We start from the raw sequence: 144,179 nt of genomic DNA on the forward strand, positions 1-144,179 counted from the left end.
ATTTAAGGTAATTGATGTACCAAAGACCCTATACATCTTTCGATTTGGAGGAAATTTGGCATAGCGTACTGAATTTCGTCTATAATAATGTGTGCTAAGTTTCATGAAAATCGGTTCAGATATAGATATAGCTCTCATGTATAGTTTCGCCCGACTTTAGGTAAATGACGCACCAAAGTCCCTGGAAATCTTTTCATTAAAAAAAGTAAAATTTATGGCGTTTGACTTTGTTGCAGTTTTTCTTATCTCACCCTGTAGGTCAATGTAGATAATTTTTGGTAGAAAGATTTTGCACTTAACAAAAAATTCAAAATACCAAATTTATAGCCATTTTGGTTGAAAAACGTGTCCAAATTGCCGAAATTTGGTATACAGTGTTTACTTCAAAATGTGAACCAATTTGATAATTTTTGATGCGGAGTTTTTCTACGTACCCAAACTCTCCAAAACGTGCCTAAACTACTCTCAAACGAAGTGACAAATTTAATATACACTCCAACTTTTTGCGAATGGTATAAACATGTGTACTCACCTGATTATATAGCACAGCTACTCGTTCTGATTCCGATTATAAGGTTATTATTTTTCCATATTCACCAAAGTAAGCACTTTTGAATTTTTTAGGACACCACCCTATGAACCTTATAATAGGTTCGATGATTTTCATTGAGATGCTGAAATTATTATTTGCACATTCATTTTTACACTCGCGACAAGGTTTGAAAATCCGACCCGAGCACGCCACATACACTTTTTCTGTACCAAAAGCCTTTTAATTAATTTTAATTCGATTTGTTATTTTTGATCCCAATATTTTAAAATCACACACGACCCGAAATGTTTAATTGCCACGATCTAATCGAAATTCATTTTATCGAATATTCACAAATAAACCGCAACGGCTGACTCAGCAAAAAAGGACTTGCACACTCATACACATACATACATATATTGTCCAACGTATTTACATATTTCCGCATTAGGCCGCCCGTGCTACGGCAATAACATCCAATGTCAATTTCACTTCAATTTGTCTATGCAACCAACCGAATTCAATTCTATCAATGACTACGCGACTAATTCCATTCTCCACAATAGAATTTTTTTTCGATTTTTTGTCATAAAATTCTTTAATTTATTTTTATTTTCGGAGAAAGGCTTGCGTGATCAATTTTGTTTTGCTTACTGATGAAATTGTGAAGGATAACGGTTGTTTCATTGATCAGCTGTCATTTGAAGAGTATTGCCATATAGGAATGTCATATGAGGTTAAATGAGAGATGCCATATTACATATTGTGTGTGAGCCTTAAATAAAAGCGTAACATGTGTGGCAAATGTCAAAAAGTTGATTTTGAAGGAAAAAACTGTTAATTAAATAATATTGCTACTAATTGAAATATAAAAAAACGAACTCTAGTATGGGGTTGTTAATTATAAATATTTGAAAAAATCACATTTCGTTTGAAAAAAGATATATAATAAATTAAACATACTTTGAGACATTCATGTTTGTATTTTCTTTGATTAAATCTCCACCATCTATTAGTTTTAAAACACATTATTTTACTTGTTCATGTTTTTCCATATTTTGCTTTTTTTCTTTCCTTTTTATTAGACAAAATTGGACAATAGATCTTTTATTCTAAAACGAGTTCAAAATGTCTTATAAATGAAGAAAAAAATATATATATATATATTGAATGGATGAAAAAAGAAAACAAAAAATAATAATAATAAAATTCAATAGAAATAAATATTGATCATCAATTTACTGAAGCGTTGTATAATTTCAAACGGAAATTATTATTTTCTTTAGTTTTTTTATGTATGAAGAAGAGCGGGACTAGTTATCTACGTAGATATTCAATGGCTTAACAATTACAATTAAAAAAAAAACAAGAAAAGATCTTTGATTTTTTGTTGCCTTTTTTTAGTTTTATGGAGAGTTGTGGTTGAGTTTTTTTTTTACTTTTCCTGATTCAATGAGTTGATAAATTCCTCCAGTTTTTCTTGAATTTGTCTTACTTTAACTGGAAATGAAAAAAACCAAAATAAATATTATTTATAGAATTTACAAAATAAATCATTTGCCACTTACTTAATTCTTCGGCCAGTGTCACCCGCTTGCCTGTCAACAGATGTGCCTTCTTCTCTTCATCTTCACTGAATTCATCCAAAACTTCTTTAATTTCTTTGTCTAGACGGCGAGCCTCACGATTAATAACCTGTTGACGCAAGGCATTGGCTGTCACGCGTATAACTTGCTGAATGCGCCAGAATAACACTACATCATTGCAATTTATCTGAAAAAAATGAGAGAGGGAATTTAAAAGTTATAATGGGTTTTGACGTGAAGGAAAGGAAACAGAAACTTACATCACAATCAGCTCCTTGCTGGCTATATAAATAATAAGCCTTACGACAGTCATTGGCTCTTTGTAGGGCTTGTTTAAGGAAGTGTCTGAAATGAAAACAGACATAAATAAATTAAAAAAAATTTAAAATTAAGAAAATTAAAGAAAATGGAAAACATCCTTAAAAAATATATTTTTATTTTTTATTTAAAAAACACTTCAGGGTTTTCGTATATGATTTCCGGTCTACTGGGTTACCACCCCAGTCCGCATCCACGTAACCTTCCAAGTTACTTCCATTAGGTTGATATATCAGTTTCTTGTTGATCGATCCGGCCAAGTATCTCAGAATATGTTTCACACCAACCATATCTGCCTTTCGAGGGTCAGCATTTTTCGGAGCCAATTTCGACACTGAATGCTAGATGTCAGGTCACGTAGCCCTAATATATCAAGGCTCCAACGAGAGATTGATACTCGGTTTGATCAACACGTTCGTCATCATCATTACAATTTACCTTATAACCGGGTTCCAATGGTACTTGATGTGCTTTGCAATCTTCCATTCCATAATGTTGTAATAGATCACGTATGTATTGGCTTTGCCCCAAATTGATCATACCCGATTCACCTTCTCTTTCAATCTCCATACCCAGGAAGTGGCCTAACTGCCACCGCTGACATCGAACTCACTTGCCAAATTATTTTTGATCTCCAAAACAACAATTTTGCCTTTGCACCCAATAATAATGTCATCTACGTAAACGGCGATCAACACTAGCTTATTTCTCCTCAGATTTCGTTTTCACATGGTTTAAAATTCATCGTACGCAATGTGGCATCAAGTTTAGACATCCACTCCCGTCCGCTTTGTTTCAGCCCATAAATAGCCATTTGGAGACGTAGAACTTTGTTCGCCGAAACTTTTTCCTCAAAATTCGGTGGCTGCTGAATATATACATCATCGTGCAGTTCACTGTTCATACATGCAGTACTGACATCGATTTGATGTAAAAACATTCCTTCCTTCCTTCACAGCCAGCGCCAATGAAATCCGAATTTTTGAGTAGCGAGCGACAGGTGAATTTAGCTTCTTGAATTCTATTCCGCATCGTTGGCGACAGCCTGTGGCTACTAGGCTCGCCTTATACCTCTCAATTTCACCATTTATATTCTTCTTTATGGCATAAACCCACATACATGGAATAGCTTTTTGTCCTTTTGGAAGATCCTCTAGCGACCAAGTCTTATTCTTGCAAAGAGCACGATACTCATCTTCCATTGTCTTTAGCCATTTTTTTTCCATTATTACCAGATATTGCCTGCTCCACCGTATTTGGAATATTTTCGTCAACAGCATGACATAGAACCTCATTAGGTTGCATTCGTGGACGACCAGGCTGGCTTTCCCTTGCGAATAAATTTAGGCCTACCTGCACCAACTTTCTTCGGCATATCCTGTGCAGCACGTATTTCCTCATCTGTGAATTCACTTTCATTTTCAACCTTTGACATCACTCATATCATCCTCGGAATACACTGCACTTTGGTTCTGGATAAATCATTTATGCTCTTGAAATTAAGATGACCGTATCTATTGTGCCACACCAAATTGTTGTTTTCCATAACGAACAATTTCTCACACGGTTTGGGTTAATGTAAAAATATTTTTTTGTTAAATCCTCACTTATGGTGGGTTTTGTTTCTATAACAAAAATTTATTTGTCTTTAAACCTACCTTCTGTAAACTGGGAACCAGGTTTGTCTAATATAATCGGTATCAACATCAATGTTTTCACGTTGCAGGTTTTTGCGTACCGTAGTCAATTCATCATATGACAATGTGGGCATATGTTTCTGTAACAGAAAATAAACGAAACCTGTTTTCAAATATCTTCCAAAAAAGTTTTTTTTTTCTAATATCCTTACATCATCATTTTTAAGTATTTTATCCAATTCATTTTTAACATGTCGTCTCTTGTTTTGATCCTCTGTCAAAGATTTCCAATGTGTGATGCGTGTAAATTGTCCCGGGCCGAACATTTCACTAAGTGTCTCTTCCGTTTGGGCCAATTTCGCTTTCACAGATGTTTCTAAAAATTTCACCGCCTGATCCCATTCACTTTTGTCATGGACAAAACGATCTTCGAGAGTATTCAATTGGATGACACGTAACATATCAATGGCCTTATCTTCCCATGAATGACGGCGTATCGATTCATCGACAACGGCTGCTTTCAGATTATCGAAAATGTCATCGTGATCAGGTGATTTCTTGGCCTTTTCCATGAGAGTTATAAATTCTTTTTGCAAAGTTTCCCAGCCTGGAAAATGAAAGGTGAAAAGGAGAAATGTGTGTAAAAGAGTGGGAAACAAAATAGGAATTAATTTTTTACTTACCAGCCTCCACAGATTTGGCGGGTAGGGCTTGTTCCGCCCACTGTCTCAGCTTAATATCCACCATGGTATTAAAGGAATCTTTCAAAAGAAGTTGGGAAGACAAGTTTCGAATGTTAGTTTTGTAAATAGACAATTTTGTGATCGGGTTATGTGGAAGCAATTAAAAAAAAAAATGTTTCAAATGATAATGAAAAATGAATGAAGCAATGATTGGAGAATAGATGCTTTCAATTTTTTGTTCCAAAACATAAAAAAAAAATCTATGACCAAATAAAGGAAATTTTGTTTGAAAATGCCAATAAAGAAATTATTTTTTAAGAAATAAAATTTTGAAATTGAAAAATCTTTAGTTTTCTTTTAGAAAATAATTTGAAGGCATGCCAAATCATAGATGTATCAAAGCTTTTAGTAATTAATAATATTTAGTGTTAATTATAATTTTTAATATATACAATAATACATAAATATTTTCGTTAAAGAAAACAAATCCATTAAATTTCCTCTAGAATGGTCCTTCGACCTTTAAAAAAATCCACGCCTATGGTGGACCTTAAAAAATATTTTTTTTTTTAAATCCAATCCTATGGCAAAAATATTTTTTTTAAAAAGTTGGCCTTGAAAAATATTTGTTTTTTAAATTCATGATTTTGGGTTCTTTAAAAAAAAAACTTTTTATGGATTTGAATTCTTTAACTTCATATCTTTTTCAAAATATGTATATATAGACATTCATATAAGTATATACAAACATTTAAAAAAGTAAAACTATAGTTTTTTTTTTTTTTGAGACTCTACAATTTCACGATATTGAAAAGGTAACTACTATACTAAACCTTAAGCTCCTACAAATCTGAAAAAAGGGGAAACATTTTCCCAAAAAAAAACTTCTTCAAAAACGTAGTATTGAAAATTACAACTTGCTTTGGAAACATAAAACAGAAACATTTTTCTTTTTGATAAGGCGAGGCCGGACACGCACACAAAACGAAAACGAAAAAAAAACAATAAAATGATAAACAAAAAATCGAACGAGCCAAAAGAGCGCAACTTGAAATAAATGTTTCTGAAACCTAGATTGCGAAACAAAATCAACTAACTTAAAAATTATAATGTTATAATATTACTTTGAGAACCTGACTGAGCCGCCGGTAGATAAATATTTTCGAAAACATAATTTGATAATTTATCCCACAGCTTATCGTTCAGGGCTTCTTCCCACTTTTTGGCGGAGATTTGTGATAGCGTTACAACTTCATCGAGTATTTCACCCTTGGCCTTGTCGAACAGTTCATCGCGACCAGATTCACGTAATCTAAAAAGCAAAAGACCAATTTATTCTACGGGACCATAAAGAACGTGAAAAATAAATATTCACCTTGGGAAATTATTTTTCCATTCCGTTTCCAAATTGAAACGTGTTGCCTTAAAGGCATCAGCCTGTTGTTCAATAGTTTCGCGTACCATTTTCCAAAAGCGATCGGAAACAGCCAAACTAAGGTTGCGGCTGGTAACCTGATGGGGCATAATAACGCCACGGCGTCTATAGATAGAAAGGGACAATAGGAAAATATAAATAAATATTTTTTTCATAATTCAATGCAAATTCCGACTTACTGGAATAATTTTGAGTTCTTAAAGAAATCCTCCTCATATTGTCGTATGGCTTCTATGCTATCATCTTTGCGTCCACGACCAGTGACCACGGCATAATAGCCCAAGGCTTTCATGGGGAATAATTTGCCGGAAAGGATTTTACGAATCTGAAAAAGAAAATGAATAGTAAAACAAAAACAAAAAAATCTAAAGGAAAAAATGTTCTATAGAAAACAAATTCCTATAGAAAAAAATGTTCTATAGAAAAAATTTTTCTATAGAAAAAAATTTCTATAGAAAAAACTTTCTAAAGAAAAACATTTTCTAGAAAAAAATTTTCTTTAGGAAAAATAGAAAAAAATATTCTATAGGAACAATTTTCTATAGAAAAAAAAATTTTATAGAAAAAAAATTCCTATAGAAAAAATTTTTTCTTTAAAAAAAAATTGTATAGAAAAAATTTTCTATAGAAAAAAATTTCTATAGAAAAAAAATTTTCTATAGAAAAAAATTTTTCTATAGAAAAAAATTTTTCTTTAAAAAAAATTTTCTATAGAAAAAAATTTTTCTATAAAAAAAAAAATCTTTAAAAAAAATTTCAATAGAAAATTTTTTTTCTTCAGAAAAAATTTTCCCTTGGGTCCGATTTTTTCTATAGAAAAAAATTCGTTGGGCCCTTGGGATCGATGTTTTTCTATAGAAAAAAATCGTTGGGACGCTGGGATCAATTTTTTTTCAAAAGAAAAAATCTTTAGGACCCTTGGTTAAAATTTTTTCTATAGAAAAAAATTGTTGGGACCCTTGGGTAAAATTTTTTCTATAGAAAAAAAATCGTTCTTGAGACCCTTTTTTATAGAAAACAATTCTTGAGGCCCAAAGGCCCAATTTTTTTCTATAGAAAAACATTCTTTGGGATCCTTTGGTCGATTTTTTTATAGAAAAAACTTCGGTGGGACCCTTTGGTCGATATTTTATATATTAAAAAAAATCGTTACGACCCTTGGGTCGTTTTATATATAGAAACAAATTCGTTGGGATCCTTGGGTTCAAATGTTTTTATAGAAAAAAATCGTTGGGATCCTTGGGTCCAATCAATTGTATTATTATTATTATTTCCTACCCTATCTGGATCGGCCAGTTCCTCAGCTAAATCCACTTTTGTAAGTACGAAAATGGTGCGACGTCCCAATGGATCACACTGCATTACTAAATCGGTGACATTACTGCGTTCCGCATCCACCGAACCATCTTGAATACACAAGATAATAGCATTTGGATTGCTCATATAATGTTTGGTCATTTGATGAATGGAATCTTTGGTATCTGAGGCCATATCCACAGTCATGGTCTGGAATAAAGAAATAAAAATTAATGAAATAAAATAAAAATAAATTAAAATTTCCAATATCTTACCGAAATGATGCCCGGTAAATCCACCAAAACCATACGCTGCAAACCTGGCCCCTTAACGGTCATTGAGATAACTTCATTACTGACAGTTTTACCACCACGCACTGAGGCTCTCATGCGGAATTCTACCTCACGACGTAGCTCCGCCAAATCCGATTCTTTGGTTAAATCATATTCACGTTCAGAATCACGAAATTGTGCAACGTGGTAGGGACCCTCAGCGAGGGTGACTTTAACGGGAGCCCTAGTCATCATTTCACCACTACCGCGCGGAAATATCCGTGCCTTTGCAATCGATTCTAATACTGATGTCTTGCCACTACTTTGATCACCCACAACTACGACTCTCGGCAAATGATCTGCCATTGAATAACTGGTATCGTAACCCGATAGCTCATCCAATACTTCCGAATACATATCAATGAGAGATTTTTTAATTTTCTTTGTTCCCGTCTTCTTTTGCTGTTTCAAGATTAGGAATTGTTGTCGCAATTCGCGATTCTCTTTTTCCATTTTTTCCAATTCTTTTTGATATTTGATTTGAACATTCATTATTTCGGTTTGCAGAGTTTCCACTTGGGATTGAAGGGTTTCTAAAAGAGAAAAATAGAATTAAAATTTTAATTTTAAGAATAAAAAATATATATTGAAATATTTACCATATTTCCGGCGACTATCATCCTGAGACAAACTCAAGGCAGCCACTGTTGTCTTGGACTTCAAATCGTCTTTGGCTGTAACAAAAATTAAAATTCAATTACTTCATTATCACAGAACCAAAATTAATTAGAACTTAGTACAAAAATAGAGCAACAATATCTCTCACTTTAAATTTTTCAATAAATATATCTATAATTGTACTAAATATTGGATAAAAATTAAATTGGAATAACAAAACGTACGTTCGACATTAGCCACAACTTGATAATCCGCAGCCTCGATGGCATCATCCAAACGACTATCAAACCATTTCCTCCATTCGTTTACCTTGTCCTCTCCGAGCTGTTTCAAACGTGGATCTATATGTGAAAACACAAAACCCTTGTGGTAAGTTAGGTTTTTGGTTTGAGGAGGGTGTTAGTTATGCAAATAATAGATTCTCATGTAAGTATGTTTGAAAATGAAGATGATTCTAAAAAAGGTCGGAATTTAAATAAAAAAATTCTTATAAAAAAAATAAAGCCTGGATGCACCCTGACAATACATACGGATTTTTTGGAATATTTTCCATGTTAAGAAAGTAAAAAAAAAAATTGAGTGTATATCGAATCGAATTTACAGGGTGTCCTTAACCCATTTTTCCTACAGAAAACAATTTTGAGACCGTTCGGTTCCCATTTTTTCTATAGAAAAAAATTGTGAGACCCTTGGGTTTCATTTTTTTCTACAGAAAAAAATCGTGAGACCCTTGGGTATCATTTTTTTCTATAGAAAAAAATCGTGAGACCCTTGGGTATCATTTTTTTCTATAGAAAAAAATCGTGAGACCCTCGGTCTCATTTTTTCTATAGAAAAAAATCGTGAGACCCTTGGGTATCATTTTTTTCTATAGAAAAAAATCGTGAGACCCTTGGGTATCATTTTTTTCTATAGAAAAAAATCGTGAGACCCTTGGGTATCATTTTTTTCTATAGAAAAAAATCGGGAGACCCTTGGGTATCATTTTTTTCTATAGAAAAAAATCGGGAGACCCTTGGGTATCATTTTTTTCTATAGAAAAAAATCGGGAGACAAGTAGGTCATTTTTTTCTATAGAAAAAAATTCGTGAGACCATCAGGACTCATTTTTTTCTATAGAAAAAAATCGGGAGACCCTTGGGTATCATTTTTTTCTATAGAAAAAAATCGGGAGACCCTTGGGTATCATTTTTTTCTATAGAAAAAAATCGGGAGACCCTTGGGTATCATTTTTTTCTATAGAAAAAAATCGGGAGACCCTTGGGTATCATTTTTTTCTATAGAAAAAAATCGGGAGACCCTTGGGTATCATTTTTTTCTATAGAAAAAAATCGGGAGACCCTTGGATATCATTTTTTTTTCTATAGAAAAAAATCGTGAGACCTTTGGGTATCATTTTTTTCTATAGAAAAAAATTGTGAGACCCTTGGGTATCATTTTTTTTTCTATAGAAAAAAATCGTGAGACCTTTGGGTATCATTATTTTCTATAGAAAAAAATCGGGAGACCCTTGGGTATCATTTTTTTTTTATAGAAAAAAATCGGAAGACCCTTGGGTATCATTTTTTTCTATAGAAAAAAATCGGGAGACCCTTGGGTCTCATTTTTTATAGAAGAAAATTTGTTAGACCCTTGGACCCTTTTAGACCCTTTTTTCTGTAGAAAAAAATTTATGGGACCCTCGGGACCTATAGAAAAAAATTCCTGAGACCCTTGGGTCCTATTTTTTATAGACAAAACTTGTGAGATCCTTGGGACCAATTTAGAAAAGATAGAAAAATAGCAACCGAATTTTTTATAGAAAAAAATTCGGTTGCTATTTTTCTATAGAAAAAACTCCGTGGGACGCTGGGGGCCTATTTTTCCTGATAGCTGAACAATCCCCATGGTGGCTATAGGCTTTAGGTGCATAAAAAATTATTCGGGTCCTATATTTCTATAGAAAAAATTTCGTGGGACGCTTGGGGCCTATTTTTATTCCTACTAGCTGACCAGTCCGAAAGGTGGTTATAGGCTTTAGGTGTATCCGAAATTATTCTCTTTAGATGGGGGAGATGAAATGTAATGATTTTTGTTGGTCGATTGATTGATAACATTGAGAAAAATAAATTGTATTAGCATTTAAAGTGAGAGATAGTAGACCTTTTCCATAACGCACACACACAAAATCTAAATTTGTTTTGTTTACCCCAAAAGAAAAACAATCGCGCTTACCAATTTCAATGACATCCTTAACGGCACCACCAATTTCAATTAACGTCTTTGAAAATTGACTCCATTTTTCACCCTGAGGCAAGGCTTCCTCCAACCATTTCAGATCGGGTAAACCATCTTTCCAGTCTTCATATTTCTGGGTAGAGGGAAAACAAATATTATATAATTGAAATTTTCAAAATTAATTTCAAATTTTTATTTGCAAATTCCTACCTTATTTAAAGTCATGCCACCACCGATGGCTCCACCCAACAGCAAATAACGTAACTTCAAAGCACCACGTAGTATACGCACAACAACCATGCCGTAACCACGATTCGGTGGTATGGTCCAGCCCTTTGGACCGTGCGGTGCTAGAAAATCATTGCGGTAATAATGACTCCTGCCGCCGTTGCCATGACCTTGCTGCTGTTGTTGATGACTACCGCTGCTGGCACCATAACGTTGATTCAGTGTGGAGTAGTGGTGCGAGGTATTCGATGAAACCACAATTTTATGACACAAATAAGTCACCCGTTTTGTTGTATCGCTAGAATAGAAACAAAAACACAAAGAATGAATGAAAAACAAAAAACAATTGAAAGTGATTCAATTTTCGCAACAAAAAAAAAGATGTAAGCAAAGAATGCTGCAAGAAAACGAAAATCCGTCCGTTCTGTTTGCCAAAATCTGTATGTGAACTGTTGGGGGGACAACGCCAATTTCATAACTCCCAACGCTGTGGGAAAAATTAGTTTGCTCAAAACTTACCGGTGTGCAATGTGTTTGGTGGCCCTTAACATGATTTATTTTGTTTGTCAACAATTGTTCTTTGGTCTTCTGCTGTTATTTGCAGTGATTTTTCTTCTGTTTTATTAATTATTTTAGGAAAAATGTGTTGAAAAAAATTATATTTTCCTTAAGTAAAGCAACGACGGTCGGTGATGACATGAGACCGAAAGTCTTCCTCTTCTGCTTGGCAAATGACATTTGACAATTAAGGGACTTGTAGGTCGATTATTGATTATGGGATGTTTGCACAAGGCAATTATGACATTTACCTGCGGTTTTCACGACTATTTTTCTTTAGAAATAATAGGTCGTGAGATCTTACGAATTAGTTTTTCAGGTCCTATACCTTTTTCCCATTTAAACGGAAAATTTTGTAGGTCCATGCCCAATTTACATGTGCTATGGCCGGAGTTCTTGGTGGGTGAAAAAAAAAACTGCAGAAATTTTTCAACATAGGACCATGTTTCGGTATGTAAAACGACTGTACCCATTTTTATTTTGATAGTAGCAGATTCTACAACCAATTGTAGTTTCAGTGCGAGGAAAATCTAAATTAATTATATTTATCACAACTAGATGGCAGTATTGTGAAAATATTTCAAATTAGGAGATACAGAGGACAGTTTTTGATACTTGTACTGTACAATATATTGAGCAGTGCAGTTTCAGAAAGTTTCTTCATGAACTTTCGAATTAAATTGAGGTTCGACTTGATCCGAGGCAGATATATGTGGTTATATCGTTGAGTTCCGTGGATGTACTATAAGCTTTTCGGAATTCATGTTTGTGGGATGCAAAGTGCTCAGTAATGGGTGGTAACAAAGAGCTTCCAAAACTTTGGCTAGTGGGAAATGTAGGAAGGTGGGAGAATCATTTCTCCTAAATCAGCCTTTTTCTGGTTTTGGAAGTGGGATAATCTTGCCAAATTTCCAAATTTCTAGTATTAACAACAGGTTAACCGACAGTTAGAAGCTGCGCGAAATGTCTCAGGGCTTTGGGACCAAGATGGAGATGCCATCTGGACCATGTGTTTTTGATGATTTTGACTTGGAGTTTCCTGACTTTTCTCAAGATGGCTCAGTAATAGATGGCAACAATGCGCTTCCAAAACCTTTGCTATTGGTAAATGTAGGAAGGTGGGAGAATCATTTCTCCTAAATCAGCCAGTTTTTTCTGGTTTTGGAAGTGGGATAACCTAGTCAATTTTTTTAAATTTCTAGTATTAACAACAGGTTAACCGAGAGATTTAGAAGATGCGCGAGATTAGAAGGGATTGTTCAGGTTCCTCTATCTCTAAATTCAAAAATGTTGTAACTTGAATTGATGTTGTGTCCACAGTGAATTCGGCGAAAACATGTAGTTTGTCATTCATCCACTGGTTCTGCTTCCTCTACCTCCAAATTCAAGAAAGTTGCAACTTAAACGGGTTGCGTCCAAAGTGAATCCGGCGATAGATGAGTCGGCTTAGCTGGACAGTTGAAGAGGTGCAACATGTCGTGTGGTCCTGGTCCACATGCAGGAGCACATGTGTTAGGTATAGAGCTGTCAATTCTTGCCCAATATGAATTGAGGCGGTTGCACTATCCTGATCTTAGTTGAGCTAAGACTACTCGTGTTTGCCTTGGCAGCTGCTCTCCTCTGCTGCGATGGATGGGGTTGGTCTCCAATTATGGTATTCACGTGATATTGCTCTACTGCCTGAGCGACTGCGTCCGTGTGAATACCATTCAGACCTGCTTGATAGGCTTCTTGATCTAGGGGTTCACGCTTGTACCTTTGGACCTCTCTCTCATGAAGATCTTTCCTGACGTGCCTGGACGGGGCAGTCCTGTCCACAAGACTATGGTAGGGACGTTCCCGACGATAGTACCCCAGCAAGTACTGCATCGACAACATATAATTGTGACGATGGACGGGTAAGATCTTCGCTCCTCATGAAGATGGTCCACAGGAGTCATAAGGAGACACCCTGTTGCAGTTCTCAGGGCAGCATTCGGGCAGGTCTGGATATTCTTCCACTGCGTATCACTAACATTCGCGATCCACACTGGCGCCGCATAGCTTACGACTGACTGACCTATTGCTTTATAAGATGTCAACAAGGTTTCTTTGTCAGCGCCTTGAGGACCTTGTACCTACTTCTCAGCTTATCGCATAAAGCAGTGGCATGTGCAGACGACTTGAAAAGGCTGTCGAACGTTACTCCCAGTATTTTGGGGTAGTTGGTGGTCGGAATCAATTCTCCATCGACCGTTATGTTCAGTGGGAGCTTCATTTCAGCTGTCCATGTGGTGAACAGTGTGGCTGTTAATTTGGTGGCGGACATTTTCATATTCCTCAGATGGAAGAAATTAACAAGATCGGCTATGTAGACGTTTAGCCCCTCACATACATCATCGATAATGGGACCCGACGAAATGATCGTGCAATCATCCGCATACATTACGATCTCTATGCCGTCCGGTAGTTGTGGAATATCAGAAAGGTAGAGGTTGAACATTTGAATTTGAAAATTGATTTGCTACAAATTAATATTGATTTTTTTTTTTGAAATATTAACTTCAAATCTATAAGTTATATTTTCTTTTATATTTTTTTATTGTGTACTATTAATTTTTTTAGATGTAATTTATGTTAAGTTTTTTATGGTTGGTTGGTGTGTGTGTCATTGATTTTCTTCTTTTTTTAAATTAATTTAATTTTAATATTTATTATTACATGAAATGTTTATTAGAATTAATTTTTGTTATAGCCTTTAATTTGCTTTTTTGCATTGCATTTTAAATTATTTTTTTTTTATTTATTTTTGCAATGTGTGAATGACAGGCATCTTGGTTATGGGATGATGGCATGAATTGTGTCAAATGATGTTGACGTTTCAGAAAGTAGGCGTCTAGAGAGTGATAGTGAGAGAGAGAGAAAGAGGGGGGCATGAATGATACATTTCCGTTAAAACGGTATACACAGATAGGTACGTGATGTGTTAAGAAGATGGCGATTGCATTTTTTTTTTAATTTATTTTTTTTTTTAAATGAACGCTTTAGAATAATAAATTGATTTGTTTTTTATTTTTGTTGTTTTTTTTTAAGATACTGATTTGTTGTTTCTTTTAGAGTTGTTGTAATATACTTAAATTATTGTTCATTATTTTTAATTTATTTGTTTTTTGTTGGTTGGTTTTTTTGTTTTTAAATTAAAAAAATAATAATAATAAAACTAATGTATTAGAAATATATACGATTTGTTTGTGGTTTTACATAATCAATTGTTTTTCTTTTTTTAATTTTTGTATGGATTTATTTGTTGTTGTTGCTCTTTATTTTGGTTACTAACTTCTAATAAACAGGCGATAAATGTCTAAGTTTTTTAATATATATTTGTTGGTTTTGTAAGGTTTTTTGTTTCCAGCGTATTAACATATTTGTAATATGGATGCAAACATGCCACACAACTATTTGATTTGTTGTTTTTTTTTTTTTTTGTATAAGAATTTTAAAAAAAATTAATTTAGATAACTGAACTTGGTTTTTATTATTTAGACTTAAACACTACTGCTCTTGGTTTTCGAAAACAAACAACATTTGAAATTGTCTCTTATTTTTGTTTTTGGAATATTACAATTTGTCAGAGGTTTTTACAAATATCTCTAGAATTTGAACTTTAGATTTTTTTAATTTCAAATGGTTTATTTTCATTAAACCCTTTTTTGTTTTGATCAGAATAATGCTTGGATGTTTGGTTATGGTTATCGCTTACGCATTTTTTTCAATACTTTGCGTGTGTTGTTTGTTTGGTTGTGTGTGTTTGTGTTTCTCTGGGATTATTGTGTGGGCTAGCAGCAACAGCATGCATTGGCCTTACAATGCACAAATTTGCTGGAGCTTCCTTCCAGCCTGACTACAGCAATTGTTGTTTCTGGTGGGGGAGGATAGGTCGGTAGTCGTCTACTACATCTCTTTTTTTACTTTTACCATGCCGCCATCCATTATCCATTACGAAAAATTAACAACTGGAAAATATTTGCCTAATTTACGTATCTTCCGGATGGTCACAAAACACTTTGAACTGGTCGCCTGTAGGGTTTTTGCCAGACTCTTCTCTTTGATAATCAAATCGATTTCTTCTATGGAATTTAATTTATAAATGCTACTACTAGCGGAACTATGGGTATGAGATGATGATTTTAGGCTACTGCTATTCGAATGATTGTAATCGGTGGCATTTTTATCCGCATCGCCGCCACCACCACTAATGCCACCTATCAGTTTCAGGGTATTCAAGGAGTTTCTCAATTGCTCAGCTTGATTGGCAAAATCGGAATTGTTTTCACCATTGCTAATCGTGTCAACACCATCAACGCCAACACCACCACAGTCCTCCTCATCATCATCATCTTCCTTAGTTTCGGGAAAGGTATGTAAATTAAATAGGGAATTTCTTTGTTCGCCACCACAGCCACCACCTCCATTTTCCGAATATGAAAAACGATGATGATGATAATTATACTGATGACGCATTTCATATTCTTGAGCCTCCGTAATGCGATCTAATGATTGACTTTCGCGTATTCGACGACGTATTCGTATATTGGTAACAGCATTCTGATTCGGATTCAGAGGAATTATTCCCGATGATGATTTCGACGACTCAACCAGTGAGTTGTGGACTTTATCGGTTGTTGCTGTTGTTGTTGTGGTTTTATTGTGTTTATGGTGTTTATGATGATGATGACCATGGGATGATTTGTTACGGGAATCGGAATCCGATTTGTTTTGCTAAAAAAAGAAGATAACAAGTTTTTAATTTCTAACATAACCTATAATATTTTTTCTAGAATCTTGAAGAGGTCCAACATAGGTGTGGAGTTAAAAAAAATTCGGGGTCCACCATAGGTGTGTATTTTTTAAAACATATTTTTTTCAAGGTGCACCATAGCAGTGGATTTAAAAAAATATTTTTTGAAAAATTCCAGAATATTTTTAAAAACATTTTTTGAAAAATTTTATAATTAAAAAAAAATATATTTTTTGAAAAATTCCATGACTAAAAAAAAATTTTTTTTTGAAAGATTCTAAGATTTTAAAAGAAATTTTTTGGAAAGATAAAGATATAAGATTTAGGCGTAAATTTAAAAAAAAAAATTTGGATTTTTAAAAAAATAAAGATTCACCAAGGCGTGGATATTTAAAAAAATATATATTTGAATATTTAAAAATTTTTTCTGATCGATATCGAGTTTTAAATACTCTTCCCCCACACTCACCTGATGATTTTGACTTTCCCGTTTATTACTGACATTTGTTGATGTTATTAAATCGTGGCCACCGCCATGTGTACCGCCGCCACCACCACCCCCTCCTGCTGTTGGAAATCCTTGATCCTGTGAATCACTGGAATCATCATGTGAATCACGCCGATGCATACGAAACCGGGTCGGGGTATCACCACCCAATTTATGGATTTTCTTTTTATTGCTACGACTTTTGGTGTCATCGTCTGAGGCCTCGGAACTGCTACACGATGGTGTACGTATTTTATTCAGCTTCGAATGTCGTCTATGGGTGAGTACGGGATTTTTACCCGGCAAATGTTTCAGTTTGCCAATTTCCAATTCTTTGAGGCCACGCAGGGTGTCTTCCATTTCGGAAGATTTTTCAGCATTATTTTCCGCCGAGTTGTCATGTGGTGCGATAGTAGCGGCGTTATCAACAACCGTCATTGTTGTATCTTTGTCGATTTGTTTAAGTTTATGCGCCAGCGCAGCATCGACCGATACAACCATTTTGGTTGGTGTATCCATAACGGCATCATTGTCATCGGCATCGCCGCCGCAGCCGCCTCCTCCATTGCCACCACCCGTTTTGTTCGAGGCTGTGGAGGAGACAATATTAGAACATTTCTCTTGAACAGAACGATTAAGACGGCCATCAGATATTGACTCACGTCTGGTGATGGCCACTTTCAATTCATTACCCTCCGATGAGAGTTCGTGGGATGATTCCTCTTCGTCCTCTTCGCGTACAATGCTACATTTGCGTGTACGTTTGTCCTGCGCAAGGGGGAAAAGAGAGACAAATGGAAATTCAATTAGCATCGACGGCACTGCATTAAAAATGTTCATTACCAATAATTATGGCTATTTAAAGTAATTGGCAATTGGAAATGATAATTGATAAATAAAAGAGAAATAGAAAGGAAGGAAGAGAGAAAAGGCAAAGCAATGAACACACCGTTTTTAAATCATTTTGCATTGGTTCCGCCGGTGCACAAACAATATTAATTGGCACCATCATTGGCTTGCCACCAATACTACCACCAACTAGGCCACCAGTTTTTTTATCCGGCACTTGAGCACGTCCACCCATGAGATTTCTTTAAGAGTATATGAAAAAATAGTAATGTGGGCATGTGAAAGATTTCGTTCAACAATGAGCTTTGGAGGGGTCGTAACTTACTTTTTCCCCTGCAGCGATGAGGCCAAATGGGGATTATGCTTGAGGTGTTGTTCCTCGCGTCTTTTGCGCAAACGCATTTCGGCCAATAGGAAATAGGTTGCAGTTATGTGATTATATTTGTTTTTATCCAGTGCTCTGTAATAGAAAAAAAAAAATAAAATTTAAATTCAGAACACTTTTTGAGGTTATGTTTGTTTACTTACTGCAGAATCTCCTCTTTGGGTGCAATATTGCCATTGATCATTTTCTGTATTATGAAGGCATGATCCTCCTCGCTAAGTTGTTCCCGGCTGATCAAAGGTAGCGAATCCATTGCATCGTTTGCTGTACTCATTTCATTGACCCATTCATCGGCGGAAATTTGTTCGAGTGTTGCCCGCTTTTTGGGATCTCGCACTAACATGGAGGCAATTAGTTTACGACATGATCGTGACACCTGCGGTGGTACACTGTATTTACAGTCCATAATCATGGTTAGGGTTTCTGAATCATTGGCTTTTTCAAAGGGGGGTTGGCCGCACACCAACATATAGAGTATGACGCCCAAGGACCAAATATCTGGAAAGGAGAATAATTTAATTAAGAATATTTTCAAAAAAAAAGAGAACAAATTTCGACAGCAACAAAAATATTGTTTTTTTTTTCTACGGGAAACAATTTGCATAATCGACAGAGAACCGATTTTTATACCCTTCACCACACTGTGGTACAGGGTATTATGTCTTTGTGCATATGTTTGTAACAGGCAAAAATAATCGAGATAGACCCATGGTTCCTTTTGCATAATCGACAGAGAACCGATTTTTATACCCTTCACCACACTGTGGTACAGGGTATTATGTCTTTGTGCATATGTTTGTAACAGGCAAAAATAATCGAGATAGACCCATGGTTCCTTTTGAGAATATGCATAGAATCACTTTCTGAGTCGATTTATGCATGTCCGTCTGTCCGTCCGTCCGTCCGTCTGTCCGTCTGTCCGTCCGTCCATGTATTTTTGTTAACAAAGTACAGGTCGCATTTATGATCCGATTTGGATGAAATTTGGCACAGGTCACTTAATTGGCCCAAGGACGAACCCTATTGAAATTGGAGAAAATCGGTCCACGTTTAGGTGTAGCTCCCATATAAGGGTACCCCAAAATTTTCGGTATTTTGAGGTTCTTGAGCGCGTTTTTTAACTGAATTCGCTGAAATTTGGTACTTTGAGTTCTTATTGGGTAGCAAATCTCTCTACCAAAAATTATAAATAAAGGTCCATTTTTTCGGATAGCCCCCATATAAGATTACCCCCAATTTTCGGTATTTTGGGGGTTTTGATCGCATTTTCCGACCGAATTCGCTGAAATTTAGTACTTTGTGTTCTTATTGGGTAGCAAATCTCCCTACCAGAAATTATAAATAACGGTCCATTTTTTCGCATAGCCCCCATATAAGGGTACCCCCAAATTTTCGGTATTTTGAGGTTCTTGAGCACGTTTTTTAACTGAATTCGCTGAAATTTTGTACATTGAGTTCTTATTGGGTAGCAAATCTCCCTACCAAAAATTATAAATAAAGGTCCATTTTTTCGGATAGCCCCCATATATGATTACCCCCAATTTTCGGTATTTTGGGTGTTTTGATCGCATTTTTTGACCGAATTCACTGAAATTTGGTACTTTGTGTTCTTATTGGGTAGCAAATCTCCCTACCAAACATTATAAATAAAGGTCCATTTTTTCGAAAAGCCCCCATATAAGGGCACCCCCAATTTTCGGTATTTTCGGGTTTTTGGGCTCGTTTTATAACTGAATTCGCTGAAATTTTGTACATTGGGTTCTTATTGGGTACCAAATTACTCCACTAAAAATTATAAATATAGGTCCAGTTTTTCTGGTAGTACCCATATAACGGTACCCCAACATTTTTGGTATTTTGGGGGTTCTGATCGGATTTTTCGACCAAATTAACTTTTTAGTACGTCGAGTTCTTATTAGGTAGCACATCTCTCCACTATAAATTATAAATATTGGTCAATTTTTTCTGGTAGCCCCCAGGTTCTTGAACCAAATTCTTTTTTCTGGTACAGGGTATTATTTTTTTGTGCATATGTTTGTAACATGCAAAAATAATCGAGATAGACTCCTTTTGAGAATATGCATAGAATCACTTTTTGAGTCGATTTAAGCACGAAATTTGGCACAGCGTAGCAAATTAGGTCTAGAATGATGTGTGTAAAGTTGCCTGAAAATCGGTTCAGATTTATATATAGCTCCCACATATACTTTCGTCAGATTTAATGTAAATGGTGCACCAAAGTCCCTATATATCTTTCGATTTGCACGAAATTTGGCACAGCGTAACAAATTAGGTCTGAATGATGTGTGTTAAGTTTCCTGAAATCGGTTCATATTTAGATATAGCTTCTATATCTGACCAAATGAACAATTTAGTATCGGTTGCAGAATGACGTGTTTATGGTTCCAATTTCAGTTTACTGGTCCTTTAAAAATGCGACTTCTGTTAGGATTCATCTGTTGAATATACTCAAAGTGGTGAAGGGTATCATATAGTCGGTCCCGTCCGACTTTACTACTTTCCTTACTGGTTTTCTATGAAAAAAGTTTTGGGACCATTGGTACAGAATTTTTTTCTATAGAATACATTTGCAAGGCCTTCGGAACTTGCAAATAGTAGAAAAAATCCCATGACCTTGGTACAGATTTTTTTCTATGAAAAAAATCGGGCCTGATTTTTTCTGTAGCAAAAACTAGTTAGCAATTTCACAACGAGTAACTTACCCACAGCCGGAGCATCATATGAATCACCCAACAATATTTCCGGTGCAGAATATGCCAAACTGCCACAAAACGTTTCCAATTTTTGTCCAGGAGAAAATTTATTACTAAAACCGAAATCGGTTAGTTTGACAACGCCCAGTTTTTCAAAGAATACCACATTTTCCGGCTTGAGATCTCTGAAAAAAAGAAAACAAAAAAATAATTCAATAAATTTAAAAAATAGGAAGAAAAAGGCCCACTCACCTATGTACCACATGCAACTGATGACAGTAGGTAATTGCTCGCAAAATTTGTCGAAAATATTTCCGTGCCAAATTTTCACTCAGCCCACCATCATGTTTCATAATGTAGTCATAAAGATCGCCACCATCGCCCAGTTCCAATACTAAATATAATTTTGTTTGGGTATCGATAACTTCGTAGAGACGTACAACATTGGGATGCTGTACAAGTTTCATGCATCTGAAAGTAGAAAAAGAAGTAAAAGGGGGTTTTATTGCGGGTCACAATTTTGGAACTTTCAAAAATAATGTAAAAATAATAATAATATGCCTTACAGATTTTTCCCATATGGAAGAACATTTTCAGGAATTTGAAACTGATTTTTTTATTAAAACAAATTTCAGGACCTTGAGTTTTTTTAATAGAAAATAATTTGTAGGGAACTTCGACAGATTTTTTTCAATGGGAAACCTCTTTGGTCATGTTTTTTTCCATAGAAAAGCATTTGCAGTAAACACGAATTGAACTTATTTTTAAATTTCGAGACTTCACGGGGTAGTTTTTTTGGCAACAATATTGCAAGACATTGAGACTGATTTCATTTTATAAAAAATTGTAGGACCTTGAAACAGATTCAGGACCATGGAACAGTTTTTTTTTCTATAAAAAATATTACGACCGCAAGACTAATTTTTTTATAAAAGAAAAAAAACTCCGCAAAACTCCGAAGGTTTGCACCAAACAGCCCTGGATTGTTGGCATAGCCTATTTTATTTGTCCGATTTACAGGAAATTTCCTAATGGTGTGTGTTTAGTTCAGATTTAAATATAGCTCCCATATATAGTTTCGTATGATTTTATTTTAATGGTGCACCAAACTCCCAAGGGGTTTTCCATTGAGACGAAATTTTGTATAGCGTATAGAATTGAGTCCAGAATGAAGTGTGTTAAGTTTTGTTGAAATCGGTTCAGATTTAGATATAGTTTTCACCAGTATTTTCGTCCGATTTCATGTAAATGGGTCATAGTATTCTCAGAAAAAAGAACAAGAAAAACGTGAGCGTGATCAAATCGAGATGTACAGGAGTCTGAATGAAGTCCGAAAATTCTACCAACGGGTAGGCACATCCTCCTATAGAGATGAAGAACGAAGCCTGGTGACAAATACAGACAGTGTGCTGAGGATCTGGAAGGAGCATTTTGGAAAACTTCTGGTATCAAATAGTTGCGGTGAAGAGGATACCCCAGAACCAATAGAGTGTATACCTCCTAGCCAAGATGAAGTCAGAATAGCAATCAATCGACTAAAGAATAATAAAGCAGCAGGTGCCGATGGGTTATAAGCCGAACTATTCAAGACTGGTGGTCAGATATTCCTTACCAGCATGCACCAGCTGATTAGTACAATTTGGCTAGAAGAATGCATACCCAATGATTGTAACCTCAGCATCCTGTGTCCCGTGCACAAAAAAGGCGATATGTGCCAACAATAGAGGAATAAGTCTCCTTCCCATCACATATACAATGCTATCCAGCGTACTGTGCGAACGACTAAAGCCAATGGTCAATGACATTATTGGACCATACCAATGCGGCCTCAGACCTGGCAAATCCACCACTGACCAGATTTTCATTCTGCCCCAAATCCTAGAAAAAAAAACCACGAAAAACACATCGACACATTCCACCTATTCGTCGACTATAAAGCCGTATTCGACAGCCCTATCCATTCAGAGGTGTATAAAGCCATGTCTGCGTTTGGTATTCCTGCAAAATTAATACGGCTATGCAGGGTAACTTTAACTGGCACGAGATCAGCAGTTAAAGTCGGAAAGAACCTCTCGGAGCCCTTTAATACCGAATGAATAATCAGACAAGGTGACAGTTTGTCGTGTGACCTTTTTAACATCTTGCTGGAAAAGGTCAAAAGTGAACAGAAATGGCACTCTGTACACCAAACAACACATGTTAATCGCCTATGCCGATGACATCGACATAATGGGTCGAACACTGAGAGCGGTAAGAGCCACCTTTGAACAAGAAACAAGAAAATTTCTCCGAAAGATCAGTGGGCCGATTTGAATATCGCCGTAGAATGGTATACAATTGCATATTGTGCAACCTTAGCAAGATAAGGATGTTTTGTATTAAGTTTTGTTGAAATCGTTACAGATTTAAATATAGCACCTCTATATATATTTTCTTCCGATTTGATTAACATGGAGTACCAAAGAGCCTAGGTATGTTCAATTTACACGAAATTTCACATATGGTATTGAATGAAGTCTTGAAAAACGTATGTGAAGTTTTGTTAAAATCGGTTCAGTTTTAGATACAGCTCCGATTTGTCCGATTTTTTTGCAAATGACTCCTCCAAAGATGTGATCGACAGAATATTGTATATAGGAGTCTCTCCTGTATGTACCCAAAGTAGTGAAGGTTCTCATAATGTCGGTTCCGTTCGATTTTTTAAGTTTCCTTACTGGTTTAAGTTTGATTTATGGAAGAAATTTTCGGCACCAAAAAGGCTAACTGACCTGAGTAAAAAGGCGAAACATACTTATTATTTATTTATTCATTTTTTTTTTTTTTTTGGTTTTAGACCCAGAATATATTATTGGGTCTCGAATCTACCAATAAAAATAATAAGTATGTTTCACCTTTTTTACTCAGTTCTGTTGGCCTTCTTTTGTGCCCAAAAAGAAATATTTGTGGGAAATTTCCTGAATAATTTGCTTCTTCATGTGATAACAATTTTTAGCTACTCGACTTGCGAAGAATATAATCAGCTATGACGCGTTAAAATAAATTCTTCAGTTTGCATAAAAAAAATTGATTGACCCCATTGATCTTTTAAATTGACTTTCTATGAGATGTGATGGATGTTCGACAATGACGAAGACGAGACGATGGCGAAAGTAATAATTGCTCCTAATGATTTTGATTTCAAAAAGAAAAATTTCGTAATATTTTATTGTGGTTGTCGCTGATAACTGACCTTGCCCTTTTGAAGAGGGTTTTCTGTTATCAATTAACTGCCATAACTAAAATAATAAAAAAAGTGTTTATCTAATATAGAAAATTAAAAAAAAAAAAAAAAAAAACAACAATAAATACCAAAAATTTCCAATTTCTTTTTTTGGTCGGCACTTTTTCTTTCCAATATATTTTTTTTGTCACTTTATATAAGTAGTATAGTTTGGTTGGTCGTTCCGACGTATGTACATGTGTGGTATTTTCATTTTGGGCCGAAAACTACGCCACACAATGTAGTTGTCAAAAAGCGAACATTGACCCCAATTTGTTTTTTTCTGTTTGTTCATGTTTCGTGAACATTTGTTGTCTATTTTCAATTTTTTTCTTTCGTTTTGTAAATTGACTATTGAAATTTTGCACCATTAAGTGGCAGGGGTTGGGGGTGGTTGGTGAAATACCAATTGATAATAGTTTACTTGACCATGGACTTATATTGCAAATTAATTTTTCTTCTTCTTCTTTTTTTTCATATCTCATCAATTCCATATCACTACTCCATCCATCTCAAAAAAAGTTTTCAAAAAAAAAAAAAATTAATTCTTTTTAACTTTCATCGTCATCTTTGTCAACACTTACCTAACTTCCTGAAACAGATGAGCCTTAGAGACTTCATCCAGTTTCGTTTTGTCCACCACCTTGACGGCAACTTTGGCTCCGGTGAAAACATGTCGTGCCAATTTTACTACAGCAAAGTGGCCCGAACCCAGCGTTTCTTCCAAATCGTAAAGACCAGCAATTTTTCCATCATACGATGCACCGCCAGATGTATGGGCAGCTGCCGAAGCCTCCAATGTTCTGGCATGATGCGGCGGCTGCTGCTGCTGATGTTGCATATCACCCAAGATGCACACAAATCTATTGTGTTAACAATATCTAATAATTAAATACGTATGTAGATAAACAAGTATGTACAACGACGTCCGTTGATGGGGATGCTGCCGTCGCTGCTGCAACGGCGGCGGCCTCTGCTGGCTGCGTTTGTTTGACGTTTGTCTGTGGTGTTATTTTTTTTTTGTTCTTATTTGTGACAGATTTATAGATTTTTTTTTGCTTTTCGGACACGCCGCGTCTAAAGGAATTTCCTTAAATTATTGTTTTTGTTATTATTTTCATTGGTTTTTTTATGTGCGAGAATGTGTTGGTGTGTTTGTTTGTTGCGCAAGGTTTTGGGTGTCTGCTACCGATTTTCGTATTTTTTTTCTTTATTTTTTTATAATTCCGTCTTCTGTTTGTTCTTGCTCTCTTAACTATTGATATGGTGTGTTGTGACGGACTGACCACTCTCTATCAGACCGACCGACTGTCTGTCCGTCTATCTGGCTGGCTTTTTGGCGTGGCGAAGATCAATCACACAGGCATGCACGCACTCTTATTATGCTCACAAACACACACACACACACAAACAACGAAAAAACAAAAAGAAACACGCACAATTGTCACTCAAAAAAAATTTTTTGCAAAATATGTAATTTTTCTATTGCAATCTTCCGTTCGTTCTTCTTCACTGGAGGAATTTTGTGGACTTTCTTTACATTTTCACTGAAGCTTGTTTGTCGGTCGCTTTTTTCGGTTTTTTTCCACTTCACCAAGAAAATTAGATAAAACTTTTTTTCTTTTCACTCAGTCAGTGTTTTCCTCTTCTTTGCGCTTCACTGACACAAATAACTTCTATGTATCCATCACATAATATTTATGGAGCATTTCACAAAAAAAGCAAAAAGAAAGAAAACACACACAAATTGGACAAAATTAGTTCCGCTCCAACTATAGCAACAACAACAACGACGACTTTTTAACACCAACACTTATTGTTTACAATGCACAAATGAAAATTACAGAAGAAATCAAATATTTTCTTCTGTGTGTTTTTTTAATGCATTAGAAGAAGAAAAGCAAAACTAGTGAGTATTTGTTCCCGTATTAGGTATCGGTCTAATACTTGGCGTGACGTACAGAGCGAGGAGAAAACATTCAGCTTGCCCACCACAACAAAACAGATGGCGTTGAGTTGACGTATGGCCGCACTACGCCGAGTTCACACATCCATACAAAACGTATGAAGTATTGAATTAAATATTCTCTCCTTTCCTTTTCCTTATGTTGACAATTATTTGTTTTATTTATTCTTTTTGTTTTGTATTAAATAAAAATCAAGGTATATTTATAAGGTAACCGTATCAAGGCAGCTGATGGTAACATTATATGTCAAACAGAATTTTGTTATTTTAATTCGCCGTAGGTAGATAAAAAGAGAATTTAAATTTAAAAACAAAAACAATGCGTTTGCTTTTTATTGAAATACATGTTGTGAAAGAATTAAAAAAACCAATAACATAAATCTGGAATATTGGACTTAAATTTTTTGCGGAGCAAAACTATGCGGTGATTATCTTATACTTCAGCCTCTAACAATACCATAGTTATGACCTTCATAGAAAATGAAATAAAGTTATTGGTCCATTTCAAAATATCATTGCCAAAACTATTGGTTTTGCCTTTGACCAGAACGGAATGAACATCATAACTTAATGAAGTACAGATGGATGGGCACACAGATATGACTTGAATTTCAGTTGATACAACAGATAACATAAGAACAAACTCTACCCTTAAAGGAGATGAAATTTAAACAGAAAAAAGATAGTGGATTCTACACCCAGAATATTTTGTCCGTATTTGTGAATCTTGGAGCAGTTAAATTTTGCTAGATTTCCGACACCGAAACACGTTTTGTATGCCTTTATCATGGTATATTTAAATTTGTTTCGAATTTCATTTGGAGTCCATGGAATGCATTAAAATTCAAGGATAAATAGTCAACGCCCGGTTCCGTTCCTAAGTTCTTCATTGAATTTAAGTCGCGGTTTGATGTTCTTTTTCAATCACCAATCTGAATTTGCACAAACATTCATAATTTTAAAAATTACTAAAAAGTAAACAAATATTTTTAATATTTCAAAATGCTGAATTCTGATTGGTTGAATGAAATTCGCTTCAAATTTGATATGTTACGGCGAATCAATTATTATTTGCCTTGTTAACTATTTTGACATATCATGTTCCCAATTCGCCGATGCGGCTACCTTATGTATCTACCTTGATAAAAATAGATATATTTTAATGTTATTTTGTGTAAAATACCGCACGTATGCGTTAAATGTCAAATAGCAAAGACATACAATCGTAAAGACTGGACAAAACGCATTTTCCAATATTAGTGTCAAATTTGTGTTATAGAGGGCTACACATTTTAATGGAAAATGCACTTTTTGAAGTTCTCTCACCAAAAAAATACTTAACAGCAATGTTAATTATTTTGAAAAAAGTTAAGTTTGAGATTGTATGAAATTATTAATATAATTTTTTTTATTTTAATTTTTTTTCTTTTTGCGTGGTTTATTTGAAAAATTTCAATCAATTGCCGTCTTCCCCTGCCCCAGTTCATCTTTAACAGTCGTGACCCCATTGTCATGGGTGTAATGGTCGAAAATGGTATTGTGAAAGTTGGTACACCGATTTGTGTGCCGGGCAAGGAGTTTGTCGATATAGACATTGTCAGCTCAATCAAATCAAATCACAAAGAATTGGAAACGGCTCGCAAAGGTCAAGAGATTTGGGTTAAAATTGAACACATTACCCGGTGAATCACCAAAAACGTTTGGCCGTCATTTTGAAGCTGATGATATGTCGGTCAAAGTCTCGATGCTTGCAAGGATTACTTCCGTGATGATTTAATTAAGGCTGATTGAGCTCTAATGCTTGAACTGAAGAAAGTTTTCCAAATTTTATAAATTGTTTATAAATTTTTAATTTTTTTGCAATATATTTATTTCCTGCTGATGTGAATGCCTCAAAATTATGATGCGGATTCAAATAATGACCCATGAATACAAAAACAACAATGATTTCATGGTATGTCAGGGTATTATAGCTTTGTGCAGCCCCAAGAGTTTGAAACGCCGCGAAATGTTGGTCCTAGACCCACCGTTAAGTATACCGGTCGTCATATCTCGACTAGCTGAGTCCATCTAGACATGTGTGGCCGTCCGTCAGTCTATCCATTATTATTTGGAAACACGATACAGGCCACAGTTATGGACCAATCTTCACGAAATTTTGCATGTAGGATGGGTTCTGGTCAATGAAGATCTAATGGACCAAACACTTTATTTTTGTCGGTTTTTGGTCGCTCCAGACGCCGCAATTCTGACCCCAACATTGCGAATTTTTACACGGAGAATGGGATCGGGGTAAAGAATAAACATGCCAGTTTTATTAAGGACCGGTCAATATTTGGCGGGTCAAATGGACCCTGGCTTTTGTGTGAAAAATGACAATATTTGTGTTCCATAGCGAATAGAGTGGTTGACCTTTAAATTGATACCAATTATATTGTCGTATATATATACTTAGGTATTAACAGGCGTTTAGGTATTCAAATATTATTTAGTAAGCCATTACCACACTTGAGGTCGGAAATATAGCGGTGATCGCTTTGAAATGTTCCATGAGGTTCCAGTTATGGCCAAGGACAACGCCGATAATTTTCGGTGATGGTCAGATAATAATATTGGGATGACCGAAAACTTAATTTGTTGTGTTTTTGGAGTCTATAGGCCACATCACAGCACAACCAACGGTGAAGGGAATCTGGGCAAGTAATTAGAAGGGCTGTACTGAATATTTGTAGTATTTGTTGACCTCTAGTTGGTCAAGAGGGTGCAAATATTGCTCAAGCTCAGAATATAGAGCTACAGGAAATTTAATTTGTCGTACAAGTTGTGTAGGATATCATATGGTCGGCCCCGTCCGACTATACTGCTCCGCTCACTGGTTTTTAATCTATCTTATATACTTATGCCTAAAATATCCTCCGTCACTTCAAAGTTTTTCACCGATTGGCTTTATCCTAGTTCATACGATAGCTATACACTCCCAGAGAAACGTGTCAAAAGTTGGAACCGATTGGATCATTAGTATTTGAGTTATCTTGCCCGCCATTCTCGAAACACTGCTTCGAGAAAAATGCGTTAAAAAAGTTTGAGAATTACTCTTACCGTCACTTGATGCTGACGCAATAAATCGGCTGTATCTTCAAGAGTATGGGGGACTTTGGTGTACCTTTTACATTAAATCTGACAAAACTATATAAGGGAACTATATCTAAATCTGAAATCTGAGTCGTTCGACACTTAATTCAGTACGCTATGTCAAAATTCGTACAAATCGAAAGATATATAGGGACTTTGGTACACAATTTACCTAAATCGGACGAAAATATATATGGGAGCTATAACTAAATCAGAGCCGATTTTTCCCAATTTCAATAGGGTTCGTCCTTGGGCCAAATAAGTGAGCTGTGCCAAATTTCATCCAAATCGGATTATAAATGCGACCTGTACTTTGTTTACAATTTAACATCTACAGACGGACAGACGGACGTACATGCATAAATCGACTCAGATAGTGATTGTATGCATATTCTCAAAAGGAACCATGTGCCCATCTCGTTTCCTTTTGCCTGTTACAAACATAAGCAAAAGACATAATATCCTGTATTTCTACCACCTTCTTTTTCGCGGTCTTTCACTATTTACATTGTGTTTTCATTGCATCGGGGGTTTACAATAATCACACAACACCACATGTGTATACAAAGTTTAATAAGTTGTCGTTTAAAACGATTCTTGGCGTAGGAGAAAGTCTTCAAATTACTAAAATCCTAAAATTCTATGTTATTTTTGGTTATATATAATAATAATTATATATCATATGTTATTGTATATTTAATACATTTATGTAGCAGCGACAAAAATTCGCCTTGTACATTGTGGAACACATCATATATATTTGCAGAATGTTGCCAGCCATATAAATTGTTTTTAAACTCTCTAGGTTTTTTCTGTCATTATTCCATTGCATTTCAGAGATTAAAAAATGTTGTTCTCTTTGTAATTAACAGAAAATGTTGTTACGATATCGTAACAACAGAGCAAAAGCCATCTAACGGCCAACTTGGAAATTCAATTGTCCTATCTTTATACTTTTATGTCTTTGCAAATAGGCGGCATAGGGATCACTAGTTCAATTAATGGTATACCGTATTAGGTATATGTACATCGAAAAAAGGCATAATCGATTTATCGATAATCTTATATAAACATATAGTAGCGTGGTTTTATATTTGTCGGGATCGGTATCGGTGTTGAGAGTTTCTCTCTCTCTCAGTGGTAAATTGTAAATTGTGTTGGAAAACATTACCACAGGTAGGAACAAAAAAGTACGAAAAGGTACCTGAAATTCTACTTCAAATGATAATAAATCATAATTATCGATAAATATTGGCCAATATTTGTACCAGTTATTTGCATAAATAATATATGTTATAATTTAAGCGTAAATGTATTCAAGAATAATAAAAAATCTAATTTTTGTTTTGGTACGTTTATGTCAATTCGTACCTTTTGTGAACAAAAAGTACGCTTGTTACAAAATTAAAAATAGCGCAACTCTAATTACTCTCTCAAGAGAGAGGGACTCTCAACACCGATCCCGATCCCGACAAATATAAAACCACGCGTAGCAAGATCTATTAATAAGGTCACCAAGATAGCAATCGAAATCGGAAAACAGCTGTTTTTTCTCAAGTCTAATGTCAAAAATTTCGATTTTGGTTACGTTTTCATAATGGAAGTCAATTCACAATAATGCATTTTGACATCAAACTTGAGAGGTATCGATAATCAGCTGGTCTCCCTTGGTGACCTTATTTATAGGCCATGGATAGTAGCATTTGGTCTGTTCCCGTACTGCAAGAATCTACTATTTTTTACTCCGATAACACTTTTTTCCTTTATGATATCGAAGAAAATAGTAAAATCGAGTAGATTCTTGCAGTACGGGAACAGACCAATTGAAAAAATACAAAGTAATAATATTAAAAAATATATACAGATTTTCAAAAAAATTTGTGTACAATAAAGATAAATTGGGTTATTCATTAAAAATACACCATGGGCCAAATTGTTATTCAACTGTTAAATCCATTCGATCTCAAATGTCAATTATATAGCGTATAAATCACCTTAATCATGTTCGGAAATCCAGGGGATTACATTTGACGTATATGCTATGGAATTTACATTTAAGATCGAATGGTTTGGACTCGATTTGTAAATTGAGATATCAAATAGCTGTTTAGACTAGCATACAAATAAAATGCAGTGACTTTGTCAGCTGTATTTTGTTTACGTATAGGTAAACATTACGCTGGATTTCTAATTTTTGTGGCAATTTTCAATTAATAATTTTAAATAATACATAAATACATTTGCTGTTTTAAATTGTCGTAATATTTATTATAAATTAAAAAAATCAATTTTTCAATAGCTGACCAATTTTTGTCAGGTCAGCTGCCGAACTTTAAGGAGAAACGATTATTTTTTTGTGCAGAAACAGGTTTGCATTATCTCGATTTAGCATGACTGCGAGCCAAAAAAAAATCGATAAAAATATGTTTTTTTCAGGTCACTTTTCAACCATGAATTGGCATAAGAATTCCAATTATATTAATTTAAAAGAGTATCAATCGCGCGAAATCACAACTAAAGTTTTTAATTTTTTTTTTGAAAATTAAAAAATACATTTTTAAAATAAATAGCGTTTTTTTAATATTTTTTTTTTGTTTTTTCGACATATCAGACTGACATTACTTTAAACATACAATAACAATTTTCTATGTGGTTGTTGTAGTTTTGCAGTTACCTTGTATAATTGTACCATGTCTGCGTATATAAATAAGTTTGACATAAGCAGACATCAGTACAGAGTTGATTTTCCTCATGAGCCAATAGACAGATTGTGTCAGAAGCAATCGTTATCGACAATTTTGGATTAAAATCTCTCCATACTGTCAAATATTTTGTTTACGTTTTCACACAATTAAGTCAAAATCGAAAGCATTTTTATAGCTCGGGTAAAATCATCTGGACTTATCTAACGACCTTATTATTGGATCATGATTTTCCTTAACTAATTCAACAACTTGTATTGTATTGTGTATGGATCTTATTACGTTTAACTTTTTCGATCTATAGATCCCTAATTTCTCACAATGCACTCCATGGGATATCAATTCAAAGGGGCATGACAATGTTATTTTCTTCATTAAATAAATATGAAAAGAAACATTAATAATTTCTCAATATTATTAAATATTTTGTATTATTATAAAATTCCCAACAATAAAAAACTTCAACAGACAAAGCTTTCTGAAATTATTAGCAATTAAATGCAACTATTTACCAGTTATCATTCCTTTTGCATTACCACTTATTTTACCAGTGAAAAAAGAAGAAGCATTGTTTTGATGAAGACCAGCGAAAAAAGGGTCACTTCATGTGTGTGTGCGTGCGTGAAGGCGTCAAAACTTGGATAACTTAAAAAATTCCAGCAGTCCATCCATCAGCAGTCAGTACTGGGTACTGCTGGCACAACGAAAACCAAAACAAAACGAAGCCTGCCTAATGTGGTCAACGGTGGAGTTGGTGTGAAGGAGACAACCTAAAAAAAATAGAAATCATGAGTAAACAACAGCCGTGTGCCCATTTGTCAGCTGTGCATCATGCATCATTGCACGATTTTAAACTTGATGAGGTTTTCCACAAAAAATTCCAATACATTTTTTTTCTCACTCTATGGATGTACATAATTAAAAAAAAGAAAATTACTAATAATAATAATTTAATTTGTATGTGAGTGAACTGTGTGTGTAACCTTTAGAATTGTCGAAGGCCAGTCCAACAAATAAAAATGCAGCCGGTTTTGTTGCTGCTTGCTTTGGTGGCCTTATAAAACTAGGACGCATTGATGTTGTTGTTGCTGTGAGTTTGACTTTGATTTTTTCCACAAAAGAAACGGATGACATCCATGGAGTGTTTTGTTTTAGAGAGAAGTATTCCAATTATTAATAATTCGATTGTTTTTGTTTAATTTTTGCAGAACAATGCCTGCGCCAATTGTCATTATGCGGGTCCGAATTTATGGATATGCCTTTACAAGAAATGTATGTTGGTGGGTTGCAGTGAACAGGCCAATGACCACAGTACCGAACATTTCCAGCGCAGCAAAGATAAGTCGCTGCACTGCATCCACATGAATTTATCCTCACAACGGGCGTGGTGTTATCTGTGTGAACGTGAGGTACCCATTAGTGGTGTGGAGCGTCCAGCCCAAATTGTTGATCCGGTGTTGCGTGCAATGCGCTACTCGGACGAGGAAAATGATTCGGATTATGGTAGCGGTAGCAGTGTGGCTAGTGGTCTAGTGGGTCTGCAAAATATTGCAAATACCTGCTATATGAACTCCGCCATCCAGGCCCTGAGTAATGTGCTGCCAATGACGCACTATTTTTTGAATTGTGGTGATTTAATGGATCACACCTTGGAACAGGGTGCCCATCGTTGCAAGGCCGGCCTGGCCAAGAGCTATCAACGTTTGATGCGTGACATGTGGCGTAAACGCGACGAGGGTAAGACATTTTTGGCACCACGCAGCATTTTGTACGGCATACGAAGTGTCCATCCCATGTTTCGCGGATTCCAGCAACATGATACCCAGGAGTTTTTGCGCTGTTTTATGGACCAGCTGCATGAGGAGCTAAAGGAGACCGCTCTGAGTTATGAACCGAATAAAAGAAAACATTCCATTAAGGAGAATGAGGATGAAGATGATAGCATGTCGGGGATAAGCTCAACATCTAGTTCAAGCCAAAACTTGGATACCAATTATGTAACCTGTGACAGTTCCAATTCGGAACAGTCTAGTCTATGTGAGAATTTTGTGGGTTCTACTAGTCAAAAGGGGGCACCAAAGGTAGTACAGCAATCAGCTGCTGCGGCTCCACCTGTTGCAATGGTGGGTAAGATGTTATCTTCAAGCACTGCAACCACTACGGTGCGCTCCATTGTCAGCGAAATATTCGATGGTAAACTCTTGTCATCGGTCCAATGTCTGACATGCGATCGCATTTCCACCCGTGAGGAAACATTCCAAGATCTATCGCTGCCCATACCAAATCGAGATTTCCTCAATGTTCTACATCAAACCAATAGCATGAGTGTTCAAAGTTTAAATTCCATTGATTCGACGGCTACTACAAGTACAGCGGCGGCGGCAAGGGCTCAAGAGGGTTGGATCTCCTGGCTGTGGAATATTGTACGCTCATGGCTGTGGGGTCCCTCGGTGACGCTACACGACTGTATGGCCAATTTCTTTAGTGCCGATGAGTTAAAGGGCGACAACATGTACAGCTGTGAGAAGTGTAACAAGCTACGCACTGGTGTGAAATATTCCAGGGTCTTGGAGCTGCCCGAAGTCTTGTGTATCCATTTGAAGCGTTTTCGCCACGACTTATCGTATAGCTCAAAAATATCTGCCCATGTGGAATTTCCATTGGAGAATTTCGATATGCATCCCTATATCCATAAGGATTGTAAATCGCAGGTGGCCATGTACAACTTGACTTCGGTTATTTGTCACCATGGCACAGTGGGTGGTGGCCACTATACATGTTTTGCCCGGAATTTTTGCAACAATCGCTGGTATGAATTCAATGACCATCATGTGAATGAGGTATCTGCCGATACGGTGGCCAATTGCCAGGCTTATGTGCTGTTCTATCAGAAGCATAACCCTCAAATGGAGCTGTTGCGTTTCGAAGCCAATGAACTTTCGGCCGCGTATCCGGTGTCGCAATCGGATATCAGATTTTATATATCACGTGAATGGTTGGCCCGTTTCAATACCTTCTCAGAGCCGGGTGCCATCAGCAATTGGTCCATGTTGTGTCCCCACGGAGGGGTATTGCATACCAAAATTAATATGATTCAACAATTAGCAGTGCCAATATCCCAAAATTTGTGGGAATTTTTATATAGTAAATTTGGTGGTGGTCCCGCCATAAATATGCTGTTCGAGTGTGAGGTTTGCAAGCGGGCAGCTGAGGCCTTGGCCCAAAGGCAACACTATGAACATTCGGTTTTTCAGCGGTACAATGGTTTGGATGGTGAGCTGGATTCGGCGGGAGCCATATATGCCATATCGATGTCTTGGCTGCGCAAGTGGCAACAATTTGCCAAGGGGATAACCCACAAAGAACCGGGGCCGATAAATAATGCCAACATTGTGGCGGGTGGCAACAAGGATGCCGCAGTGAAACACTCGCCTATGAGGAGTGTGAGATTGGGGTCAGATTATGTACAAATTAGTGCGCCCCTATGGCGTTTCTTGCATGACATCTATGGTGGTGGACCGGAGGTGTTGTTGAGGCCATCATTGACCGAGGAAATTGTCATTATTGATGAAGATGAATTGATTGACGATGACGACGGAGATGATGATGATATGATGCATGGTAATGTCTCAGATACGGAAAGTAATATGGGTTACAATAATTATCATCATGAAGTTGCTGCCGCCGCCTCGCAACGCAACTACCCTGCGGAGAATTTAATAATAAATGAACAACATGAAGAGGATGAGGAGGAGGAATCTGAGGAGGAGAATGATGATGGCGGTAATGAAGATAATAGGCCACAAGCTGCAAAGAGAAACCAAGGCAAAAATAAAGAAAGGGTAAACAATAGAAAATATAACAACAAAAATGCCAGCCTTTCCAAGAAAGGCAAACACAAGGAAAACAAGGATTTATTTGGGCTGCAGGGTAAGTAGCTAGTTTCTATATTAATTACGAGTTCAACAAAATGATAATTTTTATTTTCTCTTAGGAAATTACAATCCCAAAGATACTGAAATACATTCCCCCGTACCACCACACAATGGTGTAAAGGAAACGTCTAACGTACAAGATGAAGATGCATTGAACCACAATAACCACAGCAACAATAAAAAATCCCAATATACTGCTGGAGCCACAATATACAAATCGAAAAAATATACCCTACGCAATGACAAATATCAAAATCAACAACAACAACGACATCGTAAATCGTCCACATCTACAGCTGGACATTCAAATCCCGATGATGCCACAAATGATTCACGACAAGCGATAAAAAAGGGCAAAACGAAACATGCCGTAGTACTAAAGAATTTCCAAACTTTGGAAAATGATACAGCAGCCAATAATGATTCCAATGAAACTGATGTTTAGAGAAAATCAAAAAAAAAAAAAAAAATCGTAGAAGAAGATACCGAAAAACATACGCAATTTTTGTCAATTTTCTAGACAATTAATTATAAACTTATATATTTAATACTACTTAAAGGAAAAAGCTCTTTTTTTGTTTGTTGTACTCTTCATTCCTTCCCCACCCTAACCCCAACCCTTTAATGAATTTTGTTAAAAATTGAATTTGAATTTGAATTATTATTCGTTATTTAACAACGAAATCAATTGAAATGTTGTAAAGCCAATCATTTATACATATATAGAGATTTGCTATATTACAGCAACAACTTAAATATATACATATATATTTTTTTTGTTTGTGTATATTTTAGAATATAAAATATAAATTATTTTTTTCTCTTTATTATTTTTTGTGTGTATGGATTTAAAATGAAATAAATAAATAGAAAAAGCTCTGCTTTATGAGTTAAGTCCGGGTAGAGGCTTTGAAAAAAGTTGAAAAAAAACACTTTGGTTTTTATTAAATAAACAATTGACGGTAAGTTGTTAACACTGCAAAACTTAAGCTTTAAAAAATCCACGTCCATTGTTATCATTAAAAAATATTAAAAAAACAATCACTCTTCTTGTTAACTTTAAAAGAAAAAATTTAAATCCACGCCTATTGTTAACTTCAAAAAATATATTTTAGAAAATCGGCGACTTTTGTTAACTTTCAAAACTATTTTTAAAAAATCCCCGCCTTTTGATAACTTCATTTTTTTAAACTTCAAAAAATATTCTTTAAAAATCCACTTGAAAAAATATTTTTTTACAAACCGAAAAAATTCGCCATAAATTTTTACACCACCCCTCAATATTTAACATGCATCTTGATCTAGATATGTATATTGATGAACAAAAACAAAACAACAACATCTTGAAAACGCAACAACAACACACCATACACAACCGAACAGCATCTTTTACTCACCAAGTGTGGTTCTCACACACACCACCCATGTGAGAGAGAGAGGGGGAATAAATCTATTTATAACGACCATCATGTGGAGCAATTCAAAATCGGATTTTCTTCGTTTTTAGTTTTTCAATAGATTTTTTACACATAAGACGTCCCATAGAATAGGAAAATTGAAAAGAAAATTTGGAAAAATTAATTAAATTAAATAAAAAAAATCACCATGAATCCCTGTCAAATTTGTCAAACCGAAACAAAAAATAGTTGCTCGAATTGCAAACAAGTGTTCTACTGTAGTGCCGAACATCAAAAGAAAGATTGGAAGGACCATAAGAAAAATTGTCATCCATTTAAGGTGGGCAAAGAAAACTGTCGAAAACGATAACAAAAATATGGACTTTAGGAAAAAAGACTTTTTTTAATTATTGATTTCCATTTCACATTCCTACCCGCCCCCCTCTAGATTGCCGTCAACAATGAATTGGGTAGACATTTGGTGGCCACCCGCACCATTAAACCATTCGAAATTATTCTCAAAGAAACTCCCCTCTTTCGTGGTCCATCCCAATTGACGGCACCCGTATGTTTGGGCTGCCTCAATGCCATCGATCCGCAGGACTATAAAAATTGTGAAAAATGTGGTTGGCCTCTGTGTGGTGATGAATGTGTTTATAAAGCGGAACATGTCTATGAATGTGAGCTGACCAGGGCTAGAGGTAAACCGGCCAATGTACAAGAATTCACCAATCCCCATCCGTTATATCAATGCTTGAGCACGGCACGTTGCTTGATGCTGCGCGATAAGGACCCCGAGCGGTGGCAGAAAATTAATGAATTGGAATCATTGGAGGATCAACGGAGGGGATCTATGCAATGGAAGGCAGATTATGAGAGTGTATGCAAATTTATATTGAAGTGAGTATAGAGATTCTCAAATGAGAGAGAGAGAGAAAGAGGGAGGGTGTGAGAGAAAGGGAAAGAAATGTTTTGAAAAAGAGGGACCGGTTAATAAGAATTTCAACAGACAATTAAAAATGGAATGTTAAAAAAAATGTATAAAAATAGGATGTTTAAAAAAATATAAAAATAGGATGTTTAAAAAATATTTTTTGAAGTTTACAATAGGCGTGGATGTTTTAAAAAATATTTTTTGAAGTTTACAATAGGCGTGGATGTTTAAAAAAATATTTTTTTAAGTTTACAATAGGCGTGGATGATTAAAAAAATATTTTTTTAAGTTTACAATAGGCGTGGATGTTTTAAAAAATATTTTTTGAAGTTTACAATAGGCGTGGATGTTTTAAAAAATATTTTTTGAAGTTTACAATAGGCGTGGATGTTTTAAAAAATATTTTTTGAAGTTTACAATAGGCGTGGATGATTAAAAAAATATTTTTTGAAGTTTACAATAGCCGTGGATGTTTTAAAAAATAAAAATGTTTAAAAAAATCCACGCCCTTGATTTTTTTTTTAAAATCCACGCCCTTGAAAACAATATTTTTTTAAAAATACACTTCATTGAAAACAATATTTTTTTAAAAATCCACGTCATTGAAAAAAATATTTTTTTAAAAATCCACGTCATTGAAAAAAAAAATTAAAATCCACGCCCTTGATTTTTTTTTTAAATCCACGCCTTGGAAGAAAATATTTTTTTTAAAAATCCACGCCTTGAAAAAATATTTTTTTTAAAATGCACACTTAAAAAAATATGTTTTTTTAAAATGCACACTTTAAAAAAATATGTTTTTTTTAAATCCACGCCTTGAAAATAATATTTTTTAAAAAATCCACGGCTTGAAAGAATATTTTTTTTAAAAATTCACATTTGAAAACATATTTTCTTAAAAATACAAATCTTGAAAAAAATATTTTTTTTTTGAAAAAAGAAAAAAAAAAGAATATTATTTTTTTTTGAAAAATATTTTTTTTTTGAAAAAAATATTTAAGTTGAAGCCTATTGGACCTTGAAAAAATTTACGACTTATATGTATTTTTTAAAAAATTCTTTCAATAACTATTTTTTTAACTCTCTCCTTCTCTATCTTTTTTTTAATAAATTTATCATCATTCATTTTACCTTTCAGATTTTTTAACACCAAACTGTTCACGGAAGATGAAATAATGCGCATCATTGGCATATTACAAATCAATGGCCATGAGGTGCCCACCTCCGATCCACCCCATGTTGCCTTATTCTATAAGGCTTCGTTTTTGGAACATTCTTGTACGCCCAATTTGGCCAAGAGTTTCAATAAGGATGGCAACTTGATTTTGTGGGCTCCCAAAGAAATTAAGAAGGGTACCCATTTGAGTATTTGCTATTCGGATGCTGTATGGGGTACGGCGGATCGTCAACGGCATTTAATGCAAACGAAAATCTTCAAATGTCAATGTTTGCGGTGTCTCGATGTTACGGAATATGGAACACATTATAGTGCCCTGAAATGTGAAAAGGAAAGTTGTCGGGGTTTAATGTTGCCCGCCAATCTGAATGATTGGCATAAGGAGTGGACGTAAGTGGGAGGGAGGAAGGTGATTTTTATTTTAATTATTAATGTTGAAATTTATTTCTTGTTTGCAGTTGCCTGGAATGCAAAGCCCAAGTTGATAAGGTCTATGTCAATAATATACTGGAGCGGGCCGGCAGCGATATTAATGCCATGGAGAAAACAAAAGAAAATTGTATCAAGTGAGTAGTAGGTCATAAAAAAAAATAATTATTATAAATAATAATGACAATGCAGTATTTAAAATTAAAAGTTCAAATACAAGGCCGATTACCATGCCTTGAAATAGGGGGAGGGTGTGGATTTTTGTTAGGAAAGGTAAAGAACTTTTGTGACATTGGACAGCTAACAGATATCGATTTCTTTTCCTTTATAAATTTAAAATTTTTACTATGTTTTACTACTGGAACACATAAAAATTTTATATAATCCTATTTTGAAAAAATCTTTGGATGTTGCATTAAAATGAGTAGATAACTCATTATTATTTGCCATTCCTTTACGACACCCTCATATATTTATTTATTTTTTGTCTTGTACCCATTGATTTCTTCATTGTGAGTCATTTTTTTCTAATTCTAAAGTTAAAAAAATAATCTTAAGTGATCGTGCTGGCATTGCTTATCAATTTTTAATTGTTGTCGTTATTATTTGAATTGTTAATATCAATCAATTATGTTCGGATATATACATACATACATATGTATATATACGATAAATAATTTTTAGCAATTCACGTTTATAATACTTCCCATTTTTTTAAGTGAAATAAAAAATGGTAAGTTCGGAAATTAGTGTGGAATGAGAATAGGTTAGTTAGACGTGAATCAAACCGAAATCGTGTTAAATTGATTTACCATATAAAATTAAATTCTCTCCTTTTCTTGAAATTCTGTGCGTAATCAGGATAAATTTAAATACAACACGCTTTTTGTACCAAAAAATGGCATCACCTTTCCTAAAAGTAGCAAATTGGCAACGCATAGTCTAAATGCCTCTTAACCTTACTAAACACTATGTAAAGCCGCCTGTGTAATAACGCCCATTTGCACTAAACAATAAATGTCATTAGTTCGTCTCTGTTCTCTTGAATAGTTTGTCAAATAAGTGAGGTTCATTTGTATGTGGATCATTTCCCATTTTCTCTCTCTCTTTGTTTAATCATGCCATTTATCGTTTACACCGTTAATAATGTAGGGTACACCATTGTCGTTTTTGTCCCAGCTAATCGTTTGGTTTATGTTGTCGTAAACCGCCTGTGTAATAACGCCCATTTACACTAAACAATAAATGTCATTATTTCGTCTCTGTTCTCTTGAATAGTTTGTCAAATAAATGACGTTCATTTGTAAGTGTTTCATTTTCCATTTTCTCTCTCTCTCTCTCTCTTTGTTTAATCATGTCATTTATCGCTTATACCGTTAATAATGTAGGGTACACCATAGTCGTTTTGTCCCAGCTAATCGTTTGTTTCTTTTTGTTGTTGTAGTTTCTTTGTTGTTGTTGTTGTTCTTGTATGTCGTGTTGGTGGGTTTTTACGCACCATCCGTTATCAGTGAAAATGGCTTGTCACAACCATTTTTTTTGGCAAACATCAATAAAACGTGATAGTGATTATCGATATACGGAGTATATTCGTATCGAAATCATAAAATAATAACATGTAACCAATAATATTAGATGTTTGTATGTATATAAAAACATTTGTATAACCATAGAAATAATTAGATAGATAGATACTATGACCACCAACAACGATTTAATATATTTAGCACCGTCATTATATTGTCATGTAGTTTGTTTCATGGCAAGCGGGGGGATGCCATGACGAAATTTATATACCCAAAAAAAAATCCAATAGATCTAAAATGTATATTCCGATGTAAATCCACTGTATTTAATTGACATCCATTTTTTCGATTTTTCACCAAAAAAATCCTCTCATCTGTAATGGCATTTTGTAACTTTTTTTCTGTCATAGAATAATATCGCAAAAAAAAAAATCCAACTTTTCACTACTTTTCACTACGATAAGGAATTTTCGTGATGCGAAACTTGCATATGCGAATTAAAAAATTTTAATCTTGTATCTTCTTACAGAACACAGCATCATTTTCATATATCTTTTTGTAGCTGCATGTGTCCACACACATGTTTTTTGCCCAACCGTTTTGGAAATGTGTTGTTGCCTCAGAACGTTAAGTGGCATTTTGTAACTTTTTTTTCTGTCATAGAATAATATCGCAAAAAAAAAACAATTCCAAAAAATTTAAAATTATTTGTCTGTTCCATACTACAAAAATCTACTACTTTTCACTACGATAAGGAATTTTCGTTTACGATATCGAAAGAAAAATTTTAATCTTGTAGATTCTTACAGAACACAGCATATGATAACATTCCTTATATCTCTCTGTAGAGCTGCATGTGTCATTTTACTAAACAATGTAAATACGCCTTTTGTAAAAACGCTCACTATTTAGCGTATACGTTACAATTATTATTTCGTAAAATGCAACTCTGTTATTCGTCTTTGACAGACGCTGAAACTTTTCTTGAAAAAAAAATATTAAAATCACTATAAAGTTTGAAAATCGAATTTTTGGAAATCAATGTTTATTATTAAAAAACATTTTTTAAATAATTCATAGGCATGGATTTAAAAAAAAATATTTTTAAAAACAATTTACAAAATGTAATTGATTTTCAAATCTATTGTCGGGAGTGGAACTCTTTTCTTTCATTTCAATTATTATATTAGCTTTTAATCACATTTTGAAACTGATGTAATTGATGTGTGTTTTGGTTTTTATTTTCTGTAAATATTACGCAAAAATAAAATTGTTGAAAATAGGAATTACAAATTTTAAGTGGTTAATGGAATGATAGTTATCAGTTGAAAAAAAAAAAAAACGACTTGGAAAAACTAACACGCAAAAAACGAAATAATAGTAAAAATTAAATAACTACACGATAATTTATAATTTTTTTTTTAAATAAAAATTAATTTAAAAATATATATTTTTAATTTAAAAAATATATATTTTTTTAAATTATTATAGAATATTTTCAAAAAAAAAAAAATATTTTATTCTGAAATATTTTTCTTTATTATAATATTAAAGTACAAATTCTAAATTCTAATTGCCTGACTACATTTCACACACTTTTTTTATCGTAAAGAAAATGTTGTTAGACCAATTCAATTATTGGCATATCAATTTACACGCTGTGAGTGATTTAAAACAACAAAAAAAAACCTAATATTTCCCATGGCCTTGCTGATATCTGATTGGTCGCACGTTCTTATCTTTACAAGTAGTTGTTGGTTGGTTGGTAGTTTAGCATGCGACAGCACATGTTTTTATTCAAACTTAATGTTCGCAAAGAATTATTACATTAATTGTGTTGTTATTTTTTTATTTTATTATATTTCACTTAATCAGCTAGTCGAAGAAGTTTTGATTTTTTTTATTATTTTTTGTTCATTGGCTTCAATGTGCAATTCATTTTATTTTCGATAAATTTTGAACATATTTGAGGTTTATCATTTTTTTATGAGGAGATAAAAATCAATAAAAAAAGAGGAAGAGAATTTTTTATTGATTTAAAGTTTTCTATTTTAAATACACTATACGAGTGTGTATTTATTTAAAATAATAATATTTTTTAATTCCAATCTTGAAAATTTAATATAGACAAATTACATTTCATTGTTCTATTTTCTATTCCGATGATGATGTTATGTGTGCAGTGTTTGAAATGAAAAAAATAATAGCACCTAGACTAAACCTCCATGGCGTATTAGCATTTGACATTATAATGTATTAACATCATACGCTCCATGGTACGCTCATAGCAATCATTCAACTTCATATTTAATTTTTTTTTTTAAAACAATGACATCTTATCTCCACTTTGTCATCTCAATGAAATTGCAAATTTTTCATTCAATTAAAATGATTAGCTTTTTATTTCCTTAACAATATTTTAGCAAATTTTGTTTTCAATCATTTATTAAAAAAATTACCCTCTAAAGTAGAAAAAAAAACTACTAATCTCACCCACGAAAATTCACGTGTTGGGTATGACGTTGTTATAAACAAATAGCCGTAGATTGTTTTTCAAATAACATGTTATGTCTAGCACGATTATATTTCATTAGTTTTATTACCCTTAGTAACGACCACAAAAAATATGATGAAATTTTTGTTAACAAACGAGCAAAAAAAAGTGATTAGTAATTATTATCAATTATGAAAAGAAATCAATTTGAAAAATTTACAATATTAATGAATGCAAGAATACGATATATGATAACATTGAAAATATAGCAAAGTGTTATTGATATACACAAATGGCCAAATCATTCCCATCCTATATACTCTCCTATTGTATTTTATAGATATTGTTCTCTCTCTCTCTCGTTGATATTTGCTGTTTGTTGTTGTTATTTAGTTAGTTATTATGTGACGCGTGACGCACACAAAACGTTTCTATCATTCCATGAAATCATATGTTCAAATATAATGACAATAAATAATTCTTCATTTGTATTGTTTTCTTTCTAATTTAATTTAATAGTAAAGGAACTCTCTGTTTCCATTAAATACAAACACTCTCCATTAATCTGTTGTGCCTTATACTCTCTCACTTTCTCTGCCTTATTCTCTCACCTTCGATATCTCTATTATTTTTGCATTGTCAATAATGACAAGCGGTACACATGTTAATAGATTATCAATTATTGAAAGAACATTTGTTTATCGTTATCGGTTAATTGTCAGCCTGAGAGTGCGAGAGAAAATAGAAGAAAGCCAGAGAGCAAGATTACCGTTGTTGTTGCTGTTTATAGGGACGGACAATCAAATGGCTGATGACACATTAAGAATGTTTTGGCGGTTACAATACATAATTAAATAATAAATATAACAATTAAATAATAAATATAATAATTAAATAATAAATATAATAATTAAATAATAAATATAATAATCAAATAATAATTTTAATAAGTAAATAATAGTAATCATAGAAAAAAAATATAACAAAGTTAATGGCTTAGCAATTGAGAGCAAAGAGGGAGAGAGAGAGAGAGAAAGATTACGGTTGTTGTTTATAAAGGCAATCAAGCGACGGATGACAATTTGGCTATTCTAACAGGCAATGCTGTTTTTAATAATTTGAAGAATAAAATAATTTAAATAATTATATATTAAAAATTTAAATAAATTAATTAAATTAATAATAATAAATAAATAGTAATATAAATAACTCAATAATTAATAAAAAAAAAACAAAATAAAAAATAAATCAAAATTGTATTGACAGAGAACAAGAGAAATGGAGAATGAATGACTGTTGTTGTTGTTGTTTATAAATACAATTAAACGGCTGATGACACACTGCAACGAATGGGTCACATTTAGAAACAATAAATTTGGCAGTTAGTTGTTTTTAATAGTATTTTAATAATTAAATCATTTTTATAAAAATAAAATAATTAAATAGTAATTGAAATAGTTATTTAACCATTTATAATAACTTAAACAAAAATAAGCAAATAAATAAATTTCAAATAGCAGAGCAAAGTTTCAAATGGAGAGAGAGAGAGAGAGAGAAAGCTTGCTACTGTTGTTGTTCTTGTTGTTGATAAAGACAATCAAAAGCCTGATGAAACATGCAATTTAACGGCTGTTTTTTACAATTAAATTAATAGATAAATAATAATTTCAATATATAAAAAATGTGATTCAAAGTGAAAAACGAAAAATTATTTTTAAAAATAAAAAAAAAATAATTTCTTTAAATGAAAAATTATTTGAAAAATATACAATTAAAACAAATTTTAATAAATACAAAAAATTGATAAAAAAAATTTTAATAAATACAAAAATATTAAATAAAATATAATTTTTTAAATCAAAAAATAATTTTTTTAAATAAAATCAAAAATATTTATAAAATGAAAATAAAAACAAATGTAAATAAAAAGTTTCATTTTCATATTTAAAAACTAAAAAAAAATTCAAATTATAATTCCAATAATTATTGAAATTTTTTGATTGTTTTTTTTCAGATATTTACAACACTATGGCAAATGGCTGCCCCCCACCCACTACTACATGTGCGAAGTGAAATTGTATTTGGTTCAACAACTGGGCAAACAAGTTAACGAACTGATGGTATTGTCCGCTGAAGAATTAAATATGAAATTGGAATATGGCAAACAATTGGTGGAATTATATGAAAAATTGGCACCATGTAAGGCGCCACAAAAATAATATTAGTAATGTAAAAAAATAATAATAAAATTATATTCTGTTTTATTTACAGGTGAGGTTCGTATGCTGGGCACCTTGTGCTTTGAAGTGCACTCAGCCATTGCTGAAAACACCAGACGCATATCGCTGCAAACTAGCCTTTCACCCAAAGAGCTGTTAGAAGAATCTCTGTTATATGTGGAAAAGGCTGTCGGCTATTTGCAATACGAATCGGATATCTTTGTTGAGGGTCATATTTTGAAACAGGCCAAAATCAATAGAGATGCTTTGAAAATGGTTATGAGAATGTAAAAAAAATATATATAAATAAATAAAAAAAATCATTATAATAAAAATATTAAAATAAAGAGAAATAATTAAAAAGTTTAATTTCTGATATTTTTTTTATTATAACATTTTTTTTTTTGCAAAAAATTGTTTTTAGAAAAAAAAACTTTTAATAAAAATTTATTTTTGAATTACAAAAAAAAAAAAAAAAAATAAACACAAAATTTTATCGTCATGAAAATTTAAGAATTCACTAAAAATTGAGTTTGTCTCAATCATTAAAAATATATTTTTTCTTTAATTCAATTTCCAAACCAAACTATCCTAAACACTGAAAAAGCATTGATCATGCCAATTTTGTGATTTGTTTTAGTTTGAATCCCTGTTGGTCCCAACAATCGATATAAAGTGTCAGTGGTTTTACTTCATTGATAACTGGCTGGCTGGCGGGCTGCTGATGAAATACCCAAAATACCAATGACTTGTTAAAATATTATCAATTGATGAGCATGCATATATACACCTGGCTATATTATAAAAACACAGGAAAAAATCTATTGGTAATGGTTATGGAATCAAAACTAATCATAACTCACTCCAAATACATGCAAAAATGAAATATCTAAAGCACTTTACTTACGCCACCAAAATATACCAACAACAACAACAATAAAATAAAATAAAACACACACCAATAGCCACCAACACATTCAAAAGAAGGCACGAAATATCGATAAGTTATCACCAAATTAATGCCAATCTAATAAAATTTATATACACACTTTTTTCTGAGGTTTTCCTTTATATACAGCTATAGAAAGTTCGCAATGAATTCAGTCAGTTACGAACATTTGTTAAATACATTTCTTTCTAATTTTTTTCCTATTTTAATTTGAACGGTTAAGAAAGCAACACGACGAAATTTGCAAAAACAATAACAACGCACAACAGTTGTTACAAGACGCTGTAATCGATCAGCAGCAGCATCAACGGCATATCGATTTCTTTTCAAAGTGGAAGTGATCAGAAAAAAAAAAGAAATCTAAACGACGATGAGTGTCAACGATAACACTTCCAAGGACGATAAGTCCTATTATAATAAAAATATCACACTCGATGGACAAAATGGTGGTTCTACTGTGTAAGTGTGAATAGAAGAAATGTTTTTTTTTTATGAAAACAAAAAACAAAAACTATATAGTGAATTATTTTCAAAGGACAAGGATACAAAAATACAAAATATGAAATAATATTAATTAATATTAATTGTTTAATAACTTATACAATTTTTTATTGTGAACATTTGTGCCCTTAAAAAATGAAAATAAATGGACAGTTTGTGATTAAAAAAAAAATAATAATTTATAGTGACAATAGCAGGCAAAAAAAAAAAAAAAAAATACACAGAAAATGATCTGAAATATGCTGAAAAGTGTTTTTAGACAATTCTTACAAACTCCACCCCATTTCTAAAGCGCCAAAATTAAATCGTAGATGTTTAGACTATTATGAAAATGATTTAATGTTGCCAATCAGCTGATTGACAACCGTCACAATCGCTGTAAAAGTAATCTAAGCATGCATTTACACCCAACGTGTTTTATGACAAATTGTCATTATATACTTGAAATTGTCATTTCCTTCGTATATATGTCAAATAAATAACATGGTTAATATCCACAGGCTTTTTTAAGGAAATTTTCTTTAAACATTTTTAAATTACATTTACATTAGAACTTTTTATCGAATTAACCAACTTTATGAGGATTTTTTTTGGCATAATCTTTTTTACGTGGTTAACCTACTTTTTTAAGGATTTATTTGACATATATACAATGGAATTGACAATTTAAATCCATTGGGTTAACGAAATCCGCTACAATGTAAACCTACTAATAAACGAACTATTATACTCAAACTATTATACGTAAACGTACTATTATACTCAAAAAATCTAAAATAAAAAAAATCTAAAATGGATTTAAAAGTGCGCTTTGGCTATACCTTTCAATTTCGACTCGATTTGTTAAGCAATCAAATAACATAAAGAGTTGTCAGTCAGCTGATATTTGTTTACTTTTGCGTACATTAGGTTTATTACAAATACACGTTCGGTTTCGAGTTAGACTACGTTTAGACTACTAATCCACTGGATCTCAAACATCAATTGCATAGCGTATACGTCACCTTAATCATGTTCACAAATCCAGTGGATTATATTTGACATATACGCAATGGAATTGACATTTCAGATCGAGTGGATTTGGATGGTTTCAATGATATACGTGTAGATTAATATTAAAATAATAACTAAATCTGTCAGTCAGCTGATATTTATTTTTACATATGAAGACTAGTGTTATGGCTTTTTTACAATCTCACAAAGAATATTTTTTTTTAATGGCGCCCAACAAGGCGTAGATTCATTAAAGTATTTTTAATGGCGCCCAACAAGGCGTAGATTCATTTAAGTACTTTTAATGGCGCCCAACAGGGCGTAGATTCATGAAAGTATTTTAAATGGCGCCCTACAAGGCGTATATTCATTAAAGTATTTTTCATGGCGCCCAACAAGGCGTAGATTCATTAAAGTATTTTTAATGGCGCCCAACAAGGCGTAGATTCATTAAAGTATTTTTAATGGCGCCCAACAAGGCGTAGATTCATTAAAGTATTTTTAATGGCGCCCAACAAGGCGTAGATTCATTAAAGTATTTTTAATGGCGCCCAACAAGGCGTAGATTCATTAAAGTATTTTTAATGGCGTTTAACAAGATGTTGAAATTTTTCATGGCGCCCCATTAGGCGTAGATTTTTTAGAAGAGAATTTTTATGACACACAACTATGAGCAGATTTTTTTAAAGAATATTTTTATGGCTCCAACTAGGCATAAATTTTGTAATAGAATATTTTTTAGAACCTCACAAAGAATATATTTTAATGGCGCTCAACAAGGCGTAGATTTTTTAAAGAATATATTCTTAAATGGCGCCCAATCTAGCAAATATTGCAACAAGGCGTAGATTGTTAAAAGAATATTTTCTTAAATGGCGCCCAACCTAGCAAATATTGCCCACAAGGCGTAGATTTTAAAGAATATTTTCTTAAATGGCGCCCAACCTAGCAAATATTGCAACAAGGCGTAGATTTTTTAAAGAATATTTTCTTAAATGGCGCCCAACCTAGCAAATATTGCAACAAGGCGTAGATTTTTTAAAGAATATTTTCTTAAATGGCTCCCAACCTAGCAAATATTGCCAACAATGCGAAGATTTTTTAAAGAATATTTTCTTACATGGCGCCCAACCTAGCAAATATTGCCAACAAGGCGTAGATTTTTTAAAGAATATTTTCTTAAATGGCGCCCAACAAATATTGCAACAAGGCGTAGATGTTTTCTTAAATGGCGCCCAACCTATCAAATATTGCAATAAGGCGTAGATTTTTTCTTAAATGGCGCCCAACCTAGCAAATATTGCAACAAGGCGTAGATTTTTTAAGCTCCTGTTTTAAATATCGTCCAACAATTCCCTGCGTTTTTATCCGATTTCCCGTTTTTTATATATATTTTTTTTATATTAAGGGGATTTATATAATAAAACAAGTTCGGTGTAAATATACTCTTATTTTAATGTGTTTCAGGTATAACAAAAATGTGTTAACTCTATCCTTTTGGGCACATGTATATATATATATATATATATATTTCAACAGATTATGACACATTAACAAGAAACACCCCTACGGATTTCTTTGTTGAACAAATTTCCAATGAAAAAAATTAGGTAGATTTTCGACTGACTAAGTTTTCATTTCAGCCAAAAAACAGTGATAACCATACCTCCTACAAATCACCATGACTGGCAAAAGAACAAGCAGACCCAGTCAGACGTTGTCGTTGTCGTCGAGTCTTATCTATTCTATTCGAAGTGTAATAAATACTTCTGATAAACAAAAAGGCTTTCCCTAACCACAATAATCGGTCAGGTATTTATGTTATGGTGATTTCTAAAAAGAAATTATACTTGAAATTGAAAATATTTTTTTTGTTACCATGATATTGGCTGACGACGACGGCGAAGAGGGCAATGACACTAGCATTATAATGAAGTGATTAGGTTCATTATATAGAATGATAAACGGGGGTGGGGGAGGCATGCCATACAAGCAATGACATTGAAAATTTAAACCCACTGGATTTACTAAATACAATGTAAATGTACTATAATTCGGATTTATTTATTTTGTTTCTTTTTTGTAGGCCCATAAACGGCGAACCCAAGAAGAGCAGTTGGTGGAAACGCAACAAAAAGGGCACCGAAACTCCCACAGAAAGCGAAACAAGTGAAGAGAATCCCGATGCCAAACCCAAGGATGATGTTGCCCCCGTGGCCTTCTTTAAAATGTTTAAATATGCCACACCGACAAACAAATTTATGTATATCGTTGGTGTGTTGGCAGCTGTGGCCACGGGTCTAACAACTCCCGCCAACAGTTTGATTTTTGGTAATTTGGCAAATGTGAGTATTTCACTACATAAGTGCTCACTTACACCGAAAGTGGTTTTCCGTAACTCATATTTTAGGTTGTCATTTGTTTTGTATATATGTCGAATAAGTGACATATGTCAAATAAGTGATATATGTCAAATAAGTGACGTCTGTCAAATATATGAAATATACCAACTAAATTAAATATATGTAAATGCACCCTAAACCACCTTGTTTTATTATAAACTAATTCCATTTTGTATGTGTGTGTGCGTATTTTTTTCCAGAACATGATTGATTTTGCCGCTGAATTTGGTCCGCAAAATATGAAATATACCCGTTCCGATCCAGCTGATCAACTTTTGGAAGCCGTCCAGACGTTTGCCTTCGATAACACGATGATTGGTATTGTCATGTTGACATGCAGTTACATTTCGGTGACCCTCTTCAATTATGCCGCCCATGCGCAAATTTTACGTATCCGTGGTAAATTCTTTAGATCGATTCTGCATCAAGATATGTCATGGTATGATGTCAATCAAAGTGGTGAAGTTGCCAGCCGCATGAATGAGTAAGTAAATCCAAGTGACAGATCAAATATTACACCATCTTTAGACAGCGAAATGAACGTTACCACACAGAGGCGTTATTACACCGGAAAAATGTGATTGTTAACAAATGTTATTAATGGCGCCCAAACAAGCGTTGAATATTTAACAAATATTTTTTAATAGATTTTTTTTGCAATATTTTTTAATGGCGCCCAACTAGACGTAGATTTTTTTGCAATGTTTTCTAATGTCGTCCAACAAGGCTTCGTATTTTTAATGAATATTTTTTTTTCGTGGCGCCCAACATGGCTTCGTATTTTTTAAGGATATTTTTTAGATGGCGCCCAACAAGGCGTGGATTTTTTAAAGAATATTTTTTAGATGGCTCCCATCAAGTCGCCGAATTTTTTAAATGGTGCCCAACAAGTCGTCGAAATTTTTAAAGAATATTTTTAGATGGCGCCTAACAAGGCGTGGATTTTATAAAGAATATTTTTTAGATAGCGCCCAACAAGGCGTAGATTTCTTAAAGAATATTTTTTAGATTGCGCCCAAACAGGCTTTGATTTTTTAAAGATAATTTTTTAGATGACGCCCAACAAGGCGTAGATTTCTTAAAGAATATTTTTTCCAGTGGCGCCCAACGAGTCTTAGATTTTTTCAAGGATCCCAAGAAGTCAAAGATTTTCCAGTGGCGCCCAACGAGTCTTAGATTTTTTCAAGGAGCCCAAGAAGTCAAAGATTTTTCAATGGCGCCCAACGGGTTTTAGATTTTTTTAAGGAGTCAGGGTATATTTTTATTTTTAAAGAACTATTTTTTCCAAATGGCGCCCAAAAAGGGGTCCATTTTTTTAATGGTGACCAAAAAGGCGTAGATTTTTAAGCGAATTTTTTTAATGGCGCCCAACTGATTTTTCTATGGAATATTTATCTGTTACAATTTATATATTTTTTTACACATTATCCGATTTCCCGTTCTTGACATTCTCATTCTTCTTCTTCTCCACTTTACAGAGATTTATCAAAAATGGAAGATGGTCTTGCCGAAAAGGTCGTAATGTTTGTCCATTACATAGTCGCCTTTGTCGGTTCCATTGTTCTGGCCTTTGTCAAAGGTTGGCAATTAGCTTTGGTGTGTTTGTGCAGTTTACCCGTTACGTTCATTGCCATGGGTCTAGTAGCTGTGGCCACTTCCCGCTTAGCGAAAAAAGAATTAAATGTTTATGCCGCGGCAGGTACCATTGCCGAGGAGGCGCTCAGCGGTATACGTACCGTCAAAGCTTTTGAGGGTGAATCCAAAGAGATTAATGCCTACAAAAAAACGATTGTCGATGCTCGTAAGCTGAATATCAAAAGGAATTTCTTCTCCGGCATGGGTTTCGGTTTATTGTGGTTCTTCATCTATGCCTCGTACGCTCTGGCCTTTTGGTATGGTGTCGGTTTGGTCCTAAAGAACTATCATGGTGATGAATACTATAGCAATTATGATCCTGGTACTATGATTACGGTATGTGTTCTTTTGCAGTATAATTTTTTTATCATCAGGATATTAAATAGGTCCTCATCCCTTCCATAGGTCTTCTTCTCGGTTATGATGGGCTCCATGAATATCGGCATGGCTTCTCCATACATTGAAGCATTTGGCATTGCCAAGGGTGCCTGTGCCAAAATCTTTAAATTGATCGATCAAATCCCCACCATTTACCCAATTGAACCTCGCGGCAAAAGCCTCAATCATCCCTTGGTCCACGTTGAATTCCGTAACATCGATTTCAGTTATCCCACCCGCAAAACGGTACAAATTTTAGATAAATTTAGCCTGCGTATTGCTAGAGGCCAGACAGTGGCCCTGGTAGGTTCTTCAGGTTGTGGCAAGTCGACCTGCATCCAGCTGATCCAACGTTTCTATGATCCCGACAGTGGCAGTGTCCATTTCAATGATGTCGATCTGAAGGATTTGAACATCGAATGGTTGCGTTCACGCATTGGTGTTGTCGGCCAAGAGCCCGTGCTCTTCGGTACCACCATTTATGAAAATATCCGCTATGGTCGTGAAGATGCCACCAAGGAACAAATTGAAGCTGCTGCACGTGCTGCCAATGCCATGACATTTATTAATAAACTGCCCGACGGTTTTCATACCTTGGTGGGAGAACGTGGCGCCCAATTGTCTGGTGGTCAAAAGCAACGTATTGCCATTGCGCGTGCCTTGGTTAGAGATCCAGAAATCCTGTTGCTGGATGAAGCCACCTCTGCCCTGGACACAGCCAGTGAAGCCAAGGTCCAGGCTGCCTTGGAAAAGGCCAGTGTCGGTCGCACCACCATCATTGTCGCCCATCGTCTGTCCACCATTCGTCGTGCCGATCGCATTGTCGTCATCAACAAGGGTCGCGTCGTCGAAAGTGGTACCCACACCGAATTGATGGCCCTGAAACAGCATTACTATAATCTGGTTATGACCCAATTGGGTGAAGATGCCGATGCCACCACACCCGGTGTAGGACAAAAAGAATTCCTCCTAAATGCCAAGGATGAAGATGAGGAACAGATTACCATTACCAAGGAGGAACCTGAAGAGGTCAAGCTCATCGAAAACGAGGAGAAATTCAATTTGTGGAAAATTTTGAAAATGAATAACGAAGAATGGCCTCAAATTTTGTGCGGTTGTGTGTGCTCAATAATCATGGGTGCCGCTATGCCCTTATTCGCCGTGCTTTTCGGTTCAATTTTAGATGTCTTGGCAGTGAAGGATGATGATGAATATGTGCGAAGTGAAACGAATACCTTCAGTTTGTATTTCTTGATTTGTGGAATTGTTGTTGGTATTGCCACGTTCTTGCAGGTAAGGATTTTCAGAGTCAGATCAGCCATGTACCGCAGAAGAGAATTCCCTAATGCCTTGAACTTGTTTTTTTAGATCTACACCTTTGGCATTGCTGGTGAACGTTTAACCGAACGCCTGCGTGGCATGATGTTTGAGGCTATGATGAAAATGGAAATATCCTGGTTTGATGATCGAGCAAATGGTACGGGTAGTTTGTGTGCTCGTTTGTCGGGTGATGCTGCTGCTGTTCAGGGTGTAAGTAAACTAAAAGAGAGAGATTATTTAATATGAAAGTATGGTTACTAATTTTTGTGTTACCTCCTCCTTGTTGCAGGCCACCGGTCAACGTATTGGCACAATTGTCCAATCCCTGTCCACATTGCTTTTGGGTATTGGCCTTTCCATGTACTATGAATGGAGTTTGGGTCTATTGGCATTGGCCTTTGCTCCCTTCATTTTGATTGCCACCTATTTGCAGCGCAAGGTTATGGCCCAGGAAAATATGGGTACCGCCAAGACCATGGAGAAATGTACTAAGGTAAGGATAATACAACTAGGTTGGAATTTCTCAAAAATATAGAAGAAATATAGAAGGGCGTTGAATTTTTTAATGAATATTTTTTAGATGGCGCCCAACAAGGCGTTGACTTTTTAAAGAATATTTTTAGATGGCGCCTAATTAGGCGTGGACTTTTTAGAAAATATTTTTTAATGGCGCCCAACTGGACGGGGACTTTTTAGAGAATATTTTTTAGATGGCGCCCAACTAGGTGTGGATCTTTTTAAGGAATATTTTTTAGATGGCTCCCAACAAGGCGTGGATTTTTTAATGAATATTTTTTAGATGGCGCCCAACAAGGCGTTGACTTTTTAAAGAATATTTTTTAGATGGCGCCCAACAAGGCGTTGACTTTTTAAAGAATATTTTTTAGATGGCGCTTAATTAGGCATGGACTTTTTAGAATTTTTTTTTAATGGCGCCCAACTGGACAGGGACTTTTTAGAGAATATTTTTTAGATGGCGCCCAACTAGGCGTGGATCTTTTTAAGGAATATTTTTTAGGTGGCGCCCAACTAGGCGTGGAATTTTTAGAGAATATTTTTTAGAAGGCGCCCAACTAGGCGTGGAATTTTTAGAAAATATTTTTTAGAAGGAGCCCAACAAGGCTTTGAATTTTTTAAAGAATATTTTTAATGGCGCCCAGCAAGGCTTTGAATTTTTTAAAGAATATTTTTTAGAAGGCGCCCAACTAGGCGTGTACTTTTTAGAGAATATTTTTTAATGGCGCCCAACAAGGCTTTGAATTTTTTAAAGAATATTTTTTAATGGCGACCAACTAGCCGTAGATTTTTTTAAAGAATATTTTTTAGATGGCGCCCAACTAGCCGTAGATTTTTTTAAAGAATATTTTTTAGATGGCGCCCAACTAGACGTAGATTTTTTTAAAGAATATTTTTTAGATGGCGCCCAACAAGACGTAGATTTTCAAAGAAATTGGAATGAATATTTTTTTATTGGTGCCCAACTAGGGGTAGATTTTCAAAAAAATATTACAATGAATATTTTTTAGTGGCGCCCAACTAAGCGTAGTTTTTTTAATGGCGCCCAACTAGGCATAGATTTTTTAATGGCGCCCAACCTGTATTTTGAATTTTAATAATGTGAAGATATTTATATTAATCCTTTCTTGTTGTTGTTGTTTTTCTTCCAGCTCGCTGTTGAAGTTGTTTCTAATATTCGTACGGTAGCTTCCTTGGGACGCGAGGAAATGTTCCACAAACAATATATGGATATGCTGTATCCTGCAGTAGAAGTAAGTCTTTAATTAATTTTCCCCAAGATCCGATCATTAATTCGGTGTTCTCCCCTTTGCAGAAAGCAAAACGTAATACCCATTTCCGTGGTTTTGTCTATGGTCTGGCCCGTTCCTTGATGTTCTTTGCCTATGCCGCCTGCATGTACTACGGCGGTTGGTGTGTCGTCAACAAGGGCATGAATTTCAGTAACGTCTTCAAGGTGTCACAGGCTTTGATTATGGGTACCGCCTCCATTGCCGGTGCCTTGGCCTTTGCTCCCAACTTCCAAAAGGGTGTATCGGCTGCCGAGGCCATTTACAAATTGATAACACGTAAACCGAAAATTGTCGACCGTCCCGGGGTGTCTATGCAACCATGGACCTCAGATGGCAATGTGTCATATAATAATGTTGAGTTTTCCTACCCCACTCGTAATGAAATTAAGGTATTGCGTGGCTTGAGTTTGGCCGTTGAAAAGGGCCAGAAGATTGCTTTGGTCGGACCATCGGGTTGTGGTAAATCGACCTGTATTCAGCTGCTGCAACGTTTCTATGATGTTGATGATGGTTCGGTGACTGTGGATAATATCGATTTGCGTAATTTATCGTTGCATAATTTGCGCAAACAGTTGGGTATTGTTTCGCAGGAGCCTATTCTATTCGATCGTTCGATACGCGACAATATTGCCTATGGTGATAATGTGCGCATGGTATCGGATCAGGAGATTATTGAGGCGGCCAAGAAGGCGAATATTCACAATTTCATTGTTGGCTTGCCAATGGTAAGTAGGGGGAAGGGGTAATATTTCCCTAAATTTCCCATACTAATAACCTTCCTAATTTCCTTACAGGGCTATGAAACCCGCATGGGCGAAAAGGGCACCCAAATGTCTGGTGGCCAAAAACAACGTATCGCCATTGCCCGTGCCTTGGTGCGTAATCCCAAAATCCTGCTACTCGACGAGGCCACCTCAGCTTTGGATGCGGAAAGTGAAAAGGTGGTGCAGGATGCCCTCGAAGTGGCCAGTGCCGGTCGTACCAGTATCAGTATTGCTCATCGCCTCTCAACAATTGTTGACTGCGATATCATCTTCGTCTTTGAGGAGGGTAAGGTGTGCGAATATGGTACCCACAAGCAGTTGCTCGAACAGCGTGGTCTTTACTACACCCTCTACAAACTGCAAACGGGTGCCATGTAAATCACTCCAACCCTGCCTTGTATACTCCAATCAGCATCATCAGCAACATTCCTGTAGACAATAAGTTCCATTCCATCATTCATGCATTCACTTAGCAAAAGCAAAAAATAGGTATTCGAACAAGAAGCGACATGCATTCTAGTTATAGAAAAAAATATTTAAGTATATTCTAATTTTTTTGTTATTGTTGTAGAAAAAAATTCTAGAATAATAAGTAGATAATTTATCGATAACACACACACACACACACAAACAAAGTGATTAGTTGTTAAGTGCACGTGTATTTATGTTTTATTTTTTTTTTTGTACATGACAACAACAACCATAGACATTAATTATTATAAATGATTACAATAAAAAAATAATATTTTGTAGATAAAGAAAAACTTTTCCTTATTTTAAGTGACCATTACCACGACCGTATAAGGAATGAGTCATGGGGTGGGTTATTAATCATATTCTATTGATAAAAATGTGTTTCTATTTTTTTTTTTGCAAAAAAAGGTTTTCAACACCTGGCAGATTCTAAATATTTTATATTCTAATAAAACTAATAGTTTATTAATTCAAGTTTTTTTAGTTCACGCCTTGTTGGGCGCCATTAAAAATATTTATTTAAGTTAAGGCCTTGTTGGGCGCCATTAGAAATTATTTATTTAAATCCACGCCATGTTGGGCGCCATTAAAAATTCTTCATTTAAGTCCACGTCTTGTTGGTGCCATTTAAAAGTATTTTTTTAATTCCACGTCATGGTGGGCGCCATTAATAAATATAAATAATATAATACCACACTAATAAATACTTTTTTCAGTCCACGTCTTTTTGGGCGCCATTAATAAATATTTCATAAGTCTACGTGAAGTTGGGCGCCATTAAAAATATTTCCACGTAAAAAAAATAACAAATATTTTTTTCAGTCCACGTCTTGTTTGGCGCAAATAACAAATATTTATTTAAGTCCACGTCTTGTTGGGCACCATTAAAAATACTTTTTAAGCCTTGTTAGGCACCATTCAAAAATAATTATTTAAGTCCAGGTCTTGTTGGGCGCCATTCAAAAATAATTATTTAAGTCCAGGTCTTGTTGGGTGCCATTTAAAAAATATTCATAAAAAAATCCACGCCTTATTGGGCGCCATCTAATTTGTTTAAATCATCTAAAAAAATCTGTTGGGCGCCATATGTTTTAAAAAATTCGACGACTTGTTGGGCGCCATCTAAAAAATATTCTTTAAAAAATCCGCACCATATAAGAAAATATTAGTTATAAAATCAGCGCCTTGTTGGGCGCCATCTAAAAATATTCTTTAAGAAAATCCATTCCTTGACAAAATATTCTTTAAAAAAATCCATTCCTTGACAAAATATTCTTTAAAATAATCCATGCCTTGTTAGAGCCTTGACAAAATATTCTTTAAAAATCCATGCCTTGTTGGGCGCCATCTAAAAAATCTGTTGTGCGCCATATAAAAATCGTGTAAAAAATCTATTGGACGCCATCTAAAAAGTATTCTTTAAAAATCCACGACTTGTTGGGCGCCATCTAAAAAATATTCTTTAAAAAATTCGACGACTTGTTGGGCGCCATCTAAAAAATATTCTTTAAAATAATCCAAGCCTTGTTGGGCGCCATCTAAAAAATTTTCTTTAAAAAATCCACGCCTTGTTGGGCACCATCTAAAAATATTCTTCAAAAAATTCGAGCACTTGTTGGGCGCCATCTATTTTTTTTTTAATTATCTAAAAAATCTGTTGGTCGCCATATAAAATATATTCTTTAAAAAATTCAACGACTTGTTGGGCGCCATTTAAAAAATATTCTTGGGAAAATTCGACGACTTGTTGGGCGCCATTAAAAAATATTCTTGGAAAAATTCGACATTTAAAAAATATTCTTAAAAATCCACGCCTTGTTGAGCGCCATTTTAAAAAATGTTCTTTAAAAAATCCAAGCCATTCAAAAAAAAATTCTTTAATAAATCCACGCCCTGTTGGGCGCCAACTAAAAATATTCTTTAAAAACCAACCCTTCTTAGAGCTTTAAAAAAAATACTCTTCTAAAACACACGCCTTGTTGGAGCCTTGATTTATTTTTTTAATCCATGTCTTGTTGGGCACCATTAAAGAAATTTCTTTAAAAAATCTTCCCATTTTTGGGCGCTCTTAAAAAAGTTCTATGCCTTGTTGGGCGCCATTAAAAATATTCTTTAAAAAAATCCACGTCTTATTGGTGCTTTGGAAAAATATTATTTTAGAAGTCCACGTTTGATGCCAATTTTTTTTTTAAATAAATAAAAACGCTTCATTCGTTTTTTTTTCGGTTTTTGTTGTTTTTATTTTTTGTTTCTTTGTTTTATTTTGTAAATAAACTAAATGTAATTATTTATAATAAATGTTTTGGTTTATTTTTTCATTTAGTATCCATCTTTTATATATGTATTTAAAAAAAAACTCAAAACAAGAATACCTTACCGAAATAATGGGTAATGGCATTCATATTATTATTATCAACAGGAATAGTAGTAGTAGTTAGCGCTATTACAACAAAAACAAAATAATGATACAAATTCATGGAAATATTATTTGTGTACAAAAAAAGTCGATCGTTTGTTTTCTTTACAGTCTGAACAAATTAAAAAAAGAGGGACACTGGGGGTTAGATGTTAGGGTTTTTTTTTTGCTGAACTATTGAAAGAGTAGTGGAGAACACGAAATTCGTGTATATAGGTTGGAAGATGTGGCCTTATATCTACTACTCTAGTTTAATGCGGTTAAGTGATTGATTTATTTCAATTTCTTTGCTTTTTTGTTCAATATACACAGGGATTTATAGCGCAATACGCTGCTGCTTGGTCTACGCTAAACACTAGAACTAAGGTAAAATCTATAAAATGGTATGACGTATGTGTATGAAACGTATTACGCTTCGATCACCACCCCCTAACAAAAATTAGAGGGTGGTGCTACTGCGCGTTCTATCCACAACGGGTAATTACACATCGAAATGTTGGACAGACATAATAAACAATAAAAACTTTATGCTGTCCGGAATTGACCACGATATGGATGATAATTTTCTTTCTTCTTCTTCTCAACTAAATAGAAACAAAACAAATATGATGTATATGCCCCTAGAGTAGTGAGGAAAAAATAACTTATTGTCCGAAAAAATAATAACACTAAAATATGCGTATATAAAATTAATGATAAAAATTATAGATGACAGTTAACTAAGATGTCAGGCGACTTAGTTCTTGCCCTCGGTCTTCTTTTCTTCGCTGCTTCCAGATTCTTCTGATGTGCTGCTACCGCTTTGGCCTTCACGTTCAGAAGCCATCTATAAGAGAAATAAATCAGGTTTATAAAATAATACCCAAACAAGCAGAATTTAGTTTCTCCTTACCTTTTTGTAGGCCATTTCGAAGAGTTTCAAGGATGATTGTTGCAAATTGCTGGTGGCCTTGCGGACTTCTTCAAGATCGGCGGTTTCCTTGTTGGCCAACAATTGACGCAAATCAGCAATTTCCTTCTTCAATTTCTCACACTGGAATTACAAAAAAAAAAAATAAATAAATAAAAATAAAATTAGATTTTGATATGTTTTTTTCAAGTACAGTTTTAAAAATATTTTTTGAAAAAAATTTAATTTCAAAAAAATGTTTTTTTCTTTGGAAAAAAATATTTTTTTTTAATTTGAAAACAATTTTTTTTAATATTTTTCTTTTTTTTTTTTTGAAAAAAATTTTTGAAAAAAAATTAATTTGAAAAAATGTTTTTTTCTTTGGAAAAAAGTATTTTTTTTTTTTAATTTGAAAAAAGTTTTTTTTAATATTTTTCTTTTCTTTGAAAAAAAATTTTTTTTTAAGAAAAATATTTTTTTTTTATTTAATATTCCAATTGTCCTCACCTCTTCAGCTGGCAATTGAGCTTTGAATTCTTCCATCTTGGTCTCAGTATCGTGGACAATGCTTTCACCTTGATTGACCAATTCAACCATTTCACGTTTCTTCTTATCTTCAGCAGCCATTTCTTCGGCTTTCTTAACCATGTTTTCGATTTCGTCCTTGCTGAGACCACCGCTGGATTGAATGACAATTTGTTGTTCCTTGCCGGTACCCTTATCCTTGGCCGAGACATGTACAATACCGTTGGCATCAATATCGAAGACAACTTCGATTTGGGGTACACCACGGGGTGCTGGTGGAATACCGACCAATGTGAAGGAACCCAATTTCTTGTTATCGGCAGCCATTTCACGTTCACCTTGATGTACCTTAATTTCGACTTGAGTTTGGCCATCAGCAGCAGTGGAGAACACTTGGGATTTCTTGGTGGGGATGGTGGTGTTGCGGTTGATCAAACGGGTGAAGACACCGCCCAAAGTTTCAATACCCAATGACAAGGGAGTGACATCCAAAAGCAAGACATCGGTAACATCGCCGGCCAAAACACCACCCTGGACAGCAGCACCTACGGCAACAGCTTCATCGGGATTGACGGAGCGGGATGGTTGGCGACCGAACAAATCTTGTACAGTTTGTTGTACCTTTGGCATACGAGTCATACCACCGACCAACAATACCTCACCAATATCGGACTTGCTGACTTCAGCATCAGACAAAGCCTTTTGGCAGGGTTGGATGGTGCGCTTGATCAAATCACCGACCAAGTTTTCCAATTTGGAACGGGTCATTTTCAAGTTCATGTGTTGTGGGCCAGAAGCATCCATGGTCAAGTAGGGCAAGTTAATGTCGGTCTGTTGGGACGAGGACAATTCACACTTGGCCTTTTCGGCGGCTTCCTTCAAACGTTGCATGGCAATGGAGTCCTTAGTGATGTCAATGCCGCTGCTCTTCTTGAATTCGGAGACCAAATAGTTGACGATGGCATTGTCGAAATCTTCACCACCCAACATGGTATCACCGTTGGTGGACTTGACTTCGAAGACACCCTTTTGAATTTCCAAAATTGAAATATCGAAGGTACCGCCACCCAAATCGTAGACAGCAATACTAAAAGCAACAAAAATAACAACAATTTTAATAAGAAAAATATTCAAATTCAAACAAAATATAATCCAACTTACATCTTATCATCAGTCTTGTCCATGCCATAGGCCAAAGCAGCAGCTGTGGGCTCGTTGATAACACGCAAAACATTCAAGCCGGCAATTTGACCAGCATCCTTGGTGGCTTGACGTTGCGAATCGTTGAAGTAGGCGGGAACAGTGACAACAGCATTCTTGACGGGGGTATTCAAATATGCCTCAGCAGTTTCCTTCATTTTCATCAAAACGAAAGCACCAATTTGTGAGGGTGAGTATACTTTGCCATCGGTAGATTGTACCCAGGCATCACCATTGGAGGCCTTGACCACCTTGTATGACAAATTCTTTAAATCTTTCTTAATTTCAGGATCATCGAAACGGCGACCAATCAAACGTTTGGTGGCATAGAATGTGTTTTGAGCATTGGTGACAGCCTGACGCTTGGCGGGCATACCGACCAAACGTTCACCGTCCTTGGTGAAGGCGACATGAGATGGTGTGGTACGGGCACCTTCGGCATTCTCAATTACTTTAGCTTGTTTACCTTCCATGACGGCAACACAGGAATTGGTTGTACCCAAATCAATACCGATGACGGCTCCTTTGACTTCACCAGATCTGCAAATAAGCAATAAAGGGGGAAGGGGAAAAATTAATAAAGAAATTTATATTGAGAATACAATAGTGAAGGAACTTGAAGACAAAAAATATGATTTTATAGGAAAAAGTCTGGGATTGCGGAAAGAAAAAAAATGCAAGCAAAAACGTTGTGAAGTTCGATAGGAAGATTTGACACCCAATAGGAACGAACTTAGAGTCAATTCGGTTAATATCGAATAATGGGGAGTGGCGAAATATGGGGGATATTTTAAAAATTAAATATAATAGAAAGTCAAAGTACCAAATTACAGACAATTTGGTCCATAAAAGAATATGTCAAAAATCCGCAATGTACTGTTATAGTGGAGCTATTATTAAAAGTGGACCGATATGGATGATTTTTGGTATGGAGATTTGGTATCCAAAGAGAATTCGAAATACTAAATTCTAGCCAATTCGGTTGAAAAACTTGCCAAATTACCAAAATACTAAATTACAGCCGATTCGGTGGAAAAACGTATCAAAAAATCCCTAAAATATCGAATAATGAGGGTACCGCTATATGGGAGCTTTCCTCAAAAATGGATCGATACCGCTAATTTTTGGTAGGGAGATTTCCAACTTTATGGGAACTCAATATACGAAATTACAGCCAATTCGATTAAAAAATGTGCCAAAAATCCCCAAATTACCGAATATTTGGGGTAGCATTGAATGGGGACTATTCTCAAAAGTGGTCCGAAAACGATAATTTTTTGTAAGGAGATTTGGTACCCAGTGAAAGCCAATTCGGTTGAAAAGTGTGTCAAAAATCCGGCAAATACCAAAAATTTTGGTCCATTCTCAAAAGTGGTCCGAAAACGATAATTTTTGGTAGGGAGATTTACTATCCAATGGGGACTCAATGTACCAAATTACAGCCAATTCGGTTGAAAAATGTGTCAAAACTCCTCAAAATACCGAATATTTGGGGTAGCGTTATATGGAGGACATCCTTGAAAGTAGATCAATATCGATCATTTTTGGCAGGAAGATGGGAACTCAAAGTTCCAAATTATAGCCAAATCGATTAAAGAATCGTGCCAAAATCCGCAAAATACCAAATAATTTGGGTACTGTTATTTGGGAGCTTTCTCAAAAATGGATCGATATCGACAATTTTTTGTTGTTGTTGTTGTTGTAGCAGCCCTATTGCTTTTACACAATGGGCAGAGGTGACAGACGTTGGCCGGGTCGTTTCGGATCGTAGACCCCTCTGTCGAGGAAACGACAATTTTTTGTAGTGAGATTTACTATGCATGAGGACTTCAAAGGTACCAAATTACAGCCAATTCGGTTGTGTCAAAATTCGCAAAATATCGAATGTATGGGGCCACACTTATATGGGGACTATTCTCAAAAATGGTCCGAAAACGATAATTTTTTGTAGGGAGATTTGCTACGCAGTGAGGTAGCATTATATGGGTGAGTAACCTAGGAGTAATAACAATGTATGTACAACCGCGCTTTCAACAGACTGACAAAGTAAGATAATGCATGTATGTAGCTTCTCCCAACTTCCTAACACATGGAAATTTTGGTTTGGCGTGAATCTGAAATGTTTGCCCCAGCTAGGTCTTGGAATTCTGATAACATCGAAATATATATTTTGAGGGGAAAATTCATAGATTCCAAGCTATAGATAGGCCTTAAAAGTTCGGAACTTTTGTTTTGCAAAATAGTAAAAATCTGAAAGACTAAAGGTCAATCTGCTACTAAAGCAAACAAAAAATCTATGCTTATCAACATTTACATTTACACAATGACATTTTCCAAAGAAGAGATCTCCACGGTGTTCCGACACTTCTGAAATACGATTCCATACATATCAAAGTTTTTTTTTTTTTTTTTTGTTATCAGAACGTGAAGAGAATAATGTTGGATGGCTGGACTCATCACTCGACAACGGCAAGTACAAGCACACTACCGCTTGTTTGCTATTATTTACGTTTGAATGTATGTACGTGTGTGTGTGTGTGCATGTATGTTTTTTTTTTCTTGTCCGTATGAGAGCGAGTGAGTTAAAGTAAATTGTACTCAGCTGTTTGTCTTATATAATCGCCGCTCGTACTTCATTCATGCACATGTTCCGGAAAAATATTGAATTTTATAAAAGAAAATTTTTACAAAAAATGATGAAATAGAAAATGAAAATATTTTACAAACAATTTGCAAACATATGATAAAAACAACAAACACACCTACATAGGAATTTTCCCCCAAGAAATAATGACGTCGCATGACGCAACTTTGTGTGTGTTTTTTGTAAAAAAGAAACTCTTCATTTGAATAAATTAAAGGCCAATTCTCACATGACCCCCACCGCAGGGAACCGGTCGATCGGTCAAAGGCAAACTAATGTCTACCAGGAATCCCTTAGAAAATGAATTACATAAGACTTCGATTCAATGGATAAAACTTGCAGTTTAATTGAACAAAAATATGCGGGTCCCTATACATGTTCTATTGAATGGAGAAATGTCGTGAATTCTTTTCTTTCCAACTTACTTGTGACGCAACTGAGCGGCAATTCCATTGTTCAAGGCGGTACATTGCTGTAATTAAATAGGAACAAAGAAAAACATAAATTAAAATCATTCACTTCAATTGTTAACAACGAAATTTCATTTATTATATAAATGCCAAAAATATAGGATATTGTGAAATGATCTTCTAAATTTTCTTCTTCAAAAAGATTTGCATCACTTGGGGGGACACTTACATTTTCGAAAATGCTAGAATATTTTCCGGCAACCAAACTGGCCTGTTTTTGTCCAATCAAACGTGGCAAGAATTTTGTAGCGCGCAACATTTTGTATTCTTTTTTTGGGTTTAATTAATTTGATTTCAATTAACAAAACACTTTTTCACTTTTTTGTTCGTTAACACAAAAGAATTCGTTCGGCCTGCTTTCCGACACACACGTTTTTTTCGATAGGTAATTCAAGAAAAAGTAATCAAGTTCCAATAAGAGAGAGCTGACTGGCAGCTGTCAAATCTAATTACAGGGTGTCAAAGATTTTTCGAGAAAATGCAAAGAAATCGATTACTGCGTGAGTGTTTGTTTATCGATAGCTTTGTGTTTGATTTGTACAGTGGGGCGTATAGATTTGTTTTGAATAAGTGATATTTACATAAATTTTAATAAGAAGAGGGGTAATTTGACATAACATTTTTCATAAAAAATACGATTTCGTATAAATGAGGCATTATGGCAAATGATAAATAATAAATAATAAAATTCAGATTACTTTATTATTCAATTGCGATGAAACATAGAACCATGGTATAATTATACAAGGTAGGGTAGTTTTTGTCAGAATGGTGAATAAATGAAAACAAATGCAACATGTCGTTGTGTTCAATTGACACATTTCTAACATTTTACCAAAAATGAGAAAAATGAATGGAATGTCAGGTTTTCTTTTGAAAATCGAAGGTCTGTTCCCGTACAGCAAGAATCTACTTTCTACTTTTCTTCGATATCATAAAGAAAAATTTGTTATCGTAGTAAAAAGTACTAGATTCTTGCAATAGACCACGAGTTGAGGATATGATTTATGACCTGTTCCCGTACTGCAAGAATCTAGTATTTTTCACTACGATAACAATTTTTCCCTTATGATATCGAAGAAAATAGTAAAATCTAGTATATTCATGCAGTACGGGAACACACCATTAAATAAAAATGTTGTAAAAGTCATCTTCAAACAAATTGATTTTCGAATATATTTTGTTATATTTTTGTAGGGAGATTTACTACCCAATGAGAACTCAAAGTACCAAATTACAGCCAATTCGGTTTTGGGGGCCATCCCCAAAAGTGAACCGATATCGATAATTTTTGGTAGGAAGATTTACTATTCAATGGGAACTCAGTGTACCAAATTACAGCTAATTCAAAAATTTGTCAAAAATTTATAAAATATCGAATATTATATGGGGGCCATCCCCAAAAGTGGACCGATATCGATAATTTTTGGTAGGGAGATTTACTATCCAATGGGGACTCAATGTACCAAATTACAGCCTATTCGATTATAAAACGTGTCAAAATCCGCAAAATATCGAATGTATGGGGCCGCACTTATATGTGTAAAAAGGTAATTTCGATATTTTCAGGATTTTTATACATATTTTCCAACCGAATTATTGTTATTGAGTTCTAATTGGGTAACAAATTTAAATAAAATATTATTAATTATTAAATTTTGGTAATTTTTGGAGTTACTGGTCACGTTTTGCAACCAAATCGTCTATAATTTATTATGTAATGTTGCAATTTACTATTCCTTGTGGCCTATGGATTTCACAATGTCCTTGGAAAACATAGTCGACATAGATCTACTTTTTTGCTTTGTTCTTTATATAAAGATCCCATGATTATTCGCATAAGACCAATAATTTTGCTCGGCCTTACTTTACGACTTTTAACTCAATTTACATATAAGTTAGCACATCCCTGCCAAACTAACAGGCAACAATGTTGCCTTTGTGAGCTTTGCTTGGTTGACTGTTGTGTGCTTAGCATGGAGTCGTGTTACGTCTGGTGGCGTGATCATGGGAAGTGTAGTGTCAGCGTATTGTCAGCAATTTTGATTTGTTTAGTTTAAGTAGAATAAGTTTTTGATTTGAATAAAGAAGTTAGTTCATTCTAACTCACCAAAAGGCACACAAGTCTTTTTATTAACTGGCGCCCAACCGGGTTTATTTAAAGGATTTACTTTGAAAAAAGTAATCTCTGACCCAACCCAAGTCGTCCAACTCGCACAAAAGGAATAAGCTCAGCACAAAAACAAGAACAAAAACTACTCAAGTCGTCCAACTCGCACAAAAGGAATAAGGTCTACACAAAAACCAGAACGAAAACTACCCAACGGAGGATCTATTTTGTATGAAGTCGTCCAACTAACGCAAAAGGGATAAGCTCTACACTCTACAAAAGACGCCCTAAGAAGCTCTAAGGATCCACTAACATATTATAATATAAAACAAAGTCATGTAAGTGTATTACTCATTGAATTTAAAATTTTTGTCGAAAAAATTGTGTGTCCAAAAACAGGTGAAAATATCAAGAGATTTTTTTTACTTCGTATAGTGCGTATTTAAAATATTTCAATTTCTGTGAAGTGATTAAGATTGTGTTATACCAACTTTTCTATAAAAAAAAGATATTATGAACGCGGACGAAATTTCAAAATTGATAGAATCCGCTGTACGTGCAGCGATTCAGACACATAAATCAGAAGTCGACAAAAAAGTCGACGATCTATCAAGAAAATTGTCGTCCATTTCCATAGGAGAAACACTTCCATTTCGTTGTTGTTGGTTTGTTTCTTTGTAAATTCTTGCACAACTATTAAACTTTTTTCCAACTGCCTCTCCCTTCTACCACTTTGACATGACAAATGACTTCTTTTTTGCTTTTCTTTTAGGCAGTTTGTTTTATTTTTTATTTGTATTTTTTGTTTAATTTTTAATTAGTTGGAGATTTTTCTTTGTTTAATTTTATCCGTGTTTGTTAGCTGAAATATGTTTATTTTATTTCCGCCGAGACTAAAATGAGGAAATTATTAATCCTTTCAACATATAATTCCTGTAAGTACTCCTTTCTCGGTTCACTCTGTCAATGGACAAACACCTATTAAACAAAAAATGTTTTGTAAATTTATTCGGCATGAACTCTACATTTTTCATTTTGCCAACTTTAACAACTTTTTTCGCTATTGTGGGCTTAGACCTATTAAAACAAATCAATGCAAACATTGACCTAAATAAAGGAGTCATCCGACATAATTCTGGCTCTGAACTTATTGAATTTTTTGAATGTAAAGATGTTAATTTTATAGAAATTGATAAGATTGATGTGCCTTTCGCAGTTAAGGCGGATTTTCAGAAAATGTTAAAAAAAACGAATGAAGGTTTTTGCTGATCCTAAAGAAGCACTACCTTACAACACAAATATCGTTGCTACTATTAACATGGAGAACGAAGAACCAATTTACTCTAAACTATATCCATACCCAATGGGGGTATCTGAATTTGTAAACTCAGAAATAAAAAAGTTGTTTTTTCAGAAACCAAAGAGAATCATGTAAAACATATCGACTGTGTTCTTAGGAAACTGCTCGATGCAAACATGAGAGTCTCTATTGAAAAGTCAAATTTTTTTAAATCCGAAGTTGAATACCTTGGCTTTGTCGTATCAAAGAGAATCATGTAAAACATATCGACTGTGTTCTTAGGAAACTGCTCGATGCAAACATGAGAGTCTCTATTGAAAAGTCAAATTTTTTTTAAATCCGAAGTTGAATACCTTGGCTTTGTCGTATCAAAAGAAGGTATAAAAACGGCACCATCAAAGATAAGTGCCATACAAAATTTCCCAGAACCAACGACTTTGTTCGCTTTGAGATCATTTCTTGGGCTAGCGAACTATTACCGATGTTTTATAAGGGACTTTGCCAAAATTGCAAAACCTTTAACCGATAATTTAAAAGGAGAAAACGGAAAAATTCCTGCAACCAAATCCAAAAAGGTTATCATCAATCTTAATGCCTCCCAATTGGATGCATTTTACAAATTAAAAAATATTCTATGTTCAGAAGACGTCCTGTTGATGTACCCTGACTATAAAAAAGCATTCGACCTTACTACTGATGCATCAGGGCATGGTCTAGGTGCTGTTCTATCCCAGGGAAGACCAATCACTATGATTTCTAGAGCGTTATCGGATAAGGAGTTGAATCTCGCCACAAACGAAAGGGAACTTCTAGGAATAGTCTGGGCTCTAAAAACTCTAAGGCATTACCTTTATGGTGTGAAGACTCTTAACATCTTCACTGACCACCAACCGTTAACATATTCAGTTTCGGACCGTAATCCTAATGCACAAATTAAGCGCTGGAAAGCTTTTATAGACGAACATAATGCAAACTTATATTATAAACCAGGAAAAGAAAATCAAGTTGCAGATGCGCTATCAAGGCAAGTCGTCTATGCATTAGAGAACGAAAATTCGTCAGACATGGCAACAGTTCATAGTGAGGAGTCATACACCTACACTATGGAAAGCTCAGACAAACCGGTCAATTGTTTCCGCAGCCAAATCATTCTGGAAGAGGCAGAATTTCCCGCCACTCGAAATTTTATACTTTTCGGAAACAAAACGAGACATATCATAGAATTCGGGGATAAAAACGAAATACTGGCTAAACTTGTTGATGCAGTCAATACTGAAGTAGTAAATGCCATTCATTGCGACCTACCTGTGTTGGCTCACATTCAACATGATTTGATTAAAATGTTTCCTTCAACAAAGTTCAGATTTTGTAGTAAATTTGTCGCTGACATCTTCAATCAATGCGATCAGAGAGAAATTGTTGTAAGTGAACACAATAGAGCTCATCGGGCAGCTCAAGAGAACGTAAAACAAATCCTTTCGGAATACTATTTCCCCAAAATGGTAAAAATAGCGAATGAGGTTGTTGCAAACTGCAAAACCTGTTCAAAAGCTAAATACAATCGACACCCAGAGAAACATGTTATAGGAGAGACAATAGTTCCTTCATATGCCGGTGAAATTCTACATATTGACATTTATTCAACTGATAAAAAACATTTCTTAACTTGCGTGGATAAATTCTCAAAATTCGCAGTGGTACAGCCAATAGCCACCAGAACAATTCTGGACATAAGAGAACCGATTCTCCAATTAATGAATATTTTTCCAAACACCAAAATTGTCTATTGTGACAATGAGAGGTCTTTCAACTCCGAGACTATCAGATCAATTCTGAAAAACAGGTTTAATGTCGAAATTGTCAATTCACCTCCTCTACACAGCACATCAAACGGGCAGGTAGAGAGATTTCACAGCACTCTTGCCGAAATCGCAAGATGCCTAAAAATAGAAAGGAAGATCGATGACACTGTCGAACTCATCTTACAATCGACCATAGAATATAACCGGACAATTCATTCTGTCACGAATGAGAGACCTATTGATACGATACATTCTACACCTTCTGAAGTAAGAGAAAAGATTAAAGAGCGAATCTGTAACGCGCAAAACAGGCAGTTACAATACTTCAACAAAAGTCGTTATGACAAAGTTTATAACGTGGGAGACAAAGTCTTTGTTAAGAATAATCGTAGACTTGGAAATAAAATGACCCCACTTTATGAAGAAGCTACTGTTGAAGCAGACATGGGGACAACTGTCCTAATAAAGGGGAGGGTGGTCCATAAGGACAACCTAAGATAATCCTTTCAATAAGATGTCTAAATGTTTCTTCGTCTACCTTTTATTTTTCTTTACGCAGGCTAACACTACAATTGCTTCTTATGATAAACCTCACATTTGCAAAGATTATTGATTATTCGCATTCCGATTATATCCCAATTTTGGACGGGAACGCGATTATATGGAACAAATATGGGTACTTAAGACATACGACAAACCTTACAACGTATTCCGAGATATTAGACGATACAAAAAACGCAATACAGATCTTCCCTCAGACGCATGTTAAAAAGATATTGGAGGCCGATGTATTGCATATTGATACTCTTTTAACAACACTCACCGTACATCATCGGCATGCGAGAAGCATCAATCTTATAGGCACAGCACTGAAGGTTATTGCCGGTACACCAGATGCCGATGACTGGGAGGATGTCAAATTTGTCGAGAAACAACTCGTAGATTCCAACAACAGACAAATAGAAATAAATACGAAAATACAGATCCAAATAGAAAAGTTGACCAATGCAGTAAACACAATCTTAAATACCGAACGAAAGGAACAAATTGATACTGTTAAACTTTTTGAAATTTTAATGGCTAGAAACAGAATGCTGCTTATGGAATTACAAAATATAATTTTATCTGTAACTTTGGCTAAAATCAATATTATAAATCCCACAGTTTTGGACCAGGATGATTTAAAATTTTTTATAAAAAATCAGATCAATGAGCAATACACAGATTTTACCATATCAGAACTAATGTATTTGTCTAAAGTAAAAGTAATATCAAATGAATTTTGTTTGCATTTTATCATTAGATATCCCATTCCAATACGAACATGTCAGAAAATTTCTTTATTCCCAGTTTCCCACTTCAATAAAATTATTCAATTCGCTGACACCAACACTGTGGTAGACTGTGAAGGAAAGACTTATTCAGCAACAGATTGCAAGCACGCAATATCTTCAACCTATTGTCAACTGATGCCAGAGTCAACCTGCGCTCAACAACTCATATCGGGTAAATCAGCACACTGTAATACGCAAAGCAATAATCTTGAAAAAGTGGCAGAAATCGATGATGGAATTGTCATTGTGAATGACGCTATTGCAGAAGTGAAAGAAGCAACCGAAAATGTAAGAAACATAAACGGCACATTCCTAATAACTTTTGAAAAAAATGTGACTGTCAATGGTACGCTGTTCGTAAATAAAAACAACATTGATATGCGGAAACCAGGAACACCATCATTTCCCTCAATTATTATAAACAACCACAGCGAAATTTTAAGTTTATCATCTGTCCATGAGATGAACTTGCAAAACTTACAATATATTGGCGAACTTGAAAGAGATGCAAAAGTGCGGCCAATATTAGTTGGTTGTGTTGTTTTTATGAGTATCGAATTACTCTATTCCATATTGTGCCTCATTAAGCGTAGGGTGAAGAAGAGAGAACAGCGAGATTTTAAATCTGCCGTAGCAATGGCTATAAAGAAGACCGAGGACGGCCTTCACTTAAGTGAGGGGGTAGTTAGCACATCCCTGCCAAACTAACAGGCAACAATGTTGCCTTTGTGAGCTTTGCTTGGTTGACTGTTGTGTGCTTAGCATGGAGTCGTGTTACGTCTGGTGGCGTGATCATGGGAAGTGTAGTGTCAGCGTATTGTCAGCAATTTTGATTTGTTTAGTTTAAGTAGAATAAGTTTTTGATTTGAATAAAGAAGTTAGTTCATTTTAACTCACCAAAAGGCACACAAGTCTTTTTATTAACTTATATTTGGTCTGTTCCCGTACTGCAAGAATCTACTTATCTGTTATCTTCGATAACATAAAGGAAAATTTGTTATCGTAGTAAAAAGTAGTAGATTTTTGCACTACGGGAACGGACCAATTTATAGGTAAACAAACATGTACGTTTTATACACATGCTATTATTTTTATAAAAAAATATACTTTTTTATTTTTGTCATCTATTTTATCTGGTCGTCTTAGTTAAACCCCTAATGAAAATCATATTAAATGAACATGCTTTTAAAGAAGTTTTCTCATGTTTTTCTATCGAGTAATGAAGTTTCTTGTCTTTTTTAAACGCATTTTCCCCATTACCATCAAATAAAATTGGCATATTACCCAACCGCGTAATTAAACATCTTCGATTATTTGCCGCTACATTGACACATTCACACATAAATAAACAATCGATAACATAAATGACAATTTGACAGCAAGCAATAATCGCCAAATTGACACCTCTATTGTGTGAGGTTATAAAACTCCTCTAAATGAATGAATGAAACATTTAACATTTATTTTTAATTTGCAAAATTAAAAAGTTTGATAGTGTACAAAGAGTAAGTAGGCGCCAACAATGTCCGATGAAATAGATACCGACAATGAATTGGAGGAGAATTACTATAGCTATTTAAATGTTCCCAAAGAGGTGAGTACAAGTGAATTTCAATAACATTTGATATGGTTTCATCATCTGTGAACGACGATGCGTGTTTTATTTTTGTTTCTGTTTTTCGTTGCGGTTTGTAGGCCTCCGCTGAACAAATCAACAATGCCTATCGGAAATTGTCACGTTTGTATCATCCGGACAAACACACCGAACCGGAAAATAAACAAAAAGCCGAGCTGATGTTTAATCGTACCAAAAAGGCCTATGAAGTTCTATCCGATCCACATAAGCGGGCGATCTACGATTCGGTGGGTGACAAGGGACTACGCACAGATGGTTGGGAGTTGGTACAGCGACAGAAGACACCGGCCGAAATACGTGAAGAATATGAACGGCTAGCGGAGGCAGCTGAGGCCCGTAAGCTGTTGCAGAACACAAATCCTCGTGGCAATGTTACCATTAATGTTAATGCCACGGAAATATTTTCACCCTATGATGAAAGTGATTTTCCCCACATTGAAGTGTCTTCCATGAGCATAGCTCAGTCGATAGAAGCACCACTGACGCGAAGAGACACATTGACATTGAGCGGTAATCTGGTGTCGTCGAATGGAAATGGTTCCGGCGGTTTTGTGGTATGTGGTCGGCGGCTTTTGAATAAAGGCTGGTTGGAATTGGATGTGGGAGCAGGTAATGGTTTACTGTTGGGAGTTAAAGGCGGTCGCACTTTATCCTCGCTGGTAACATTAAATGCTGGTGCATCCACCAATTTTCGGGATAATGGTGTAGTACCGGGCCTCTTCACGACATTGGGTGTGCAATTGGACAAACATACATTGGGCTCATTGACTTTAAATGCCGGCGGACAAGCTTCGATGACAACACAAATTGATCGCAATACCGAACGTTATGCGTGGTCAACATCGTTTGTAATTGGATCACCGCATATCTACTTCAGCATTGCCTATACCCACAAAATGATTGAAAATGAACTGAAACTAAAGGCAGTGGCTAAAGTGGGTACCTTTGGTTTTATGGCGGAGTATGGGGCTGAGAAGAAAATATCCAAATACAGTTCAGTGTTGGCGGCTGTGTCGATTGGTGTGCCCACCGGTGTAATACTGAAGTTCAAGTAAGTACCAACATATATGACCATAAATGTGATTTTTATTAATTAACCGCTTTCGAATGTATTTACAGAGTCATTAGGTCCCAACAAACCTATGTATTTCCCATACATTTAAGTGAAGAAATTGTACCGGCGGCTGTATTCTATGCCACGGTTACACCAATTATTGTTTGGTTTTTCGTCAAAAAGTCCATCATTGAGCCAATGCAAGCCGAACGCAAGAACATCGAAATTGAAAAGACCAAACGTACGAATGAGCAACGCATGAATTTGAAGCGGCAAGAGGCCATGGCGGCATTGGACTTAATGCAACACACCTATGAGCGTATTGTACAGGAGGAAACCGAACGTAATGGTTTGATAATTGTCAAAGCCACCTATGGCCAGACAGAGGACGATAATCAAAATGATTTCATTAAGGAGTCATCGATAGATGTTACAGTTCCTGTTCAGTGTTTGGTGAAAGATGGTGTTCTAGAATTGTACAATTCATCAAAGGTAATTTGTAAATGTAATATATAGTTTTGGAACTTTAATAATCGTGGATTTCCTTGTTTACAGAGCGACCTGCCCGGTTTCTATGATCCCTGCATTGGCGAATCGAAATTCTTACGCATTGATTACATGCACAATAATGTCAATAAATCAATTGTTCTTAAAGATATTGAAGCTGTTAGACTGCCACGATAACCGAAATTCTATTTTTAATTTCCCATCAATTGTTGTTGTTAATTTTTAGTTTAACGTCGTCGTTATATCCGATTAATTTTGTTTACTATAAAAAATTTCCTTTTTTAGAATTTCAAGTCAAGTTCATTTAGAGCAGTATGGAAGATTATTTTAATACGGCTAGGTTTTGTGCGGTTAGTGTATTTTTAAAATGATAGTTTTCTTTTTTGTAATACAAAAAACATATATGACGCTGAGTAAAATAATAATGCATTAAATAAACATATGCTTTTTTGTTGAGAAAAAAGTGCATAATAAAAACTGAATTATAAGTTTTGTTTTGTTATATTTTACGTATAAAGTATGGGGACAATGGGTGTAATCCTAAACTTTATAATAGGGACATCGAAAGAGATCTCAATATATTTTTTGCAGATTCCGGAATATAACAAAATATATTAATTAATTTTTAATATTTATTTATTTATTCGTTTCATTCAATAATGCTAAAGCACAGTAGCCACAATATTGACGAAAAATGTCAATTAAGTATAGGAAAATTATTAATAGATTGAAAATGTTTAATTTTGGTTTCGAACTTCCTAAAAGTTTACAAAAAATTTAATATAAAATCAGTTTCACACTGAACATACGCCATTTAAAAGATCTCCTCACAGTCATTCTGAACTGAACATACTATCTAGTTGGCATTACTCGAACATGTATTTTACCGTTAACAATCCAATAAGACAAAAGACTGAAGAAGATTTTAATTCTATTGACATTTGCAATAACTTCACACTGAACAGACCCTAGTAGTATTTTATCGTATTTTCTGGTAAAAAACATATTTTTATGATCTTATTCATGTAAAATATAAATTGAAATATAAATATAAATTAATGGTTTTATAGATATTATTTTTTTTTTTGTAAAATAATAACAGAGAATTTTACAGTCGTCTACACTGAACATACAATTTACATTTTGGAAAATAAGCATAAATTCGCCTTTGAAGAGATTATAAAAAATGACTTTGATATGATAATTAATATATTACCATTATTATGGTTTTCATTAAAATAAATGGTTTTTTTGTCAATTACCGTTATTTCCCAAAGTTACGCTATAAAACTTACATAAATCTACACTGAACATACCACGTATTTTTTATAAAGATTAAAATAATTTTGACATTGAAATTGTAATAAAAATTGCAATTATTATTAAATACTTTTTAAAATATTTATTTTGTTGCCAATTTACAGCTATTTTCCGAATTGTATGAAAGATATTAGATATTAATAAAACCTAATAAAACCTACACTGAACACACCACTAATGTTTTTGAACATAATCATAATTCGAGACGAGAAAATGGGATATAAAGTCATTTTTGTTATGATTATCATTACAAATTAATTTATATTGTTGCCAATTTACCGATATTTTCTAAAAAATCACAAAGAGTATGAACGGTTAAGTTTGCAATACTCACACTGAACATACCACATATATATTAACAGCATAAATCCACACTAAACATACCACCACCAACAACAGCTGTTTCTGACAACAGATGTCAGTTTGTGTGGATATTGATTGAAGCAAAAAACTCTCTGCCTCTGAGCAGAAGACTGCTAAATAGGTTGTAGGTTGCTCTGTGTGTTCGTTTTGATAGCTGTTGTCGTTGTCGTCGCTGTTTTGGGACAAAAAAGTTATGGAGCCTTTTAAATGGGTTTCCAATTATTTGTGTGCAGCTCCAGTGGTCATCAAACAACAATATAAACTCTTAAACGCCCGTGAAAAGTGTTTGTGAATTACATCAAATCAGAAAAAAATCTCCAGGTCGATAATTAATTCCAGCATCTCAATCAACATTGTTGTGTTGTTGTGTGCCACCGTCGCCGCTTGGAAGGCATGACCAGTAAAAAAATAACACTGTTACGTTATTTATTTGCATGCGTTTGCATGCTATTGGCATTAAATTTATTAATTGATTATTTTGCTGACAAATCGGATGTCTCTTCATCATTTAGTCGTTTAAGGTAAGTTCAAGGGACGAACGAACGGACGTATGGTGGGGGATTGTGTAAGATAGAAGATGCATAACAAAGATATGGGATGTTATTTGCTATGATTCATGTCATGTGATTTGTTTTTGTTTTCTTGGTTTTTAAATTCAAGTTTACGCAAGGTATATCGTTACAATGGAACCATACTTAACTCCACAGGCAGTGCTGCCATTACGAGTAGTAGCAGCAGCAGCAACAATAATACGAACAATAATATCAACAACTCTTTAGCATTAGCAACGGCTTTAACAACCAATGTCTCACCATTTGCAAATTCTTCCAATCCTCAACAACAACCACAACAACAATTACAACTGGAACTGCATAGTAATAATAGCATAAATCAAGTCAATAATAGCAAGGAAAACACAACAGGGGCACCATTGCCCTTGTGTGAAGACCCCGTTATTGAAGAAAGTAAGTCTAAATACTCTTTTCCTAAAGCCTATTTGTCATGCAATTAATTGTTAATTTCATTTCCTTATTGCTGCAGGTAGTCCTTTTGTACCTAACATAACTTTAGAATCTCTGGATGTTATCAACGACCAATTGGGTCCACTATTGGAGCCCGGTGGTGCTTTCAAACCAAAAGACTGTATAGCCCGGCACCATGTTGCAATTGTGGTGCCTTTTCGTGATAGATATGCCCATCTATCGATCTTCCTCCGTAACATACATAAATTTCTAATGCAACAGCGTATAGCGTATCGTATATTCATAATTGAACAGACAAATGGCAAACCCTTTAATCGTGCCGCCCTTATGAATATTGGCTTTTTGGAAGCCATGAAATTATACAAATGGGATTGTTTTATATTCCATGATGTTGATCTATTGCCATTGGATAATCGTAATTTATATAATTGTCCACGTCAACCGCGTCATATGTCAGTGGCCATAGATAAATTTAATTATAAGTAAGTGGGGATAATAATTGGTTGGATTTTTGTTTTTCATTGTGAATAAATAATTGTTTTACTTGTATTATTACAGGTTGCCTTATCGTACAATATTTGGTGGAGTTTCAGCAATGACTCGTGAACATTTTCTAACCGTCAATGGATTTTCAAATTCATATTTTGGTTGGGGTGGTGAAGATGATGATATGTCAAACAGGTGTGTATATGAAATTTTTTTCAAACAAATATATCATTTGCATCAACTATTTGGGAACATATCACATTGGAAGAGCTGAAAATGTAGATAATATTAATAAGTAAAGGAGTAATCGAATGGTCTTCTAAAAAGTATACAGCTTGGCCCATAAAGGAAGAACTCGGTCTTAATATTTCTTATAAGTATATCATTTTCTGCCTTCTTCAAAAATTAGAAAAGAGGATAGAAATCCCCGCTTCAGGTTATAGAGCCCCAGTTCTCGTTACCAATTCAACTCACGTATTCCGGTTGTCTATCGATATTCTTCAGCTTGTTATGGTGTCGCTTATTTTCTGCTTCAGTTATAGAATTTCCGATTTCAGTCTCCCTTCAGCTCTTCTAATAGAACCTATCGAGACTTCCTGCTACAATTTGTTCAGCTCGTCTATATATCCGACACTTTGATCTCTCCTTTAAGCGACCAATAAAGACTCCCTTTGTCGACCCCTATAATAGCTCCCTTCAGCCCGCCTAAAATGATTCCCTTCAGCTCTCCTATAGGCTTCATTTCTGCTTCATAAGGCTTCATTTCTGCTCGCCTACAAATATTACCTTTTGCCGGCCTAAAAGGTATATAAAGACTTCCTTCAGCTCGTCTATAAAGACTCCCTTCAGCTGGTCTGTAAAGACTCCCTTCAGCTCGTCTATAAAGACTCCCTTTAGCTCGTCTATAAAGACTGCCTTCAGCTCGTCTATAAAGACTCCCTTCAGCTCGTCTATAAAGACTCCCTTCAGCTCGTCTATAAAGACTGCCTTCAGCTCGTCTATAAAGACTGCCTTCAGCTCGTCTATAAAGACTGCCTTCAGCTCGTCTATAAAGACTGCCTTCAGCTCGTCTATAAAGACTGCCTTCAGCTCGTCTATAAAGACTGCCTTCAGCTCGTCTATAAAGACTGCCTTCAGCTCGTCTATAAAGACTGCCTTCAGCTCGTCTATAAAGACTGCCTTCAGCTCGTTTATAAAGACTGTCTTCAGCTCGTTTATAAAGACTGCCTTCAGATAGTTTATAAAGATACCCCTCAGCTCGTCCATAAAGATTCCCTTAAGGACTTCTATAGGGATTGCTATAAGCATGTATATCACTTCTTTGCTGAAAGTAAATTTTTTTTCATCATCCCTTTCATTTTCTTTTATCTCTCTTCTATATATCTTATCTCACTCTCTATATATATTTCTTTCTTTTTTTCAGATTACGAAATGCGAATCTCTTTATAGCACGTTATCCCATCAATATTGCACGCTATACAATGTTAAAACATCAAAAAGAAAAAGCCAATCCCAAACGCTATGAGAATTTGGTAAATGGCATCAATAAAATTGGTAACGATGGCTTGAATTCCATAAAATACGATATTTACAGTTATAAATCGTATCCAACGTTTAGTTGGTATTATGCTGAACTAAAGATCTCCGAACAAAAAAGTTAAATTTTTTTTAAAACATAAAAAAATGCAATCTTCTTACACACACAGAACACATATATTTATACAAAAAAACAACTATTCATTTTTACATACATATATATACAAAAAAAAAAAGAACAAAACAGCAACTTAACTATATTACTAACATAAAAACAGAACAAAAACATTCTTCTTCTTTTTTTCCAAATCTTATAACGTTCTTTAAAACATTTCTTGTTCTTTCTTATTCTTCTTCTCTTTATCTTTCTAATCTTTCCATATACATATTTCTTTTTTTATTGTTATTATCTAAACTTTACATAGAATGGAAAAATCGTAAACGATACATGAACAGAAAAAAAACAAAATAGATAAAAATTATATTTAAACTAGTGATATACATATTATATATACATCAATATTATATATACTTAGAGATATATAATTAAAAAAAAAAAAAACTAACAATTGGGAAGGTATTACACATAAAGAAAAAGACACAATAAGTAGAAGTGATCTTAACCACAAAAAAAGAAACTATTTAGTAATCAAAATTATATATTAGCATATTATGTTTTATGTTATTTTTGTTATTGTATAGATTTTCAACTTAGTTGATCTATTTTTCAATTTTTAGAAAACTAATTCATGCTTCCAGTTTCTTACTAATTTCTTCGTCCAAACCTCATTTGATATGGGATTAAACAAAATCGAAACTTGTTGCTTCCTTTTTAATGGATTTGATATTAGATACAAAAAAAAACACATATTTTTATTATTAAATAATAACAATATTTTTATTTTAGATTAGTAACAGCCCTTTTTTAAATCATGAATCTCAAACCAAGGGGTAAACCGTAATGAAAGCCATGCTCATGTACTTTTAATTGTTGTTGAATTTCTTTTTTTGTTATATTGTAAAGGTCTTTTGTCCTAGTTTTATTTTGTTACATATAAATATTTTTGATTTTGTTTAACATATTTTAAATAAATATATACATGTAATTAAAATTCTTCCATCCATATTGAAATTTGTTACAACTCCAAGAGTAATAATATTTTATTTTTAATGTATATAATAATTAAGATTTTTTTGTTTGCACTAGCCTTAAGATTGTTTTTTTTTGTTTTGGTTTTTTTTCAAATTGGCATTCCTATATTTTATGTACTATTACTAATATGACAAGTAGCTTTAAAACAATTATTTATTTTAAGCCTAACTTTTCCCTCCAAGGCTTTCATATTTTGTTTACAAAATATTTGCAACATAATATAGCTAAAAAAAACACCCTTCTCTTCACTCACAAAGACTCTCTTCAGTCCAGGTATAAAGACTCCCTTTCGATTGTCTTCCTTCCTTTCATAATTGACTTTTGGATCTTTTAGTTTCCATTCAGCTCGAAAACTCAAATTTCCTCCAGCTCGTCTATACAGACTTTTTGTAGCCAGAATATAAACTACTTGATTTAGTCTGTAAAGTTAGCTCACTCATAAAGATTCTCTTCAGTTCGTATATAAAGGCTCCCTTTAGCTGGTCTATAAAGACTCTTTTCAGCTCGCGGATAAAGATCCCTTCAGCTTGTCTATAAATACCCCCTTCATTCCGTACATAAATACCACCTTCAGATCGCGAATAAATACCCCTTCAGCTCGCATCTAAAGACTCCGTTCTTATTAATATTCTAATAAATATTAAATTTTTTTTTTTAATAAACCATTACTTTTACCTCAAAAGCTTTCATTTTGTTCTATAATTTATGAGAATAATTGAAAAAGGTTTTCTAAAATAAAATAGTTTAAAAATGAATCTCAATTGATTTTATGCAACAGAAACTTCCAATACTAATTGTTTTTAATAATTTTATCACAGATATTTTATTTTTATTTTGAAATGAAAACTTTGTTCCTTTTCTGAAGATGACCTCTCCCTATTGGGGGTGGGTGTAGTATGATTTTTAAATTATAATAAACAGCTATATGTTAATTCATATGTCTCACTTTGTATTGATGCAATATATTTTTAAATTAATATTTTAAAGATTTTAATTATATACATTTGTATTATAAAAAAAATTAAAATAAAAAAATAATAAGTCGGTAACAAAAAAACACACAAGACATAAAATAAACACACTTTTTTATATACACCACACAAGAACAACAAAAAAATTATTGCTTTAAACTATAAAACTGAAATTAATTATTAATAATAAAAAAATATACATTATATTACAACGTATATACATATTATCTATATATAGAAAAAAAAAAACATAAATCAATTGGAATATACTTAAAAAATTGTTTGTGATACAAATATTATTGTTATAGAACAACAAAACAACAACAAAAATGAATCATACAAAAATATGAAACTGAAAACAAATTCTTAAATTTAATTATATACCAACCAACCATTCGAATCTCAAAAAAAAAAAAAAATGAAACTGAAAAACAAATATTTGTAAAAATTATTACGAACAAAAAAAAACTATATATTTAAATAAAAAAATCAAACTTTATTAGGAAATTTCATCAATATATATACATAAAATACTTTAAAAGGAGGACAAAAATATTTAAATTGAAAAAAACCAATGTACATACATTTCATAAAAAAGGATTTTTTCTTTTTTTTTCAATAAAAATCTACAAAATTGAAAATATAAGAAAAAATGTGGTTTTATTTTGGGTCACTGGGTCACAAACTTCCTAAAACTCAAATATAAAGACTCCCTTCAGAGACCTTTTCATCTCGTCTATAAAAGCCCCTTCAGTAAGAATGTATGGAACATCGAGGTATTCAAAAACTCAGAATATGAGTTAATTAACCTAAAAACCAATATCGACCCTAATTAAAATTTTGGTATTATTTTTTTTTTCTCCTATAGTAGTACGTATTTCGAAAACCACCTACATATCTCAATACGGCAAACGAAAACTAGCTCTATACAAAATTTGGTATAGTTGTTTTTACCTTTTGTACACTTGGCATCACTTTCAAAACTATTTTCAAATTTCATGATTCGAGCTCTATAGGGTTCACCCAAATCCAAATTTTACTAAATGTAGTACGTACGCATTAGTACAAATTTTCATAAGTACCCCATCTACCATCTCAACAATCCAATAGAAATCATTCATATTTACTACCAATTCCACTGTTCCAGCTCTGCTCTACATCGGTTCACCCACCCACCACCCACTCACTCAACGCAAAAAAAATTCAAATTAATCTGGAAAATATGAAATTTCCTTAAAATACCAGGCCAACAGAATTGATTGAAGGTGTTTATAGAGCAAATAGCAATGGTAAATTGTAACGCCTTAGAGTATGCTACAGTTTTTAATGTTTAGCTTTCTAGAACGGCGTTGCCAACCAAACATATACAAATGTGCTGTGGTAAATACCACATTATATAGTCATGCCGAAATTGAAGAAAATCTTCCGTAATACTTTATTTTAAGAAGATGGTGTCAAAGGAGAATATGTTCTTCAACAGATTTCACTATGGGTCACTGAATTAAAGAAATGTGTAGGTGCCATATATATCATTCAAAAAAGCCAAATCAAATTTGTATATAAACAAAAGTGCTTAATGTTGGTTTGGTTGAATTTGACCATTCCAGAATTGGGTTATATCTTCACCAAAACTTAACTTTAGGAATATGGTGTCAAAGGAGAATATGTTCTCCATCAAATTTCACTATGGGTTACCAAACAAGTGAAAACTCTACGAGCCATAGAAATAGTTAAAAAAATGCGATTCTACAATATAGTAATTTATTTTTTTATTAAATTTGGTCGTTTCCGATCTGAGCTAAATCTCGCTTTATACTTCATTGTAGGAGGGTGCTGTCAAAGGAGGACTTTTTCCACATCCAATTTCATTATGGATCATCGGACAAAAGAAATCTGTGGGTGCAATATATATCAAACAAAAAACACAAAACTAATTTGACATTTTAGAAGGAAAGTGTAGTTCTTCATCAAACATGGGTTATATAAGAACCAATATATATCAATTTTTTTAGAAACAATATGTAATAAATGTTTTTGGTTAGGTTAGGTCGTTCTGGAATTGGGCCAAATTGTACTCAATACTTCATTGTAGGAGGATGATGTCAAAGAAGAACTTTTTCCCCTTCGAATTTCATTATGGGCCATCGAACAAAAGAAATCTATAGGTGCAGTATATATCAATCAAAAAACACAAATCTAATTGGTATATAAAAAATATGTAGTAAATGTTTTTGGTTAGGTTTGGTCGTTCTGGAATTGGGCCAAATTGTACTCAATACTTCATTGTAGGAGGATGATGTCAAAGAAGAACTTTTTCCCCATCGAATTTCATTATGGGTCATCGAACAAAAGAAATCTGTAGGTGTAGTATATAGAAATAAAAAATAAGAATTCTAATTTAAAGAGATAAAATAATAATTAAATTTGGTCATTCCGGAATTGGCTCTAAATATTATTAATATTAAATTTTAGGACTATGATGTCAATGGAGAATTGATTGTACATAAAATTTCACTATGGGTCACCGAACAAGTGAAAACTCTATGATCAATCTAAATATATAAAAAAATTGCAATTCTAATTGAACATGTAAAAACAGTAATTTTATAATGAATATTATAATATAAATATAAAATGTAATTATAAATTTCTTATATTTTTTAATTATGTAATGAGGATTACATAAGTTTCACAATATTAAAAAAAAATCAACATTTCGGTTTGTTAGAAACGCTTATAGCGCCACAAAAAATATATTTATTTTGTTCTTGTTTATTATGTTTTTTTGTTTTGTTTTTTTTTTAATGTGTTACATTTATTAAATATTTTTTGTTTTTAACTTCATACACTGGTAATTAATATTGTTTACGTTTATTATTAATAATTATTTTTTGTTATTAATTAATATAAACTTATATTTAATATTCGATACAGCAAAATAAAATTCTTAGACAAGAAAGAAAATCAAACTTCATTTGTTACACAAAAATTGTTTCATTTTTTTTGTTTTAGTTGTTTTTTTTATAAAAAATCTATACTCGTTTGGACCCCTTATTACTTATACATAAATATATATATGCAAAATTTTGTTTCATTTGAGCAAAACGGATTTCAAATCATTCGACTTCGACTTATACAACAACAAAGTAGTATTTACTGGGTAGAAGGTTAATAAAGACTAAAAAACATAATTATTAATTAAATATTATTCAAAATCTTTTTAGTATTTTAAAGAGCAGGCATAACAATTATTATATATACATAAATAAAATAAAATCACGGACAATTATTTTTTGGCCAAAAACAAATTGTCTTATCAAATCAAATTAAAAAAATATATAAAAAATAAACAGTTTTTAATAACGAAGAAATAATTCCAATAAAAAAATATTTCGTTGAGAGCACATTCCTCGCAAGAATTACATTATTGAGCAAGGCATAGCACAGCAGAGTGGCAAGCAAACGGGTACCATGGCACCGCCAGATTTGGTAGTGGTCTTAGATCTAGAACCAGATTCATATTCATACATTCCGGAACCTTTGGCCCACCGTCCCTGGGGAATCACAGAAAAAAGAAACACGTTAATATGGAAAATAGTACAATGAAACATTTTTTAAAAATTTACGCCAGCTTGTGATCCTGAAGCATGCATTTCCGAGCGTTTGGTCAACATCATTTCATGTCCTGGTGGATAGTAGATTTCCCGACCAGCTCTATTAACCGATGGTATTTGTTGTTGATTGGGCGTGGCCACGGCAGTTTCAATTTCACGTTTGCGTGGTGTGTTCAAATCGGGTCTATCAACGGAATCGGTCTGCAAGGGGAAGATATTAAAAAAATAATATTAAAAAAAAATATATATTTAAAAAAATCTATTTCGAAAATATCAATAACTAGTTCTTTGTGTTGAATGTTCTAATTAGAAGTGTTAAAATTTCAAATTTGAAATTTTCTAATTTACATTTAGTTAGATTTGATCTTTAGGAATTTGGCCAAATCACCCATAATGGTTGATTTTAGAGGGATGCTACCAAAGCAGATTGTGATCTACATTAAATTTCACTGTAAGTCATCTCACTTAAGATTTTTGTATATATATATATATATATATTGATTAAAATATTCGATTTATATTTATATAAAAACCCGACAACTTTATGTTTGGGTAATTTTCATGTGGTTTGGGTTTGGATTAATATCTGCCAAATAACATCACTTTAGAAGCATGTTATCAAAGGAGAACATGTTCTACATTAAATTTCAGTATGGGTCACCGAACACAGGAAATCTGTAGGTGTAGTATATATCGATCAAAAAATTCAAATCTAATTGGTATACAAACAATAAGTACTAAATATTTTTGGTTTGGTTTGGACGTTCTGGAATTGGGATAAATTGTCCTCAATACTTCAATTTAGAAGGATGGTGTTAAAGGAGAACATGTTCTACATTAAATTTCAGTATGGGTCACCGAACAAAAGATATCTCCAGGAGCAGTATATATAAATCAAAAACACAAATCTAATTGGTATACAAACAATAAATACTAAATATTTTTGGTTAGGTTTGGTCGTTCTGGAACGGGGTGAACTCATCCTCAATACGACATTTTAGAGAGAAAGTGTAAAAGAAGAACAGGTTCCTCATCAAATTTCACTATGGGTCACCGAACAAAAGAAATCTGTAAGTGCAGTGTATATCGATCAAAAAACACAAATCTAATTGGTATATTAACAATATTTACTAGATGTTTTTAGGTTAGGTTTGGTCGTTCTGCAATTGAGAAAAATTGTCCTCAATACTTCAATTTAGAAGGATGGTGTTAAAGGAAAACATGTTCTACATAAAATTTTACTACGGGTCACCGAAGAAAATAATTTTGTAGGTCTAGTATATATCTGTATAAATGACAAATTAAAAATTTCCATAATCAAAATAACTATTCATGGTAAATTTGTTGCTTTGAAATAAGGTCAATATCTTTTACAATGCTTCATTTTAGCAGGTCGAAGTTAATGGGTAAAATATTCTACACAAAATTTGACAATAGGTCAACGAACAAACAATTTTCAAATTCCCACTCGGTAAGTCACTACGGCCCCTTTTTTAATTTTTCTTATAATTTATTTTTGTTGTTCTCGCCACCTTTTTAATTTTTCTTATAATTTATTTTTGTTGTTTTCTTTTAGGTTCCACTTACATTTCCCAGAGATTGCATTAGCTCCTCAACACGCTGTGGTGGATTACCATTTGTTGTGGGATACTCAACAACACCGTCCACTGGGAAGGGTGCTGGTGGCAATGGTGTCGATGGTGAGCCGTAATTGGGACCACCTCGTGTATTACTGGTATTTGTGGTAGTCGAAGAATAATTGTAGGTTATATTCGTATGTGGTGGATGACCATTGCCGGGATAGCCAGGACCACCATTAGTTGGTGGATAACCACCGGTGCTACCATTTGGTGGATAACCACCATGTGGTTTATTTGGTTCATGTGGTGGTCCACCGTGAATGGTATTAACCGTGTTAGTAGATTCCTTGTAGATGTAATGATGTGTTGTGGGTCCACCAGGACCATGATGGGGTCCTGGCCCATGTTGCGGTGAAACTGGACTACGTGGCCCTTGATTATTGGGACTATGTCCGGGATATCCGGGCCTTTCCGTGTTCGTTGTGGTGGTCGTATTGTGAATATTATAAACAATGGTATTACTGCCAACTGGTGGTTCACCAGATGTTGGTCCTAGTGGTCCTGGTGATACTGGATGTTGATGATTTCTTGGTTGCAATGGCAAAGTGTTATTCCTCAATGTGTTCGTTTCATAATGTTCACGTACTTCATAGTTAACATTTGACACCACCGGTTTGTTGTCCTTATTCAAGGTGGAATAACTTTCCGTATTGTAGACCACCGTCTGGGGTATGGCATGGACGGGATGCGGTTGAACCACATTATTAGTTTCATTCGTTTGAATGGTATTGTATTGAATTTTACGACTCAATGTATTCGAGGTAGGTAGTGGTGCATTAGCCGGTATCTCATAGGTGTAGGTGCGTACTGTCGTTGTGACCTTTGTGCCTGGCACGGGGAGAATGTCTTCACTGACGGTGAGATTTTTCAAGTCCTCTTGTAGGAGAGTGGCATTTGTTTGGGTGTTGGAGACCACCGTCGAATTGGCAGTTGGCACAAATTCGGGTTTATTCAATGAACGATTGCTTTCATAGATTTTCGTTTGATGTTTTGTTTCATAGAAACCACCGCCGGGTGAGAGGTTGCCTGTGCAGGGGAAACATTGTGAGGTTAGAATTTAAAATCCATTTTTTTGGGATGGGAAATGAATACTTACTTCCAACATAGGGCTTTTCCAGCGTTTGATAATCATTACGCACCAAGGTACCATTGGATCTCAGGGTACTGTAATCCGATGTTGGATACAATTCGCTATCATCCGCCAAACCACCGCTAATATTTTTCGAAGTTTTTATAACTTTTGTGGTTTTGGTAACGGTCCCCGTCAATGGATCCTCATTGGTTGAACGTTCACTAAAACAGAAACAGGGGAAATGTAATTGGATTCCAATAAGAATATGTTATTCGATGGCAATGGAAACTTACATGGTCCTATAGTTCATAGAATGATCTGAAAGAAAATGGAAAAGTGAAGAGAATTAAAATACAAATAATGGAACCAAATTAAGGAGGATATTTTATGGATTTTTATGTTACTCTCTTTTCCTCCACTTACCTCTGTCCCTGGTTATTTCCCTTTCATTTTTCAAATCTTCCAATAGAGCATCTAATTGATCGATATTTTTATCAATTGGCTTGTCCTGTTGATAAGAGCCACTGCCAGAGCCTGTATTGGAATACTGATATGCTGCAGAGGTTTTATAAGAATATCCAGTCTTATGATCCTGAAAAAAAGATCGGAAAAAAACATTAATAAAAAAATAAAATAAAAAATAAAAAAAAAATATAATAAAAAAATAATGATCCGGTCATAAAAAAATATTGAAAAATGGGGCTTTTTTCGATAAATTTTCATTTTTTTTTCTTAAAGCATATTTATATGTATATAAGTCTGTGTTGTTTATTTTTCTTAACTAACCTTGCCACTGGTCCATTTTGGTGGTGAATCTCTTAAAGAAGAGGAATAATTTTCCGAACGGCTGCTGTACTGCATTTTTCAAAAACAATTTGTTAACCGAAAAAAATGCGTGTGGTTCCTATAAATAAATAAAAGAATGAAAATACAAACATTAATATAAAAATTTTAACATTTGTTATTCGAAAAAAATTTAAAAAAAAAATATTTAAATGTAAACAATAAATGAAGCCATTTAAACTGACTCAGTCATGTGCATATATGTATAGAAATTTGAAAATTGTTTATATTTTTTATTTATTTTTATAGAAATTCAATATATTTTGAAATTTTTTTTGGGAAGTTTTTGGTCGTAATTTTAAAATGGCTAATATTTTATTTTTGGATTTTTTCCCGTTTAATAAAAAATTTTTAGTTTTGATATGTGTGTTTTTTGGCAGGAATTTATAAATTGGTCGATTTAAAAAAATTCGTATCTAAAAATTGGTAGATTTTTTTACATTAACATTTTTCGAAATTATAGTTTTGGTCGTACGTTTTTGGTTTATTATCAATATATTTTGAAACATTTTCGGTTTTTAGACAGAATTTTAAAAAATTGTAAATTTTTATTTTTGAAATTTATTCAATTTTAAAACTTTTTTATATCCAAAAATTTAAATTTTTATTGAGGTGTGTTTTTGGATCGGAATTAAAAAATTGGTCAATTTTTTGTATTCAAATTTTTTGAAATTAGAATTTTGGTCATAATTTTTTTTAAAGAAATTCAACATTTTTATGATCGGAATTTAAAAAAAATTGTCAATTTTCTATTTTTCCCCCATTTAAAAATTTTTGTATACAAAAATTTTTAAATTATGTTATTTTTGATACAAGGGTTTTTTGGTCGGAATTTAAAAATCGGTCAATTTTTTGGGGAATATTTTATATATTTTCGGAAGTTACAAATTTGGTCATATTTATTGTCTTTATTTTTAAAAAAATTTATATATTTTGAAACATTATCAGGGTCATTGGGAAAATTTTTGGTCGGAATTAAAAAAAAAAATTGCATTTTTTTTGCATTTAATAATTTTTTATATCCAAATTTAAATTTTTATTATTTTTGATATGGATATTTTTTGGTCGGAATTTAAAAATTGGACAATTTTTTATATTATTATTTTTTTTTTTTTGGAATTTTGGTCATATTTCTGTTTAAAGAAATTCAACAAATAGGGTAATTTTTTATTGAATTTTTTTATATATGTTTTTATTTTTTCATTTTTGGTCGCCTTTCATATTTTTTGCTTTATTTAAAAAAATTTATATATTTTGAAACATTATCAGGGTCATTGGGAAAATTTTTGGTCGGAATTAAAAAAAAAAATTGCCATTTTTTTGCATTTTTTCCATTTAATAATTTTTTATATCCAAATTTAAATTTTTATTATTTTTGATATGGATATTTTTTGGTCGGAATTTAAAAATTGGACAATTTTTTATATTATTTTTTTTTGAAATTTTGGTCATATTTCTGTTTAAAGAAATTCAACATATTTAGGGTAATTTTTTATTGAATTTTTTTATATAAAAATGTTTTTTACTTTTTTTCATTTTTGGTCGCCTTTCATATTTTTTACTTTATTTAAAAAAATTTATATATTTTGAAACATTATCAGGTCATTGGGAAAATTTTTGGTCGGAATTTAAAAAAAAATTGTCTTCTTTGCATTTTTTTCCATTTAATAATTTTTTATATCCAAATTAAAATTTTTATTATTTTTGATATGGGTATTTTTTGGTCGGAATTTAAAAATTGGACAATTCTTTATATTTTTTTTTTTTTTGGATATTGGTCATATTTTTGTTTGGCAACCCTATATAATTTTTATGTTTTTTGTGATCTCAGATTGTTTTCATTTTTGATCGAAAAACTTTTTTTCAATTGGCAACCCTAAATATCATTTTTGTGTATGTGATCTCAGATGATGATTGCATCTGGGGATATGTCAGTTTAGTTGTTGTTATTTCGTTGTTGTTGTTGTTTGTCTGTTGGTTTTCAAGGAATCCAACTTGATTTTTTTTTGTGCAAATAAATCCGTAACGAGACACAGTACAAAAACAACAGCAACTACAACAAATCATTAAAAAAAATTCATTGCCAAAAAATTAGTCATTGTTTACATTTTCGCTTTATGTTGTTGTTGTTATTATTTTTGTTTCTTATGAATGCTTTTTATTTTCGATTTCATTTTTTAATACACATATGACCTCCAATGTATTTAAGCAACAGTGTCGTAAAAATTTGTTTGGAATTTTAAAAAGGATGCCGAACAGGAGATTTTGTGGAACTAAAGAGAGAGGGAGAGAGAGAGGGGTAAAGGGTGAGATGGGGAGCAAAAAATATGTTGTGACAGGAAATTGTCTGTTGGTCAGCTTTTGTTTTATTTTGACATGTTTTCGTGTGTGTGTATATCACTTATGTGACTTTCAAAGTCAAGGATAAACACGAACGAAACGGGTTTCCCATTTCAAAAATAAAATGAGATCATCAATTGATCTGGAAGCCAAATCAAATGTGGAATAAAAACTGTAAGGGTTTTAAAAAACCATGGATGTGTTTTTTTATTTAGGAAAAAAATACTTTATTAAACAGATTATATTTAAATTCGTTAATAAAATAGTAGTTTTTATAAAAAAATATTCTTAAAGTCAATTACAAAATTTAAAAAAAAAAATGACAGAGAAAAATAGGAAGAATTTACAACATTTTTTTATAAATGAAAGTTTGATAGCAATTCAGAAAAAATATTTTGTAAACGATTTTTTCAATAAAAAAAAAAATTTTATATTTCAAAAAATTTCGAAAATAATATTTTTTTATAATATGAGTTTTTAATATATGTATACCACTTTGTTAGGGAAAGTGGGATATATTTAACCATGCATTAACATATTATTTTATTTTCACAGAAAACTGCATATGTCAGGAAAACTTAGCTATCCACACATTAATATCGACCATAAATTAAATTTGAGTACCAACTTTCATGATTTGAACTCTACAGGTTCACCCAAATTCAAATTGGCACACATTATTTCCAAGAGTACCCACCTCAACCATCCAACAAAACTTCCTGCATACACCTATCCTACACCCTCACAATGATTCCAAATTCAAATTTCAGGATACAAGTCTATGGTTCACCCACAATTCAAATTGTACCAAATTAAGTACATAGTAGTACCAATTCCCAAAACTTCCTACATACCCCAATCCTACACCCCAACAGTGATCCTAAATACATGTTTCAGGATTCCAACTCTAACGATTCACCCACAATTCAAACTGTACCAAATTTAGTACACAATAGTACGAATTTCCAATACTTCCTACATACCCCAATCCTACACCCCAACAGTGATCCTAAATCCAAGTTTCAGGATTCCAATTTTATCGGTACGCCCACAATTCAAATTGTACCAAATTTAGTACACAGTAGTACCAATTTCCAAAACTTCCTACAAATCTCGATCATATACCTCAACAGTGATCCTAATTCCAAGTTTCAAGATTCCAACTCTATCGATTCAGCCACAATTCAAACTGTACAAAATTTAGTACACAATAGTACGAATTTCCCAAACTTACTACACACCCCAATGATACACCCCCACAATTTCGAAAACTTCCTACACACTCCAATCCTACACCTCCACAGTGATCCTAAATCCAAGTTTCAGGATTCCAATTCTATCGGTTCACCCACAATTCAAATTGTACGAAATTTAGTACACATTAGTAAACATTTTTTAAAACATCCTACATATCTCGATCATACACCTCAACAGTGATCATGACTCCAAATTTCATGATTCTAGCTCTATTGGTTTACCCAAAAAATTCAAATTGTACCAAATTTAGTACCATTTAGTATCCATGAATATAAATTGCTTAAACTGAATCCTGACCCCCAAATCCTACACCCCTACAGTGATCCTGACTTCAAATTTCATTGTTTTCGCTCTATCTGCGGTTCATCAAAATCCAAATTGTACCAATTATAGTACGATTTAGTACTTTTCGTACACATCAGTACAAAAAATTCCAAAACTACGTACGTATATTCCATTCCTACACTCCGACGGTAATGTTAATTTCAAAATGGTAGGATTCCAGCTCGATTTGTACCTCCAAAATAAATTTGCACCAAATATAGTACCATATAGTACTTTTCGTACATATGAGCACACGCTTTCAAAACCATCTCCCGTGAATGAAACCTACTTCTCAACTCAAAATTCACACTCGAAATTTCAAGTTTTTAGTGCTATTCATGTTTACATGCTACGAATCTGTACCAAATTTGGTACATTTTCGTACTTTTCGGATAGTTATAGTTCGAATTTCAAAAAAAAAACCTTTGGTACATCTATTCTACACTCCATCAACGATCACTAATCCAAATTTCAGATTTCTAGTAGCTCTACCGGTTCGCCAAATACAAATTGTATCACATTTAGTACTTTTCGTACCGTTCAAGTACGAACATCCAAAAATTCAGCCTTATCTGTCACGTTTAGACCAAGAGTGAAACTCACCAAAAATTTTGAGATTCTAGCTTCAACGCGCAAGACGTCCAGTAGACTCGGACTAACTGTGGAACTTGAGAACTACAGCTTCGAGGTAGTCAAAAGAAATAAAACGAATGACATCAGTTTTGAAATTTGGAGTAGGATAGTGATGGCCAACCGATGCTACTATGGTCTGAGCAAGGCCAACTCCCGCCAGACCAAACTCACACTCTACCAGACACTGATACTACCCGTGCTGTTATATGGATCTGAAGCATGGGTACTTACGCAAGCAAATGAGATAGCTCTTGGAGTGTTTGAGAGAAAATTTCTCCGAAAGATTTATGGGCTGCGATCTGCGTTAACGGTGAATATCGCCATCGAATGAACCATGAGTTGTACCAGCTATTCTCGGACATCGACATTGTTAGACGTGTATTGAGCTGTAGCGACTACGTTGGCGAATGAATGAAGATGCCCCGGCCCAAAATGCATATAAAAGCGAACCAGCTGATGGTTCACGCCAAGAATACGATAGAAAGACCAATTGGAAGAAAACATTGCCGAATATGGTCTTTCAAAATGGAAAAACTGCGCAAAATACCGACGCGCCTGGAAATCTTTTTTAAGCTCGGCTTATGGAACGAAAGTTCTGTCACAAGTCAGCTAAGTAAGTAAGTAGGCTTCAGCCGTTTCGTCTGGGCGTTGATGAATCGTTGATGGCAGTCAGTCAGTCAATCACTTTACTCTTTTATTAGTGTAGATTTTAGTTCCCATGAGGAGACTTTCATCAATAGAAACAAATTCCCTAGGTCCCTTAGGTACCTAGGAAGACTGTTTTCTATAGAAAAAAATGCTCAGGACCCCGATGAGATTTTTGTAGATTTTGTTTTCTTAATAAAAATACGATTTCTCTATACATAATAAAATATGACTTCATTAACGATGTCATTTTTCTCAGTGCATTAATCTGCCTTTAGAGAATTTATGAGATTTTTATCAGCAGCTGTCATAATCAACAATAAAGATACATTGTCTCTTCTTCTTTTTTACAACACTCCCCCTTCATTCTCATCTCTCTTTTCACTCGAAAATTAAAAAGAATTTCATATTTTGTTTTGGTAAAGATTTATGTGGGGCTAGGCGGCGACCTTGAGATGAAGAATATTTTGAATGAGAGCGAGTGAGAGTACAGTGAACTGCCATAAAAAATAACGGCTGGTTGGTGTTGTTGTTTTCTTTCTCTTATTAGGGCAAAGCATCAAAAACCCAAAAAGAGAGCGCAAGACACATGGTTAAACTCAAAAATCTGTTACAATTAAAAAATTGGTTGTGGGTTGTTGTTAATGATTATTAATAAAAAAATATGCAAAATAATTTAATAAAAATAAATTCTAGAGCATTTGAAATAATGACGTCATCAAATTGATCAGTCAATTCTTATTAAAAACTCAATAATGCATTGAGTGGGGTTTTTTATTTATAGCATTCACTTGTCACACATTCAATACATTATCATAAATTCTATTGGGGCCCAGGGGAGACAAGGGCATAATAACCGTTCATAATAGTTCATGACCATTTAAAGAAACTACTGTCATATGCTGATGATGATGATCATCATCACCGCCACCACCACCAACTGTCATTATTCATTGAGCATTTGTCAATGAATGGAATCGAATGAATGAATGCATGAATTGAATGGCGATGAAAATAATGAATTCAATATTCCATAAAAATTGATTAGTAATTTCCATATTATAAATTAATTTATTTCTCTATATAGCCACAACCCACATAGCTACATATATTTAACACCTGTTTTGTTTATGGCAAATAGATCGAAGATCATTGGCATAATGTCGTACTCTAATCAAAGTGAGCTAATTTGAAAATTTAACAAATTTGTAAAATTAAAACTTGATTTGAGGGGGGTCATTAGCATAGTTTTACTGCACCCACACACACAAACACATCATTAAATTTTTGAAGATGAATTTCAAAGATTTTTTTTTTTTTTTTTTTTTTTTTTTTGAATAAAAATATGTGGGTTTAAAATTCAAAATTTCTAACAATATATTTGTTAAAGCAACAATTTTAAAAAATTTTGTTTGACCTATTTGGCGAATTTAAATATAGCTCCCATATACATTTTCGTCCGATTTAAGGTAAGTGGTGCGCCAAAGTCCTTAAATATCTTTCGATTTACACGAAATTTGGTATAGCACACGAGATTAAGTCTAGAATGATGTGTGTTAAGTTTCGTGGAAATCGGTCCAAATTTGGATATTGCTCCCATATATATTTTCGTCCGATTTAAGGTAAATGGTGCGCCAAAGTCCCTAAATATCTTTCGATATGCACGAAATTTGGTATAGCGCACTGAATAATGTCTAGAATTATGTATGGTATGTTTCGTGGCAATCGGTTCAGATTTAGATATAGCTCCTATATAAATTTTCGTCCGATTTAAGGTAAATGGTGCGCCAAAATCCCTAAATATCTTTCGATTTACACGAAATTTGGTATAGCACACTAAATTAAGTCTAGAATTATGTGTGTTAAATTTCGTGAAAATCTATTCAGAATTAAATATAGCTCCCATATATATTTTCGTCCGATTTAAGGTAAATGGTGTGCCAAAGTCCCTAAAGATTTTTCGATTTACACGAAATTTGGTATAGCGTACTGAATAAAGTCTACAATAATGTGTGCTAAGTTTCGTGAAAATCGGTTCAGATTTGAATATAGCTCCCATATACATTTTCGTCCGATTTAAGGTAAATGGTGCGCCAAAGTCCCTAAATATCTTTCGATTTACACGAAATTTGGTATAGCACACTAAATTAATTCTAGAATGATGTGTGTTAAATTTCGTGAAAATCGGTTCAGATTTGAATATAGCTCCCATATACATTTTCGTCCGATTTAAAGTAAATGGTGCGCCAAAGTCCCTAAATATCTTTCGATTTACACGAAATTTGGTATAGCACACTAAATTAAGTCTAGAATTATGTGTGTTAAATTTCGTGAAAATCGATTCAGAATTAAATATAGCTCCCATATATATTTTCGTCCGATTTAAGGGAAATGGTGCGTCAAAGACCCCAAATATCTTTCGATTTGTACGAAATTTGGTATAGCGTACTGAATAAAGTCTAGAATGATGTATGTTAAGTTTCGTGAAAATCGGTTCAGATTTGAATATAGCTCCCATATACATTTTCGCCCGATTTAAGGTAAATGCTGCGTCCAAGTCCTTAAATATATAAAAAAAATATTATAAATCACTGTTACTGTTAAAAAATATCTTTAAAAAAGTAGTGTTGGCGGGTTATTGAAAAAATTCAAAAAACAAAAATCTCAAAAAATTTACGTTCTATTAGGATGGCGAATCATAAGGCGTATGATTTATGACATCACTTATACGCTCCAATTCTATTATTATTACAAATTTCACAAATATTATTTACTAATATCAAAAATTATAATCTGAAAATACCATATTTTCCTCTTAATTGAAAATAAATGTTTTCGACATTGAAATAAACAGTTTTTTCCGCCGTTTGAAAAAAAAAATGATCTTGAATGAGAAACGGAAACACAAACAATGTCATATTACTGCATAGTCTCGTCACTTATTGTAAATAAGAGAACATCGCAAGACGAATGCATTTTGAAACAAATTTGCGTTGTAGATAGCCGGACAGCCTTAGCGTTTATACTAATTATGACAATATGTACAAAAATAATATTTAAAATGCGCCCTCTTCCAAACTTGTGGCAAGTTTATAAATATAGAAGAATATTTTATTTTTTTGGGATGCACATTTAGCTTGAGGAGGTTTATAATACGATTGTAATAACATGCCGAACAAATACAGACCAATTATATAAAAATGCGATTCTGAAGGACACTTCCGATCTTTTTTTATATATTTTTTTTTCTTCCAATATCATCAATCATTTCCGAAAATAGTGATTAACCCCATTTAACCTCGCAGAAATACTAAATAAATTCAAGGGCAGACATCTGCTTTGGTTTTGTTTGGCAAAGTCCTTGTACTCATCTCCGGTCCCCCCACCCAACCAACGAACAGGAAATGATCTCCATTGTAATTTTTGTTATTACAAATTTATTCATGATTGTTTTATTTTTTTTTTTGGTTCGATCATTTCGACTGGAATTCTAAGTAACCTTCAAGCATTTTTTGTTATTGTTTTTAAAATTTTTTCTGACTCCCACTATGGCCATAAATTATCTCCTTGACGTGACGTGAGTGAATTATCACAAAACTAAATATATACAGGTGAAATCATCTCAGCATCACCGTTTTATCTTTTCCACATCCAAAAATAAGAAAAAAACAATAAAATAAACATTTCAAAAAAAAAAAAAAAAACCTGGTCCATTATTTGTAATGCATTCGTGTCGTGGGCATCGTTCGGCGCAATTGGTCTGTCTGTTTCTACGTTGTTGTTGTTATCTTTTTTATTTGTTGTATTTTTAGAATAATTTCCTTTGAATCATTGGGAATGATGAAATTTTTTTGGTTGCACTGGCATCGTATCGCCACCACTGGGTTGTTGGCAATATCACAACAGTGGTTAGAAGGGGGTAACATTATAGGAGCCACAGTGCACGAATTTTTCATAGAAGACGTTTTAAGGTCCAGGTCCAATTGAAACAATAATATTTTAATTGCCAATATTGGCGGTTTGGTGCACCATAAAATCGGACGAAACTATATATGGGAGCTATATCTAAATCTGAACCGATTTCAACAAACATACATCAATTTAGATCTAATTCAGTAATCTGTGCAAAATTTTGTCTCAATCGGGCCAATATTGGCGGTTTGATACACGATTTACATAAAATCGGACGAAACTATATATGGAAGCTATATCTAAATCTGTACCGATTTCAACCAAACTTGGCATATATCAATATAGACCTAATTCAGTACTCTTTGCAAAATTTTGTCTCAATCGGAGCAATGTTGGTGCTCCATTTACATAAAATCGGACGAAACTATATATGGAAGCTATATCTAAAACTGAACCGATTTAAACAAAACTTCGCATACTTCAACCTGGACCTAATTCAGTACTCTGTGCAAAATTTTGTCTCAATCGGGCCAATATTGGCAGTACGGTCCACCATTTACATAAAATCGCACGAAACTATATATGGATGCTATATCTAAAACTGAACCGATTTCAACAAAACTTGGCATACATCAATCTAGACCTGATTCAGTACTCTGTGCAAAATTTTGTCTCAATCGGGCCAATATTGGCGGTTTGGTGCACCATTTACATAAAATCGGACGAAAATATATATGGGAGCTATATCTAAATCTGGACTGATTTTCAAGAAACTTAAAACACATCATTCTAGACTTAATTCAGTGCGATATACCAAATTTCGTGTAAGTCGAAAGATATATAGGGACTTTGGCGCACCATTTACCTTAAATCGGACGAAAGTGTATATGGGAGCTATATCTAAATCTGAACCGATTTTCACGAAACTTACCACACATCATTCTAGACTTAATTTAGTGTGCTATACCAAATTTCGTGCAAATCGAAAGATATTTAGGGAATTTGGTGCACGATTTAACTTAAGTCGGACGAAAATATATATGGGAGCTATATCTAAATCTGAACCGATTTTTCCCAATTTCAATAGGGTTCGTTCTTGGGCCAAATAAGTGACCCATTTCATCCAATTCGGATCATAAATGCGACCTGTACTTTGTTTAAAATTTAACATGGTCAGACGGATGGACGGACAGACGGACATGCATAAATCGACTCAGAAAATGATTCTATGCATATTCTCAAAAGGAACCATGTGTCTATCTCGTTTCCTTTTGCCTGTTACAAACATATGAACAAATACATAATACCCTGTACCACAGTGTGGTGAAGGGTATAAAAAGTGATATTTCTTACCACTGTTATATATCCCCTATACCCCCCTTCCTACCACCCACACCCCGATTCACAACGCAAATATGTACGAAAACACGCGCCAATTGACCTAGAATGGCACCTTCTTTCTTCGTTGGCAAAACCATCTGTTTCGGCGTCGTATCGCCTTTTAGTCAACGGTGCGAATGAATGTCTGTCTACCGAATGGATGATGATTCGATCATCGGTTGTACATTTTATGTGTTGAATTCAAAAAAAAAAAAAAACGAATAACAATAAAAAATATTTAAATTAACGAATCAAAAGAAGAAGAAGAAAAAAATATGAACATCATAAAATGCGTAGTGGACGACGGACAGACAACGCCATACAATTCCGATTTTTTATCACACAAGTGCGATTTAGGCTTTTTAATTTATACAAAACATTTTCAAAAGACACCACGTAATGTAATAATGATCCACAATAACAACAGCAGAAGCAACAACAACAATAACAGCATGAAACTAATTCAGGGGCAGTTACGGTCATCAGCCCATTTGGTCGAAATGGGCGATTTTTTCTGTTCGTTAAAGCCGGTGCCTTATGTGGCAGCTGCCGATTTATTTTCATTGCCTGATCATTTTTTTTCTTTCTGTAAAGAAAAGGGAAGGCAACAACAACAACAAGAAACGAACTTCATCGACATACATTCGGACATGTCCGCTGTAAATTCATTACATTATTGCCCGACACAACAACTCACTCCCATGCCATCCCACTCCCATTCCGTCCATATAAATGAATCAATTGTTCCAATGAATGAAATTAATTGTTGGCGATTATTGTTGTTGTGTTTGTCTTCGATGTTTTTTTCGGCGTATGATCGCCTGGGTTATTACAAAAAATGACAATGGGGATTTGCTAATACCCACAAATCCGCACAGGCCTAGACTGTGTGTTGGGAATTTTTGTGTTAATCCGTAATACGAATTATGTACCTGGTATGAAAAAAAAATATTTTTGTTGTTGTTATGTGTTTTTTATACCCTACACAACTATGTTGTCAGGGTATTATAGCTTTGTGCAGCCCCAAAAGTTTGTAACGCCGCGAAATATTGGTCCTAGACCCACCTTTAAGTATACCGATCGTCATATCTCGACTAGCTGAGTCGATCTAGACATGTGTGTCCGTCCGTCTGTCCATTATAATTTGTAAACACGATACAAGCCACAGTTATGGACCAATCTTCACGAAATTTTGCATTTAGGATGGGTTCTGGCCAATGAAGACCCCTATTGTTTTTAGGAAAGATCGGTTAATATTTAGGGGATGAAATGGACCAAATATTAAATTTTTGTCGGTTTTTCTGGTCGCTCCAGATGCCGCAACAATGGTCCGAACATCGTGAAATTTTACATGGAGAAGCGGATCGGGCCAAAGAATAAGCATGCCTGTTTGGAGAAAGATCGGTCAATATTTAGCGGGTCAAATGGACCCTGACTTTTGTGTGAAAAATGACAAAATGTGTATTCTATGGCGTATATATTTACCCCTGAAGGACATATACCCGGGAAGTTGATATTATATCCAAGAGGAGTGGTTTACCTTTAAATTAAGACCAATTATATTGTTGTATGTGCTCGGATGTGGGAGTTACACCTAAATATTTATAGGTATCTCCGTATTCGTATATTATTTAGTAACCCATTATCACTCTGGAGAGCGGAACTATAGCGCTGATCGCTTTGAAATGTTCCATGAGGTTCCAGTTATGGTCAAGGACAACGCCTATAATTTTCGGTGATGATCAGATAATAATTTTGGAATGAAGTGGACCGAAAACTTAATTTTTTGTGTTATTTTCGAGTCGATCTATAGACCTCAAATGAAAGCCGAACATCACAACACAACCCACGGTGAAGGGAATCTGGACAATAGCTGTACTGAATACTCGTAATATTCGAAAAATATGTCAGTGTGAGGAAGAGATGATGTTTACCTCTAATCGGGCAAGAGGGTGCAAATATCACGAAATATTGCCCAGTCTCGGAATAAACATCCGCAGAAAATATGAGTTTCGTGGTAGTTGTGTAGGGTATCGTATGGTCGGCCCCGTCCGACTAGGCCCAATTAAGTACGTTATGCCAAATTTCGTGCAAATCGAAGGATATATAGGGACTTTGGGGCACCATTTACATGAAATCGGACGAAACTATATATGGGAGCTATATCTAAATCTGGACCGATTTTCACGAAACTTGGCAGACATCACTCTAGGCTTAATTCAGTACGTTATGCCAAATTTCGTGCAAATCAAAAGATATATAGGGACTTTGGGGCACCATTTACATGAAATCGGACGAAACTATATATGGGAGCTATATCTAAATCTGGACCGATTTTCACGAAACTTGGCAGACATCATTCCAGACCTAAATGATTAGGCTGTACTAAATTTCGTGCAAATCGAAAGTTATATAGGGACTGTTTACATTAAATCGGTTAAATATATATATGGGAGCTATATCTAAATCTGAACCGATTTTTCCCAATTTCAATAGGGTTCGTCCTTGGGCCAAATAAGTGACCTATGCCAAATTTCATCCAATTCGGATCATAAATGCGACCTGTACTTTGTTTACAATTTAACATGGACAGACGGACGGACGGACAGACGGACATGCGTAAATCGACTCAGAAAGTGATTCTATGCATATTCTCAAAAGGAACCATGGGTCTATCTCGATTATTTTTGCCTGTTACAAACATATGCACAAAGACATAATACCCTGTACCACAGTGTGGTGAAGGGTATAATCAATGCGTAGGTATAGAGGAATATTTTTTATAGAATATTTTTTCAGGGTCCTTTATAGGCGCGAGTGTTTTAAGAATATTTTTCAGAGTCTTCAAAAGGTTCTGTTTTTTAAGGATTATTTTTTATGGGTCTAAAAACTATTTTTTTTTTCAAAGTCCTCGAAAGATGAGAATTTTTTGAAGAATACTTTTTGAAGTTTTCCCCAAGGCGTAATATTAGTAATCAATAGAAGCAAAATTTTTATTGAGAGTACAATTGTAGTGTATAAGTGCTGTCATAACTCATAACAATCGTAGCGTATAAGTGCTGTCATAACTCATACGCATACGATCCATGTAATAAGTTGCTCGATATTTTTTCAAGCCAAGATTTTGTAGAGTTGGGTAGTTCCGGAACGAACTAGTTCATTGGAACTATTCCGAGAAAGGAACGATCGGAACGAGTTCCAACTATTTAATTAATATAGTTCCTTTTTCTGATCTTGTTCCCTTTTTGATCTCGTTCCTTTTTGGTATCGTTCTTTTTTCTGATAAAAAACAAAGGAACTATAAAGAGCAACGGAACAAAGGAACTATACGGAGCAAAGGAACTGTGTGGTAAAAGGAACTATACGGAGTAAAGGAACTATTTGGAGCAAAGGAACAGTATGGAGTAAAGGAACTATTTGGGGCAAAGGAACTATACGGAGCAAAGGTACTATTTGGATCAAAGAAATTGTGTGGAGTAATGGAACTATATGGAGCAAAGGAACTGTACGGAGCAAAGGAACTATTTAAAGCAAAGGGACTATGAAGAGCAAAGGAACAGTATGGAGTAAAGGAACTATTTGGGGCAAAGGAACTAATTGGAGCAAAGGAACTGTATGGAGTAAAGGAACTTTATGGGGCAAAGGAACTATACGGAGCAAAGGTACTATTTGGATCAAAGAAATTTTGTGGAGTAAAGGAACTATATGGAGCAAAGGAACTACATTAAGGAACTAGTTCCTTTTTTAAAAAGAAACGAGAAAGATCGATCCGCTACGTGAACTAGATTGCCCAACTCAAAAGATTTTCTAAAGAATATTTTTAAGGCCCTTTAAATATAGGCATTTTTATTAAAGAATATTTTTTGAAGACAACAACAAGGCGTATAAGCGTATTATTTAATTTAATGAATATATTTTTTTAAAAATTTAAGGAATATTTTTAAGGCTCATATAATGAGAATATTTTTAAAGATTTTTTTTACTGTCACACAAGTAGATTTTGTAACGAATATACTTTTTTTTAAATTTTATATAAATTTCTATATTAGCAATCAATATAAACGGAATTTTTAATACGTATCGTAATCGTAGCGTATAAGTGATGTCATAACTCATACGCACACTATCCTTATAATTTTTTAATTTAAAAAAAGATAAGATAAGGAGTGTTTTTTTTTAAAGAATATTTTTGTAAGAGCTTGAATTTTTTTAAAGAATATTTTTTAGGGTCTATCAAAGGCCTGTAGAAAAGAATATTTTCTTAAGGCTCATAAAAGACGTGGATTTTTTAAAGAAATTTTTTTTCAATGGGCCAACAAGGCCTGGATTTTTTAAAGAATGTTTTTTCAGCGGTCCAACAAGTCGTGGATTTTTTAAAGAATGTTTTTTCAGCGGTCCAACAAAACCAGTGAGCAGCGCAGTATAGTCGGACGGGGCCGACCATACGATACCCTACACAACTACCACGGAACTCTAACTTTCTGCGGATGTTTATTCCGAGCTTTGACTATATTTCGTGATATAGAGCACCTCTTCCTTACACTGACACATTTTACGAATATTACTAATATTCTGTACAGTCCTTGTAATTACTTGTCCAAATTCCTTTCAACGTGGGTTGTGTTGTGATGTTCGGTTTATAATTGTGGCCTATAGAGGTCGACCCGATAGAATTAAGTTTTCGGCCCATTTCATCCCAAAATTATTATCTGATCATCACCGAAAATTATAGGCGGACGGACGGGCGCTGTCCTTGACCATAATTGGAACCCCATGGAACATTTCAAAGCGATCAGCGCTATATTTCGGCCATCTAGTGTGGTAATGGATTACTAAATAATATCTGATAAGGTAGACACCTGTAAATATTTACGTGTAACTCCCACATCCGAGTACATACGACAATATAATTGGATATACTATCAACTTCTCGGGTCTATGTCCTTCAGGAGTAAATATATACGCTATACAATACAAATTTTGTAATTTTCCACATAAAAGTCAGAGTCAATTTGACCCGCTAAGTATTGACCGTTCTTTATGAAAACAGACATGCTTATTCTTTGGCCCGATCCCCTTCTCCATGTAAAATTACGGCCTCTAGAGCGGCCAGAAAACCCGACAAAAATTAAGTATTTGGTCCATTTCATCCCCTAAATATTAACCGATCTTTATCAAAAACAATAGGGGTCTTCATTGGCCAGAACCCATCCTACATGCCAAATTTTGTGAAGATTGATCAATAACTGTGACCTTTATCGTGTTTACAAATTATAATGGACGGACGGACACACATGTCTAGATCGACTCAGCTAGTCGAGATATGACGATCGGTATAATTAAAAGGTGGGTCTAGGACCAATATTTCGCGGCGTTACAAACTCTTGGGGCTGAACAAAGCTATAATACCCTGACAACATAGTTGTGTAAAGTATAAAAAGATATAAAAAATTATATATAATTTTATATTGCAAGTGATCATAATTTTTAAATATAGTACTATTGTGCGTATAAGTGCTTCCAGCATGTATACGCCATGTAGGTTTATTATTCGCATTTTTTGACTTTATAACGATATCTATTTTTTTCCTTATAGAAAATAATTTATTTATATCGCCATATCTGAATTTTTATAATAAAAAATTCTTCAATTTTTCTATTATTTGTATTAATAGTAAATTATTATTTAGCACAAAAATGCTCACAAATATATTTTTTCCATTTATTCCGGGACGTGACATTCAATAAGCACAAAAAACACTTTGACCCCCAATAGTCAAATCCACACTTCAATTATTCGCTTTGCTTTGCCGCTACTCAATAACAAATAAATTATTAGCTACAATGTTGTTTTTGCTGTTTTTGTTTAGCAAAAACAAAAAAATAAAATAAAATTGAATTTTTATTGATTTATATTAAAATGACCACAAAAAACAGCAAAACAAAAGTGCAATTTAAACCAACCAGAAAAATGACGTGATCAATAATTCTGGTGAACAAAAATAAATAGACATCATCATCACTACCACACAATATGATATACATATCACACACACTCATACATCACACCACATTATGATCATCATCACTAACGAAAAAAACAATCTTGTTCATGAACACACCAACACACAATATGCACTTTTATGGAAATTTAAACAAAAATTGATTTTTATCGTCTTTGAATTTCCTTTTGACTTCATCTTTATTTTTTGTTGTTGCTTTTTTGTCAAATGAAATCACTTAGAAAAAACAAATTAATTGAGTTATCATTTTAATCGGCTAATAATTTGATCATCATTAAATAAATCTATACAATTGGCATTTAATTCTCTAAGTGTTTGTGTGTGTTTATATTCTTGTTGTCTATATTCCCCCTCTAGCCACTCACGTGCAAAAATTGTCGTGGAATGTTGCCTGGTTTGGGTAGGGTGTTTGATGCTGATGGACAAAAAAAAAAAAAACAAAGTATGGCGTATTTAGACGCGTCGCAAAACTTGTAATTGATACAACATCAAACGGTAATGCTGCTATTTTTGATTGAAAAATTGACAAGTCAACGACAGGGACGGTAGACAACAACGGCGACGACCACTCTACACTGAACTATTCGAGACAACAATGCGGCGTCGGTGATCACGACAAACGACGTTAATCGTCTAAACAATAACAGACAACTGGTTTTTAGCTGTTTGTTCACTAGGAGATGATCATGACTTTTTTTGCGTTTGTTTTGCCTACAGAGAGAATGTTACAGTAACAGTTGTTGTTATATGGAGAAAGAAGATGTGTGTGAGAGAGAGGCCCCCACTTGTGTTTGTGTGAGAATTTGCAACGGGAATGGCTGACTACGCGTTGTTGTGTGGGAAGGAAGGAAATCATGCTCAAAGGAAAACAAACATGTTTCAATGTTTGTTGTTAGAGAAAGAAGAAGAGAGAGAGTGTGACAATAGTATACAGTGCGAGACTAAGTAAGACGGCATTTCAGTTGGAAAGGAAGGAAATCATGTTCAAAGACACAAAAATCAAAACATATCAATAAAAAAGCATGATCAAATGCTTTCAATGTTCATACAGTAACCGGGAATATTATAGGGAGAAATAAGGAGGGGGAGAGACAGGGAAACACTGTTTAGTTTGTGGGAGAATTTGCAACCGTTGTGTGGGAGAAGGAAATCCTACTCAAAGGAAAAAAACTTATTTCAATGTTTGTTGTCAGAAAAAATATATAGAGAGAGTGAGAGCGAGAGAGTTTATTGTGGGAGACTTAGAAAATTTGCATTGCAGTTATTACAGAAAAATGAAATCATGTTCAAAGGAAACGAAGTCAAAAAAATCAATAACAACAACATAGTCCAATGCATTCAATATCCAATGATGCTCTTGGTTTGTGAGTCTCTTGTATTTTTTCTATTGATTTTTGTTGTTATGTTGGGGAGTTATGAGAACATGAAATCTGTTCTACATATAGTATTGTTTATAAAAAAATATGTTATTGGCATAGACAAATTTGACACACACATACATAAAGACACAAATTATAGCAATGTTTATAATTTGTACTGTCTCAGTGTCTGTCTTTCTTTTGAGATTTTTTATTTTTTGCATATGCTGGTATACCTCCCAAAGTCAAACAAAATGATCTCATCAGCGGCCGAACACCAGTAGCCAGGCAACAAACTAGCCAAGATAAAAAAACTGCCACATTCTATAATAATAAAAAAAACTGTTTAAAAAATCACACACACCGTAACCACATTTAAAATATCTAAATAAGATTTGAAAAATAAAAAACAAACAAAATAAAAACATTCGGATGCGTTCAGAGCGCAAAAAATCATGCATACTGAATTTAGAATAAGCATAACAAAAAACAAAAAAAAAACATTTTACCATGAAAATTTAAATAATTTGTTTATAATTATAAACAAAAAAATTTGTTCTAGTAGTTGGACAGTGAACAAAAGAGTACGAAATAGAGGGAGAATGAGTGAATGAGACAGAGTATGAAAACATCTAGGGGTCAAAATTACAATTTTCCGTTCAAAGTCAATATTTATTGTCGGCGATTAGTGGCATTATGGACTATGGGGTTAAGGTCAATTATGTAAAGATCATTTTAAATTCTTTAAAAAATCCACGCCTAAAAAAATATTCTTTAAAAAATCCTCGCCTAAAAAAATATTCTTTAAAAAATCCACGCCTAAAAAAATATTCTTTAAAAAATCCACGCCTAAAAAAATATTCTTTAAAAAATCCACGCCTTGAAAAAATATTCTTTAAAAAATCCACGCCTAAAAAAATATTTATAAAAAATCCACGCCTAAAAAAATATTTATAAAAAAATCCACGCCTAAAAAAATAAAAAAATCCACGCCTAAAAAAATAAAAAAATCCACGCCTAAAAAAATATTCTTTAAAAATCCACGCCTAAAAAAATATTCTTTAAAAAATCCACGCCTTGTGTAAAAAAATATTATTTAAAAAATCCACGCCTAAAAAAATATTCTTTAAAAAATCCACGCCTAAAAAAATATTCTTTAAAAAATCCACGCCTAAAAAAATATTCTTTAAAAAATCCATGCCTAAAAAAATATTCTTTAAAAAATCCACGCCTAAAAAAATATTCTTTAAAAAATCCACGCCTAAAAAAATATTCTTTAAAAAATCCATGCCTAAAAAAATATTCTTTAAAAATCCAGACCTTGTTTGGATCCCTAAAAAAATATTCTTTAAAAATCCACGCCTTGTTTGGATCCCTAAAAAATATTCTTTAAAAAATCCACGCCTTGTTTGGATCCCTAAAAAATATTCTTTAAAAAATCCACGCCTTGTTTGGAAATTTGTTATGTGCCATAATTTCAAATGTTGTTATATTTACATTTGTGTTCTTGTTGTTGTTCCTTTTGTTTTGGTTATTCAGTTTTCAATTCTCAAAATTCACCAACAAAAATTCTATACAGCATCATTTTGTCGATCACTAATTCGCCTGAAATCAATGTAGGCGAGAAGAAGAAGAAGAAAAAAAAAACACTGCCTCATAGTCAAATAAGATTTCGTGTAACAGTTTGGGTGGCGTTTCTGAACAATTTTCGATTTTTGGCCTCATCTATATGGGCACGAATGCAAACATGTTTGTTTTCACGATGGCAGTTGGCGTTGTTGTTTTTGTATTTTTTTCGGGATATTTATGGCGAAAAAGAATCGAATGTCTGTCTGTCGATCCGGTCGATCGTTTGGTTCGTATGTATGTTGAAGTGATGATAAAATAAAATTAATGTATATTTTTGCAGTGTGGGTGCCAAAAACAATAACGGCCAGCGAGACAAGAATGAACACACACAGACAGACAGACATACATGGACACATGTCTATGAATTGATAGTAAAATATTGAAAAAAAAAACTGGTAGAATTTTATATTCTGGGGAATATAAATTTGAATTTGTTTGTTCTTCTGAATGGAAACCCGTTTTACTACTTTATAAAATAACAATTCAATATAGTTTTGAAAGTATTTTTTTACTAATTTATTATGTTGTTATTTTGCAAAGAATTTTAAGAGCTTTGCAAATATTTGCTGCGGCAGAGAGAAATAGAAAATTTGCAGGTTAAAAAAATCAATCGAGCTCTTTGAAGGTGTGGATTTTAAAAGAATATTATTTCAAGGCCTACCAAAGTCGTGATTTTTTTAAAGAATATTTTTTCAAGGCGTATCGAATATTTTACAAGGTTCTCATAGGTATGGATTTTTTTAAAAAAATTTAAGACTCTTATAAGTCGTGAATAAAGAATAAATTTTTTTTTAATGTTTCGCGACCTATAAAAAAGAAGTGAGAAAAATACCCCATAATATCTTTACTTACACAATTTCTTTTATATCGCCATTAATCGCTCGCTACTCACGTTTTGTGCCCTTTCTCACACCCCATTAAAATTATTTTTTTTTTCAAATTAATTGAATCTTTTTTTACAGTTTAATAATAACCTAAATTCGAAATTTGGAACAAGCTAACAGTTAGATGCTATCATTGGCATTCTAAAGTTGTATGTCATACTTTTTAGCCGGTTTTTTTTTTTGCGCACAAAGAAGGAGCTTCATCAAATAACTATTTTTGGCGTTGTTTTGTTTTCTTTTTCATTAAAACTATGTTTTCGAAAAGCTTTATCTGCTTGAATGGTAGGTAAACAATCTATTTTTTGTTAGTTTGGATTTTTGATATGGTATGTTGACAATTCCCATAAGAAAGTTGAAAAAAAAAACAAAAACAAAAAATAAGCTGGATGACAATCCAAAACAGAAGAGAGTTAGAAATAAACTACTTAAATGTGTGTGGGAAAATATAAAAATTAATAATAACAAATTTTATAAAAAAAATCTGAATTTTTATTCTAAAACACATAGCGTGGATTTTTGTTTTTTGGGAATCTTTTTCCCAGACGCTTTGAAAGTTTGGATTTTGTATGCAACATATAAATACCATAAGTAAAATTATTACAACAGTCTCACTCTTTAGAAACATATTAAGTGGTTTTGACATTTTTATAATTTCTTTCTTCATTTTTTTCCAATTTCCGGCTTTATTACCATTATGTTAGTTTCTTTAAAATATATCATATAAACCATCTACTATATAGCAGTATAAACATTATTTAATTTAATCATAATTTAATTTGATAAAGAGAAATACACGCAATCATTATCCCTTACATATAACGCATACATGATTCTGCAGCAAAATCAAAACATAATACCGTACAAATCTCATTACTCCAACTACTTTTATTATTCTACTATTATCTTTTTCTTTAACAATATTCCTCTCATTTCAACACTCTCTGCTCATCACACATACTCACTTCATTATTCTCACAACACATCATGGTTCTGCAATAAATCCATACATATTTCTATCACCTTTCATCAATATCACACAACTCTCTTGTTGGGTGTGATGAGAAGAGAGTATTGCAATACTTTCTTCTCATCACGTCCAATAAGAACTCCCCCACAACCCAACTAGAAAGAAAGTGATGCATTCACTACTGACCACAACAGTTATCACAACCGGTCATAACATAACATCCACCCTGTCTCTCTCTCTCCATCTCAACTCTTTTGGTTTACGGTTCTTATCTCACAGCAACAGCAACACTTGTTGTGTGCATTGCGGTTTACATGTGTGTGTGAGAGAGCAAAGGTAGACAGACAGTTATGTTGTTATGTGATAATTAGCTTCCTTTTACTGCAATATTTGTTTTTTATTTGCAATTTAACTAGTTTATCTATATTTGTTTAATTCTTGCTGTTATTGTTGTGGTTCTTGTTCCGATTCTTCTTATTGGAGATAACAGATAAGATTCCATACAACATAAACCAACTGGTTTTATTTGCTTTGGAAATTAAAAATATATTTTGAAAAATATTTAAAGTGCTGCAATGAAAAGTTAAAAAGAGAGAATTTAAAGGTGTAGAATTTTTGAAGAATATTTTTTCAAGGTTCTATAAGGCGTGGATTTTTAAAGAATGTTTTTTTCAAAGCTCTTATATGGCATGGATTTTTTGGATATTTAAAAAAATATTTTTTCAAGGCGCTTATAAGTCGTGGTTTTTATACCCTTCACCACACTGTGGTACAGGGTATTATGTCTTTGTGCATATGTTCGTAACAGGCAAAAGGAAACAAGATAGACACATGGCTCCTTTTGCGAATATGCATAGAATCACTTTCTGAGTCGATTTACGCATGTCCGTCTGTCCGTCCATGTATTTTTTTTTTTGAACAAAGTACAGATCGCATTTATGATCCGATTTGGATGAAATTTGGCATAGGTGACTTATTTGGCCCAAGGACGAATCCTATTGAAATTGGGAAAAATCGGTTCAGATTTAGATATAGCTCCCATATATATTTTCGTCCGATTTAATGTAAATGGTGCACCAAAGTCTCTATATATCTTTCGATTTGCACGAAATTTGGCACAGCGTAATGAATTAGGTCTAGAATGGTGTGTGTTAAGTTTCCTGAAAATCGGTTCAGATTTAGATATAGTTTAGATTTAGATATAGCTCCCATATATATTTTCGTCCGATTTAAGGTAAATGGTGTACCAAAGTCTCTTAATACCTTTCGGTTTGCACGAAATTTGACACTTCGTAATGAATTAGGTCTAGAATGATGTGTTTTAAGTTTCCTGAAAATCGGTTTAGATTTAGATATGGCTTCTATATCTGACCCAGTGAAAAATTTAGTATCGGTTGCAGAATGACATGTTTATGGATCCAATTTCATTTTACTAGTCCTTTAAAAATGCGACGTCTGTTATGATTCATCTGTTGAATATACCCAAAGTGGTGAACGGAATCATATAGTCGGCCCCGTCCGACTTTACCTCCTTCCTTACTGGTTTAAAGTATATTTTTTCAAGGCGTGGATTTTTTAAAAAATATTTTTTCAAGCGTGGATTTTGTAAAGAATATTTTTTCAAGGCGTGGATTTAAAAAAAATAATTTTTCAAGGCGTGGATTTTTCAAAGAATATTTTTTCAAGGCGTGAATTTGTTTAAAAAAATATTTTTCAAGGCGTGAATTTTTTTAAAAATTATTTTTTCAAGGCGTGGATTTTTTAAAGAATATTTTTTTAAGGCGTGAATTTTTTTAAAAAAATATTTTTTCAAGGCGTGGATTTTTTAAATATTTTTTCAAGGCGTGAATTTTTTTAAAAAATATTTTTTCAGGGTGTGGATTTTTTAAATATTTTTTCAAGGCGTACATTTTTCAAAGAATTTTTTTAAGGCTTGAATTTTTTAAAAAATATTTTTTCAAGGCTTGAATTTTTTAAAAAATATTTTTTCAAGGCGTGGATCTTTTAAAAAATATTTTTTCAAGGCGTAAATTTTTAAAAGAATTTTTTTCAGTCGTGAATTTTTTAAAGAATTTTTTTAATATTATTTTATTTCCTATCTTTATTCTTTTATTTTATCATTTACTTCTTTTTTTTAAATTTAACAATAAAAAACCTGAAATTTTAATTTATAAGAACTATGATGTCATAACCAGTAAAATAACAACAACAAAAGCACCTATTCACAAAAAAAATGTGCTGTTGTGTTTTTAAATGATTTTATAATAATTTGTTAGCTTTGCCAGCCACCCGAACTTGTTTAGTTTATTTGTTGGTCATGATTTTTTTTTTGGCTAATTTTATAACCAACCAACCAAACAAAAACACTTCAAATAATCCGACAAACACAACAAATGGCACCAAGTTTATGTGTCGTTTGAGTTTCAAGTGGCAAAAATAAAAAAAAAAAACAAAAAAAATATATGTATGATTTTTTAATACTTCTCTGGGGTGTTATTAAATTAAATTCATAAATTTTGTTGTTTCACATTTGGGACAATTAATTTGTAGTTGTTGGTGGTGTTTTTTGCCAAAAAAAAAAAAATAATTTGACTAAAATTAGTTCACTGCCACTTGTATGCCATGCGGGGAGGCCAGACCAGTTGTTCACTTTGGCTTCTCTTTTTTTGTTGTATTTTTTTTGTAGATGATATTCATTGGTTCCTGCTAATGTTTTTTTTATTTTCTTTTTCTATTTTTTGTATTCTAATTTATGTATGTTTTTTTTTTGTTTTGTTAAACTTTCGTTTTTTTGTGTTGTTTTTGTCGGTCTGTTTTCATTTCGATGACATTAGAAATAGAAAAATGATTCATTTGTAGCTACGCAAATTGGGGTTTTTTGTTCTTCATTTTTTGTTGTTTTTTTTTTTATTTTTTTGTTTATTTTATAGTTTTTTTTTTGGTTCTTCTAATTTTACTCTCACAAATTTGAAGAAAAAAATAACAAAAATTAAAATTAGTTTAAATTAAATGGTCATCATTTTAATTTGCTTCGCTCTTTCAGTAGTATCTTATTAGAACCACATCAGACAAAACTCCGCACGCGTGCTCTCTCGCGAAAGTAAATAACAGCATACTCTCATGCACATTCAATTGAAACAACTGAAAACCCATTGACACACACACACATCGACAACGCAACGCAAATTTGTTATTCTTTGCCCGAGCCTGTATTAGAATCTTTTCTCTAAATCAGAATCTCTTTTGTCTCTCGCACCGCTTGTGTCTCTTCATCTCATTTCTCTTGGGAGTGACGTAATGTTGAGACACATATTTTCGTGTTTGCTGTTATTTATTGATCGATTTTTTTTTTAAAAAGATGTATTGTACACTCAAAGAAAAAATGTTGGTTATTTTTATTATACACCCAAAGAAAAATGTTGGTTTATTTATTACACCCGTAGTTTTTTTAGCTTTCACTGATTTGATTTCTATTTTTTTTAATTTTTAATGTTTTTGTTATTGTTTTATTGTATTTGCATGTATTTTGCATATCACTTTTTATTCCGAGTTTGTTTTGCGTTTTGCTTGTCGATTTTTTTGTTTTGTAAATTTTCACTACATTTATTTTTTAGGGCAAAGCTGTCTGTCTGTCATTCATTCGTTTGCTGGTTCACGTTCGTTCGTTCATTTACAAATGTCTAATATCAAACACCAAGCGATGATGTCTGGGGGACAGTGGGGTCCATGTAAAGGGAATTGGGAATTTAAAAAAATATATATTTTTCATCAACTACTTGCGAGGATTTTTTAAAAATATTTTTTCAAGGACTTTCCCAAAATGTGTTGATTTTTAACATTAAAAAAACATTTTTTCAAGGACTACCAGCACACGTGGATTTTTAAAAAAAAATTATTTCTAGGACTACCAACAGGCGTGGATTTAAAAAAATAATTTTTCAAGTAAAAGTAGTAAAGTCGGACGGGCCGACTATATGGTACCCTTCACCACTTTGGGAATATTCAACAGATGCATCCTAACAGACGTGGCATTTTTAAAAGACCAGTAAAATGAAAATGGATCCATAAACATGTCATTCTTCAACCGATACTAAATTTTTCATTTGGTCAGATATATCTAAATCTGAACAGATTTTCACGAAACTTAACACACATTATTATTATATATTTACCTTAAATCGGACGAAAATATATATGGGGGCTATATCTAAATCTGATCCGAATTTCAGGAAACTTAACACACATCATTCTAGACTTTATTCATTACGCTGTGCTAAATTTCGTGCAAATCGAAAGATATATAGGGACTTTGGTGCAGCATATACATTTAATAGGACGAAAATATATATGGGAGCTATATCTAAATCTGAACCGATTTTCAGGAAACTTAACACACATCATTCTATACTAAATTCATTACGCTGCGCCAAATTTCGTGCAAATCGAGAGATATATAGGCACTTTGCTGCACCATTCACATTAAATCGGACGAAAATATATATGGTAATTATATATAAATCTGAACCGATTTTTCCCAATTTCAATAGAGTTCGTCCTTGGGCCAAATAAGCAAGCTATGCCAAATTTCATTCAAATCGGAGAATAAATGCGACCTGTACTTTGTTCACAAAAATACATGGAGGGACAGACATGCGTAAATCGACTCAAAAATTTGCATATTCTCAAAAGCAACCATGTGTCTATATCGTTTCCTTTTGCCTGTTACAAACATATCCACAAAGACATAATACCCTGTACCACAGTGAAGAGGAAGGGTATAAAAATATCAAATATTGAAGGTCCTGTTATGTGGGGGCCTAGCCCGAAACTTTAGCAAATATTTATAATTTTTGGTAGGATAATCTTCTACCCAATGATAATTCACAATACCAAATTAAAGAGCATTCCGTTGAAATGCAAGCTCAAAATCACCAAAGTATCGAAATTTGTGGGGTTCCGATATATGGGAGCTACTCCCGGACTTGGGTAAATATTGATAATTTTTGGTTGGAATATTTTCTACCCAATGAGAACCCAAAATACCTAATTACAGCCAAGTCGGTAGAAAAACGTATCCAAATATCGATATTCGGATCCAATTTTTTTTAAAAATTTGTTTGATTTTTAGAAGTAATTTTTTTTATTCATTTAAATTTCTTTAAAAAAATTATATTTTTATAAAAAAAATCTATTTTTATAAAAAAGGTTATTTCAATAGTCATTTTTCCAAAAATGAAAATTACATTTAAGCAGAATGGCCTGTATACCATTTGCCTTGCAAAAAAGTAACAAACAAACAACAAAAGACTGAACTACACACACACTCACACACACCAACAATGTAATGTTGTTAAATATCTAACGATCATTACCAACCAACACCGAGTACGATGGTACTTGGATTTGGATTTTTTTCAGCTTGGTATGGCAAACACGTTTCCTGAGGCCATCTATTTTTCTACTCTATCTTTCAAACCATCTTTGGGGAATAGAAAAAAATTGAAAAAAAAACAAAAAAACTTGTTACTTGTAACTTGTCATAATACAAAAACAACATTAATAGCCTTCTCTTTTCCCCTTTGAAAAAAATATCAACAAAAAAATACTTTTGGCAAGGTTTTTTTTTGTTACACAAAATTCAAAAAATTTTCTAACACAAAAAAAAGATACATATATTTTTATTAATTAATTTTTTATATAATTTTACAATTTTTTGTTTCTTTTTTTCACTGTTCTTTCTTTATTCTTTCGTTTCTTTGCTTTATTTTCTTTTAAAGACTTAATTTACATACTTTTTTTGTTATAAACCAAATGCGTTAGATGAGGTGTTCGTACAGATCGCGCTACTGTTGCTGTTGTTGTTTTATTTTTTTTTAAATTTATTTTCTAATATATATTTTTTTGCTCAATAAACACACGTACAAAAAATTTTTTTCGTTAGAAACAGCTCTCCGTAACACACTGTCGTTATATTTTTATTAATTTTTATTTAATTTGTCGTTTCACCCGTTTATTTAAATTTTTTCCGGGAGATTCTCGCGAACACTTCACTCCAAAAGTCAAATCAATACTAACCGACCGTTGTGTTGTCTCTTGATCAGGCAAAACTGTTTAACAAACAGGCAAAACACTGCCGTAAAGCCAAAGTCAGCAACGACACTACTACCACACACACACTCACCCATAAAGGCAACACAAATGGCTGTCTATAAGACACACAAACATAAAAACCGATGAGAACAACAAAACCACCGAACCACAATCACCAAATCATCTCTGACCACCTCACATCTCATTCACAAGACAACAAATAAACAAATACAGTGTAAAATATTGGCGCATAGCAAAAACAAAACAATTAAGCTAAATAAGCAACAACAACAGCAATGGAGAAGCAAAACACAACACAACGGATCTCCTTTGCCTTAACGAGATGTTGGCTTTTCTCAGAGATTACCTCCAAAAGACCGAGAGAGAGATGGCGACTTGTCTCTGTTATCATTGAAATTCCATAGATACACAAAACACATTTGCACGAACGAACAGGCAAACACACACACCTATGTATGTGGCTTGGCAAAATTGTCTAACGCACAATTGCCGTGTGTTTTGTTGTTGTATGTACGTCTTATTGTTGTTGTTATTATTGGCCCCCCAATAGCATCACTCTAACACTGATCAGCACAACAGCAACAGATGCTTGCTCACACAGTTGGGTGGTCTCTCCAAACAAAATACTCTGTAATTAATGCTCTGTACCGTACACTGTGTGAGTGCTCTTTGCAAAAGCTTACCTTTCATAAAGGGGGATAGAGAATATGTTAACGGGTTTCTCTTCATTTCTCTTTTGCAAATAACACTGGCTCTTTTGTAATGAATTGTAGGGGCCTTTTGGGACATGATATTTGTAAAATTATTAATGCTGAAAAATCTAAAAAAAATATGAAAAATAAAAATTATAAATTTAAGACAATTGAAAAATATAAAAATTTATTGAAACCAAATTAAAGAATTAATTAAAAAATTATTAATTAAAAATCGATTTTTTTAGGAAAAAAAGGATTTAGGGGAAAATTAGCTGAGAGAAAGGAAATAAGAAATCATTCTTTTAAATTTCTAAATTAAAATTAAATCTTAGCTGGAAAAATGGGTTTTACTAATGTGGGCGTATTATTAATATTTATTACGCATACGCAGCCAAAACCCAATGAAACTATTTTTGTTTATACCCTTCACCACACTGTGGTACAGGGTATTATGTCTTTGTGCATACGTTTGTAACAGGCATAAGGGAACGAGGTAGACACATGGTTCCTTTTGAGAATATACATAGAATCACTTTTTAAGTCGATTTATGCATGTCCGCCCGTCCGTTTGTCCGTCTGTCCATGATAAATTGTAAACAAAGTACAGGTCACATTTATGATTCGAATTGCATGAAATTTGGCATAGGTCACTTATTTGGCCCAAGGACGAATCCTATTGAAATTGGGTTTAATCGGTTCAGATTTAGATATAGCTCCCATATATATATTAGTCCGATTTAATGTAAATGGTGCACCAAAGTCCCAATATATCTATGGATTTGCTCGAATTTTGGTATAGGGTACTGAATTAAGTCTAGAATGATGTGTGAGAAGTTTCGTGAAAATTGGTTCAGATTTAGATATAGCTACCATATATATTTTCGTCCGATTTTATGTAAATAGTGCACCAAAGTCCTTATATATCCTTCGATTTGCACGAAATTCGGTACAGCGTACTGAACTATTTATAGAACGATGTGTGCTAAGTTTCGTAAAAATCGGTTAAAATTTAGATACAGCTCTCATATATATTTTCGTCCGAATTCATCTGAATGGTGCACTAAAATCCCTATACATCCTTCAATTTGCACGAAATTTGGCATAGCGCTCTGAATTGAGTCTAGAATGATGTGTGCTAAGATTCGCGAAAATCGGTTCAGATTTAGATATAGCTACCATATATATATTCGTCCAATTTTAGGTAAATAGTGCACCGAAGTCCCTTTATATACTTCGATTTGCACGAAATTTGGCACAGTGTACTCAAATAAGCCTAGAATGTTGTGTGCTAAGTTACGTAAAAATCGGTTTAGATTTCGATGTAGCTCCCATATATATTTTCGTCCGATTTTAGGTAAATAATGCACCGAAGTCTCTTTATATCCTTCGATTTACATGAAATTTGGCACAATGTACTGAAAAAAGCCTATAATGATGTGTGCTAAGTTACGTAAAAATCGGTTCAGATTTAGATATAGCTCCCATATATATTCGTCCGACTTAAGGTAAATGGTGTACCAAAGTTCCTAAATACCTTGTGATTTGCACGAAATTTGGCACAGCGTACTGAATTGATCCTGGAATGATGTGTGCTAAGAAAATCGGTTCAGATTTCGATATAGGTATGGGTTTGGTTCTAAGACTCTGTTGTAATTATTTCAGCTGCGGAGGATATCGAGAACCTTGAATTATAGTCCACATTTAGGTCTAGCCCCATATAATGATACCTACCGATTTTTGGTATTTTTAATATTTTGCGTAAAGAATTTTTTTCTGATGCAAAAATGTTAATTTTAAATGGAGCAATATCTGTTCTCATTTAGGCCGATATAAAGACTGTGTATATTGGTGATGGCCTTATATAACTGTGTCCTCTTAATTGCAGTATTTTGGAGATGTTCCACCCTACCATGCGTATCAATTAAAAATTGCTGAAATTTGTATTTGGTGTACATTGAATTTTTCCCTTAAAAATTGCTGAAATTTGTATTTGGTGTACATTGAATTTTCGGTATAGTTCCACTTTTGGGTATATACCCAAAGTTCGACCCGGCCGAACTTAACGCTTTTTCACTTGTTTTTCATTGGGTTTTATAAAAAATATTTTTCAAAGATTAACTAGGCGTGGATTTTTTTTAAATAATTTTTTCAAAAAAATACAAATTTTTTAAATTTATTTTTTTAAAAATTATTTAATGTAATTTTTTTTTAGTGTAATGTAAAAATTATTTAATGTAAACCTCATATAATGTTAACAACATACATACACATGTAAATGTGTAATGTAACAATTTGTAACAATGTTAACAACATTGTTGTTTTTTCATAAAATTTGTAAAAATATCGGCTTTCAACTTGTTATTGCTCTCTGCTGTCATGTGCGTGGGTGTTAAAAAAATGGTATGAAGTAATACTACAATCGTGTTTGTTTTACAACCGCGCTTTACTTAGAACCACTATTCATTCCATTGGCGACGGCGACAACGACGATTGCCAACCTAAAAACTCCTACTCACTTTGACTGACACAAAAAATTCAGCAATTCATTCAGATTAGATTTTTTGGTTGAATAACCGGAGGAAATCCACCACTCAGTCACTGAGTTGAGCAGGTTTCCCCACTTTTAAACGCCATCAGAGGAAATGGAAAGGTATCGTGTCTCAAGTTACATTTGAAAGACAGACAGACAGACGCGAACATTTACTAGATGACTGACTGTTGACTAACAAATGAAGGTAGCAGCAGCAGCACCACCAGCCGATATGATGACATATTCTTTTCCATGAAATGAAAATGAGTACATTTTATAGGTGACTACAACGACGAATATGTAGATATGTATGCGGCGTAATGATTTCATAAATATGTAAATAAACAGTTAAATATATTTAAATATTAAATTTGATCATAGTCATATGGAAGACAACAAGTACAAATGTAATTTTTATTGGTGAGATGCACATTCAAAATCCTTAAGAAAGATTTGGACCTTTTGAAGGGGTGGTCTATGCTAACACAAAAAAAATAAATTAAAACATTTATTTTCAATACCAAATCTATATCGTAAATAATGCAAGCTCTATCGTGATTTCAAAAGGCCGACATTGCTTAATCGACTTATAATCAGATGTTTGGTGCACTAAGGGTAAAATCGACATATATAGGCGAGTGTATAATAAACGCTTTATTTGAACTACTATTACCAATAAATGGTACACCAATCTGATCGACAATACTTTTTCGGTATCTTGGGATCCTAAAAATGTAAAATTTTAATATGGAGAAACTGCCGAATGAGGGACTTTAATATAAAATGTCATCATATTGCATTAGACCCGTCAACCTTATGGAGGTTCAATTTATTTTTTAAACTAATATAAAACCCAAAACAAATTTAATCCACATCGTGCATCGGAAAGCTAGAAAATCTTTAAATGGATTATTTGATTTTATTGAAACATTTCAACAATGGAGCCTTCGTTTCACCCCTTACCAGGAACCTTCCTACTTAACGAATGGAAAGTTTGTCCCGGATTTGTTGAACTTTCGGAATATCTTAATATTTTACCAAACTTTGATTAAACTTAGATGAATGGACTAAATAAAATTGGTTTATTTTTTACCATTCATCACAGGGTGCATATTAAAGTTGTATAAAATTCGTTAGACACCTATGTGGGGATCATATCATTGTAAATCGCCTTAGTAAGTCGGTCGAAAATGTGTCTAGGATATTAAAATACCTCTTTCCGACTAGTTTACGGATCTCGCCACTGATCCTCATCAGTTCTCTTAGTTTTTTTTTTTTTTTTTTTGGGATATTCTACCCTGAAGCCACTTATTGCTTTTTTATAAAAAACCTTTCATACCCAAATGTCTCTTGTGACAATTCGAAGTTCTTACGTTACCAGCGATACGACCTCAATGAGAAGTTCGTTTCAGTTGTGAGGATGAATCCAAGTTTGTTGTTTTTATTAAAAAAAAATCAATTTTTTATTAGTGGCATTGTTCGCCGAGGGGTACTCATTCTTAGATAGTCCCCACTTATATTCAAAGTCAACTATAATATGGCTCATCGGCTTCTCAATGTGTCGAAATTTCCAATAGTGGTCCACTCTACAATAGCTACCATATGTATCATTCGAAAAAAAAGTTCAACCGGTGCTATTATCTTGTTTGTGAGCATTTAATTTTTTACTTTTGATATCGAGTCCTATTTTTTATACCCAAAACCAAACTGTTGTACAAGGCATTGTGTTCGTGTATTTTTATAATGAATAATTAAAATCCGTTTTGCCGACTATAGCTACTTGTTGAAAATATTTTCAGTTCGTAGCCGAGATACATTTTAGATTCAAACTCCGAATCCAGAAGGTCGTTTCAATAACTTATAACGGTCCGACAATTTTGTCTACACATAAAATGGTTTGCAGTAACGAAAATGTTATTCTGCAAAAATGCAGACAAATTGTCGATAACATTTTAAAAAGCTTTTAATTTCTGAACATTTTGAAAACAAAATACATACAAATTTTGAACAAAACAAGGCATGTTGAATATTGAAGAATATTTATCGATATGTTCCCAGGTAACAGCAAATCCCAGCTGATTTGATTCCAACGTAATACTAGTGTCAATATGAATTTGACAAATTATGTTTTTAAAAATCACCCAACAGGAAAATTGGGAACGCATACCATTTGTAATTGTTCTTTATTAAATGTGGTCCCGTATTCAATTTACTCAATCTGCCTGCTGGGAAAGTTTGGGGAAGCAAATCTTTCTTCATGGAATAACTCGCAATTCCCTGCATTTTTATATGTGTTACACATATATATGGCAATGGCTCAATTATAGGAAAGATGTGGAAGCGATAGCAATATAAATTTGATAGATTTTCATTCATGTTTTTCAATTTTTATTTTGAGGATTCGAAAATATTTTATTTAATTTTCAAAATAAAAATAATTTGTTTGTTTACATTTTTCTGTCAAATGAGTTGACACTAGTAGAACTTACAACAACAAATTTCTATGTGGTTGTTGTATCGTTTTTTGTACAACAACACTTCCTGTTACCTTTTTTTACTATACCTTGAATAAATATCAATTGTCTCCTATTATATATGGTCTGTTCCCGCACTGCAAGAATGTACTAGTTTTTACTAGGATAACGAATTTTCCTTTATGATATCGAAGAAAATAGTAAAATCGAGTAGATTCTTGCAGTACGGGAACAGACCAATAGTTATATAGCTACTTACAAATCGACCTAGTTACTTTATACCCCAAAATGGTACAAAAAGTATACAGTTTGATTCATTTGTCAATTGAAAAAAATGTTCTAGGAATATCATTCCAATTCAATAGTTACCGGTAATGCGAAGAGTAATGAATCGACAATTTTATAGATAATGGATAAATAAATAACCAAAGTTTTTCACTTTGAAAAAAATTTCTATGGAAAAACAAAATATAACAATTGTTTTGACATTTTGTAGACTTTTTTGTATTCTTGTTAATATTGAAAACAATTGTCGGTTTAAATTCGCTATTATTCAGCTTTATAACAGCCATATATAGAAAGAAATGTTGTCCAACTCGCTTTTATATCGTAATGATGTATGATACGTAAGTTTTAAAATGGAGGTAAAATGAATACGAATCTATGTCTTCTGCGGAATTTTATTATTTTACAGACTTTCTATAAATAGACATCTTTTAGAAATCTCCTACATTTCGAAGGACGGTCCTTCCAAACCGATCTTCTACATATGACAGCCTTCTACAGATATACTAGATGCTCCACGGGTGTTATATAAGCAAGACTTTCCACGGAGATTTGATGGTGGTGTAATCTAACTTGCAGATGAGGTACAACAATATAAATTTCGATACTGCTTTTAATTGAGTAAAAATCTCAAATAAATATACATATGTATATATGTATAAAGAATAACTTTCATACAAAAATATTTTTGAAATATATATACATATGTAACTAGAAATTCCACCTATAAAAGGCATCTACCCACTTAGATGATAACAATTATCTACCCAAAGTACTATATTTTTTTGACTACCTAAATGACTGGTTACTGGTAAGGCAGTCAGGGGACAATTGACTTCCCCAATGACATACCCATGTTAAATTCACCAGTCTAGGGCATGATGTGGTAACTAGTGGTAGTTACAGGTAACTAGTAAAGTTTCTAGTTAATCACCAGTTACTCGAACTACTGGGTTAACTTCGAATTTGTTGGTGTTGTTTATTAACAACATTTTTAACAATTGTCGTTAAAAACTGTTATATAATTAAAATATTGTTTATTTAGTCGTTATAATATGTTATCGATTTGGGAATGGTTTAATTTTGGTAGTGAATTGACTCACAGGATAATTAATCGAGACCAAATTTGGCAGTTCCGATTAAATTAATGTCAATAATGAAATATTCTACCAAAACAACATTTTCCACATATGAGGTTCAATTTCAACATTTTTTTCTACTGTCCATTTGTAACAACTCTATTTTGATGGCTTATAAAAATGTTAATTAATTGACAATTGTCGGCATTTATTAGTAACGAACTGAATAATTCCAATGTAGATAATAAAAATGATCATTACATTGCTTCCAGATTTTTTTAAGATTTTCAAAAAAAAAATCAAAAATTTAATTAAAATTAAGTAAAAATAGACCACTTTAAAAGTATGTTTACATTTAACCGGATTTCGTTAACCCAGTGGTTTTCAATTGTCAATTCCTTTGCATATATGTCAAATAAATTCTCATAAAGTGGGTTAACCCGGTAAAAAGTTCTAATGTGTATGCCGTTTAAGCCTCTATTCTTAAACATTATACAATAGAGATATTTTTTAAATATCCCCCGAACATGTGAGAATCTTTACATCTTCAAAATATCTTAAATTTTCTCTTACAGATCTAAAAACATACCGTTTATTCACAGAAAAAATAAAACAAATTGATTTTTTTTTTTTTGTAATTTTTCTTTTTTTACTGGCCCGGCAACACATATTTCAGTGTTGTTGTTCTAGTTGGTGTATTTTTAGCCAAATCTTTATTAATTTGATTTTTGTTTAATACATATTTATATGTGTTACTCCTTTTCTTATAAAAACTCTCTCATTTGTTTTCTATTCTATCATCCAATTTTAAAAAGTTATATTATAGAATTAAAGTGCATACGATACGTACGACTGTGTGGTAGGGGGGAAATACAAACAAAAAAAAGGGATCCTATTTCATTACATATATAGTACTTAAGTGGTTGGTTGGTGGTGTCAGATTTAAAGGAGAGAAAAAAAAAATAAAATCGAAATAGACTACAAGAAAAATTATCATCCCTATCTCAACTATCATCATCTTCATTATCATCAATTGTGCATGTGTTGTTGTTGTGATTAGTTTATAAGGGTGTGTGGGTTGTCCATTACAAAATAGGGACAACTTATCATTTTTTCAGTATTTTTGTTTTTTCTGAGGCAAGTGATAATACATGTACATATATACATATATCATACACAATAATATATAATTAATGCTCAATATCTATATCTTAGATGAATTATAATTATAATCGTAATTGTAATAATTATAAGTAGTAGTTATAATAATAGTGTATTACAAAGAAGAATAATCCTTTTTCAATCTATACCTTTTGTTTTTAATAAAAATCTAAGTTTTTGTTTAATTGTTTGTTGTAAAAAAATATTGAAGCGAAAAAATTTGTAAGAATTTAAAATTATTTAAAAAAAGAAGTGTAGAGAATTGTTTTTCCTTCTGATTTAAATGCTAAAGACAGATGTCGACGACGACATATAACCCGATGACAATTTTCTTGAAAGCAAAGTCGTTGTTGCTGTTGTTGTATTCTAAGATGCGGAAGAAGATACATATTTTTGTGTTTAAGATTTACATTTAAAATTACAAACGTTGGCGACAGCACCCCTCTTTCTAACCTCCTCTACTCTAATCCTTCTATTTACTCACTCACTTATCATTGAATCGAATGCGAATATCATTCGAATCGGTTCCTTGCGGGTTCTCTTACAAAGTAGTTTTTTTAGTTAGTACACGAGTTGGTTATCTTAGTCCTTGGCGGGCACTTCAATGACACGGGGTTTGTCAATGATACGGGCTGTCTTGTTGCCCTTCTCAACGATGCCAATAATCCAGGCCTGATAGCCTTCTTGTTTCTCAATGTCTTTGCAGTAGGCGGCGGCTTGTTCACGAGGCAAGCAGATGAGCAGACCACCAGAGGTTTCGGCCGAGTGACCCTGCAACAATTGGAACATGTTACCACAGGCCTTGGCCACGGCAGCCATCTTCGAAATAACCGGCAGATTGTGAATAACAAAGGAGACATCTTTCTTCTGGTGGGAGGCCAAGGTCTGGGCATGACCCAGCAAACCGAAGCCGGTAATGTCCGTAGCACCATGGGCATTGTATTTATGCATAAGACGGGCGGCCGTGCGGTTGAGGCGGGCCATCGAATTCATTGCACGGTGATAGGCTTTGCGTACATCCTCCTCGGAAACGACCAACTTAATACGATTCCAACGTTCGGGCTGATCCAGCCACTGGTGGGCATTCACTGCCACCTGGGTACCCAAGGGTTTTGTCAGCACCAATACATCACCCACCACGGCATTGTCGGGCACAATATACTCATTCGGCTGGCAGATGGTCGACGCCACACCACCAATTGTACACCAAGGATTCACCACACTCTGGCCACCCGTTACAGTGGTACCTGCCTCCAGAGCTGAATCCTTAAAGCCACGCATAATCAAGGGGATTACAACATCACGTTCCTTCTCCGTCATCTTGGTGCTGACGGCCAACAGCATCAACATGTTGTCACAATCCGTAACACCCATGGCGTACAGGTCACTCAACACATTGGCACAGGCAATCTTACCCATCATATAGGGATCATCGACAATGGGGTAGAAGAAGTCGGTCGTCTGTACCAGACAAAGGCCACCGTGGCGCAACGGAATTACCGAACAATCTAGACCAATGCCAATGCGGGGTATGGCCATATTCATGAATTGAGCATCTTGATCTTGCAGCGAGTAGTCCTGTTGCAGGGCCGACACCAACTTGCCCAACACCTCTTGGGGCACTTTACAACCACGACCCTTCAAATCGGCAAAACGCGTCAAACGAAACGTTGGCTCCAAGTCGTGAGCAGTGGGGTCGAAGGGACGACGCAATTCAGCGCCATTTCCCCCCTGCAGTTCCAAGTGAGCAGCATTTAAGACATCGGCTTGGTAACTCATTGTGTAGCGAACGAGCGAGCGAGTAGCGTACGAACGAAGTGTTGGTCGGTCTTCTGTTTAGTTTATTATTTCAATTGATTTTAGTTTTCTCGTTTTTCTTTTTTTTCTCGAAAATTAAATAACTGCGAATAAATTTCACTAAATCTGCTGTGCTTTGCTGTATTGCTCTCTTTGTCCCAACTGGCGGCAGATAAAATCCAGCTTGAATCAAATGGCGGCGGCTGTAAATAATTTCTTTTTTCTGGTATAGGGCGACGAATAATCGAATAGTGCAGTGGTAATGAATCTATTCCATGATGCCATGATGCTCATGAGCAGTAAAAAATGGCGTCGAACGGCGTTCGAATGGTGATTGGGGGACTTTGTTATTTGTTTTTGGACACGTTTCAGTATAGCGTCAGCAAACTGTAGTTTCTGATTAGTTGCTGTGGTAATATTAAGTAACGCAACGTAACGTGGAATTGGGTATTGTGAGAGATAATAAAGAAAATGTGTGTTTTGGGGGCTTAAATGGAAAACCAAAATGATAAATATTTATTGGTCATTAATTATATTGAATTATATATAAACAATTAAGTAGTTTTGGCTTTATTTTTAATATAAAACTTGATTAATAAGACGTTTAAGAAATATTATTTTAAAATTTATTTTAAGGATTGACGATTTTATTATAAAATTTGTGGGGGAGGTGGCAGCAAGAGCGGAGCAATATGCTGCATATTTCTTTATATATGTACGATACAAATAATACAATATTACTGCATTACTAACATTTCTTTAAATGATTTCTGTGAAATAATTAAATAAAAATACGAATCTTAGAAGGAATCCCATATCACTTCCCACATTTTCGGTATTTTCTGGATTTTAGACACATTTTCTAATCGAATAATCTGTTATTTTATATTTTGAGTTCTAAATGGGTAAGAAATTTCACTAAAAAAAGTATATAATTATTAAATTAATAATTTTGAGGGTTTCTGGACAAAATAAAGAATGTAAACTGTTTATTTTACGAAAACTTGCCTTCAAAAGTGGCTGATTTTTACTATTTCTTGTGGTCTATGGGTTGCCAAATATCCTTGGAAAACATAGTCGACATAGTATTACGTTAACCTTTAATCGGATTTTCTTAACCCAGTGGGTTTCAATTGTCAATTCCTTTTCATATATGTCAAATAAATCCTCATAAAGTAGGTTAACTCGGTTAAAAGTTCTAAGGTATTTGGTTTAGGTCTACTTCTTAGATATGTTTAATATATAATCGCTTCGGGAAATTGATCTCTGTCGTATTTAAATACTTTTTAACTCATTTTATATATTTATAAGTAAATCTAATTGTAATCCATTGTAAAATCTGGTCCCCATAATTTGAGAATACTTGTTTAGGAGTCCAGGAACATTTTTTCTATATAGAAATTTAAAACATTGCTGTATCCAGATTCTAGTTGTCTCAAATTGGAAGTATTTGCAGTGAAATGTTCTTCTTAATGTCTGAAATTCAAGAAGACTTTACTACATCTTCATAGATTCGGATACCGCTTATCGATGCTCAGATTATATTGATTTCGGTAATATTTTAAAGTCTAATGAAATACCATTTTTATTACATCGGAAGCTATGAGGAATAGATTGACGAGGTGGAATTGTCTTTACCGTGTCTTACTACAGATAACAAGGCAGAAACATCACAGCAGGAACTGTCCAACCATCAACACATAATGTTAATTGATTGACACCATTCTCTTCAGTCTCCTCAAGAAGGTAATCGACGTTCGTCATTTTTTCCATCCAATTGCAATTTAAAGTATATTAGATGTTCGATCATCTAATATATATCTGTTTGGACAGATTTAAGTCTGCCACGATCACGCGTCCAGGAATGCTAACAAAAGGAATTTTAAAATTTTGTGTACTGGTGAAATAAAAAAAATGGGTGGTAGGATTCTCCAGCCACTTTCGATTTCAATAAAAACTTGAATATTTATTTTATTAGAACCTTTAACTACTCAAGAATAAACCGCACATTTTTAAGTAAACCTCATAACAACTTTGATGCTATAATCGTCTGGCCTGGCAACACTTTTTGTATAGTTATAAGAACCTAGGTTCAAATCCTGCCCGTGTTTATCTTTGATTAATTTTTCGATTTTTGCTTGTTAGGATGATGATCATTGTATGTGTTTCATTTTCTATCGTTAATATTTTTATGTTTTGCGTTAAAAATTTGTTTTAACATATTTTTCTTGGGCAATGCAAGACAATTTCAATGTCGTGACCTAATACGCATTATTTTACTATGACTAATACACCCTAGTTAGGTATATTTAATTCAAATGTAATTATTGCATTTTAAAACATACTTCTCCATTATAAAATAGCTTTTTACCGACAATTTAATTAATTGTTTGCGAATAAATTACATTTCTCCCAAATCCACAAATTCAATTAGTCAATAGGCAAAATAATGTGTTTTTACGATACGTTCTTAGTCATTTACCGGCTGCACTAATCAACTTTTTGATGAACGCCGTTCAAATCGCATAACGACGGCCTAAAATACCCCCCACACGGCGTCACTGTTAATGATGGTCAAGTGCAAATAGCAGATAAGTAACCACCGGCGTAATCATAATATTTACATTTTGATTATTTTCTATTCTCTGGAAATATTTTCGAAATCATATTGGAAAACACACACAAATTTTCAATATATAAAAATTTAACTAAGACATTTTCAGAAATGTCATATAGATTTTATTACATTGCATATAATGTCAAAATACAAATTCAAAAAAATCTAACCTAACCTCTACGATTAAGCTTAGTCAATTTGTTTTGTGTTGGTTTCTAGAAACATCCATTGAACTGGAAAAATACCTGCCGCCTAGCTATCGCACACAAGAAAAACTAGTTTGTGTGTAAACAAACAAACTATAGACAACAAAGCGACAGGCGGGAGGTATAGTAGGTGGGAAAAGGTTGCTCTGATAACAAGTAAAGAATCTGTTTTACGGTGGTTACTTGTATCTTTTTCAAAACAAAAACATGTTATGAAACAACAATAGTTGTTGTTTTTTTTTAATTTATTATAAACAATAAATATGTATTTGAATATTTTTTGTTTACATTTGTGTGTTTTTATTTGTTGTTGGGTTTTTTCTATGGCATAGGGTTGGTTAAAATTGTACCTTTTCCGGTTAGGGATCTATAGTTCGATTAGTGATTAATCGTTTAATGTGGGATATGCACAGTTAATCGACAATATTCGATTAATACGACCATAAATAAACTAAAGAGAAGATAGAATTTTTTATTTAAATAAAAAATGGGACAAAATTTCAGTGTATATGAAAATATAGGATTGTTTTATATAGTTAAAAGAATTCTTTAAATAAAAAATAATGAATTATGCTGAAAAATTTAAATGTTTATTTTTTAAATATTTTCATGTTTTTTTTATTATTTAAGTTTATGATTGAAATATAAGTTACACCCATGGTAAAATTATTATATAAGGTAGGGCACAGCTACCAACTGATTACAATTTTTCTCAAGGTGGCTTGTTCCATCAAATCAAAATATATATTTTGTGTATGTGTGTGTAATGTTTTGAATACTATGTCAAATAAATTCAGTATAAATTGAAAGATATTTAAATTTAATTGAAATGAAAATTATGTTTTTAACATGTTCGTCTGGAAGTAATTACTTTGTTAAGGGCTAAACAGAATGTTCGCTTTGAGCGTTTTTTGTTATCGCGTTAACGCATGCAAAAAGTTAAAATATATTTAACTCCGAAGGTAAGCGCACAACAACTTCAAGCGTTTGTGTTATCGTTTCCTTGTGGTAGTTGTATTTTCGATAACACATAACGCAACGGATGGCTCAACGCGAGCATTCTGCTAAGGAGAATGATTGCGTTAACGGATCTATTCTGCTTACCCCTTAACAAAGGTCTGTTCCAGAACCTGCAAGAATGTACATTTTTTTACTATCAAACAATTTGTTCCTTTATGATATTTAAGACAATTTTAAAAATTAGCAGGTTCTTGCAGTATGGGAAACAGATCAAAATTTTAAGTACGGGTGGAGACCAATTATTATTACGAACTTAATAATGGAACACATAGTATTCCACTTGAGTACTATGCAAAAAACCGTTAAAATATATTTAAGTCCGATGCACATCGCACAACAATTTCGAGCGTTTGTATTATCGTTTCGGAAGGATGCGAACATTCAGCTTAGCCCTTAAAAGTCATCCCAAAACTTGGTGTTTGTTTTGAAGACAGACGTAAAATAATTCGTAAAGTTTGTGGAGTAGTTCTCGGAAACCTCCTGACACACCCCAAAGATTTTTAGATCCGATCGTGAAGGGAGTTCATCTAAAATGATGTGAAGTTAATAAACCGTCGATAAAGAACTCCATTTTTATAAAAATTATAATGTTTTCTTTTTTTTTTTTTTTTTTGGGCTCTTTTTGTCGTAGACCGACAACTAGGGTTGGTCGATTACCCAGAGTAATCATGAACCACAGCTGTTTTACGTTGAGTTAGTAGGGTTCTGCTAATCGACATATCACAAGGTGAACGTTATAACCAAATTTCTGCTTTGTGTATAAACTTGCATAGATCAAGTAGTAGACTAGTTGATTTTTTGATTAATAGACTGGGTAAATTATCAAAGTCTCTGAAGAAGGAAAACTCGTTCCTGACTGTATTATATTTGCTGCATTTGAATATTACATGATCGTCGGATTCAATTGTGTTGCACGTCTCGCAGATGTTTGTGCTTGATATTTTCATTCGGTGAAGATAGACTTTACCATATGTGTGCCCTGTATAAAGTCTGTTAATTAGTTTGATATCCGTTGACGAAATGGGAGATCCAGCATGCCAATGGAGTCTGGGTGGTTGAGGAAAGAACTGGAAAAAGTAGGTTCCTTTTGTCTTTGAGAGTTCTGTATAATTGTGAGTCCATTCATCCCATAGGGTTTGGTAAATACGTCTGGATCCATCTTTGACTGATAGCTGAGACTGAATAGTGCATCCTGCGTTTATCGCGTGTTTTGCAAATTGATCAGCGCGCTCGTTCGCATTAATTCCAATATGTGAAGGAGTCCATATAAATGTAAGCATAGCTATAGATGAATGATTTATTTTCAGATTGATTTCATTTGCTAGGTAGTTGTGGGAAGTATTGTTTCTCAAGAGGAGTAATGCGTTTTTACTGTCTGTGAGAATGATAGCTTTTTCAATACCATCTTCCATGATGATGTCTATTGCTTTATTTATGGAGTGGAGTTCTCCCATAAGGGAAGACAGTTTTCATCAATTTTAAAAACGAAGTTATGATCGCACGAGATGTTGCATACTGCACAGCCAGTAGAGTTAGTGCCGACTGAGGCATCTGTCGCCCAGATTGATGCGCCAAAAAATTTAATTTCATCTAATTTTTCTTGAAGCCTGGCTTTGAAGTATTCCTTGGGTAGGCAATCTTTGGCAGATCCGAAGATGTCCAGTAAAAAACTTGTTTTTTCTGAGGGTTTGATAAAGTCACTGATCTTGATATTATCGAAAATTGGTTTGAATTTAGTGTAGACTCTACCTAAGCTGGTTTTAGCTGAGGGAGTTTCAGTGAGCCTTTCATAGATGGATTTATGAAATATTTTGAATTTTATTAGTTCCTTCGCTGCTAGGTATTGCGATCGTTGTTCTGGTGGTAAACATAGAGCTAAGGCATATATGATATGTACTGGAGTGGTCGGTGTGAGTCCCAGACTCCTTCTACAAGTTTGGTTTTGAAAACTGGTTACTTTGCGATTTATGTATGTAGGCATGTGCGCCATTGAAGAAATAGAGTATTCGGTTTTTGAGCATATTAGTGACTTCGATAAAGTCATTGCAGTTTTAGGATTTATTCCGTTTTTTACAGTAGTTATCATTTTTAATGCGTTTGACGAGTTTTTACATGAGGCAATGACATTATCATAGTGTTCTTTTAGGGTCAGACTGTTTTTAATGTACCTCCCTAAAAACTTGATCATATTTACGTCCTTCACTAATCTGTTTTCAATCCGTATGTTAGGTTTTTTCCTGGCTCCTTTGGCCACATACATTACAGCTGTTTTTTCGTAGTTATGTGCGAGATTTAATTTAGATAAAATTCTCAGAAACGAATTTAGTTTTTGTTGTAGATTTAAATTGGCGACATCAAAGTCTTTATTCGTGGATAAAATAATGAAGTCATCTGCAAATTGAAATGTGAAAGTATTCTCATCAGCAATGCCATGCAGGCCTAATGTGTAGATGTTGAATAAGGTGGGGCTTAAACAACTCCCTTGGGGGAGCCCATTATATATTTTTAGTTCACTTTTTCCCAAGACTAAAACACGGTATCGCAGAAAATTAATTATCCACTGTACAAGGTCCGCAGGACAGTGCAGTTCTTTTAGGATTGACGAGAGGAGGTCAATTTTGACACAATCATATGCTTTTTCTACATCCATAGACAGCATTATTACTTTTTCTCCCTTTTCTTTGTGACGACTGATTGTGTGTAATATGTCATTAATACACATTGACGCAGAAAGGTGCTTTCTATACGCATAAGTATTGGTAGGCAAAATTTTATTAAGATCCAGGAAGTTTTGAAGACGATCTTTGATAATTAAATTAATTATTTTTGCAAAAACAGATATCAGTGCAATTGGTCTAAAATTGGATATCACTTCGAGGTCTTTACCTCGTTTGGGAATTGGGACAATTTTTATTTTTCTCCATTCATCTTTCATTTCGCAGTTCTTCCAAGCGGTGTTCATAGCTGCTAATAAGTTTGATTTCGACAAGTCAGAAAGATGACTTACCATTTCATACGTTACTCCATCGAGCCCTGCGGCAGATGGTTTATTTTTGGTTTTTAAAACATTAGACAGTTCTTCAATGGTCAGATTGCTAGTTGTGTGATGTTTTTCCACAGTAAAGTTGACAGGAGAGTTGTCAGGAACTTGATTTTTTAAATGGACTAGAAACTCCATATCTTTTTCAGGTGACCACTTTGATTGTTCTGTTGTTGTAGAAAGCGAGTTTCTGCACCCACGAACAAGTCTGAACAAACCTTTGGAACTTGGAGCATTGCTTAAGTGCTCAACATTTTTTTTGAACGAGTATTTTTTTGCGTACTTAATAGAATTTTGGAAGTTCTTTTTAGCACTAATAACTTTTTGAGCATTCACATTATTGTTATGTCGATTTAATTTTTTTTGGGCTGCAATTAAGAGCCTGTGATTCCTTTCCACAACTGGATCCCACCACACCTTGGGAGTATTTTTGTTATTAATAGTATAAGTCGCTTTAATTATATTATCCTTGAATGTTTTGTGTATATCATCAAATGATGGATTTAGTGTAACATTTTCCAGGTTTTTAATTAATTTGTTTTTTGCTAGAAATGTTTGAACTTTGTTGGTTGTATTTATTAATTTTATGATCACAGGGTAGTGATGGCTTCCACCAATTGTAGAAGAGTAAACATCCCATGCTATATCTAAAACACTGTTTGTAAATGAGAGGTCTAACACCGAACCCGTAGGCTCAGTCAACCGTTTTTTGAAAGTAATTTTTCCATTATTTAGAGTGCGGAAGCTAGATAAATCAAACAAGTTTTTCACCAATTTTCCACGCTGGGAGTCGAAAGAGTCACCGTATGCTGTATGCCTCGCATTGAAATCACCGCATATAAAAACATTGTTTTTTGACTCAAGAAAGGAGAAAAGTTTATCTAGTTCACTTTTAATATCATTGCACTTTAACGAGTGGGGAAAATATATCGACACCAGCGTTATGTTATTTACGAGGCTGGTGGTTTCACATATTAAAATATCAAAGGGAGTTGGATAAGTTATTTTTTTCACTTTCAGGTTTTTGTGTATTAAAAAAGCAACACCGCCATAATTATCTCCGCGTTTTTTTGAGAGGATGTTATAATTAAATACCGAAGTGGAATTTTTACTTTCATCAATGTTAAATATTTCACTTAGTATACATATGTCAATTTTTAGTTTATTTAAGTAGAATTCTAATGAGCTCTTGTTTTTGTTCAGACTTTGTATGTTGTATTGTAGAATGTTCATTGTGATTGTATTAATTTTGTTTATTGGCTATCGTTTTATAACTATTATGGCTTTTTAGAGGATATCCCGGGTTTAGGGGACTCGATTGCTGTTCTATTTGAGTTTGAAACTGGTGTTGCCGAAAAGGTTTTCTGGAAATTTTTTAAAACGTCCAGACCTTCTGGACAGTTTATAGTCGTAAGTATTTGCGACATTTGCACTGCAAAAACTGAAAAGGCTTTTTCCATTTCAGAGACTTTTGAAAAATTTGGATGTTGATACACTGGCTTGGACGGTACGATCTGCATTGGACTTGCTGTGATGAAATTAGGTTTGGGGTTTGGAGCAGCTACTTTGCTGTATTTCACTTTTGTTAATCTTCTATTTATTTCTTCATGTACACTTCTTTTAGGTTTTGATTTTAAAGTTATTTGGGGGTATTCATTATCATAACCATATTCTGATAAGATATTGTAATAATTTTGCGACACTGGATATTTCTGAATGACCTCTTTCCTAGAAAGGTTGGTCAAGGCCATTATTGTTTTTATGTTTCTCTCTTCTTTCCACTTTGGGCATCTTTTGCTATCTGTAGCAATGTGATCTGTGCTATTGCACAGAATGCATTTTTTGTACTCACAACCGCCTGTACATGTAGTAGTTAACAAGCAATCCGAACATTTTTCATCTTGGCACTGTTTTGGACAGACAAAGTTTTTTCCGCACTCTATACATCTTTTGTAAGTTTTGCAGTGTAGAGCAATATGTCCAAGTCTACCACATCTTTTGCATTGGCGATTAGGGAGAACATAAAGTTCGGGAACGATTTTGCACCCGCACATGAATATTTCTTGGGGGATCCCAACGTATATTATTCCGATTTTGACAGTTTCCGTTGGCTCTATTTGTCCTTTTTCGTTTCTTCTCGTAAATCTGTAGACAGAAATTACATCCATGTCATTATTGTCTTCAATTGACTGTCTTATTGTTTCTCCTAAAATGGATTTAGGAACATTTTTTATGACGTAGAATCTTTGAACGAAACGTTCAGGGATTTCGGCCTTTAACCCTTTTGAAGCTAGAGCTTTGTTTTGGGCAAAAACATTTGCAGCAGAAAAATTGTTAAATGTTAATCTGAAGGTCTTGTATCCGATATTCGCGCACACATAGTTGGTTGGCATTCCTAACGTCTGTAGAAGTGCATATAAATGGAGTTCGGAGTTTTTCCTACGTGAACTGAGTGGGGTATCTGATGTGACCAGCACATGAAATGGCCCTGCATGTCGATCAGTATAATAGTTGGTGGTGTCGTTCGACGCATTGTAATTGTAAAATGATGAGAAATCACGATTTGGTGGTATTTGTGATGTTAGTGGTGAGTTGCTTTTGGTTTTCGGAGTATCGCCATTATCTGGTTTAAAAGCTTTATTTTCATTATTAATGGCAGCTGCCTTTCTTTTATTAATATCACCAGGATGAGGGATTGGAGTTAATGGAGGAGGATCCTCATCCCCATCCATTGTGTATGACAAATTTATATATTTTCAATTTTCAAAAAAATGCACTTTAAATGGAAAATCGAATAATAAAAAAATAGGCACAGAGCACTGTCACAATGTTTTGATATTTATGTTTTGTTGTTATGTTTATCGTCCGTAAACAAAAACGCTGGTATAAAAGAAAAACCGACTATCATCAACAGGTGTTGAGTAGCGACTGATGTTTTCTTTATTGTATAACTTTAATTTATTCCGTAATACAACCCTGTCTACAGTTTGTCTCATGGTGCAATTATAAAAGGTTATACTAGTGTCAATATGAATTTGACAAATTATGTTTGTTAAAATTGGGAAAATTGGGAACACATACAATTTGAAATTGTTCTTTATTAAATATGTTGCCGTATTCAATTTACTCAATCATCCTGCTGGGAACGTTTCATTTTCAAAAAAAAAAAAAAAAAATATTTTTTGTTTGTTTACATTTTTCTGTCAAATGACGTTGACACTAGTATAACTTACAAAAACAAATTTCCATGTGGTTGTTGTATCGTTTGTTGTACAACAACACTTGCTGTTACCTTCTATTATAATACCATGAGTTTGTCATAAAATTCCAAATTGAAAACGCATTGCCACTCCATTTTGCCATACGCCAAAAAAAGAGGAGCGACACAACACTACACAAATTAATCGCTTTAATTTGTTGATAATCGTTTTTGTTTGTAGTTATTATATTTGTTCCAAAAACAATTCAATTTAACACAGATCATAATTAAAAAAAATAACATTTGCCATTCCAAGTTGCCAGACGCGCAAAAAGAGATGCGACATGACACCAATCAAAATAAATTAGTTTAAGTTTTATTAGTTTGATTTGTTTATTTTATTGGTTATTGGCTGAATTGATAAATTATTAATAATTAAAATTAACCTTACATTCGGCTTTGTTAATTGTTTAAACATTTAATTCAAAATAATGCAATTTGACACTGATCATTATGGTAGAAAAACATTTGCCACTCCATGTTGCCATACGCCAAAAAAAGAGATGCGACATAACACCACACAGTTTTGTCAGTTTGATATTTTATTTAATTTGTTGTTGCTTATATTTTATTAATATTAATCTCTACACGTTTTAGTTTTTATTGATATATTTAATAAAAATCAATTAATTTTTACAACGTTATTTATGGTAAAACAACGTTTGCCACTCCTTGTTGACATACGCCAAAAAAGAGATGCGACACAACAACACACACATACTTTTTAGTTCAATTTGTTTATATTATTGGTTGTTGGCTAGTTTAGTATAATAAACGTCATTAAATTTAAACATATACTCGGTTTTGTTAATTGTTTAAACATTTAATTCAAAATAATGCAATTTGACACTGGTCGTTATAGTAAAACAACAGTTGCCACTCCATTTTGCCACACGTCAAAAAAGAGATGCGACCCAGCCACCACACAAAATAAATTAGTTGAAGTTGTTTTTTTTTGTTGTTTTTGGTTACTTGTTATTAGTTGTTGACTAGTTTTGGTATAATCTATTAATTATTAACTTTATAAGGAGTTAACAAGAAAGAAGAGAAAGAGCATTGATCTCTGCAGAAAATAAGAACGGAAATAACATTGGTGTTCAAATTAAATTAAATTGAATAGTTTATAAAAAAATAATTAGTGCCACAACAACAAATTGTGATTGTTTATGTTGTAATTTGGTAATTGTGAAAGTGAAATTAATTGTTGTTGTAGTTATTGTAATTGAAAAAAATAACTAAGACATTTCGTTTGCCTTTTGGTTTCTTATTAGAATTTACAAAGAAATTGAACCATATCAAACAAAAGATTTAAGCAACAAACCTGTTGCTGGTTTCCTTAACAAAAATGAGTCAGTAAAACAACAACAAAAACAATCGCCGTAAAAGAAGTGTTTTATTTGTAATAAAATCGCAGTTTGTTTTTGGATTCATGCATACGTCAAGAGTTGGGTTTTTCTGTTAAACACTTGACATACACCTTCATTATCATGCGGCTGCACTCATCAGCTAGTTCGGTGGCCTTGGTATTGGCTTCGTCGCTGCTGTTGGTCTTATTGACCATTACACCAGAAGTGAATTCTGTTTATGTTTATGGTGAACCAAAATATAAATGTCCGGCAAAGTAAGTTAAGGGGTTAATGCTTTAAATGAAGTTATACGTAGGGGCTGGGTAATGGAGAAATAAAATGACACAAAATTGTGCGAAATTACGATGTTATGATTTAATACAACAACAATAGCCGAAACTAGTTTAAACATACCCTACCTACCTCACAGATTAAGTCTATAGAAGACAATGTTTAATTGAATTGTCTAGAAGATCTTTAGAAGTTCTATGGAAGACCTGTAGAACTTAACCTTTTTCAAATCGAAATATTTTAATTTGATTGTATTTTATTTTTTCCAGACCCAAATTAATCTTCCCCTGTGTCTGTTATAACAACACCGATATTGGCATCTATGTAAGATGTGATAATACAAATTTGGCCACCCTATCGGTGGCCATGCAAAATTTGGCAGCCTTGGAATTACCCGTTGAGGAGCTGACCATCAATAAAGGGCATTTTGGTAAATATTAAAAAAAAATTAATTTTTTTATATTATTTTTTTTTTTATATTTTTCCACTACATTTTTGCAGAACGTCTCTTTGGCCCGCTATTTTCCAAGGTACCCGCACGTAAGATGACAATTATGGATACACCTGTGAATACCCTGGATGATTATGTATTCCATGGCATTAATAAAACACTGGAGGAATTGTATTTTGTAAATACACATTTGGGCCATATATCACCATTGTCGTTTGGGGTAAGTGAAGGGGAGGTTTTTAAAACAAATTTTGAAAAAAATAAGTAATGGATTTTTTTCAATTAGGTCCTGGGCAAACTTACCACTTTAGAAATTGATAAGCATAATTTCACAACACTGCCGAAGAATTTATTTGCCGATCAGTATATAGCCAATACGGTGACTGTGGTGAGGCTTACCAATGGCCTCTTGAATGATTTGCCCATTGAAACATTTCAGGTGAGGATAAAACGGACAACAAAATTAAAAAATTATAAAAATATATTTCTAAAATTTTTAAAGAAGTGCATTTAAAAAAAAAAAAAATAATTTTTTCAAGGCGTGGATTTTTGAAAGAAATATTTTTTCAAGGCGTGGATTTTTAAAAAAAAAAAATATTTTTTAAAGGCGTGGATTTTTTAAAGAATATTTTTTTCAAGGCGTGGATTTTTTAAAGAATATTTTTTTCAAGGCGTGGATTTTTTAAAGAATATTTTTTTCAAGGCGTGGATTTTTTAAAGAATATTTTTTTCAAGGCGTGGATTTTTTAAAGAATATTTTTTTCAAGGCGTGGATTTTTTAAAGAATATTTTTTTCAAGGCGTGGATTTTTTAAAGAATATTTTTTTCAAGGCGTGGATTTTTTAAAGAATATTTTTTTCAAGGCGTGGATTTTTTAAAGAAATATTTTTTTCAAGGCGTGGATTTTTTAAAGAAATATTTTTTTCAAGGCGTGGATTTTTTAAAGAAATATTTTTTTCAAGGCGTGGATTTTTTAAAGAATATTTTTTTCAAGGCGTGGATTTTTTAAAGAAATATTTTTTTCAAGGCGTGGATTTTTTAAAGAAATATTTTTTTCAAGGCGTGGATTTTTTAAAGAAATATTTTTTTCAAGGCGTGGATTTTTTAAAGAAATATTTTTTTCAAGGCGTGGATTTTTTAAAGAAATATTTTTTTCAAGGCGTGGATTTTTTAAAGAAATATTTTTTTCAAGGCGTGGATTTTTTAAAGAAATATTTTTTTCAAGGCGTGGATTTTTTAAAGAAATATTTTTTTCAAGGCGTGGATTTTTTAAAGAAATATTTTTTTCAAGGCGTGGATTTTTTAAAGAAATATTTTTTTTCAAGGCGTGGATTTTTTAAAGAAATATTTTTTTCAAGGCGTGGATTTTTTAAAGAAATATTTTTTTTCAAGGCGTGGATTTTTTAAAGAAATATTTTTTTCAAGGCGTGGATTTTTTAAAGAAATATTTTTTTCAAGGCGTGGATTTTTTAAAGAAATATTTTTTTCAAGGCGTGGATTTTTTAAAGAAATATTTTTTTTCAAGGCGTGGATTTTTTAAAGAAATATTTTTTTCAAGGCGTGGATTTTTTAAAGAAATATTTTTTTCAAGGCGTGGATTTTTTAAAGAAATATTTTTTTCAAAGCGTGGATTTTTTAAAGAAATATTTTTTTCAAGGCGTGGATTTTTTAAAGAAATATTTTTTTCAAGGCGTGGATTTTTTAAAGAAATATTTTTTTCAAGGCGTGGATTTTTTAAAGAAATATTTTTTTCAAGGCGTGGATTTTTTAAAGAAATATTTTTTTCAAGGCGTGGATTTTTTAAAGAAATATTTTTTTCAAGGCGTGGATTTTTTAAAGAAATATTTTTTTCAAGGCGTGGATTTTTTAAAGAAATATTTTTTTCAAGGCGTGGATTTTTTAAAGAAATATTTTTTTCAAGGCGTGGATTTTTTAAAGAAATATTTTTTTCAAGGCGTGGATTTTTTAAAGAAATATTTTTTTCAAGGCGTGGATTTTTTAAAGAAATATTTTTTTCAAGGCGTGGATTTTTTAAAGAAATATTTTTTTCAAGGCGTGGATTTTTTAAAGAAATATTTTTTTCAAGGCGTGGATTTTTTAAAGAAATATTTTTTTCAAGGCGTGGATTTTTTAAAGAAATATTTTTTTCAAGGCGTGGATTTTTTAAAGAAATATTTTTTTCAAGGCGTGGATTTTTTAAAGAAATATTTTTTTCAAGGCGTGGATTTTTTAAAGAAATATTTTTTTCAAGGCGTGGATTTTTTAAAGAAATATTTTTTTCAAGGCGTGGATTTTTTAAAGAAATATTTTTTTCAAGGCGTGGATTTTTTAAAGAAATATTTTTTTCAAGGCGTGGATTTTTTAAAGAAATATTTTTTTCAAGGCGTGGATTTTTTAAAGAAATATTTTTTTCAAGGCGTGGATTTTTTAAAGAAATATTTTTTTCAAGGCGTGGATTTTTTAAAGAAATATTTTTTTCAAGGCGTGGATTTTTTAAAGAAATATTTTTTTCAAGGCGTGGATTTTTTAAAGAAATATTTTTTTCAAGGCGTGGATTTTTTAAAGAAATATTTTTTTCAAGGCGTGGATTTTTTAAAGAAATATTTTTTCAAGGCGTGGATTTGTAAAAAAATTTTTTTTAAAAATATTTTTTCAAGGCGTGGATTTGTAAAAAAAAATTTTTTTAATATTTTTTCAAGGCGTGGATTTTTAAAAAAAAATATTTTTTCAAGGCGTGGATTTTTTAAAGAAATATTTTTTCAAGGCGTGGATTTTTTAAAGAAATATTTTTTCAAGGCGTTGATTTTTTTAAAGAAATATTTTTTTCAAGGCGTGGATTTTTTAAAGAAATATTTTTTCAAGGGTAGATTTAAAAAAAAAATATTTTTTCAAGGCGTGGATTTAAAAAAAAAATATTTTTTCAAGGCGTGGATTTAAAAAAAAATATTTTTTCAAGGTGTGGATTTAAAAAAAATATTTTTTCAAGGCGTGGATTTAAAAAAAAAATATTTTTTCAAGGTGTGGATTTAAAAAAAATATTTTTTCAAGGGTAGATTTAAAAAAAATATTTTTTTCAAGGCGTGGATTTTTGGATTTTTTAAAGAAATATTTTTTCAAGGCGTGGATTTAAAAAAAAATATTTTTTCAAGGCGTGGATTTAAAAAAAATATTTTTTCAAGGGTAGATTTAAAAAAAATATATTTTTCAAGGCGTGGATTTAAAAAAAAAATATATTTTTTCAAGGGTAGATTTAAAAAAAATATTTTTTCAAGGCGTGGATTTTTTTAAAAATTTTTTTTTTAAAAAAATTATTTATTTTTACTTACGATTTTTTTTCACTTTCTTCCAGCCCCTGCGAAAACTGAAGACCCTCGATTTACATGGCAATCAGTTGGAAAATCTGAAACGAAATCAATTTAAAAATCTGCGTGAACTGGAAGTGTTGGATATCAGCTTTAATAAAATCAAAAAACTTGAGGGTCAACATATCCAAGATCTGACGAAATTGGGTTGGTGTAATGCTTCACATAATGCCCTGACGGAATTGTCCCGTGGTGCCTTTGCTCGCAATGCTGTACTGAAGGTGTTGAATTTATCGCATAATAAAATACAAAAATTGGATGCAAATAGTTTTCGTGGTATGCGGTTTTTGAGGTAAGGTCTCTTCAGGATATAATTTTGGAATTGATTTTAAAATTCTGATTTTTTTCTAGACGTCTCTATATGAGCGACAATCGTATTTCGGATGTGGGTAGAGGCACTTTTGGTGCTGTGGCTCGTATTGGTACGATAGATTTGGCCCGCAATGCCCTGAAGAAGGTGGATTATCAAATGTTTACTCAGTTGAATTATATTGAGGTAGGGTTTGGCGGATTTTTTTCGGAAAATTTGTAATGAAAATATAAATTTTTTTTAGATCTTAAATCTGGCTGAAAATAATATAACCTTGATCGAAAAGAATTCCTTTAAGGACATCTATCAATCGGTCATTAATATTTCGCATAATGCCTTGGAGACGATACAACCGAAGGCTTTTGAAAATTGTGTTAATATAACGGTATTGGATTTGAGTTTTAATCGCCTGACGAATTTCTCCAAGGGGGTGTTCGATGAGACCACCTTTGCCACGGAATTTCAATTGAGCCACAATTACTTTAGCAATTTGGCGGATGTAAGTGGATATTGAAAGGGGTAGAAGGCGGCGGGTGGGGGAATCCGAACCTGCTCCTTAGTACCCACTCTCAAAAAAATTTAGATTTTCACAACAAATTGTTAATAAAACATATTTTTTGTTTCAGGTCCCTTTGGAATTCATGAGCGCATTGAAGGTTTTAAATGTCTCCCACAATAATATAACCACAGTACCGAAAAATACCTTCCCCAAGCTATACGAACTTCACACCATCGATATATCCCACAATAATATCAGTTCGATATTCAATGGTGTCTTTCAGACCCTCTTCTCTTTGCGTTTTGTTAACCTCTCTCACAATAGTTTAACGGAAATTAAATCATCAATGTTCGGAACCTTACCCACCCTGCTGGAATTGGATTTAAGTAATAATCGTTTGGTGAATATTGTCCGAGGGGCCTTGGTAAAGCTGGCCAGTTTGAGACGATTGGATTTGTCGAATAATCGCCTGGAGAAATTATTTCAAATTTCAATATCCCTCAATGAGCTACATATGAGTCATAATCGTATTAGTAAAATACCAGCTGGAACATGGCCTGTCATGAATTCATTGCTCTATTTGGATTTGAGTTATAATGAAATTGGAGATTCTCTGGAGGAGAGTAGCTTTAGGGGGTTGTTGGTGCTGCAGCGACTGCATTTGGAGGGTAATGGCATAACAAGGCCTCCTGTGGAATGTTTGGCCGGCATGTCCACCCTGCAGTATTTGTATTTGCAGGTGAGTCCATGGCTACCTCAATAGTTTCGAAGGAAAAAAAATTATTCTCAATTTTTCCAGCACAACAACATCACGGTCTTGGAGAAAAGTGCCTTTGGCAAGCTACCCGTCCTCTTCGAGCTGAATTTACACAACAATGGCCTATCCGAATTGACGTAAGTTCTCAGGACCCTACCCTTAACAATTTTATGAATTTGTATATTTTTTTTGTTCTGATTTTTAGGAAACGTTCCTTTGATGGTCTTTTACAGCTGCTCAACTTGAATATGTCCTCAAATGCCTTGAAGACCATACCGAATGAGGTATTCTTTGGTCTGCCATCATTGAGGAAATTGGATTTGTCACACAATAAGATAAGCAAATTGGATAATAAGACCCATGGGGTCCTGGATGATCTATTGAGTTTGGAAGAGGTGAGGATATTTTTCAAGGCCCAAAAAAAAAAAAAAATATATAGGGTGCTTTATAGGCGTGGATTTTTTAAATAATTTTTTTAAGGGTTCAAACAAGACGTGGATTTTTTATAGAATTTTTTTCAGGGACCCTAAACAAGGCGTGGATTTTTTATAGAATTTTTTTTCAGGGACCCTAAACAAGGCGTGGATTTTTATAGAATTTTTTTCAGGGACCCTAAACAAGGC

General features: G+C 33.5%; 11 protein-coding genes across 11 annotated transcripts in view; 6 read left to right on the plus strand and 5 right to left on the minus strand.

Annotated features, from left to right (window-relative positions):
- Positions 1-1,947: 1,947 nt before the first annotated feature.
- LOC133327535 (dynamin-like 120 kDa protein, mitochondrial) lies at positions 1,948-11,083 on the minus strand (the record flags this gene model as incomplete). Its single annotated transcript, XM_061536053.1, has 15 exons — positions 1,948-2,032; positions 2,101-2,305; positions 2,379-2,463; positions 4,095-4,213; positions 4,286-4,680; positions 4,757-4,834; positions 5,881-6,068; positions 6,132-6,296; positions 6,371-6,516; positions 7,470-7,697; positions 7,763-8,352; positions 8,419-8,493; positions 8,662-8,778; positions 10,652-10,787; positions 10,865-11,083. Coding segments are annotated over 15 exons (2,811 nt in total), but the record flags the coding sequence as incomplete, so codon positions are not given.
- A 4,332-nt stretch (positions 11,084-15,415) lies between these two features.
- LOC133327536 (SNF-related serine/threonine-protein kinase) lies at positions 15,416-24,752 on the minus strand. The gene is made up of 8 exons (XM_061536054.1): positions 24,496-24,752; positions 20,905-21,123; positions 20,662-20,837; positions 18,082-18,436; positions 17,879-18,013; positions 17,654-17,795; positions 16,687-17,472; positions 15,416-16,198 (listed from the first exon to the last, which is right to left on the minus strand). Exons 1-8 carry the CDS (start codon positions 24,750-24,752, stop codon positions 15,416-15,418), a joined length of 2,853 nt encoding a protein of 950 aa, XP_061392038.1.
- Positions 24,753-32,499: 7,747 nt separating this feature from the next.
- LOC133327538 (ubiquitin carboxyl-terminal hydrolase 33) lies at positions 32,500-36,091 on the plus strand. The gene is made up of 3 exons (XM_061536055.1): positions 32,500-32,574; positions 32,920-35,494; positions 35,706-36,091. Exons 1-3 carry the CDS (start codon positions 32,500-32,502, stop codon positions 36,089-36,091), a joined length of 3,036 nt encoding a protein of 1,011 aa, XP_061392039.1.
- A 1,144-nt stretch (positions 36,092-37,235) lies between these two features.
- On the plus strand, positions 37,236-46,121 carry LOC133327546 (SET domain-containing protein SmydA-8). Its single transcript, XM_061536062.1, has 6 exons — positions 37,236-37,383; positions 37,492-37,943; positions 39,116-39,544; positions 39,613-39,720; positions 45,618-45,802; positions 45,875-46,121. The coding sequence occupies exons 1-6, from the start codon at positions 37,252-37,254 to the stop codon at positions 46,111-46,113; spliced, it is 1,545 nt and encodes a 514-aa protein (XP_061392046.1). The 5' UTR covers positions 37,236-37,251; the 3' UTR covers positions 46,114-46,121.
- A 1,020-nt stretch (positions 46,122-47,141) lies between these two features.
- On the plus strand, positions 47,142-56,950 carry LOC133327539 (ATP-dependent translocase ABCB1). Its single transcript, XM_061536056.1, has 10 exons — positions 47,142-47,230; positions 50,352-50,610; positions 50,868-51,151; positions 52,146-52,638; positions 52,708-53,973; positions 54,049-54,210; positions 54,290-54,493; positions 55,668-55,769; positions 55,832-56,533; positions 56,603-56,950. Exons 1-10 carry the CDS (start codon positions 47,142-47,144, stop codon positions 56,948-56,950), a joined length of 3,909 nt encoding a protein of 1,302 aa, XP_061392040.1.
- A 3,247-nt stretch (positions 56,951-60,197) lies between these two features.
- LOC133327545 (heat shock 70 kDa protein cognate 5) lies at positions 60,198-65,486 on the minus strand. Its single transcript, XM_061536061.1, has 6 exons — positions 65,360-65,486; positions 65,146-65,192; positions 62,038-62,616; positions 60,859-61,963; positions 60,355-60,495; positions 60,198-60,288 (listed from the first exon to the last, which is right to left on the minus strand). Exons 1-6 carry the CDS (start codon positions 65,447-65,449, stop codon positions 60,199-60,201), a joined length of 2,052 nt encoding a protein of 683 aa, XP_061392045.1. The 5' UTR covers positions 65,450-65,486; the 3' UTR covers position 60,198.
- A 7,726-nt stretch (positions 65,487-73,212) lies between these two features.
- LOC133327532 (dnaJ homolog subfamily C member 11) lies at positions 73,213-75,119 on the plus strand. The gene is made up of 4 exons (XM_061536050.1): positions 73,213-73,330; positions 73,432-74,423; positions 74,492-74,918; positions 74,982-75,119. The coding sequence occupies exons 1-4, from the start codon at positions 73,259-73,261 to the stop codon at positions 75,108-75,110; spliced, it is 1,620 nt and encodes a 539-aa protein (XP_061392034.1). The 5' UTR covers positions 73,213-73,258; the 3' UTR covers positions 75,111-75,119.
- A 1,890-nt stretch (positions 75,120-77,009) lies between these two features.
- LOC133327540 (beta-1,4-N-acetylgalactosaminyltransferase bre-4) lies at positions 77,010-79,774 on the plus strand. The gene is made up of 5 exons (XM_061536057.1): positions 77,010-77,137; positions 77,277-77,581; positions 77,658-78,081; positions 78,158-78,280; positions 79,509-79,774. The coding sequence occupies exons 1-5, from the start codon at positions 77,010-77,012 to the stop codon at positions 79,744-79,746; spliced, it is 1,218 nt and encodes a 405-aa protein (XP_061392041.1). The 3' UTR covers positions 79,747-79,774.
- Positions 79,775-85,146: 5,372 nt separating this feature from the next.
- LOC133327541 (uncharacterized) lies at positions 85,147-88,948 on the minus strand. The gene is made up of 7 exons (XM_061536058.1): positions 88,858-88,948; positions 88,495-88,663; positions 88,365-88,389; positions 88,096-88,292; positions 86,947-88,025; positions 85,372-85,560; positions 85,147-85,299 (listed from the first exon to the last, which is right to left on the minus strand). The coding sequence occupies exons 1-7, from the start codon at positions 88,930-88,932 to the stop codon at positions 85,165-85,167; spliced, it is 1,869 nt and encodes a 622-aa protein (XP_061392042.1). The 5' UTR covers positions 88,933-88,948; the 3' UTR covers positions 85,147-85,164.
- Positions 88,949-125,178: 36,230 nt separating this feature from the next.
- Positions 125,179-126,394, minus strand: LOC133327534 (inactive selenide, water dikinase-like protein). The gene has a single exon (XM_061536052.1). The coding sequence runs from the start codon at positions 126,378-126,380 to the stop codon at positions 125,184-125,186; it is 1,197 nt and encodes a 398-aa protein (XP_061392036.1). The 5' UTR covers positions 126,381-126,394; the 3' UTR covers positions 125,179-125,183.
- Positions 126,395-138,027: 11,633 nt separating this feature from the next.
- Positions 138,028-144,179, plus strand: part of LOC133327542 (toll-like receptor 3) — an 11,645-nt gene continuing 5,493 nt past the window's right edge. Inside the window, exons 1-10 of the mRNA XM_061536059.1 lie at positions 138,028-138,161; positions 138,447-138,607; positions 138,679-138,848; positions 138,915-139,067; positions 141,978-142,282; positions 142,342-142,486; positions 142,545-142,799; positions 142,927-143,538; positions 143,599-143,693; positions 143,762-143,951. Coding sequence (XP_061392043.1) covers positions 138,028-138,161; positions 138,447-138,607; positions 138,679-138,848; positions 138,915-139,067; positions 141,978-142,282; positions 142,342-142,486; positions 142,545-142,799; positions 142,927-143,538; positions 143,599-143,693; positions 143,762-143,951 — 2,220 coding nt within the window. The remainder of the gene's footprint in view (positions 138,162-138,446; positions 138,608-138,678; positions 138,849-138,914; positions 139,068-141,977; positions 142,283-142,341; positions 142,487-142,544; positions 142,800-142,926; positions 143,539-143,598; positions 143,694-143,761; positions 143,952-144,179) is intronic.

The sequence above is a fragment of the Musca vetustissima genome, unplaced genomic scaffold (assembly GCF_032173495.1).
Source record: "Musca vetustissima isolate MV318-11 ecotype Yass unplaced genomic scaffold, APGP_CSIRO_Mvet_v1 utg15269, whole genome shotgun sequence".
Lineage (NCBI taxonomy): Eukaryota > Metazoa > Arthropoda > Insecta > Diptera > Muscidae > Musca > Musca vetustissima.

Excerpts from the sequence above, each read along its gene's own strand:
- LOC133327536 (XM_061536054.1), bottom strand. The coding sequence starts at position 24,752 with ATGCAACATCAGCAGCAGCAGCCGCCGCATCATGCCAGAACATTGGAG. Across the intron at positions 20,838-20,904 it reads CAGTTGCATGTGGTACATAG|AGATCTCAAGCCGGAAAATG; the intron begins GTGAGTGGGCCT and ends TCTTTTTTTCAG. Across the intron at positions 16,199-16,686 it reads GGGAAAGTCAAAATCATCAG|CAAAACAAATCGGATTCCGA; the intron begins GTGAGTGTGGGG and ends TTCTTTTTTTAG.
- LOC133327538 (XM_061536055.1), top strand. The coding sequence starts at position 32,500 with ATGAGTAAACAACAGCCGTGTGCCCATTTGTCAGCTGTGCATCATGCA. Across the intron at positions 32,575-32,919 it reads ACGATTTTAAACTTGATGAG|AACAATGCCTGCGCCAATTG; the intron begins GTTTTCCACAAA and ends TAATTTTTGCAG. Across the intron at positions 35,495-35,705 it reads GGAGGAGAATGATGATGGCG|GAAATTACAATCCCAAAGAT; the intron begins GTAATGAAGATA and ends ATTTTCTCTTAG.
- LOC133327546 (XM_061536062.1), top strand. The coding sequence starts at position 37,252 with ATGAATCCCTGTCAAATTTGTCAAACCGAAACAAAAAATAGTTGCTCG. Across the intron at positions 39,721-45,617 it reads ACAAAAGAAAATTGTATCAA|ATATTTACAACACTATGGCA; the intron begins GTGAGTAGTAGG and ends GTTTTTTTTCAG. Across the intron at positions 45,803-45,874 it reads ATATGAAAAATTGGCACCAT|GTGAGGTTCGTATGCTGGGC; the intron begins GTAAGGCGCCAC and ends TTTTATTTACAG.
- LOC133327539 (XM_061536056.1), top strand. The coding sequence starts at position 47,142 with ATGAGTGTCAACGATAACACTTCCAAGGACGATAAGTCCTATTATAAT. Across the intron at positions 52,639-52,707 it reads ATCCTGGTACTATGATTACG|GTCTTCTTCTCGGTTATGAT; the intron begins GTATGTGTTCTT and ends TCCCTTCCATAG. Across the intron at positions 53,974-54,048 it reads GTATTGCCACGTTCTTGCAG|ATCTACACCTTTGGCATTGC; the intron begins GTAAGGATTTTC and ends TTGTTTTTTTAG.
- LOC133327545 (XM_061536061.1), bottom strand. The coding sequence starts at position 65,449 with ATGTTGCGCGCTACAAAATTCTTGCCACGTTTGATTGGACAAAAACAG. Across the intron at positions 65,193-65,359 it reads ATTCTAGCATTTTCGAAAAT|CAATGTACCGCCTTGAACAA; the intron begins GTAAGTGTCCCC and ends ATTTAATTACAG. Across the intron at positions 60,289-60,354 it reads TCGAAATGGCCTACAAAAAG|ATGGCTTCTGAACGTGAAGG; the intron begins GTAAGGAGAAAC and ends TTTCTCTTATAG.
- LOC133327532 (XM_061536050.1), top strand. The coding sequence starts at position 73,259 with ATGTCCGATGAAATAGATACCGACAATGAATTGGAGGAGAATTACTAT. Across the intron at positions 73,331-73,431 it reads ATTTAAATGTTCCCAAAGAG|GCCTCCGCTGAACAAATCAA; the intron begins GTGAGTACAAGT and ends TGCGGTTTGTAG. Across the intron at positions 74,919-74,981 it reads AATTGTACAATTCATCAAAG|AGCGACCTGCCCGGTTTCTA; the intron begins GTAATTTGTAAA and ends CCTTGTTTACAG.
- LOC133327540 (XM_061536057.1), top strand. The coding sequence starts at position 77,010 with ATGACCAGTAAAAAAATAACACTGTTACGTTATTTATTTGCATGCGTT. Across the intron at positions 77,582-77,657 it reads AGACCCCGTTATTGAAGAAA|GTAGTCCTTTTGTACCTAAC; the intron begins GTAAGTCTAAAT and ends TTATTGCTGCAG. Across the intron at positions 78,082-78,157 it reads ATAGATAAATTTAATTATAA|GTTGCCTTATCGTACAATAT; the intron begins GTAAGTGGGGAT and ends GTATTATTACAG.
- LOC133327541 (XM_061536058.1), bottom strand. The coding sequence starts at position 88,932 with ATGCAGTACAGCAGCCGTTCGGAAAATTATTCCTCTTCTTTAAGAGAT. Across the intron at positions 88,664-88,857 it reads CAAAATGGACCAGTGGCAAG|GATCATAAGACTGGATATTC; the intron begins GTTAGTTAAGAA and ends TCTTTTTTTCAG. Across the intron at positions 88,293-88,364 it reads TCTATGAACTATAGGACCAT|TGAACGTTCAACCAATGAGG; the intron begins GTAAGTTTCCAT and ends TTTCTGTTTTAG.
- LOC133327534 (XM_061536052.1), bottom strand. The coding sequence starts at position 126,380 with ATGAGTTACCAAGCCGATGTCTTAAATGCTGCTCACTTGGAACTGCAG.